General features: G+C 26.6%; 2 protein-coding genes and 1 pseudogene across 4 annotated transcripts; 1 reads left to right on the forward strand and 2 right to left on the reverse strand.

The window, feature by feature from the left end:
* Positions 1-14,473: 14,473 nt before the first annotated feature.
* LOC132920107 (protein phosphatase PP2A 55 kDa regulatory subunit) lies at positions 14,474-84,755 on the forward strand. 3 transcript variants are annotated; one of them, XM_060982188.1, is made up of 12 exons: positions 14,474-15,011; positions 71,922-72,142; positions 81,136-81,201; positions 81,266-81,363; positions 82,069-82,234; positions 82,303-82,415; positions 82,610-82,787; positions 82,891-83,055; positions 83,124-83,293; positions 83,355-83,570; positions 83,643-83,830; positions 83,889-84,755. In XM_060982188.1, the coding sequence occupies exons 2-11, from the start codon at positions 71,950-71,952 to the stop codon at positions 83,793-83,795; spliced, it is 1,518 nt and encodes a 505-aa protein (XP_060838171.1). In that variant the 5' UTR covers positions 14,474-15,011; positions 71,922-71,949; the 3' UTR covers positions 83,796-83,830; positions 83,889-84,755. The 3 variants fall into 3 exon arrangements, with proteins under 3 accessions (XP_060838171.1, XP_060838172.1, XP_060838174.1); XM_060982189.1 differs by lacking the exons at positions 14,474-15,011; positions 71,922-72,142 and adding an exon at positions 79,457-80,306; XM_060982191.1 differs by lacking the exons at positions 14,474-15,011; positions 71,922-72,142 and adding an exon at positions 79,458-79,874.
* Positions 84,756-96,849: 12,094 nt separating this feature from the next.
* On the reverse strand, positions 96,850-107,889 carry LOC132919963 (transcription initiation factor TFIID subunit 4-like). Its single transcript, XM_060981928.1, has 15 exons — positions 107,509-107,889; positions 106,272-106,540; positions 105,215-105,528; positions 104,734-104,898; positions 103,564-103,629; positions 103,274-103,495; positions 103,077-103,196; positions 101,484-101,615; positions 100,408-100,829; positions 100,157-100,323; positions 98,399-98,529; positions 98,155-98,337; positions 97,967-98,083; positions 97,530-97,574; positions 96,850-97,464 (listed from the first exon to the last, which is right to left on the reverse strand). Exons 1-15 carry the CDS (start codon positions 107,853-107,855, stop codon positions 97,351-97,353), a joined length of 2,814 nt encoding a protein of 937 aa, XP_060837911.1. The 5' UTR covers positions 107,856-107,889; the 3' UTR covers positions 96,850-97,350.
* Positions 107,890-120,851: 12,962 nt separating this feature from the next.
* Positions 120,852-121,575, reverse strand: LOC132919102 (uncharacterized; annotated as a pseudogene).
* Between the last annotated feature and the right edge of the window lie 321 nt (positions 121,576-121,896).

A 121,896-nucleotide genomic window follows, 5' to 3' on the forward strand; every position in this document is an offset into this window, starting at 1 on the left:
CACCGCAAATACAAACATTTTTTTTACTTACATTCCTGATTTTTTTTTTTTTTTATGTAATATATTATATATTCTTGGCCGTTGTACATTATTTTTTTTGATAAATTTCACGTGGCTTATTCTGCATTACAGTTATCATGCATGGTAACCAAATATCTTGTTATAGTATCTAGGTTGCTTCTAGCAACCGATTCATAATGTAATTACATTACCATAGCAACTCAAAAAAATTGAATCCAAAATTCTGAATACATTTTTTATTCGTAAGGTCCTTAGCAATCGATAGTTGCCATAGCAACTTCGTTGATAAATTTTTTTTTCAATCATGATTTTAAAAATATATACTTTATCTGATTTTTTTCTGTACAGCGAAAAAAATATCAAAATATCAATAGTAGCACATTATGTTTTCAAATGAGAATTATCCATTTTTAAATACATTTTTGCACATACGTTTTTTAGGTACATGAGTATATTATGCGCTTTACAAATTTAAAACAGGTCTATTATTACTTTAATCGATGATTAGAATTTTCAGTAGTTTCTCTGATCTATATATTTCTTCTATAATTATTACAATTTTAAATATTTATTAAATACTTTCTTATTTCTTAAGTGGAAAATTTAAAAAATGTATGTGTAAGATTTAAATTCAACATCTGAGATCAACTTTATTTTTCCAAGAGGGCAATTTCCTTTGGAATTAGTATTGTATTAAATACACGCGCAATGGTATAGATATTAAATTAAATTCTTAAAATATTGATCAAGGATTATATTATAAAAACGACCTTTTCACAGATCCACTATGGAATGTAACTTACCCTGTGACAGATGTGCACGTATAATATAGTTAAACTAAAGATATTTGTGCAATTCCAGGTTGACAAAACAATACTCTCTCACCTCCTTCCAAGGCTAGTACGCGGAAAAAGTATATTTAATCGTTTATTATAGTTATTACTTATTACTAATACTATGATGCCCATAAATATCCTAAGTGCTATTACACAGCCTTGTGATGTATGATAATATGATATATATAATATATTATACATATTATTATTATTATTATATACCAACATCCTGCGCATAATTCATCTTAACTGTTTTAATGAGTCTAATAAATAATAATATTTCTTATTATTATACATATTTTAAGATTTTATAAAGAAGGTATTATTACTATTTAAAATTTAAATTATTATTATGACAGCAATTTTCTATAAAACCTATAGAATATGAAAGTTATCTATAGTCCTATATACATGACTTTATTTAGTTTGATATTTTTTGATAGTCCATAATTTTACTTTAATTTTCAATCTCTTATTTTTAAGTTTTAGCACGTTTGAAAAACTATGAGTCATCATTTACTATGAGTCAAAAATATAGATACCTATATCAATTCAGTTATTTAAATAATATATAATCGTTCAATATTATTCATTTTTCATTGTAATAAAATATGTATAAGGCTTTTATTTCTATTATTTAATTATTATTTTTTTTGCACTTTTCAAACATAATATACTAGCCTATTAATTATCACCGTTAATTGTTTCCGTAGCGTATATACATTTGATAATATAGATACTAATTATTGAAATTATTGACGAATGGTGACATTGAACCACTGAGGATTTTGTAATCAAAACGTAAATGCTAATTATCATAGTCATATAAATAAGTAATAGGTTATGTACATTTTCACAATATTAATTCAATACCTAATTCCTTATAATCCAAATGTTTGAACTTTTGCATATTCTCGGAATAAATAATTATTTATACGTTATTAAGCACTTCAAAAACAGTATTAATTATTTATTGAATAAAATAAAATGAAACTTGGTAAAACGTTGAAAGCATTTCATTACAAACGATTCTAAGCAGTGGCCGGATTACTTACCTTTATACCTACTCTAAAATAGTTAATACTTGGTATCAATGTTTGATTTGGAATAATTTAATTAGCTCCCAAATTTAAGTAAGTAGTTGATATTTTACCCTTAAAGTGTACCATCAAATCGGCTCCTAAACTCATACTAACTAGTGGAACAATTAGTTCTAGATAAATAATAAATACATGCGTTGCCTATTTATCTAGTAAAACAATTAATTTTTAGCACATATTATTGTAATAGTTTAAATTTATTAACTCTAATTGATATTAGAAATATTATTTCTATATTATATACATACAATATACGTATGTATCTTATTATAATATAAATCTAAAGAAATAAGCTGAACTCATCGCTGATCACCAGATTACTATTAGTTTAATAATAATATTATAAGTCAATCAAAGTAAAGGGACGAACAGTAAAAATTAATTATAATAAAACAAATAATATTAATAACAATAGTAAATTAAATTATTCTTTGCAGTTTATAATTATTATGTTGGTTAATATTTTTATGTATAAAAACATTTGAAACTTAAAATCTATTCTGAATTAAATTTATTAAAAATTGCAATTGTATTCAAATCCCTTTCCAGTATAGATTTATTATAATAATTTCGACATCGGCTTAAACAATATAATATTATATAATTAAGGCTATTTTTTCAGACTAATTTATTTAAAAATTTCATAGTTGCTCTTTTGAGAACCAATTCAATGATTAGATCTAAATTTCCTTAATATTCGGAGCCAATTTAATTTTCCTCGTTAAATTAGTAATTTCATTCTTCATTATTTTGCTATTTTCTTTGTTTTTTTCACAAAAAATACCTGTTGAAATGTTTAAATAAATAATAATTAGGAATAATAACGATTTTATATATATATTTATAGATATTAAAAATATTCAAATATTTGTAAATTTAACGTATATTATTATATTGTATGTATATACACAGAAATATTTTCATCAATAACTATTTCAAACTATCGTATATCGATCAGTTTTTTCAGCGTCTATATTCCGTTCAGGGTCTTCGCTGCTTTTACTATTTGATGCCATTTATCTCTGTCTACAGTCTACAGATTCTTCTAATCTTGATCCCGGTGCACATTTTTCGAAGTTTGATTTTACTAAGTCAATCCAACTCTGTCTAGATCTTTTCCTGTTAATATTGCCTGTCATTACAAATTTTAATATACTAATGGATCTCTGTGAATGAACCACCAAATCCAAACATTTGCCTCCTATAAATGACTTTATATTAGGCTGTGGGTACATTTGGCAAACTTATCTATTGGTTTTTATTCTGTATTCTCCATTCCCTATGATAGGGCCTTATAGATACGCTTCAGTATTTTCCTTTTTGAATGTCATAAACTTCTCTTCATCGCCCCTCGTAACCGACCCGGTTGTTTCGCATTCATATGATAAAACTGATAAGTTGAGTAAACAAGTTGAATTTTTATTTTATAGATATTAGATAGTAATTTTAATTTTCCCAATGCAAAATAACGTTTATTAGTGGCTGAAATTCTTAGCTTTATCTCATTATGTATATTATTTGTATTGTTTATATTAGTTCCCAAATATTTAAAGTCAGTTACAGTCTAACATGTAATTGCCAATTGTTAGGTCCTGCGCATTCCTAACTCTTCTGCCTATGACTATATACTTGGTTAATTTCGAGTCCTATAGGCTTAGCTACTACGATAAGGTTAACTAATAGTAAAATAATATACCAAAATATATCATGAAATATAGGTTGACAGATCGTCTTTACACATAATTGATTATTGTATGCAATGAATTTAGCATTAAAAAATTACAGCGTCTTACTCCTCAATGATATATTATATTCGTCTCAATATTCGTCCACTAGCTCAGAATCAGAAAAGTGGTGTATACAAAATCATATTGATAACTTAATTTAAGTTTGTTTTATAATAAGTTTTCTACATTTTTGTAATCCCATAAAGTTATTTTTTTAATTGAACTAACATTTTTAAAGTTATTATTATGCGTTTGTATTTATTTTATGAATAACTATAAATGAGGTAATGTTTGAAATTATATTGAATACGATTTTTTTTTTATTACTGAATTATTTAATAAGATTTGTAGCTCAAAAAATTCAACAAATATGCTCTTAAAAATGATAGCATATTGTTATATTGAATTTATTTTATTTATTGGAGATATTATTTTGTCAGGAACCTAACGTTATCTATTCACTGATCTGACTATAAGGCCTTAACACTTTTATCTCTTAAAATAGTATTTTTTTTTGTCACTCGGCACAAAATAAATCAATCATTGAGTCACAGCACTGCTAAAAAAAATAAATAATTACTATTACTCTATTATTTATGTAGTTAGGGATATAAAATAAATATGCAAATTCTAAAAGTCTTCTGTCTCGATTATTATACATACTCTCCATATTTCACTCTCGATGTTCGATAATTTTTTTTATCTACATTATATTAATTTATTTATTTACGAACATAGTCCGGTATACAATTTTATTATAAGATGACAAGGTTAATCATAATCCATAATGGTAACAGTAATTATAGTTATAGTTATGATGATCGTGATTAATCAATATAATAATTATATGTACATTGTTTAAGTGTTTAAATTAATTTCATTACACTTATCGTTACCAAATTTTTATGTATTTAAATGTATACGCAATGTATAAGCAAGAGACTTGAAAAATGGATGTAGATAAAAAATACTAGGTATCAATATTTACCTCTTGATAAAAAATTCAAGAAATAAGAAAAATGTTTTAAACAATTATTAGGAAAAAATAACTAATACCCGTGTATTTATCACGCATATTAGATGCTATTACAAATATTTGGTGAAAATATTATGCTCTTACAAGTATTCTTTTATGAATTACACAAAAATCAATTTTTTAAAAACTGGTGATGCATAAATATTTCTGTTTAATAATATTTTTCCAAAGTATGTAGATTCCAACTTTAATCGAAATAATTTAACTTATAATTTAACATTCTAATATTTACTTTCAATGTTTTATAAAACTTTTTTTTTTATAGTAATACAATCAGTATAGTTAATGAATAAATTGCACTTCGTCCATAATTAACTTTAATTAACTTTTTATATTTTTAATTTATTAGGTTTTAATTTGAATTGTACACACTTATCTGTGATAATTATTCAATACTACATAAGACATACATACTCTTATAAATCACTATTCATTAATATTAGCTGAAGGTAAGGAATACATTTTCAAATGTTGAGTTAATTAAAACATTTTCAACCGTTTTCACATCAGTCAACTTTACAATATTTAAGGTAATATATCATAATGTTTATTATAATATATATGTGCAGAGTATATGTGTGTTTAAATCATCTATATGATCTGGTAAGGAATATAGTCAGTGTTATAATGTATGTATTATTATATAGGAGGCAGCACAAATTAGAAATGGGCCTTATGAAAATGGAATGACTTTTTTTAATCTAATGAATAATGCTAAATAACAATTCAGTACCCATCTAAAAAGTATAAGTTATAAACATTTCATAAAAAGTTGATTTTCACAGCTAAGGAATAAAATAAATAGAATATATTTAAGTTTTTAAACATATAAATATTAAAACTTTTAAAGGTATTTTTTTTTTACACATATTTTCGGTATCGTAAAATGTACTTTTTATGTATAACACGTAGGTTTAGAGATTTTAGGTATCATTAAGATCTATCACCTCTTGTGTATAAAACATAAAAAAACGTGATTGGCAAACAAAAATTGTCAACATTTTTAATATACATGAAAAAGTATAGTTACATTGTTGGTTAGGGTATTAAATAATTAACTTTCGACGAGAGTAACATTTTAACTTTTTAAGTAATTTTATAGTTAAACATGAAAATGTTATGTTACCGCAGTAGTCAAATACAATTAAAAAACAAATTTAAATATCAAAAAAAGGTTTTATTTTTGTTTACCTGAAGGATTGTTTTTAGAGTAGGTTTACTATTATGATCATTATTATGGTATTATAAATTATAACGTATATTATTGTATAACAATGTACTCAATATTATATTTTACGAACATCGCACATTCTAAAACCAACTATTGAATTGTAGGAATGGTCTTTGCTGCAGTGTACCGTGTTTAAAAGGCAACATATTGTGAGTGATTTATATATATACCGAATAACAAAGATATATTTAAAAAAAGGATTTTCATCTAGAAATGGCCAAATAAATTTAAATAAATATGTATTAATTACACGCTTAAAATAAATTGTTCATATTACTTTTACACAACTATTGTTTCCATATATTATTAAATTTACCTCCAAAACAGTTAGTAAAAAAAAATATATTCATTTTAAAATATCAATTGTTTAGAATTTATGAACTTCTAAATGTTTCAGTTGTATTTTATATATTTATTTTTAAAATACCGGCTAAATTTGTTCATTCCTGTTTTCAATTTTTATTTTTTCTATAAAAAATCTTCCCATAATCTTTTTGAGCTATTTCAGCGCCCAAAAAATGCTTTCAAGAAAAATCAATATAGATTCTTTGTTCCGCCCAGGATCTAAAATGCTAAAACTATCTAATCAGTCATGCCACGAACAACTTTCTAGGGAATGTACGGCGTTTAATCACCTCGGTGTGATCACGTCGTACGAAACCGCATTCAGCCAACAAACTGAAATACAAAGGTATTAATATGGATTACTGCACACTATATGTATACACATAGAAACTACGATTCATTATACGTATAAAGTATGTATACGTATAGTATGGGTACGTATAATATAGTCATATAGAGATTGATGGAAAAAATTTCCTAAAAAATAAGATCATACAATTTATTAGACACCTATATTATGGTTATATTGCTATATTATCATATAATTCTGTCACATATATATACGTCCTATTCATATATCATATTATACCTACGTATATGGCATACTCGTATATGTTTAGATGTATACATTTTAAGTAAATACTAATACAATATATAAATAATATTACTAACGATAATTATTATTTTTTATTAAAATATTATGTGTATAATATATATGGTGCTCGATTTAAATGTATACAATCTACATGACTACATACAATATTAAAATACGGTGGTTTTACATAATTTGGTGTTATAACAAAACGATATTTAAAAAATTAAACTTATAATAAGTTTTTTGAATGACAACATACATTTTTAATTTAATATTTCTAGACAGAACTTTTTAGAGTTGTTCGATACATAAATTGGTATAAATCAAATTTCGAACAAATAAATAATTAATTTTGAGTTATTTTTGTTGTTTTTACAAACAGTTAACATACTTCGTAGTTCGTTGCTATCATTCGGCTATAAATAAAAGCTTCTGCTGTGTGATATGGTCTAAAGTGTTTCTACCGTAATACCATATAGGTTACATTAGGTATATAGTACATCAAAGTGGTGTTTTTATTCAATAGTTGTTAGGCATAATACATAATATATTAAACATATATATTTATATATATATTATTATATAAGTGCGTCGAGCTCATATTGCGGTTATCGCTCATATTACCGGAACCGGATGATATTGGTTAGGTCCTTCGTAGAGTACCGGTTCTTCCGAACGTTCCTTGCATTATATTGCTACCGCGTTTTTATTTTCCCCAATAATTACAACTCAAATATTTTTTCTGAGTTTTGTCCTTCTATATAAAATGATCATTATTACGAAATAATATTAAAAGTAAATTGCTCCCTTGCTATTGTATTTTATTTGTCCAAAAATGACTGAAAAAATTCTTATTGCCTTACTTAATTAAAATGAAGAAATTATTTAATAAGAAAAAAATACATTCTTTATTATTATGGCTTGAATTTTAATCTCAAAAATTCATCTATGATCCCTATTACCCTAACAGCATTTTATAGTTTTAATTAATTTTTTTATTTTCAAAAATACACAAAAAATAAGAATATGATAATTTTAACAAAACATATACTTAACCCTATTTTAATTACATATGCCGTTTTAATTAATTTGTAGTATTTGTGATATTGAAAACATTATATTCTTTGTCATATTAATAGAAATAGGTTAAAAATCATTTTAAAAATAAACGATACTCCAAAAACATTTAAAAATGCTTTAAAAGTCAAAATCTCGAAATATGCAAAAAAATTCTCCAAAAAAACTTATGGTTAAAATAGTCTGTACTTGAACTAAATTAAATCTTGAAAAGCATCGTGTCAAACATACTAACAAAAAGAAGATGGAACTGCATCAAAATCCAAACACTAGTATTTAAAACAGATTCACAAACTGGGTACCTAATAAGAAGTTATAGAACTCCTCCACTTTGTTTTCTTTTGCATAATAGATTTTTATTTATATTGTACACAGTATTAGCATTGTGTGTTTTTGATTACAAAATCACCATCCATCAATTCAATTATATAATTATTATTTGAGAGAAATAACTAATTATGTTTGATAAATTATTGTGCACTCAAATAATGAGTACCTTTTGTAGAAACTAATTATGTATTTTTCTTTAACTAATGGTACTTGTAATTGTATATTAAACACCATTAGTATTGTGACATTTAATTTGTTCTACCATTGCTGGTACACTGTTTTGTGTGCCAGCAATGAGTGAAATATTTAAGAACATTGTTTTTACATTAAACCAGTTTTTGACAACAATTTCTTTATTTTGAGCTATTTATAGACAACTAAAATTATCGATTTCTCGTAAGTTTTAATTACTTACAACTAAAAAAAAGTTAAATGTAAATCCAAAAAATATTTTTTAAGAGTTTGAAATTAAAATGTATACGATTTTACATATTCACCCGTAAAATAACTATTTCTCCTCAGTCGATTTTATTTATTTTGTTGTAATACAAAAATAAAAAAATTTAAATAGGTACTTGAAATTCTTATTACATGTTTATATTATCATTTTTTATACATGATGTTATTTTCAAAGTATTTACACTTTTTTTTTTAGCTATTTTTAAGCACGAGCAATTTAAAATTTTTTTTCTATAAATGTTAATGAAAAATTATTCATCGGGTTAAAATTTCTGGAAATTTAATACAAGATTCCATATAATTTTTTCTTATGTCTATAAAAAAATATTAAAAATACATAAACATGATTTAAAAATGTATAAAAATATACATATTTATAAATTTAAATTTTACAAAATTCGTCAAAATCACAAACATTTAAAAAGCTTTAAGAATTTTGTAGTAAAAAATGTATAACATTTTCAATTTGTATAGGGTATAGCTTATATTTTAAAATTGAATCCAAGTATAAATTCTATATAAGTTATTCATTCTGGAAATAAAAAATCTAATAGATTATTTAAATTAAATTTTTCTTTTATAGACATTTGAGTTTCAAGTTTAAATAACATTACATATTTGAATGATGAATAGTGATGTTCATTATTTTTTATAATTTAAAAAAATTAGTCGGTGATACAACGGGAAACCTTTATGTATATTATACATTTTACTTTATGCAAACATTTCTAAAATCAGTAGATTAATTTCAAGATTTTACCTATTTATACCATATAAATATTCACATTATTTTACGATAGAGTGGTATTGACTCAATAATTAATAACAACAATATAATAATATGGTATAAATATAATATACTGTTATAATAGTTAAATATTAATAATATAATATTTTTGGCAAAAACTAAACTACCTTACCTTAATACTAATTATAAAATGAACTACTTTAAAAATAATATCAAAAAACATAATATGAAATGTATACTTAATGATATAGGCAGGCTGACGGACAGTATTCGTTTAGAATCATTTTTCGTATACAATAATATATCATTGAATTCAAATTTAACACTTCCATTACAGTGATGACCCACTCGACACCTACTTTACAGAACAAATAAAGGGGACTTACAACTTGCCTATATATATATATATATATTTAACTTCAAAGATAGTTTTTGCTTGGTTAAAACTTTAAAAGTAAAATTGTCCACTTTAAACCAATATTCGACAGCAAAAAAGATTTTTTGTTTGCTGTAATTAAAAAATGATACTGTAGAAACATGATTTTTTCCGCAATATTTATAGACTTTTATTGATACACTTATACAACAGAGCAAGTTACCATATTTACTAATTTTTATTTCAATAATAAATAATTTTACTAATTATATTGTATTTATTATAATAGTTAACATGCATTTTTATTTTTATAAAAATAGCTTATTAACAACATTTTTGTACTAATAATTATTATAATTATTATTTTTAAATTATATACGTATAAGTATGTTGGTGCCCGGAGGTACATATTATACTGGTTAGATGAGACGAGAGCATTGCCTGAAGCATCTATGCGAGAGTTTGCTAAGGTTACTAAAATGAAAAGGTTTCGGATTAGCAGATAAGGCTTAAGTCTAACGTATTGTGAAAACGTTTATAGAACATTTTCACTTATTTGATATGGTTTTTAGAACATTATAGAGAGTGTAATCTGAGACCTATGGAAGAGCATTAATGTACGATGTACGAATAGTTGTGTTTTAAAATGTTTGTATTGTAATATTGCATAAACTAAAATAAAATTTGTGTAAGACATTTTATGTTGATATATTATCAATATAAAGTATTTTGAGAATGCTCATAAGCGTTTATTGAGAGGATCTTTTATTTTAATATGAAAATCCCAGGTTAGGGGTTAATCTTAATCTAAAAACGTGAAAACTATATATACTTATGTTACACAACGAACATTTTTATACTTTCAACTAGGTATATGAAAATTGTATAATTTGTATTTGGCAAAACTTTTCTATTTATAAAATGTATTTCTTTTTACACAAATTAACTTTTAATATATAAATAAAAATTAAAAACAAAAAAAAATTAAATAACGACCACTTTAATATTTATTCATAATACTACAGAGCGTTGAATATGTATTATATTTATATTTGTTTGTTTGAAGTCGTAAAAAAAGACATAAAAAAATTTATAAAAATATTCTATTTTTTAAATGTTTATTATTCAGCTGTAAAAAAATATAAATATACATCTACGATTCACAACACAATTTTAAATCTTAAACAATCGTCATACCTAATTCAAATATAATAAAAAATAGTTAAAATATATTTTTTTAATTTGTCTGTTCTATACGAGTAATTAAATTCAATATTTTAAAATGTAACTACGTATTAAACGAAATAGGAGAAATATATAAATCTTGTAAATTATAATATCGCAAACTTCATATTAACAGATATTACATTTCTGCACGATAACTAAATGAAATTATTAGAATAACAGAAATATTTATAGTACTATATAGTATTTAATAACTGACAAATCATAATAAATAAAACAATTGGTTCAGTAGAAAACTAAATTATATATTTTTTAATTTGTAAATTAAAATTACATTTCTATCATTTGATATGTCGTCAGATTTTAAATAGCAGATTATTGTAAGATAAGTTTATAACCTATATTTTATTTTTAACTTTTCCAGTTATTTTTAAATACAGCGTATATAAAATAAACTTGATAATTATTATTGTATATGCTTAATGCTATCAACCTCGCAGATCCGTTGTAATTAGTATGATAATATTGAATCGTACACAAAACGGATTTATCTCTCTTCTTTGAATCCTGAGTCATAGAATTATTACTAATTACGATAAAAAAGTCAAAAACGTATAACATTAATTATTTTCACGTATTTAAAAACGCAATAGTCACGACTTGTGAGTTGTGCATGATGAAAATCTCATGGTAATGTCACATATCGTGTAAGTACCTACACTACATCTACACAATTATTTGACATACGTTTTTATTAAAATTCTAGTTGTCAATTATCCAGAAATACCTAAACCTAAATCATAAATCATAATATTACGACTAAAACTATTATGAGCCAACAATTGAATAATATTTCCATACCCAGACAAAATTCCATTTAATTTAATAATTCACAATAATTACACTTAATCATATTTCTTATTGGTAGAAATGGTTTGATATTTGTATTTTTGAGTGGCGTATTTTTTTATCGAGCAAACAAGTATTTCCAGATTATTAACATTGTTGTAGTGGAGAATCATCGATTGTATTAAATTATAATCTTGTATATATATAAAATATTAATTAACATGTTTCTGTTGATTTATTGCATTATAATATTATATGATAATTAATAGACTGAGGGAAGTATCATTGTAAATTTGTAACTATAGAAAGTATAAAGCTTGTTATGATAACTATAATAGCTAATTACCTTTACTATTCAAGGTCAAAAATGGTTACCAATGTCTACTTACATAATAACTAGACTAATATTGTATTTTAGAAAAAAACTAACATAAAAATTATTTTTTATTTTTACTTCAATTACACGTTATTTTAAATTTTATTCGAGACCTCGAGGGTTAATAACAATTATTCGTATTACCATTGATACTAATAGTATTTATAATCAATGTCATTACAATATTAATAATTAATTATCGAGGTGTACGAGTTATATATAATGGCGATATCTTGAAAATTGTCTCTGACCCGACTGAAGAAATCAATATAATCATTTTAACATATTTATTATTCAATCGTTTTGGAATAAAAAATTGACATAGTTTATTGGGAATTCAATCGATATGCGTAGAACGTTCATGTATACACTATAGTGCCTATATATTATATTATACAATTATATAGGTATTTTCATAATGCCATAGTAGGTATACAAATGTTCAAAAGCTCGTTTGAACGTCTCTATGCGGTGTAAATGATAGTATTTACCTTACCTGCGTGCATTCTATATTATGTAGAGAGAAAGAGAGAGAGAGAGTGAGAAGAAAGAGACGGTGAAACAGAAAGGGGGTGTCTGTAATTCCCTTTTGTCACAAAGTTCCGTCATCGTCACATTAATTATACGACCGGGACCGGTCGCTCAAGCAAGTTTGCATACAATACATCTATAATGTAGCTTTATATAATATACTATTTATTATTATATTATAATAATATAATATTAAATCCCTACATTTTGTATTGTATTTTTTAACCGGATACTGCGTTACTGGATACCGGGTTGGAAACGTGTATTAGGTGGCAGTAGTGACTGCAGTGGAATACAAAAACTAACACGTAAAACCAGGACACGATACACACGGGGCGTATTACCGGACGTCAGATATTTGTTTCGATCGCACATTTGTAGCGCAGAATGTGTGCTGCGTGTTATCGTATATGAATTCCACAGTGGTGGCGTTCCTTAAACGATTGCTTAAAGCTCGGTCTCAATTTTTCAGTAGTCTTACCTACGCCGAGAAAATTTAAAAAAATAAATACACTTTATAAAGCACGTCATACTGTCATAGAGGTTTTATACATTTACTTTTATACAGAAGAAAATAAAAGCATATCCGCAATATACTAGGAAACTGAAATGCACAGTCAATCCTGCCTGCATTCTATCTGCCGAAAATTCCGAGTATAACTTTAATACTAAACCGTGTCGTTCTACACGAGAACAAATACACGAAAGCTTTGGAGATTTAGGACAAAACTTGCAGTATAGAAGAAAAATTTAAAGTGATTTAAAAAATTATTATTACACGAAAGCACAGGACGGTTTAAACTTTTAAAGAGAAAAATATAATTGAACTTTATAATTAATATAATATATATATATATATATATATATATATATATATTGTAATGCGGTGAGCATATTATAGTCTGTCTACCGTTGATAATCGTTAAGTTCGCCATAATATACGTATTACATAATATAGCAGATACAGGTCAGCACATCCTGGCGGTTACAATGTACGCCATGAGTCATACCGACATCAAAGTTCACGTTATTATGGGTATTTACTATATATTATTATTATGGCGCGTATTATGCGTATATTCGTTTGGCGACTTGTCGTAATTCGTTATAAACGCTATGTAGTCGCATACACTCGCAGTAACCCATGTATAGGAATACATACAATTATTATACGAACTTTATTAAATATGAACATTCAAGTCCTGTCGTGCGACTGACCGAATCCGAACACTTCGACGAACGAAACTACCCTACTCGTACCCGCAAACACCCCGCAGATGTGCCCATCGTCAATTCTCCGCAAATATATATATATTTATATATTATACACGCGATCGCAATGATGACCCACAGGCCGTCGTCGTGATCGTTTCGATATAAAATAACCGTCGTCGTCGTCGTCATAATATGATTATCGTCATTATCATTTTGTTGTTATTGTTTTTCCACTTGTTTGTGCCGCGACACACATACCGCACACACACAGCTCACGGGCGGCGGCGGCGGCCACCGCGTGCGCGCTCTACGGGCCGGAGGGGACTCCCCCCGGACCGACCGCGTGGATATACACACACACAGACCGACGGGCTCGCGCGCGCGCACACACAAATACACTCGCACACACACATACACACACACACACATTCGAGCCATTATACGTTGCGCTAGCTCACCGTCGCGACGTTTCGCGAATACCATCTCTCGAGTCCCCTCACTCACTCGTGTGCGAGTGTGTTGACCGTACGATCGCGCCCGGCGAAAAATTCGAAACCCAATTCGCGTTTTCCGTTTACGTCGATTCGTTAAAATATTTTTTTAAATTTTTCTCGCGTTCCGCCGCCGTCAACTCGTCCGTTGCCCGGATCTCCCGTATCGATTTACGTGCCTAATTAAATAATTCGGTTTCCAACCGACATCGATCGGACACTATTGGAATTATTGCACACTCGAACGGTCGACCTACTCGCGAGCACCGCACACCGCACTCGCTTGTCGTATACATACGAGTCGGCCGTTTTCACTTAGATAAATCGATTGTTGAGTTCGAAACGAAATTTAATTTAAAATTTTTATTTTCATTCGCTGTGGTTGAAATTTCGATTTAGTGCGCTCTCGTGAGTTCCGCAGCCCCACGATACATTCGACGTTTGAAAATGCGTCCAATCTCCGCAAGGAACGTCTATTTTAAGGTAAGTCGACTACCACGTGAAAATAATATTAACTAAATGTAGCATACCAATAAAGCTCGAATTTCTTCGGTTTGATCGCTGACAAGTTAAGTTTAACGCAAGACCATCAACCTACATAATATACAAATTGATTTTAAAATAAAATTCTTTTTTAGTCGTTAATTTCCACCGCATTTCTATATGTCATATGATTTATACCGTATATATTTTACTGGTGACTATACAATTTATGCTCTGTCGTATTTATTACCGTACGGGGTATTGATAAATACCCATTCTAGAATAATGAAGTAAAAGGTTTGAGTTTATATATTATTCCTGTAAATATCCTCTCCAAACACAATTCCAAAAATATAATATGTATAACCATTATCTACCTACATACATTTATGAAATTAAAATTCTAAAAAAAATAAAAATTCTTAGTATAATGGTTAATATAAATATACATTTTTTTCCATCTACCTACTTGTTTTGATAAATTAATAAACAATTAATAAGGTTTTTGTCCAAAATTTTAAATCTCCATTAGTCATAGTTTTGTTGACTTAATTATGATAATGCAAATATAGTGAAAGAAAATAGAATTTAAAATTATTTTAATCACTAAATTGCTTAATCGTTTACACTAGTATGCTCACTTTATGAAAATTCATAACTTTCAATTTATTTTTAATAGTAACAAGAAAAATTATTTTTAAAAAACAATAAAAAAATTTTTTTTGTAAAATAAATAATATATCCATTTTAAATAGTGTTTTCATTTACTGCTAAAGCTTAAATCATTATTTAATCTTCTTTTTAATGAATATTTAAAAGTGCTTATTACTTATTAGTTAAAGTATAAAATGTTACTTTTAATCATTTTGTTATCAGTTGAAACATAAAATAAATTTCATAAAACCTTAAACAAAAAAAATGTAAATTCTTATTAATACAAATAAAAATAAAAATGTATTTTTATGACTAGAATATAAACATAAAAACATAAATGATTTTTAAATTAAATTCAGCAAACGAATTAAAAAATAAATAAATAATATTTGGTTAAAAAAATAACCTTAGTAAATAGGAATAATGATTTCTCTAATCAATCATCCGTTATAACTTAAAATAATAAATAGATATATATTTAATTTACTCATTGCATAAATATGTTATGGGTTGTAAATTTATTTTTTTATACCAAATATAGTATACCTAAAACGACATGAATAAAAAATACACTATTGTACAACCAATACTTCACTGCTCGAAATCTAAAATAAATAAAACGTAGTTTTAAACTTTTTGAAATATTTTACTTTATTTCATTATTTATTTAGTTTCATAAACTGTGCAAAAAATAATATATAATATTTTAAAGAAATGAACACAGAATAGGATAGAAATAGCTTATTTTTTTCAGAATCAAAAACTGGTTTTAATTGATCAAACGTAATTTTAATTATAATAGGTACTACAAACAATGTAATTTAAAATAAATTTATTTTTATAAATTAACTGTTATTTAAATGTTTTTTGTCAATTTATGTAAATAGTCAAGTATTTTTGTCCATTTCACTAATTACTTCAAATTTTTAAATAATATGATTAATTTAAATAGCAAATACATCAAACTTTTTATCAACAGTTGAAATTCTATTTTTTTTTATGTTAAAAATATTTATCTGTTCATATATTTTGTGTATAAAGAATTACGGAAAAAATATTTTGGAAATGCATTCTTATAATCTTTAAATATTAACGAATTATTTACTAGTTATTAGTATTTATGATCATAAAAAATAAGACAATAGGTAAAACCAGTGAGGATATAAACAACTCTTCTAGCTTAAAATGAAAAACGTTCTAAGTAGTTATAATGTTGTAAGCATTAACTTGTTGTATATAATCACATATATTTACCTATGTTTAATATCTGCATGCATTTAAATAGTATTTTTTTATTATCTATTATTATTACTTATTCCACGGCAAAGTTGCATCAAAAATTGATTAATTTAATGGTACACTAAAATATTATGGACCAATCATTGGCCACTAAATCATATTTAAGAGCCCATTAGTTCACTATTGATTCATTTAACGTTTAGTGATTGTTTATTCAACCCGGAATAAATGTTTTCACAATGTTACAACTACAGTGTTACAGTTTTATACTAGTATTACAAAGTAAAGGACACGTTATACGTTATAGTTATATAATTTAAAATATACGTTTTATATAACATTTTATTGGGTGATTAAAAAAATAAATGTATTATTTATAATTTGTCTAATTAGTTGTAAATGCGTAGTTTTAGTCTAGTTTAGAGTTTTATTCGATGATTTTAGAAAAGGGAGAGCTATTTTGATTTTATTAAGCGTGTCGTGGAAGTTTTTAAAATGGCACTTGATTTGTTATCCAAATAATAAGTGGGATAATCCAATGTCGTTTTTAAGCTATTTATTATGCATTAACCATGATAATTTTAGTACTATTTTCAGAAATTTATTTTGATAAGTTTGCAATTTGTAATTTTTGTTTAGGATGCTGCTTAGGTACACGTAGGTTAAAAGTAGATTATTACTGTAGTAAATTTTAATTGCAGCGCTGAGCAGTAATTTAACAAGGAGTATAAGATTTTTATCCTTCTAAATCCTTGGTAAAGTTTTTTGATGATGTAGATTTTTCGTTCAGATCTACCCCTTTAAATATTTCATAAAATAATAAATTTATCAAAATTAAAAATAATAAATAATAAATCACATCGTCCATGCAATACGTAATTGAATAAACTAAATTTATAATATTTACCTGCTTGCCTGTATTTACTCGTATGTTATTTCTACCTAAAACAACAGTTTGATTAATTATTTTGTGGAGAATGAGCGTATTTACTTTGCATCCTCTTCAAAAGTAGACATATGTAATATGTAAAATAGAGGTATATGGAAATTTGTATAAACTATAAAATCTCTAATTGTTATGGATCATTGTGTTGTCCTCTTAAGATTCTTATGTTACTTTCAACAAGTCGTTTTTGAGAACAATGGCGTCAAATACTCACGATGGTTCAAAAACAGAAAATTTAAAACTATCTTCCAACTCATATAATATATTCAAAGCATTTCTCAAATGTTATATTAATTTTGCATGAGACATAATATGTATTCTACCGAATGCATAAAATGATTCTTAAATATTATAATCAGTACATCATATAATTATGTATACCCAACGTAAATAATGATATACGTTTTTTACACAAGAAAATTGTAAACATTTAGGATAGAAGCAACTAAAAGGAATTAAATAATGCTTACATTTTGGTTTAGAGATGAATAAATCAATTACAAATATTTACCCAGTTAAATAAAATAAATGGGTTATTTTGTTTATACCTACCTATATTACAACAATAATGTTAAAAGAAACTAAAAACAAATAAGAGTTAAAACATCGAAAATAATGTAGAATTATCCCATTAGGTAGAAGCATAATTTGAGTGTAATCTATGTGGACTGCGGAGTAAAAAAAGGTTTTACCTCTAAAACATTTTTTCAGTAAACAAAAATCATTTTTCTTCCCAATAAGTACACACAAAAAAAAAGTATACTAAGTACTATTAAGTGCCATTGTCTATAAAATGCACAATTTTTTTGATTTATATAGGTAATTAAGTCTATATTTTTATCATTATAATAAAACCTGTTGGCTATTATTATGTATTTATCATACTATTATAGAATCTACGATTAGGTATATGAATTCAAAAAATGTGTATATATTTTATTTTTTTTTAATTACCTTTATTTATAAAAATTATAATCTATACTATAATATGTTATATTAGTACAATAACAAATGAAGTATATTTTTTTTATGGATTCATTTTCAACCACGTGTGTGTGTTCATATGAAGGCATATTCAATACATCTTTTGAATTTTGGAAAGTTTTATTGTCAAACGTATGTGAATAATTTTCTTTCTATCTAATTTCTTTATCTTCCTTTTATTACGTTATACACGATAATAATTAATGACAACAGTTATATCTGCATTGCCCGATAATTAACTTAGAATTTAATTAAAACATTAAAACTAATTATTTTGTTTATTGTTCACAAGTGATTTGATTAAATTAATTGATAATTGAATGGTATACGTACGTATCATGTTTTTTTTAATATCACTTCAACATTTTATTAATATTGAAGTCTAATGCAATAAAAAAAAATAGTTTAAGATTTATGAGCACATTACTGTCAAAAATATGTCGTCCAAAATGTACGAACCAGATTTTGTTACATAGTACGTCGTTTATTAATTATTTGTATACGTACTTTAATAATATCGTTATCGTGATGATATTATACATAATTATTATTATGTCTAGTAGTGACGTATATATATATATATATATATATATATATATATAGGTGTACTGTGATTAAAATATAATTGAACACGTTGATACAATATACAAAATGCATTATGTACACCGCGATAAACCGGAGACGAAATGCTTACCGCGGCCAGCCCAGACGGCGTGGTGTCATTGCAGGATGCGTTTTATGCTGCTAATACATTCATTATAATAATAATAATAATAATAATAATATATAACATGTACGACGAGAGCGGATACACAATGACACTCGGCACAAGTTTTTACGACGTGCGTGCCGACTGCCGAGTATGTTTGGCGTCTATTTTGTCCCTTTTGTTTGTACTCTGCGAGGACATTTCGTAAGCACACGCACACGCCACGAAGATCGGATACGCTGCAGGTATTTCGCGAAACGGAGACATGCGAATTTTGAAAACTTGATATCTCCCGAGCAAACGTGACGAATGTATAGTTTTACTCGAGATCTTTTGTTTTCACATCCGTCACATGAGTCGTTATAGGTATCTGTCACGAGGCTCTTTTAATACTATTGTTGTTATTCCGTCAATTTGTGCAGAAGTTCTATACTTTGGCAAACAAACAAAATGAAAACTTTAAAAAAAATATTTATAATAATAATAACGCATTCGTTTTTCTCAAAGGTGAATAAATATTTACGAGTAGTACCCTATGATAACAGCGCGGTGGATTTTTGATGACTTTGAAAAAAAATGCACATCTTAATTTTTTGTTCACGTTTTAGTGCGCATTTAAGCACAATGGGTTTGAACAATACACAATAATCGAGATATATATTTTTGTGAATATTTTTACCTTTTTATATGATGAAATTCACATTATCTAACTTTTAATAAAACTTAAAATTGCAAATTAATTCAAAAAAAAATATTAAATAATAAATTATAAAACGTATTTCATTACTTTGGTGATAAATTATTCGTATTATGTCCAATAAAACTATTTGTGTAATAATATAAATAAAGTATGAATTATATAATGTCATAATACTATGTTTCTATAAGTGTTTACCAATAACTTAATTGATTTTTATTGATAAATAGGTTTTACATATAGTTTCAATTGAACTCGATTCATCATATTCATGATTATGAAATTATTATAATTTTTATAGAATGTTATGATAATCTTATTGATACAATATCCCTGTTTAAATAAAATAATAAGTCTAATTGATTATCAAATGTGATATAATAATATTTATTTTCACTTTAAATTTGACTTTTTATTATTTTATTACTAGACTTGCATACAAACCTTCCGAACATCAAACCATGATAAACACATAGATTATTTATATAAACAATTTACTAATTGAATTTAATATTCTCGTATATTATATCAAATCTATGCTTAGCTATTAATGTTGCATGAAACAATTAACTTTAGACATCATTCCAAATTCAAGTTTTGATTTATTTAATTTTACTCTACCTATTGTTTAATTGTATGTAAAATAATATTGAGAACAATTGTGTTTAAACTTTTTAGTTACACTTAGTCTCTGGTACATCCATATTAAATTTTCGCTTGGGTTTTTGTTAATTTATGTCAACTTATTACCGAAAAAGTTATAAATTTGTTAATTATTTATATTATATTGGAAGATCTCTTAAAATACAATAGGATTTTTTGATAAAATACTCATAAAATACTAGGAGCTTACTTGGAAGTGTTAGCATCAAAATTTTATATGTAATATTTCACGTAGATTTTAGATTGACAAGGCGTGACACGGTCCCGCTAAACTTAAAAACTATGAATAGATGAAAAATGTTGTTAAATATCTATTATTAGTTTATTACTATACTAGAACTAGATAGTAACACAAAAAGTAAACTAATAACTATCGCTCAGTATATATTTTTAATTTTTAAATATGTTTAATACTTGAATTATAATAATTGATAAAAAAAAAATGGATTTCTAAAAACGAATCCTTGCCATCAACTTCTTTACCTTAAGTCTGATTTGAAATTTGAAAACAATGTTATGTTTATTTAATACCTATAATTCTGCGTAACACTTGTGTATGATGTATTATTCATATTATATAACAACATAAAGATTAATGTTTTTCAAGAACAATCAAAAGTAAACACATATATTGAAATGTTATAATGCATAAACTCTTACAAAAACAATTTTGATTAAATATCTGAATAACATATTATACTAAGGAGATATTATCGTTGATATTTTTTTCATGTCAAAACGTATTTTGCTGTTTCTGAAAATATAAGATATTGCAATACACGTTTATGCTTATCATTATACAGCAGTGTAACGAATAACAATCGAATTTATCAATTAAATTACAATACTTACCATCTAACGGTTCAGCATAATGTAATGGAACAAACAAATTAATGTTCTATGGCTTCATTTAAATATTATGGCCAAAAAGAGAATTAAAAAATTAAGACAACTTTTAAAATATTCAAAAACTTGAGATATTAATTTTAGTAATCTAATAACAAAATAACAGTTATTCAAAAAAAAAAAGGAAGTAAATTTATTAAGCAGCAGTTTGGCATTTGTCATTTTCAATTGTAAAAATAAAAGTACCTGCGACTCGATTAACTATGGATATACGTATATATATATATTATATATATTTAACTCAAAAAAATATAAATGAATATAAAATCATTAGCTTGCTATTTATTTTATTGTAAGTTTATTCATTTATATTAGTACCGACAAATGAATTATGTAGGTACCTTCCTATGTTTGCACGTTGCTATATTAATGTGTTCAGTATAACATTTAAAAAAATGTTTTATTGTCGATATTTCTGTGAAGCACCGACACATAGGTAAGTTTATGTCGATTTAGAGAAATATTTTTTAAACAGAATGTTTGCATCATCTTCATACTTCTATAAATCGAATATTCTTACTTCTTGTTGTATTAAATCACAAATTTTTAGACGATTCTTCAAAAATATAAATGTATTTTAGTTAATTATTTTGAATTTCTGTCAAGGTTTGAGATAGGAAATAATTTTTCCATATTTGTATTAAACATGTAATAATTGTTTAAATTTTTCATCCTACACTAAGAGTAAGCATAAAAATAATAATATATTGAAATGCTATTTGTATCAATTTAAACATTTATAATACTTATTGTAAGATATTAAGTAACCCATAAATTTACACAAGTTAATATATTATGACATAATATGTACAAAATTAATTAAATAAGTATTTTACACGCCGACATTTTCCGAAAAATTGTATCTTTTTGTTGATTTTTATTTTTCACTTATAAAAATTCATTTATTTTTCATCCCAATTACTCTGACACCACACGTCTATAATTTACCAAAGTTAAAAAAAACAACAACAACAAAAAACAATATACGTACACAGTAACAGTGTTTGAATCATATTGAATTGATATCCATGTGACATTCACGTTTTTTTTTTTACATTCCAATTAGGTCTAGATTTTTGATACAATAACTTCCTACTTGACCATTATAGGTACTTGTATTATTTAGAAATACGTGTTATAAAAACTGGACGGAAATATAATAAAATAGAGTACTTTGACACGTGATATTGAATAGCCACCATAACTGTAGTTAATAATTAGGATGATTAAAATACAATTTTTACTGTATTTATAGGTAAGTACCAATGTAAATTAGTTATTATAAGTAGATATACAGTTTTGAAATTGTAAAATAAAAATTCATCTCAAATATCCAAACATCCAATATTTGTATACCTAAATAGTTTACTATATCATGATACAAAATAAACCGTTCTAATTGATAGATGTATTTTAATTCAGCAAAATGTATTATATTATTATGTTTGAACTTTGTTTAGTCAGTAGTAGTTGCTCTAAAACTAAAAAAAGTAATAAGTTTACTTTCTATAAAACAAAATTATATAAAAAGACATCCCTGGATGATCAATGTTTTATAATTGCCTTTAACATAATTATATATATACGAAAGCTCCTTCGTTCGACCCGTCAACAACATAATAGCTAGTCATGAATGATTTAAAGCTCTTTATATAATATTCAAAACCAATTTTATTATGCAATATTCCTGTTTTTTTTTCGTTATTGTGTATAATTTTTGTTTCTGCAAACTATTTTTAATAAGTTCATTTAAGTAGACAATCATATTTAAGTACCTGTTAACACAAATAATGATATGGATGCTTACTGCTTAAATATTATTTAACGCTAAACAGAGTTTGAATTATGTTATAAACTATAATCAATCTTAAAAACCTCAACTAGAAAAAATAATTTAACCGAAGAATCAACATAAAAAAAATAGAAATACATGTATTTATTCTAAAAAAAATTATTGTAAATAAACTGTACACTGACAGTTTTTTTACAATTATATTAGAGTATTTGGAGTTATGAACTTGAATAGTTAGACATAATACATAGTAGTATACATATAATGTATATAATGTATTGTATTTCATTTCACATTTTTACTGTATTATAGGAATATAATTTGAACCAAATTGTATTTATCTTTGTTGTCTACCTGTATAACTATTATAAAAATATTGAAGAGCGTATTGAAAACGTTGAAATATTAATAAAACACATTAAACATCGTTAATAAACTAATGACTTCCAATCATGCTTCTGACTACCTATAGTGATAAATTGTTTTTAGTAAAAATTAAATATTTATAACATTTTAGCAAACCATAATAATGATATATTTTTGTTTTCTGCTACTTATAACAAAATATATTATTATTTTTTAGATATCTTACTTTAATTAAATTGAAATATCAAACTTTAATTCTGCTATTCAATTAAAAATTTACTCAGTACTATTAGGTTTAACCAATTTAAACTGATAAATGAAACAATAAAGGTCTTAAAATAATAATATACATAGATGTTGAATAGAATTGTTAAACATCAAATTAAAACTTAAATTAAATTACCTATTTTTTTTTTTTTATGAAGGTAGGTATTAAAATTTAATAACTAATACACTAGAAAATGTTATTCGTTATGATATATGTTATAAATACTTTAAAATACACCTGCTGGCTGCTTCCTTAGCTTAGATTTAACAGACGTCATTGGAGCTTACTATTCTTGTAAATGTACGCATAACCAAAAATCGTGCCAAAACTATTATAAACAATTTAGATAATTATAATATATTTTTGTAGATTATTAATCTTTTTGAATTTCATATCGCAAAAAAGACATATGATTTCAGTTTACACAATATTATTAAGAACGAAAATAGTAAACGAACGTTAATAAGATGTAGGTAGTAAGCCAAAAACAATTTTCAAAGCATCAAACTAATTAATTGTTATTGTAACTTTATAAAGAAATACATACAATGAAAAACAACAAGTTATTATTATACAAACCATAATAATTTGCATCATTAAATTTTTAATACTAATATGAAATTTAATTTTATCTTATATCATAAAAAATATTAAAACATAAATTAAGGACATACATTATAATTAGTTACATTTATTTCACAATATTACCATTTGACGATTATTAACTCAAAAAAGATGTGAATATGTGAAAAAACTTGATATTGCTCACAACTCTTAATTATTCAATAAATCTTACGGTTCTATTTAAACATTAAATAATTTGACTTTAGTTTCATTGACAATATACAAATCTAATTGAGTTAACATATTATATTAACTAATTTTAAACATACGTATACTTGTAAATTATAATATGCGCTTCAATAAATACTTTATACCTGTTGTTTATACACCTATATGATGGAAAACAAAAAAGGTATAGTAAGACAATGCATTCACTAAAAACATTTCCTCATTTGTAATCCATATTCAAACAATGTATAAAAAAATTTACTTTATTCGGTAGGTATTCCGTGTGAAATTATATTTACTTATACAGTTAGATGGCCTTTGTTGTGTTGGAGCAAGTACACAGCTCAACCCGTATTCTATATTATCATATATATATATCAATATCTATCCAATGCGGGATTTTCAATGTCATTTTTTTTTTTTTATGGGATTTTGAATTTTCCTTGAACTTTTGCTGTACCAACGAGATTCACTTTCAATAATACTCAACTCCTAAAATCATTGTCCATCCACAAATCAACATTTTTTTCTTAAAAATCTCCAATCCTATTTACAAAATCGTGTCATTGAAAGGATTAAATAGTCTTATGGCTTGTATGTATTGACCATGGGATCTAATAATATTTTTTTTTATATAGCATTATTTTCATAAATCATGGTTTTCCTTGTCATGATGTATCTTTTTGTAAGACGCTAATGTCGTTATTTCTGTCATCGCTAATTTAATACATATTATTATACAATTTAAACCATAAATAATATATTAACTTGGATAGAAAGATTAAAACCTATATTATTATATAATTTATAATTGTAAATATTTTGATTAAACGTTCAAAATAAAATATGTATGACATGATTTATTTTCTATTTTATTATTTAGATTCATAGTAATAATTAAATAGTTTACTAATAAGTAATAATATTTATTACCATCTGCACAGAAATGATAACTTACATGTAATGAAAAAGATTAATGCAAATTATCTTCACTTAAATTACTCAATTAATTAAATAGATATATATTTTTTTATTGTAATTATTTTTAAATATATAGTTATAACTTATAATGATTAATACTCTAACAAAATATGTTACCTTAGTATGTATTATTATTAGTAACGATTGCACATTAAGGTAATTAACTTACCTAACGTGTAATTTGCATCATTATAAGAAGTGTAAATTTGTTTTTAAGTACCTAAATGTTCTTGAGTATATATATTATGAAACGAATCAAATACCGATGAATGTATTCAACATTATAATTATCCACGATTGACCAAGAAACAATGATCAATCGTATTAAATCGGTATTTATTAAATAATCAATTACTCGTGGTGGTATTGGTATATATTTATAAAATAATATCTGTATACTTTGTACTCACCGATAAATGTTTTATTGACATTTAATTTAATTAAAGTACCTATAAAGAATAAAAATTAATTTAAATTAATAAATTGTAAAAATACAAATATTTGTTTGAAGGTGTTGAAGCTTCTATATTATATAATATATTTATATTTTTATAATTAACAATGATATTTTAACAATCAATCGCTTGAAAAGGTATGTATAAAATTAAAAAAAAGTAATTTTTTTCATCGGATTATTAATAATTAACAGTATTGTTTATACAATAATTATAAATTATGGTATAATATAGTATAACTATACTTATTCTCATTCTTCGCCATCCTCCCTTTTGTTTTTTTTTTTTGTTTTACGCTCTTTCCGTTTTGCAAATGTGGACTCTCAATTGGTTTTTTTTTAAATTTAAGTATATTGAAAATTTATTATAATATTGATTATTGAACATTATATTATACCGTTTTAGGTTTGTGATCTCGCCTGTTATAATTTAATAATGTATTTAAATTATAGATAATACAATGAAACCTGTGTAATATGGAAACAGTTGGGACCGGATATTTTTTAAGTATAAGTTACAATAATCAATGATTAAAATTAAAAATCACAGTCCTTGAAATTACTGAAGGTGTATAATATGTATTATATTATTATCATAAAGCCTGCGCGTATCTGCTAACCCATATTCTCCACAATCTGTCTGTGAATTGAAAGTTGATTTTGGCAACTATCCCGTTTTTAAAATTAGTCCTTGAATAGAGCGGAAGTCTCGGTTAATTTATTTATCTCGTGTAAGTTTAATCGTCATGTGTATTTTTCGGAGGTCTGGCCCCAATGGTTTCAATTTAATTTTCTTAATTTTTATCATGATTATCATATACAGATTATAATAATAATACCTAGGTTCTATTTTTGATAATAATGTATACATTTAATCGTAAAAATGAATTGTACAAAATAATTTATAACGAAAATACTCGATAGTATGTCGTATATAACACTAAAACTCAATATTTTTGTAAGTATTTGAAATTATTGACAAGATTGTGTAACATTAGCAATAGCAAACATTAGCAAAAGTTGCAAGTACAATGAAAGAAAAATAATAATTTTCGTTAATTTTATAGTCAAATCTAAAAAAAACACATAAAAAGTGTTAGTAATATTTTACATTATTTTAGTAAAAAAATATTTATTACCTTTATTATCAAAAAAAAAAAAATAAATAAATACATTTCATTTAAATTTAACTCTGATATATTTTGGAACAGTATAATAAACTATTTTTTTTAAATTTATTAATTAGCACTTTTCCAACCTGATTTGAAATTAAAAAGTAATACATCGTTAAATTAAAAAAAAAAATTGACATTTTACATTTAATTTTAAATAAAAAATAAAATGAATAACAAATTAACAAATTTCTACTTAACCTTAAATTTAATTTAATTAAAAAAAAACAAATATTTGTACACAAGAAACCGTTAATAGTATATCTTCTCAAATTTAATTCTAATCAATATTATATAGTATACTGTATAAAATATATATTATAATATATTTTACAGTTTCATATCAAAATAAAAAACAATATTTTTTTTTTTATAAATATTATATATATATTATTATTTAGACATTCCAAATGATATGCACTTATAATTTGATAACCAATATATGTCATTATTAATCATTTTACGGTAAACAAAGTATTATTCAGGCGTACTAAGTTTCATCAAGTTTTGACTGCCGATGTATTTTGCATAATACTTAGACTATGAAACATGAAGTGTTTATGTTATATGATGTATACAAATTAATTTTAGAGCGTTAATTATTATTCTATGAATTTGATTGAAAATTAACGATTCCACTATCATTATGATTTATTTGTAACAAACTAACCTACAACGTATATAATTATCAAGTCTTTGTACATGAATGGAAAATATTTACAACAACAACGTCGTATAAACAACCAAAAACATAAAATAAATTAAAAAATAATAAAAAATATTTTTGAATATTTCAAAAGATTCAAACCTGAAACCGCGCATTTAAACAAGTTATATAAAGTTCAACTTACATAGAACTGTATTTAGTTAAAATCGATGTTAATAAAATTTAAATAAGTAATAATAACCTAAAGTGTAATATATAAAAAAAGTATTAATCTATAGTAATATCGTGGATATTAACTCGTGCCTAGCAACATATAATGTATACGACTGAAACAAGCAAATCCTTGGACTTTCGTTCAAAATGTCAAATTCAAAATAATGGCAAACCATATAGTTATTTTTTCATTGGTTTGAAAATAGATATAAATCATAAATCGTCATGGCCATTATTTTCTAACAGTTGAATTTTCTTTTATTGTCATTATTACATACTCTTTAGGTACTTACCAACTACACTTATTTCATTAGGTTTTATGTTAACTGTTAAGAGTATACAATATATATAAATACTGTGTATTAATTCTACACGGTTTTTTCAGCGTAGGTGTTAGCTACTATTTTGATTCCACGAACCCATACTCGAGTAGAATATTGTTCAGAAATATGCCATTTACATTTTTTATTTTTATTTGCACGTCACGAACACGGGCATTAATTTATTTTTATTCATTTTTTTTTTTGTCAAAAAATTATCCGTAAAAATGCAAATTTTTTTGTACATTTTTATGAAATCCTTATGAATTTTCACATTAACAAAACACATGAATAAATTAAACAATTTGTCTAGACTTGTTATAGTAACTAGTAAATGATAATTATAATGCGTAGCCACGGTACGTCGAGTAGGTACAGATTTTAAGTTTTACAAACTTAACTTTAAATATTAATATAATATGATTATGCCTATGAACGATACATTAAATATTTTTATTTATGTTCATTGCATCAACGATTTTTACAAGAAAAATATATATAAATACACAGTTTAATTACAATTTAAGACAATCTTCTAGTAATTTTTTTTAAGTAAACTTTAAACATCCAAAAGTAATTATCTAAACTAAATGCGATTTTAATCAACTTTAAAGTAAATGTTTTGCAGTTCTACATATTGTGCATTTTAAACAGTAAAAATATTTTTAAGCGATATTTTCTCATTTAAGTTTTTTGTTTACTAAATATTTTAAATATTCAAATAACATGTACGTTTATTCAAAATTTACTATTTGAGTTGTATTATTACATTGTTTTGTAACCGAATATAAATCTAGCTTTTCAATATCTTAACTTTTATTAGTGTTAATATAAAATATCTTACTGTAAATAAATATACTTTTTGTCGTTCTTTCTGTACTAAAAGAAATAGTTTTATAATTACGAATTAAATAACGTGAATAAACTAATAATTTCAACGCGTTAAACATTAAAATAGTACACTTGACCTAGACTGTTAGCCGTAAAGCGTAATTGTCCTTGCTTGCTTTTTTTGGTTGGATTTTATGGTTCGCATGTTTGAAACGATGTGGGTTCAAGGATCGACTATATTATGTGTAATAGTAGTACACTAGCTGTGCTTGCCACTGTACATCGTGACTCTGAAATATTATCGAGTTATTGCCGAAACAAGTGGTTTTTTAGAAGGTAACTGTTGGCATTTATGTATACGGTTCCAAGTTACATATAGACTTTCATTTCTAAAAAAAAGAATAAACGAACAGTAATAAAAACCTTGTTTAAAAATAATTAAGATAATGTTTGTACTGCCTGTTGAATGAAATGTGACTCCCGATCGTTTGATTTTTATCCCGAGGTCATTGCATAAAGAATTGAATAGACCATTAAAAATTTAACACAAAAGACATTTATGTTGGTTTTCTTTTAATTTCAAATCGATTGTTTCGGAGAAAGCATAATATTATTTTATAAGTTTATAATAATAGTAACATAATTTTCTTAAAAGCAAACATTTTTTTATCTATTACATTAAAATACAAGTTTAAAATAACCTATTGGCTGAATAATTTTATTATTTTGAGTAAATGCAAGAATTATTAGTTCTTTGTATACCTTTTCAAAATACTGAAATATTTTTTTATTTTTTACCCAAACACATTAAAAGTATTTTATACATAACAACCGTTAAAATAAATTAAATTATTTGTCACTCTAGTTTAAAACAATATTTTTTGAGTACAAAAAAGGTTAGTTGAGTACAATTAAAAGCTTATAGAATAAGAATAATTTATATTGTGAAAACCATTTAATATTCTCTAAAATGATTTAACAGATTTTACTGACACAAGTATTAGTAGCTTTAGTCTTTAATTTTATTCTCACTTCTTAATTAATTTGTTTTAATTCATATATTTTATAGCACTTGTTCTCGAAACTTATAGAACTTTTTCTATTCTTTCTAATTGGTGGTTTAACAACGCAAATAACGTCACATAAATAATCTTATTTTAGTATGTAAAAAATATTTTTTCATATTAAAACATTGTATTATTATAATACCGTCAACTTGAAATTCTTATTTTTCATGCTGCAATCTGTAAAATATATAATAAATCTTTTTTAGTAAATCATGTTTGATAATTTAATGATTTATGACACGGCTTCATTTACATTATGCCGGTGTATAATGACAACGAGAAATAAAATGTATCAATATTATATTGCAAATAATAATGAAAATGTAGTGAATCATTTCACATAAACAGACATGATATTTTGTAAAATAACAAAATGCTACCCAACGACAAAATATCATTAAGATATTATTTTTTAAATTATACTCAAAGGATGAGATTTTAAGTGCATATATTATGTAAATTAACAGTGTAGAAGAGAAATTGTTTAATGAATTACACATTACATTGACGATGTGAATATATACATAATATTACAATCAAATATGTTATATTTGTTAATTATTATACATAATATACGATATACTTTATAATTGCTTTGTTATAACTTATAAGTAGTAAATTATAACTATAATAATCATTATGAGTCGTATGATGAAGTTATATAATTCACACAATTCATGTATTCATAAATGTATATCATCAAAACACATATTATCTATTATAAAACTTATTATTTGGCATAATAAAATAATAATCGGGTTAAAGGTCAAGTATGATATATTTATGAATAGCCTCCAGAGTAATAATATTGAATACATTCAATACATCATTATTGCGGTAACCATATAACATTAATAAATAATATTATCAACTACTAATACTAAACACTAAGTGTTGTACTAATAATAGTAAAAATAATAATAATAATAATAGTAGTAGTATTATTATTAGTATTAGTAGTAGTAGTAATAATTATTATTATTATCCCGGCATCTATAGTATAAAAACCTATTAATTAATGCGCGTTACGCAAGTCTTGCAATGTAAAATGGCGTAACATACGCCCAAATGTCTCTTCTCGTGATTGATATCCTTTTACACACGTTGTATGTGCGTCACTAGGGATGCGTCAACAAGGGGGCAAAGTCATATTCAATAGTTTGTCTCGGCCGTATCGGAGAATCATCCATTTCCTTAATAAAATAATAATCGATTTTGGGACGTGAAAAGAGTCAATCAAACAATATATGTCAACGGCCGAACCACTATGATGGAAAATAGACCGATGAGCTCTTTTAAATGTGATCACAAATTCAAAAATGTCGTTTAAAATTTGTCTGTTGATCCATTTTATGATTTGTTGTTGATATTAAAAACAAAAAAATTAGTAGGTACTTAACTTTATTTGCTTTTAAAAAGAAAATTCAAACAAAGTAAATCGTCACTAATTAGTTCTTACATTACACTGTTTCTTTATTACAGAGTACACATTTTAAAGCTTTCTATAAATTAACCTAACAGTTAGCATTGATTAGGCTAATTGACAAAGTACTAATATAGCGCAAGTACAGTATACACATTATATATACATGTTTAATGTATTTGTGTTAAACGTATTATATAATACCTACAACATTATTTTGAGTATGCCAAGTATAAACTTAACCTAGATGAGCTTTAAAAAATAACACCCTTTTTACATATTTTATGACCTTTGATACAAAAAAAATTAATGTAATATCAATATATAGATATTGATATTATAAATTTCTAACACGGTAATATGTATTTGGTATATAATATATTAAACACTGCTATTGTAAAATTTATTAAAAAAAATTCAATCTTCATTTTTGCAAGCACATATTTACACATTTTTTTTTATTTCTGTAAGTAAAGTTGTTGATATTTATTTAAAGCATAATATTAATAAATTAAAATTAAATGGTAACTTTACCTAATTAAATTGGGTCACATCAATACGCAATACATATACATTATACATAAATTCAAGTATCCATTTATAAATGTTGAGATGATGAATGACGATGGTATAAATATAATATTATTGTTATATCCATGTAAAATAATAATAAATCGACAAAGTATAACCCAATACGATTTGTACATAAACTTAGTTAATAATTTACTAATTTACAAACCTATTTTAATATTTACTGACAAACAAAACGAATTGTTTAAGAAAAATATAATCAACATAAAACACTAAATTTATGATGGATAAAATTATTTGAACGATTAATGACTTGGAAATAGTATTCAGTATTTAGGTCAAATACAATTTATTTGATTACATAAATGAGAGCATAAATGTTCCGTTAAGTTAACAATTAATCAAATGTATTTCTTCTAGTAGAAATATTAGAAAATACATTTGTAATAATAGTTTAGTACATATATTAATACAGTCGATAATGTTTTTCGTTCATATTTTAAAAAAGATGATTGCCTTTAACACTTTTAATTATATTCTGAGTATAAAGTATAAAAATAATAGAAAAAAATAGAATTAAATTAACGATATAGTCAATAATGTCAATTTCCGGCTCAGAATACTTGTTTAAATCTTCTATTATAATTTTTGCGATACTTATTATAAAGTTTAAAAGTCTACAGTTTATTTTTAGTACCAAGTAATAAATTTTAAAGATTAAAAATTTAATTGATAATTGTTTAAATCTATTTAGATACCTCGTTAAATTACTCAAAAGTATATTTTTACTGTTTAGTAAATGTAAAAAAGTCTTGCAGTTATAGTTAATACCATATTATTATACTCATTATATCAAACTTTTTGAGGGATGTCGTACAGTAGTAAAAATTTTTTATAAATTGAATAACTAAAAGTTCAATTCCGTGTTGATAACAAAAAAAATCTAGTAAATATGATATCACAAAAGTTTATTTATTTTAAAATAATAGAAAGTTCTTTAACTATTTATTGTTTAAAAAGTAGTTTTCACTAAATTATTATAATTTTCAGGACTATACGTCATGCACTCATGCGTATCGAGAGTTTTGACAAATTCGATTTTTGAATAGCTCAAATATTTCGAAAATCTATTTTTTGTAGGTAACTCGCAGATATTAATCAATATGCGAGAATGGACGTAAAACAATTAATCAGTTAATCGATTGAAAAAAAAAACCTATACGTGTTTAAGCTTTAACTTCGACGGTTACGCCGCGCTGCATAGTGATGACGAAAAAGACAGTAGACCAGCCGATTGTGCCGTGTGTTTATTTGTAAAAACAATCGTTTGCGGTGCATAAAACCGTAGGATTATGGCATAAACCATTTGAGTGTTCGTGGGATTTCGGCGATGCCTCCGCACGCCACTAAAACCGAGAGCGCGCCGGAATAATTTGGCAAGATATTTATTTCGGAGCGTACCTATAGACTTTACTGCTCAGTACTTTTACTCGGTCGTTATGGGGTATAAAAAAAAAACCCTTCAAATACTCTCCGTTACGGGCAGGTGCGCGCACACATCGAGAGCGAAGTGATAAAACTACTCTGCTGCTATATACCGAAGGGGAGGGCCGTGTATACAGGACGATTCGCCAACCATGCTCATCCAAATTTGTTCATTTAATAATGAATTTATTTATATTCTGATTTGTTTATTCTTTTTTTTTGAATTTTTAACCATATTTAAAAACTATATTTTCAAATTCTTTTGATTATTTCTTGTAAATTATCTTTGTTTTTGTACCTAATTTAAAACGAAGAACGTCTAGATTTTCAATCAAATTATTTATGTTAAGAATAAAAGTTCTTAAAAATGGTTTTAGAAAAAATATATAATAGATACACTGCAATATTGAATCTATTATAAAATATAATTAGATAAATATTGATAGATTAATAAAAAATATAATTATTTTTCAAATTATCATAATATCTCTCTTATGCTCTAAACCCATTATCATGGACTCATTGTCCTTATTGTTGCACAAAATTAAATAAATCAAAAATTACTCATTCAAATGTATATGTAATAATTTAATCGAAAAAAATATCCACTAAATAGTTTTCAGAAGAAAAAGAAATTCTAAATCGAAAAACGGAAGTGTATATTACTACAGAACACTCCCAAAATAGTTCGAAAAAATCTCAATAATTTTAAAATTTGCTCCTTAGTTATACTTAGAAATTCCAAAAATTAAATTTTGAACAACTGGATTATTTTATTAAAAAAAAAAGGGTGAGCATGCTTGGTGAATCACCCTGTTTATGTATATATATTATTTACTTATAACAATAACAATATTGTGTATTCGTTTAATAACGATGTATATATTATGATGTTTAATATTATGTATGTACTATGTATAAATAAGTTGTAGTACGGTCCGGAAACGAGACCTTATAATACCGGGCTGTATATATACCGCTTCCCCTATATCAGCTGAAGCAGTGGCGAATTCTCGCAGGACCATGTTATTACATCCTGCACCCGTGGTCGGTTGATGGTGGGGATGGCGTGGCATAGGTATATATGGAACCTCTACATATACAGGGTGATTCACCCGGAATGCCCAATTCCCTATCCTGTTATTCGACACAATAATCTATTTATATTTCGAAAATTCTGATCTCTGGAATTTTTAAGTATGGCAATATTATTATTGATTTTCAAGTACATACATTTTTTTTTTATTAAATTCAATTATAATGTCCCGAGTCGACACATAATTGAATTCGATATCGCTTATCACTAGGCCGACGGCGGCGGCACTTGTCTATACTGCAGTCGTCGACCGACAAGAAAACAAATAGTTTTTCCAGTCCTCCGATTACACACGCGCACACACTCGCGCGTAGCCCCGAGCCCGACTGAACGATTAATGATTATTGTTTGCGAGCGGCGACGAACCCGTGCCCGGGCAACGTGTAAATAATTATGGATTATCTGCGTGCCCAATAGTACCGCGATAAGCTGCTGGGCTCGCGTGCGAAACGAAATGTATAAACACATTTGACATAAGCGCTCTGACACCGAAAACATTATTATTACGACGTAGGTAATACAACGGCGGGCGTGGAATAATATTATTATTGTGTGTCGTAGGAACGCGACAGTGTATTAAGCAGCGGATACCCGTCATACCTGCAGCCGTTATGCTTATGCATAAAACGTTAAGTAGGCGTACGTAACACGATTGTTGTTGTGCAAGTTCGTTGGGGCGCGCGCGCTGCCGGGACAGCTGCTGCGGGAGGGGTGAGGCGTAAGTTGCGATCCGACGATACATACATAGGTATTAGGTACTATCGTTTTCCCGTTATTTCCGCAAATACCGTCGTATATGCATTCGCATACCGCTAAACGCCCCAAAAATGTTTGTGGATGCGAATTTTCGGTCTTGTACTTAAGTGTATAACTATATATAGTGTACGAGTATTTGTACATTATAATATATACACCGCACATTTTTTTATTCGACGGCAATAATAACAACAAACATTTCAAACGTGTGCACGCGCATAGAATACGAAATAACTTCATTAGGTACTCATATTTTCAGGTGGGTGTGAAGGTTCTTTTTAGTTTGTTCGTTTAGCTGCCGAAACGTAAGCCGCAGTAACCCGATGAAAAATGTGTATTATTTAATTGTGAAAATCAATGGCAAACGGTGATTCGCTAACGAAAACCTAATGAGTAATGCGCGTTCTGTATAGGCAAATGCCCTACGTTTGTGAGTTTTGATTTTCTATTATTTATTGTTTTTTATACGTAGTAGTATAGTTAATTAGACAAAGGTCATTTGTATACTTTCAAAATTAAGTGTGACAACTTTTCGCAAACAGCGACATTACACGTCTTATTTTACTCTATAAATATTAATCATATGTTTTTTTTTTTAAGGAAAGTTGGCCATATTCCTATAACCATTAAGGGCGTAAACGTATATCTGTATAATTGTTAAGTCCAATGCCTCCGTTACCTTGAATAGATCTGTTCACGACTATATACGTATATAATATATACTGTATATATCTAGTACATAATATATTATGGGTTTTCAGTACACATAATCGGAATAAATCAACAACTTTTTTTTTATGTTTTATCACGACAAAAATTAACGTTAATACTACAATAATGCGAGTATAAAATCTGTATAATTAAGTGTCTCGTACGTTTATGCCGCGATCTTGCTTTGAGTAAACCTTCCGGGCGAAGGTTTCGTACGAATATACCATAAATCGGTAGACTTTGTACACCACCGGTGATGACTTATGTAACAGCATTGTACATCAAGCGTATTATTATGTATATATTTGGTTTTAAACTACTTATACACCATGCATTGTCTGTGTGCTGTAACGGTTATTTAACGTTTTTATTTTTCATATTTAATCAACAGCATAATAGGAATATAATAAAAAACACGATTGACGATATTATTTCAACGTCATTGACATAATGATTTATTATTATTCTATATCGTATAGATTTTTAGATTTTAAATATACGAAATTCAGTTTAATATTGTAATTGAAAAGTTATAATATATGAACACATTCAAACAGTATATTTTATTATCAACGTAACTCTTTATAACTAATAAATATTTAACTGTAATACTGATCGATGTTGGGAAAACAAAAAATAAAATCAATTGTATATCAATATAAATTATAATGTTATACGATACTTGGAACAAAGGTACAAACCATGATAAATTTTAATATAATTAATGTTTTTAGAGCATGAAAAAAAAAATATTGAACTAATAATGAGTAATTTACAAACGTAACAAAGTTTAAGCTATAATAATAACATAACTTATTATGATTATTTTAGCTTCTAAGTGGAGTAAAGTATGTATTGAATTTACAATGAATTAATTTTAATTTTTTTAATTTTAGTAACTACTTACTGAAAACACTCACTAGTAAATAAAAATGCTCTAATCATTAACTTCGATGGACATTTGAGAGATAAAAATTGAAAAACGTCAGTACATTTTTAAATAATTAGGAGAAAAAATACGAACCTTTAATAAAATTTTAATTTTTTTATTGTTTGTCAAAAAGCTTAAAAAATTAAGTAAAAGGTTCCTCATAACCCATAAACTGCTAATGCTGAAATAAAAAAAAAAATTGTGCTTAAAACGACAATAATTTTTGATAAACATTTAAAAATTTATTTTTTTATTTTATATATAGGTAATATTGATTGTACACCACTCTATTATTTAAAAGTTTTGTATACTTTATCTGCCAAATAATTTTATTTATAAATATTTTAAATTACATAATATTTATATATTTCATAATGCAAATGGAGAAGAAGTGATCCTTAGGTCGTAGGAACGAAGCCCCAGAAAGGGTGGCGGGAATCTTGACTTCTCAAGTGGTTGATGAGTGAAGTATTTACTTTTGATAAGAGTACTTCGGTAGTAACTATATATAATATTATATACCCTATTTTATAATTGGTAATTTAGTAATTATGTATAGAATGTAAAAATAAAAGTTTGAAATATATATTTATATATACATATAATTTTTTTTTTATTAAAACGAAATAAATCACTGTCCAATTTTTGAACATATTAATATATTATATCATATCTAAGAAGTTTGACTGAAACTTTATGAAATATACTTTGCATAATTTATGTAACCATCCACCTAAATTTTTTTTTACTTAGTTACCTACTAATAAAACTTTAGTGTGTTGTACACCTGATTCAACGAGCAATATACGAAATAAATTGTAACACGTAAAAATAATACGATTTTTTTCAGCAGTATTTCTCTGTGAGTATACTCTTTATATTTCATTATTCAAATCAATACTCAACAAAATTATACTAAAACACATGGTATACGTAAAATACCGACACATAAATATAAATATTTTGAACAAAATCGGTTTTATTTTTATTAAAATATGATTAATGATTTATAGCCTTTCCTATTTATTAAAATATTTATATAAATCAACATCAATATAATTTTATAATTTATCATACATATGGCTATGCACTGAATATAGGTATTATATACGTATACTTTGTTATAATCACTATATGAGTACAATAATAGATTTAAATTCATGTTTAAATATTATAATCATTATATTTTTTAGTCATACTCGACATTTAATAAATTTGAATAATTTTTTATATTAAAGTATTTATAACTTTGAATTAAAAAATACTCAAGTTTGATCTATAACAGATTTTCATAAAATATAAATAATAATATTAATTTATTATATTTTTGTATTTTACTTTAAGAAAATAATGATCAAAATAATGAATCAAAATATTTAATTTTCTAGTTCATTTCATCATCTTTGAACATAACTGTTTTACTAATTCGTTTTCCACTTGAAATAATGTTCTTGGAAAATGAACATTATCTTAGAAGTACAGTGCATTTAAAAATACATTAAATACATAAAATAATTTTATAACAAAAAAACCTGTGTCCGTATAAATAATATTTCGAAGATATTATCCCAAAAATAGGTTAAACGAGTAATGACTAAAACAAAAACTGTTAGTAGGTAGGTTTATTTCATAATAATTTCAAATAATTCTTTGTATACCTAACATATATAATTTGAATACAACTAAAATATGATTTAGGTTATGTAGTATAGTGTATACACATTACTTTTTTATTTAAATAGTTTTGACATTTAATTAATATATTTTGTTTTATTTATTTGTAAATTTTTCGCCCATGAGAGGCAAATTCAAAATCACACATTTTGAGAGAAAACTATTTCAATGTTATATTGTTATATGTATTATTATTCACTCGGTCCAATCAATCACGGTATCCACAAACCACAAAGGATGGAACCATATGACCATTTATTATTCGCTTCAACTCTGACCACAGTCTACAAAAAAAATCCAAATTGCTATGGAAACTTGCACTAGGTTTGAGTTTTCTCATGTCTTTTAAACTCAATACAATCATAAATCATTTAATAAACGATTTCGGTAAGACCTCCGTAACGACTGTCTATTAAATTTTAAGATCCACGCGATGGAATTTTTCAATTAGCAGGTGTTTGAACTCTATTTTAGCCACTACACATTACATGACAAATAAATTAAATGCGTTACTACTCTAATAATATACACAATCGTGCCGATTAGAAATTTTAAAAATTTATTAAATTCATAAATTATATAATATTAAATAAATTGTATTAGTTTGTTTTTAATATTAATAATTTAAAGTTAGATCTATCAAAATACACGATCATTGATTACATTTCACTGGTTTTATTTTTATACACATAGATGGTAGTGACATTGATTTTAGAAGAAATAAAAACACTTTATGTGGTACCAACCCACAACAAGGTACTTACCTACATATTTCATGAAACATAAAAAATAAAACTCTATACCTATGAAGTATTTACCTATAATACTAGTAAATACATAAACGATTTTAATATTTACAAATTTATAATCGAAAGAAATTACTGTACAAATAAAAATATCAGTATCTTATTAATTCTTCTTTTCGCACATTACTCCTCACAACAATAAAATAATAGGTATTATAATTATATTTTTTCTAGAAATTTTTTTATTTGTGTGTGTACCTATGTGTTATTCCTTTAACTTGTTTTTGTATCATTTTATCTATCTTATTTACTATTGATATGATTAATTTCAAATTCAATACTTGAACATGCTATTTTTTTAAATTATATTGAGTAGTAATTATTGACAATAATAAAAACATACTCTAAATTGGCGATAAAAGTGTTTTTCACTTTTTGCTTTTATCAGACATTCATACCTTCAAATAATATGTTTTTAGATACAATTTATTATTTTATATGTCTTATTATAATAGTTATTTATTGGTTTTCCTCTTACTGGTATAATACACATTTGAAATACTCGTAAATATCTATATAGGTAATTAATTAAATAACTTATATTAAAATGTTTAATTTTTATAGGTGTCTAAAAACATTTGGAAGTTCAGTTCAAGGTTCACTTTTACGTATATTACTATATTATTTTATATACACAATAATAGTTTCAAAGCATTTAGATTAATTGTATGCTATTGCCTATAATTAATACCGCAAAATACTAAATAATAATAGTAAAATAAATAATTAATAGCTATATATTTATATAATAATAGGTTATACTGCTATACTCGTAGGTTAACAGACCGTCTCTACTCAAAATATTTTTCGTATGCAATTATTTATCAATAAAATTAAATTTAATATTTCCATTACAGTGACCTACTAAATTTACTCCCATTGTACAACAGAATAGTAACCTATTTCCCTCTTTTTTATCACTTGATATTTTTAATTTTTAATTTTAAAAATAATATATGACAAATCCATCCGATGACTTTCTAATTACGTTAAAATTAATTTAATTACTTTTTTACTTTTTTTTATAAGATTTTAAATTTTAGCATTAAATTGTATTATTATTGCATTTAATTTTAAAAACGTATTTTCTATTTTTCTACAACTATTTAAATATTAATTTTTTTTTAAGCTTTCTATTAACATTTAAATAATCAATTATAATCATTGTCATCGAATTCGTGATGATTATAACAATCATAACCACTGAACTAAATACATTATGTATACAATTAGGCTACACAATAGCCTAAATTGACTGAATATAAGCGAGATGAAGTTCAAGAACCCAACCTTTACAGTTTTCTGTCAAAATAATATTATTACCTATAATTATATCATATTTTTTGCTTTATATTATTAATTAAAGTATAAATTGACATTTTTAATAATAAAACTATTAGTAAAAACAAACGTATCACATTAAAAAAAAAAATATTTATTAAATAAAAAACAATAAGTATAGGTACTTACTTTTTATATTTTTTTTAACAGTTTAATAGGTACTTCAAAAGTGATTATTGATTAACTATAAATTTACAATATTTTTATTTTATATTTAATGCTTAAGTGTGAAAAATTTAAGAATTAATTTGTATTTGTGCTTATATAAAAATAAATGAATACATACAATCATACAATCAACAAAAACTGGTTATTTATACTAAAATAACTTTATTTTGTTCGTAAAAACTTTTATAGCATTATACACATGGAATTAAAATAATGTATGGTTCTATATGGCAATTACAATGTTCTAATCTTTTATCTTAATGGAATTAAATCATTAAATATTTTCTCAAAGATAAAATGCATTAAGTTATGGTTTGTTAGATAACTATGTTTAATCATTTTATTTACACTATTATATATAAATTTTACTTTCAAGTTTTAGTATATTTTATTGGCTTATATTTTGTCCGCTTATATGTTATTATTAAATATAATTTTTTTTAATTTTTTAATAATTGAAATATAAAAATATAATGAATAAAATTTTCATTGTTAGTATTAAAAAATCGGAAACTGATAATGAAAAAAAATATGTGTTTGGAGTTTGACAATTTAATGGCTATAAAACAGAGATAAAATATTATTATTAACCCTTAAAGGTATAGTAAAACTAATAATCCATTTTCATTCAATAGTTTATACCGAGAGATTATGTATGTAGTTTATAAGTTATATAACATACCTATGTTTACTCAAACGATACTTTCACGATCAATGTGGTAAAAATAAATAATCGTCGACTAGTGGGGCTATTAGTTTTTTGCATATGACACAACAAGACGTCTTATAATACCTTTGAAATGTAAAAGTAAAAAAAAAAAACAATATTTCAAAAAAACTGTTATTAAGAATTCTGCCTTATGGTGTATAGTTGAAAGAAGCTTAATGTACCCACGCATACCAAATCCTTGATAATCCTTAATAATGCTCAACCATGCCACCGCCTACCTTTTTTTCTATGTATTTGCTTACTGCTTGTAAGATATTTGAAGAAAAAAAGCTTATTCGCTTATGTGTTTTGTTTAAGATTAAAAACTACACGTAAATACGTAATAAAAGCAAAACTGATAATATCCGTATACCGTACGTCCAAATCCCTCATTTGTTAGACATCCAATTGAAAGTCTTGTCACGCATACGCGGACTATAGATGATTGTAATTAAAGAAAAATAATGTCCACCACCGTTCGCGATTCCCATATCGCATTATAGTTCTTTAAAATTGGACATATTGCATCACTTAATCAAAATAAATCAATCGAAATTACCAATTTTTCAACTGAAAAAAACATTACGTATTCTATCTATAATATATTAGTATCTTTATCATAACTTTCATCCATATAACGATAACGAATAAATGTATATGATGGATGATTTCAATTATTTTTTGATTAATTAACATAGTGCGTGCAAAATATAATTGAATAATTTGCTGTGCATAATTGTATTCATTTTGCTGTACAATTTATAAACAGCTTTTTCGTGGTAAAAATGTATTCAACAAACCTTGGAAAAATAATAAATTACACATATTATTCACTAATTCTTATAAGATATCGTATTGTTTTTCAATAAATTAAGTCTTATACAAAATCATATTTGTCACTAAATCAATTAAAAACAGTATAAAGCCGTTTAAAATTGCTAATGAAAACAATTTAGATACTTTATCAAAATTACAAAACCAGTAACTTTATATAGTTTTACTTTATGTAAAGACACTTTCATCAATCAAAATTACAGCTAATACATGTCAAAATGCATTTATATGAATATTAAGAGTGATGCGAGAACCTTAAAACATAATATTTTTGGTAAATAGGTACTTAATAAATTAAGAAAAATTTGATTATTGGCTTTAAAAAAAATGCAATAACGATAAAATTAAAAACATAAGTATTTACTGAAATTTAATAAAAGTAAAATATATAGTTACATTTATTAATATTATCATATATAATATAAATGTTATAAAAATGAATAAACACAGAATATAAGCATGTATTTGCGCTTGCCAAAGAAATTCAAATTGAATTTTACCTATGGAACTATATTTTTTAAAGATCATATCTCAAGGGATAATTTTGATAACTTCAAAATATCTCTTTGAAATCATTTTTCATTTCAAAATAATGAATAATTTATGTAAAACTTATTAATGTACAATATAGTTTAATTTAAATGTAAATAATAATGTTCAGCGTAATGCTGTGGCGTCGATCTTATAATCAAATAGTAATATTGTACCCCGTCGAGTGTCGTCTTTTATATTGTCGTCTATACATGTCATGGTGAACGTCAGATTCCTTTAAGTTAGGTTTGGTCAGTTATCTCTAAATTATAAGATATTTATAGGTAGTTTAATATGGATAGTAGAGGGAAAATGTCATGGATGGTGCCTTTACAAATAGGTGTTTTATTCATCAACTTGTCACCATATATTTTAAATTAAACTTGGCGCCAGTGATGTAATATAAATTATGTACTACACATAAAAATGTTAATATATTTCAAACAAATATTTTTATTGAAATATGATTTATGAATAATAAAATGCAAGTATTTAAAATTAATATAATTATAACGAAAACCGGAAGAACTGATACGTTAAATGTTTATTTTATATAAAAAATAATACTTAAATCTTACTGTTATTTTGTTTTAAATATTATATAATAAAATTTCTAAAAATTTTGTAACTAACATAAGTATAATAACAATTTACTTGTATTTTTAACATTCAAATTTAATTTACGAGTACTTTCATAATTTTATCAAATATTTTCAAACATTTTTATTATTTTTAATTTGATAAATTTAATTCTCAACTAAAACATAAACATAGGCATTATATCTAACATAATAAAAAATTTAAATAAATAATTTTCTAATCCAATTGTTTTCCTCTCTATTAATTCATTGAATAAATAAAAATACATTTAACTAGTTACATATTTTTAATTAGATCAAACTAAAATTAAAATACAGCTTTAATCTTCAAATGTTTGTATAGAATATAGATAAATAAAATATGGATACTCACTACTTGAGTATTTATAAACATTTTGATATTTTAAATATTTTTGAAGCCATGTTGTCTAGTGTGTATCAAGTACGATAAAGTAAACACAAAACGTTACCATTATGTATTTCTTTGTTGGTCAAGAATATTAAATTAACGAAATTAAAATTAACTGTAAATCAGTATAAATTACAAAATGAATAATGAGAAAAAAATCTAACAACAACATTCATCATCTTACCAATAAAACAACAATAAATAAATGTACGTATTTATCACAAATTCTCTACTACGAAGTGTTTTATTCGTAGGTACTAAAATAAAAGTTTTCTTAAATATATCCATCTATTTTAACAATATATTCAATTATAATTTATACTTACCAATTAAAAAAATATATATTTCAATTACTACATAAAAAGTATAGTAATAACTTATAACATGATATATTAAGACACGTAAATTGTTAGTACATTTATGTATTTAAAACTCGTTTTATAGACTGTAATTATTTTTTTCAAATGGAAATTTCTAATTTTATGATTGATAAATAATATCACTTAACTTAATCTATTACTATTGGTCTTGTACAAAATACGTCGATCGTACCTTTTATACAATATTTTATAAAAAATTACAATCTTTTGATGTTTTTTATATCAGAATTTTGTATTTGCAAACTACTTTACTGTATTCCTGTCATATATGTGCGATTCTACTATATTATTGTAATTTAATAGTCAGCGGGGCCTGAGTATTTGTATTCTTTGTACTACACGCACTTAGTTTAAGTTTATTTAATTTAATCATTATATGATTATAAAAAAGTTTTTATCATCTTTGGAATATTAATAAAAATATAAAATATAATAAATTACATCGTAATTCTTCAATAATGTCCTAAAATTATCAAAGTGGCGTGCACAATTATGTATGTATTAAAATAAACTTAAAAAATAAGCTTGTATAATTGATAAATTTTCAATAGTTCAATTTAATACCAATTATTTTAAAACAGTTATCAGTAATCAAATTATTTCAATACTCTCAAATAGACTTTAATTATTAATAAAAAAAAAAAAAAATAGGTTTAAGGTAAACCTATGAATTCTGTATCGTTTCTTTATTTTAAATGTATTTTAATATATGTATTCATTAGACCAACAAATAAAAAGATCCAATTACTTGTATGTTAACAAAACACATACAATTTTACTTTAAAATGAAAATTAGAACATTTAGCACATAATATTGATTTAATTATTTATATCATGTTTATTAAACAGTGAAAAATATGTTGAAAGATATATTTTATTATTCCGAATTAAATTTTAAATTATGAACTAATTAGATACCAATATAATCCACACATCAAATAGTTATGTAGAACATTAAGGTGGCTTGTAATTTTAATTTTTTTTAGCATGTTATGACATTTGCAGACTAAATCATTTTAAAAGGAGTACGCCGTAGGGTTTACGGCATTTTAGTGAACGCTTGAAAATATTATTCTACTTTACAAAATATATTAAATACACCAAAAACATACTTGTTGTATTAAAACATCTTTGAAAACATCATTACATTTTGCTAATATAAATGTATGTAGCTTTTATACTATTTAAAATAAATGTTCAAATTATTTAATGATAGATAAATTTACAATTATAGTATTATATATAAGTAAATAATAAATCCAAATTTTTCACTTAATTATATAGGTAACACTCGTATGAATAATATGTCTTAATGCATTTTTTTCAAGTCCCTATAGTCGTATAGTTTTATTTACATAAAAATTATTTATCATTCAATACATTAAGCATTATGAATATCAGAATATTTATATTAGACAGGACAAAAAGTCGCATTAATTTATACCTACAGACCTAAATTTTTTTTAATGATGATATTAATACAAGTATGTTATCGGAAGACCAAGAATTAAAAGGAAAAGCCATACATTTAGGTATATGCATTATATTTAATAGAAAAAATTCAGTGATAAACGATGGGCAAATTAAATGAAGGATTAGTTATTAAAGAAAACCGTTGACATTTTAAATGAAAATATACATATTATTTCACTATTAAATTCGTCTAAAACAGATGTTATAGAAAAAATATAATTTATTACAAATTAGAAAATATCACTATTTGGATTTTATAACAAACACCATATAAATTAGACATAATTGTTATTTTTTTTAAATCTTATTATGATATTATTTTTATAAAATTAATTAATTGATTGATTGATTTTATATATAATGCAATAATACAATTTTTAATAAAAATAATAAAATGCAGTACATAGCTTCTAAGTATATATAATTTATATGTTAAAATTCACATTTATTCATACATATTTGTATGTGTTTAAATATTAAAATCTAAACAACTATACTCCATTTAATCCTAAAAAATAAAAAATTCATAAATCATAAAAATATGTTCAATGTTCATATCATTTGATTAAACTATAATGTATTAGATTTGTAATGCATATTTTTTACTCTCAGATTTTTCAAAAAATTCACAATATCATATTATAATAGCTAAATAAAATATGCCGTAAAAAAGTATTTTAGCTTTTAGGTAGCTTTTCGAAGCGTTTGTATCTTTAAGTACCTATCAGTAGTTTGACCATTACAGTCACGTGCTGTTTTCATGAATATTTTTTCCTCTTATAACCCAATGGTGTCTAATATATATTTTTACATCAGTTACCAATCAAAATGTAACATTTTACGAACAAAAATATATAATATATTATTTAGAGGAATACGAAATAGCTGAATAAATTATACACTTGCAAAACCATTCTATATTTTATAATTCAAGTATAAATATAGTCAAATTTTTTTTTTATGATTTCGAGATGATTGTTAAAATAAATATCATACTTACTGATGTTTGAATAAAAACAATCTGTCGTTTATATTTTTAACAATATTTTAAATTTATATCCGACAAAAAATATACAAGCAGAACAATAATTTTAAAACTCGGAATAATAAGTACCTAGCATAATGTATTCTATATTGAATAAAAACACTTAGCTTTAAACATATCCAATCAGTAATCTATATAGAAAATCATTTTAATATAATAAGAAGAGTAATAATAATATACACAATCAATATAACACTTAACATAATAGACTGTGTACGTTACTAAATTGTCTGATATACACTTTATAATTTATATTTTATACACTAAACGATATAGTCCTTACATTAAAACAAATTAGTTATAAATGTTTAATGAACTATAGCGTTTTGGGTTTAAAAATAAATTGAATTTAAAAATATTGTCTGGGTTAATAGTATGAATACAGTAAGTTGTTATATAAAAAAAAAATGCCGTATGTAGGTATACATATTATATATATTTATATATATATATCATGTCTACACCTAATATAACCCCATATAACTTGGCATTTCCGTTTTTGACTTTGGATCTTGTGTGGTTGAAAAAAGGGGCAGGGCAGAATACGGTGATCGGGTGTGATTCACTCATTCTATTCCATTTACCTCAACAAGGGATAGTGGTATGTTGTGAATTATGATACTAGATAATTAATTTAAAGTACTATAAACAATCGCATTTAACAAACGAGTAGAGATAACTTTAATATTGACAAAAATAAATATCACAAGCAGCTACGTGAAACTTTTTAAGCACTCTTTATAACTAAATAAGTGTTTACAGAAAATGATATAACACAAATAAAAAATATATATATACTATTTATCATCGTAAAACCAATATATTTCGTGTAGGTCTAAATCATTTTAGAACGTTTAGTTATTTAAATATTGTGAACAATTGATCAGTAGTTTGAGATCTTTTGATTTTTATTTCAACAATTTATATTTACATAATCGTTAAAGTTTCAAACAGAGATTAATTATGGTTTTTTTTTTCAGGTAAATACTTCAAACGTTCAAAACCAATAATACTTCAATCAAGTGTACAAGTAGATATCTATACTTTAAATACATTCTACACTTATACTTTTACAAATTAAGTTAATTATAATAGCATAGCATACGTATACTAGCTTAATTCAATCATGTATATTGTACTATTGTGTTAAACAATGTTAAATGTTTAATTATAAACGAGTTAAGACGACGGTTTGAAATTTTAACTTATATACAAATTTAAAAAAAATATCAAGCGAGAAGTTATTTTTTTTTGTCGCTTAAATCAAAACTTTAGAATGAAAAAAAACAATCAAAATAAAATACATGGAAAGTTAAAAATTAACGTGCGCATCGGTTGGGCGAAACGCGTCATCGTGTAATTTTTACAGCCCTCGATTTTCCCAGTTCTTTTCTCACTATAACGCGAAGATAATATATACATATATAATAAAGCTATAAATATAATAATAAATATGATTAATAATAGTGTGTATATTTCGGTACGAATTATATGGCGGTATATATAGTAATATCGTCTCAATATACACAGAGAAAACATGCTTATTATAATACGTACCTACGTATGTTACATAGATATACCAATATATTTATATAATACTTGATACACTATATATATATATTGTGTATCTTTTGCATTATTATCACTACCTACCGTTTACATATCGCTATTATATAAACAGCGTTTTGCATCACAGATTGTCGCAACTTTATTATATACAGTATATATGTATAGTATACGCGGCATATACCGCGGCGCTGATCGAAAGAGGAGAGATGTAACTAGTCGGCGGTCGACTACCACTGTTGTTTGTTTGGGAAATTGGGTCACGTCCGTCTAGCGGGCCTCACACCACGTCGTTCATAACCACGATCGTAGCTGAGATGAACAATATATATTTGGTCAACACTTTTCGTTGATGTATTATATTATATATATATATGTGTGTGTGTGTGTGTGTGTGTGTGTATTTATTTTTGGACTGCATTATAAGGACGAACAGACATTAAGCCAAAAATTGTTTTTTTCACGTACGTAATCACGACTACTGTTTGACTGCAGATCGTCTAGATGTATTCACTTTCATAATAAATTATCAACGTTGAAAAATGTATTAAACTGGTAGAAACGACGAAATTATATTTTTAAATTATTTCCAACGACTTTTTTTATCATTTTTTTACAATATTATTAATACTTCGAATTACTTTGAATACCTATATATATCCCTATTACATATGCGTAGTAAAATATAGTAATCAACGTATTAATTAGCAATACTATCTTTCATCTAAATAGTGCTTTTTTTTAAAAGTTTCCTGACGCTTTAAAATATTTAAGCTTTGTGATATTCAACATTATAAAATAAATACAGTTTTTAACATTAGGAATAAAAGGTCGTGATCAAATAGCTTTTAATCGATCTTCTTCAACTCTTACTATTCATTTGTATTCTTATTAATAGATTAATAGAAAATAGATACACAGTTTAAAATCTAAATACAAATAAATGACGTAGTACGTAATGTTGTGTATTCGAAACGCGAAATAGTCATGACTTATGAGACAGCGAAATCTCACGGTAATACGTAGTGCAACGATAGAATGACTCGCTATAATACAATACAGAAAATTATATTCAATCATAATAACTATTCTATTACCTGTAACCATTAGTGACCCTAAATATTATATAAACAAAAAAATATTCGATTTTCATGAGCCGAAACAAAATTCATGTATGAATTACCCTATAGTAAACTTTTATTTAAAACGGTCCAATAGTTCTTGACTCTATAGTTAACGAACGAACAAACAAACAAACCTTCGTTTTTGTTTATTAGATGAAAACATGGAGGCCCCTCTCATTTGTGCTCGCTTGAGCTGACGAAAGACAGGCGGCTTGTTGTTTAGATCAATATTACCAGTGTGTAGGTCTTTTACATTTTCAAAAATAGCTATCCACATATTAATATGAGTTAATATTATACCTACAATTTAACAGTTATGTGATTTAATTTCTGATAGGGGAGTTGAGTTTTAGAACAAATAATTATAAATATAAATTATTGTAAATCAAGATTTTTGCTATTTTTTTACAATAGGACTTGGAAATGAAAATAATTTATTTAAATTAACAACACTTATTACATTTTATGTAAGTCTAAAATATGTACTTATATATTTTATACAAAAGTACCTAAAAACAGGGTGTATATTTTTAAGCATCATTTCATGTTAGGTTGAATGCATTCTATTGAGTACTTTTCCTAAAAATATTTGATTATTTTTTTTTTATGTATTTTTATATAATATTACCTAATGCTTTAAATTATCGTTATTGTTATTATTATTATTTGTATTTTTCACAATATTATCAATCGATTTAGAAGGTCACTATAAGTTTGCTACAATCTCTCATCATAATCAATAGAGATAACCAGTAAAACGAGTGACAGAATACTGATTATCAGAATTCTTTATAATATGTAGCTAACATTTTCAGTTGATGTCTACTATAGTTCAGGTCTACTCACAACTTACCATTTCCGACGCTTAAGAATCTCGGTAGACAATAATCGGTTTTATTATATAAATTTATATATATAATTGTTACACCTTAGAGGATAATTGGACAAATTACCCCATAGGTGAACAATGGGGTGTACATATACATGCAAAAAAAACTTTCTTTCGAAATTTTCAGAGGAATACAAGTATTTATATTTAATTGATTCCGTTATGAATCTTGTTAATTTTTCATAATATTTATGATTTATCTCAAAAGTTCTCAAGTATTCCTTCATACAATCTTTTTTCTCTTGAAAAATATATTATTTATACGTAGGACAAAAAAAAATTGTGTCTAAAAGAAATAAATTCTAGAGGTGAATGTACACGTTTTGGTACACGTTTATAAAATTATAAATAATGTACCACTGACAAAATGTAATTCACAGAGACGCTAACACTAATTTAGATACCACAATTAATCTGTCACTATATAACATACATTTATTATATTTTATTATTTATCGCATGAAAATATTTTAGACAATTTTTTTTAATTATATAAAATATTAATATTTAATAACGAATACAGTAATTTGTCAATTTTTTTTATTTCTTTAATGAATTGATAATGACGTTCTGTATACACTTATCCAAAATATCATGTATTGATTTGAAAATTTTTGAAAATCTTGTTTTGAAATTTAAAAAAATAATAATCTTAAGTTGCACATATTAGTATTGCATATAATAATAATCACACGTTTACATTTAACTTTATAGATATTAAATAAGCAATAAGGAAAAAGGTAGTGCAGCTTTTACTAAATACAGTACCTATCGATGTTCTTAAGACTAAAGAAAATAACTATTACATTTATTTAGTATGTTATATAGATGCTTCTACAAAGGAGGTTAAAAATGTATTTTATTTCTCGCGCGAATATATTTTCTGTTAACACTATTTCTTATTATGAAAAATCTTAATAAGTTTCGTGTAGCGTCTCTATTGTTTGAAATTTAAAGACAGATAGTGCACGAATGATAATATAATAAAAGTAATTATAAGTAACGGTGTAATTAATTTTTAAAATTTCCAAGTATTTTTTGAAAACATTAATAAAACTACTTTGAGTAAGACAATACTAATTTTTAATAAAATCTTTATGTTTTTAGAAATAAACGGACACAATGCACACATTTCTACAAATTGATAGTTAAATGTGCTAGTTAATAGGTATATTATGATCTTTAAAATAATTACAGTGAGCAATCCCTGCTCTTTTTATACTACGTCTTAGTATTCGTACTCTTAAATCATATATGTGTATATGAATACAGATCATGCATGCATTTTCTATAACAAAAAAAAACAAAATATATTTATTATTATTATTCGTATTACAACAGTAACACAATTATATATATTTATAAATTGTATAAATAAAATCAATGTAAAAAATTGATAAGAATACAAATATTAGTCGATTTGAATTTCTAAATACAAAGCCTTTATTCACTTGGTGGCTTCTCTTGAAACTTTGTTGATGCTCTCTGATGCCACATAATTATTAAAAACATGTTAGAGATCAGCGATTAACATAGGTATACATAATAAATTAAGGCAAACTAAGTATATACGATTTTAAACCCGTAACGCGTAGGTATTACCCTAAACTAGGTACCACTAAATAATTTATTTTAAGAATAATAATCTGCAAGGACGTGTATAATAAATTAGGTAATGTTTCTTTACTTATCCTAATGATGTTTATTGAATATAGACGTGTATTATAGAGAAATTATGTTTAAAAGTATATAGTTAACCTTCCTAAACATTCCTTAAGCTCAAACTAGATAATATTGTTAACGTGATGATTAACATAGTTTTTAACATCAATATATTATGCAGTTACTGGATGCCTGTATTCTTAAACATTTTATCTAAAGTCTTTAATTATAAATTAATTTCATTACGACTTGCAATATATTAATTCATTTTAGAAATTATTCGTGTTTCGAGATCTGATGGCTCCGATAGTATGCTAGTTCATTAAAAAGCAAATAACTGTGCGCTCTGCGCAGTATGACGTATTATTGTATAACAAAATGCGAATATTTCAAACGAATAGATTAATATGAAATTTTTCTCCATTTAAACCAGAAAAAATACGCGTTTGGTTTACAAGACAACTGTTTTTATTGATATAGATCCAAATCATTTTAATGACGTCTAATTTAAATGTAACCAATCAACCGCCAACGTTTTGACCATACTTATTATTACGCAGTGATCGTGTGTACGATATTTCTTTTTATTATCGTGTTTACACTTTTTATATATATCCAAAACGGGCAACGGTGACCTAGAAAAACGTTTGCCCCGTATCAGATTTAGCTCATAAGCAACATCTGGCGTGTTTTACTCAAAATAAACAATTTTAGAATCTTAAATCATCTGTTACGTTTATTTTAATTAAGACATGTAATCAACATAAATGATAACGTTTTAAAATTAAAAATTATTATATCTACTATCGGATCAAAATGAACCACAGAAAGAAAACGTAAACACATTTTATTTATGTAATATTTATTATTAGTAAAACATTTTGCGATTAATCTTTTTTTTTATGATTGACTGATTTTTAATATTATAAGTTACATATTACATAGTATTAGTTATATTATATATATAAATATATATATATTGTACAATCTATGCTATTAATATTTGATTTATATAACTAATCATAGATGACGAAATAGATCCATTAATATAATTGTATTATTATTTTAGCTTACATTCATTCTTATAAGCAGAATTTCATCCGTGTCCTCCCCATAAATATTGTATTATTTGTGATCACATCCGGTGTAAAGTTGTTTTTATGCTTAAAAAAGTATTTATTTTTCTCGTCTATAAATGTCTGATAAAAAAAAAATAATGCAGGGTTTTTTTTAATTAGGTCAAACTCGTTATTTTAAATGATTATAATCCTGTCGGTTGGTTTCCGTCAACTGTTTCCTCATAAATGTCGCTTTTTACAACCTATTGCATACTATAAGCGCTAAAACAACTAAAGCTGTCTCTTTTTTACTGATGGATATATTATTGATATTTATATTTAAAATACACATTGTTTTAGACTCTCATAAATATTGTAATACTTCCCTGTCAAAAAAATATGAATTTATTTGACCAAATGTAATTCAACTTTTAAACCTTTTTTAAATAAGTTTTCACGAAATAAAATTAATTTTAAAATATTGCATTTTTTTAATATTCCCCTGTTTATTGTCCACAAAAAAAAAACTAAATTTTTAAGTTTAAAATATTTTCATTCATATTCTCCAAGATTAATGTTCTTAATAATTATTAGTACCTACTATACATACATATCTCAATAAAAACACATAAAACATATTAAAAGAAAGAGTTTTTAAAACTGTATAGTATTACATCATTTTTATGAATTTCTAATTCTTCAAATATGAGTTCTAATATCACGTATAGATAATATGCGTAATACCATGCACTAATATTTATTACACTCTCTTATTAATTCAATAACTCAAAGAATAAAATTTATAATTTTAAATAATAAATTTACTTTACAAAATTACATTAATAGTTATAGGTTTAAAAAATATAAGAACTATTCTGACGCTTAATATATTATTATGTACAAAACTTTCTTAGAACATATTGCTAAAAACTTTTAATTTCGTCAACTAAGACGTTACTTTACTTCTTTTGTTAAATCTGCTTATAGTAAGAACCTCTATTACATGATATCTTTATTGTTTCTAACTTTTTACAAAGAGTTTTTCGACGCATATTTTCTTATTGCGTAGGTATACACTATATACTAATTAGGCTATCAATTATTGCCTGTCACGCGATTACGTCTTTACTTTTTGTCATATTAATTTAAGTAAATTTTAAACAAAAAGATTATTTTAAATGAAATGAGTACCATAAACCTAATGCTACTTTTAAAATTTAAGTATCAATAACCATACAAGTCGAACAATAATATCATACGATTTTCCTCGTTTATTAAACACGTCATGATTAGTTCTAGGTACACTAATTATTATAGTCATCGTCCTTGTAAAGTAGCTTTATAATTTTTATTTTATGATTTTTTTATATGTTTAGTTTGTAACATTTACGTGTATGAAATTTTAATATAGTGAGCAAAATATTATTTATATATTAATTGTGTATCTAACTTAACTCCATATAAATACAATTTTAATGTTTAAATTAAAATGTTTATTTATTCAATATATAAATACATTTTTCTATGTCCATCGTAATATATTAATCGAAGCTATAACTTAGTCAATTGAACCTAATCATTTTGTCATTTATGATATCTGAACTATAGAATTGCCTTGTTTTGAACTTATAGTACCATTTTAAAATAACTTTTCAATAAAATCATGCCTGAAATTTTAATTTAATATTGATTTTATTATAATCATTGTACTGTGTTTGATATTGTTTATAAAGTTTTAAATAAGTTGCAATGCTGTCAGTTAACTTAGCATAGTAAAGTTCAATGTGGTTAATTGAAAAATGACATATCCTAACATATTGTTGATGATTCAAAATAGTTCGAAAGTAATTTCAACTTTGGGAAGAAAATATTTAATTCCTATTTAAAAAAAAATATCACATATCTGTAGAACTAAAACTATATTAACAAGTAATAACTATTAATAATATTACTTTTTTATATAAACTAAACAAATTTTTGAATTTAGCAAAATAATATGTTATACACAAAAATAAAATATGTAAGAAGATGATTTCAGTTATATATATATATATTTATATATACATAAATCCAAACTATCCAATTCTACATTCATTACAGCGTAGTTTATATATATATATATATAAAGAGTATTTAAATATAAGAGTAAACCGGAACTATGAAATTATGTGTTTGTTTCCGGTTTCAGATTTTATGAATTTGTATACATATTTTAATTGGTTTGAATTATTTTTCTAAAATAATATCAAATGATTTCCCAAGTAACATTAACTGTTATGGGGATTGGGGACTACAGACTGTCGCAATTTATCGACGATGTATATATCGACTCATCATGATACACAATGAACTCACGCATTTTAGCCAGCAGCTAAAGAAATAAAGAATAATAATATAACATTTAACATTATATATTGAGTTCAAAAATCAGAACGACTACTATAATACTATATGAATACGAACTATACAGATGATCATAATATAATACCGTGTATGTCTATGTATGGACAAGAAGCTAAATTTTCATTCATGTTAATACTCGTGAGAATAATTTGAACGTGCGCTTAGAATGATTAACTTGTGAAAAAAAATCTGGGCTAACACAATATTTTATACGCGTGTTCAACTTAATCCTATAGAAAGCTATTCTAGCACAAGCGTTCTATCTGTGTAGTAGACAGGTGCAGGCGGCAGCAACGGATCGACGTCGTCTATATAATATTATTCGTGTACATACTTGTCCAGAAATGTGTTTCCAGTGGACAATCTCGGCATTTTCCCCTTTCTATTTGACGACCTAGGACTGAACTTCATTGTCGTTATACTCACTGCCGAAGAATAACCACCGGCACCACCAATGTATAGTTGTAGAAGATATGCACTAATTTTATTTTAAGGGATGAGTGGTGGTGAGAGTATCCTATCTGCAAATAACAATTCCCAAGTAAATAATATAATTAATGTTAATTAATGCCCACCCCGTAGGAATATATATTTAACATGCAACTTTAATTATTTCATTAGTTAACGATTTAACGTATAAATTGTTAAAAAATTGTATAATTCTATGATAATATGGGCGTGGTAAAAAATCTATATAGGTTTTTTTTAATTATTAAATAGTCGAGGTGGGTGGAAAGTTTCCACTGGAAACCATATACGAGTATTCCTTACGCCGAAAATCATTACAACGCTCTCTTATAAAGATAAATTTACACATTTCCACTCATTTCCAAAATTTTTTCGTTATAACTATGATGGAATTTACAATTGTTTTTTTAAAAATATAATGGAATTTATGATCGCTCGATTTCATCTGAAGGACAGTTGTGTTTTCCAAGGTTTAGAATTTCAAATAAAACGTACATACTTTATATAATTTACTGGATTGATTCGACAAGAATGTTTCAAACGGGAAAAATTACTTCGATAAAATAGTGAAATCTTTAACAACTAAGATCGAATTTAATCAGTTGATAATAAAAAAATATGATACAAGAGAACAATTTATTTAAATCACAATAAAATTATCACTTGAAATAGCTATTAAATAATGATATTGATGTATTGTGTATTTATGTACAATACTGTTACTGTACTAATATAAATTATGTATAAATACTATAAACGTATAGTGTTTTTTTATTTATATATTTTATAAAAATAGCATTTATAATCTGTACATAAAAAAAATACAATGCGTAAATGGGTTAACATTATAATAATGACTTGAGAACATGAATATGGAAGCTATCCATTATAATGTTAAATATAAATATATAGAATTTAAAATTCAAAATATTATAAGCACATACATTTTATATTTTATAACTTAATATAATGACTTAATAATCAAAAAAAATATACATTTAATCAAGTGTATACAATATAAGTATAATATATTTATTTTGTATTATTACCAACTTACTTATTTATTACAAAATATAATTAATACTAACTTAAACTAATTATATTATGTATAATGCAGATAGGTAATATGTATAAAATACATTTATCTTGACGTATTCTTGTGTATTTATACAATTTTGTCTGACAACGTCTAGACAGCTCGCTTTTCTTTTAATAAAGTTATTTAAATATCATATAAACAATAATAATAGTTTTTAAGAACATAATGTAATCAATAATTATATAGCTCTTTGCATATTTTAACTTTGTATACAATTATTAAAGTATTTCAAATAGGCTAAACTTTTCAAAAATTCCCAAGTTTCTGTTCAAAGTGGTAGTTCAACGACGCATAAATAGCACATTTAAAATTGTTTTCATAATGGAAAATCGCATAAAACATCGCACTTATCTATTCTATGTAGTACATTATTAATGTATTATACCGGTCTCTATTTTAAAATGTCAAGAACAAAATAAACTTCAAATTAAATCATCCATATATATGACGTAATTTGTTCTATACCTACTTAGTACTTTGCCCAATTAACTGTTTTAGGACTTAAAAGAAATTCCTATTACGTGCAGCCGTGCAGGTCACCATAATATTAAATATAAGCGTTTAACACGAGTTAAAAAAAAAATAATATGCTTAAAATAATAATAAGTATAAATAACATAAGTCGAAATTATGTTAACGTTAAATAACATATTATATATTTTATACAATGTCAGTGTTATATGAGTTGACTTCAGGTGGTAAAATATTTTTTTTTAGATTTATTTAACGGTGTTTGACATTTACGGGTGTTTTAGAGTTTTTAATAGTTTTTATATTCAGTTTCTTTTTATGGGTAATGATTTAATCATAAAATATGTGTATGTAGTTTTTTTTCAGTTTTCAATTTCTCGAGTGACATTGCGTGGCGTACAGATATACAGAATAATCAATTTAAGTCCCTACACTTATTATTTCAAAAAGTACCTATAAACATTTTTGCAAATAGTTTTTTTAAATAGGTAATTTATTATAATTTTAAAACATTTACCAATTTGTATATAAAAAATTATATTCTTTACAGTTTTTTTATCGTTATCATTTTGAGTTTTGTGTTTTTTTGAATGATGCCATTTATTTTTAATTTCATTTATAGTTTTTATGTTATGTGTAGATGAGTGGAGCATAATTTTGCAGGGTACCTACCTCTACACCACGATACACTCCGGCCATCAAGACTTTAAACACTCATTAGTTATTACTTATTAGTTATTAGTTTTTACTAAATAACTACTCGTTCGAAATCCAATTTTGTAAATAGACAAATAGTCGGCTTAGAGTTTAAAATTAAAAGTGTATGTTACCATTCAAAAAGTAAAAACTTAAAAAAAAAAATAATAACAATAAAATATTTACAAAAAAGTTATAACTTTTTGAAATAATTAATGTAGACGTTTAAATGGATCATCCTATACATTTATGTATACTGTATAGACGATAGCTGGGTGACCATTACTGCTGAGTAATAACTAACCTTAGTGCTTCGTGTATCTATAAACAATTCACAGTAGCTGCTGTAGTCATCTATATACATTTATTATTATGCAGAATCCTCGGCAGACCTCGAAAATCCTAACAATATAATATAATATGTAATATCATTGTAATAAAATGAATACTCCGTTGAGCCTTCGTGGTGACATATCAGAATAATCGAAATGATATAATAATAAATAATATTTTTACGGCCGGCGAACGGAAGTCCGAACGCATTGAACATTAAAAACGTATACTGTATAATATTATGCATATAGCTACACGAAATACAGGTAATATAATATATAGCGTCCGATTGCGTCTTGTAATAACATTGTACACTTATACGAAATGAGTATCATCGGCGCTTCTATTGCGTCGAAAATACGACAACGCGTAATAAAAACAGGGTAAATATATTATGATTTTATTTTTTATTTTGTCTGTGATGCATGATACGCTTACACGGCATATACGTACGTACGTACTTATATATTATTATAATGAGACGCAAAAATCGCGACTTCACACGAAGACCGCAGTTCATAATTCGTGTTGTCTCGTAAACACAACATAAAACGTAATGAGTCGGATAAATATTTAGGTACGTACTTTATTTTATTTTAATCACTACTCGATCAGAGTAATAACAACAACAATAATAATAATAACAGGTATTTTACGAGTATAGGTCATAAAAATATAAATATATTATATTGGTATAGTGTTATACGTATGCACATTATGCATGTGAATGGAGCTATTTCGTTTTATTTTTTATATTTAACACAACGTGTAGGTATACCCTATATAATACAATAACACGAAGATCGGTATATTATGTTATTTTAGCAAAATGCGTCACTCAATAATAATATTCTGTTTTATAACGGTCAATATTATTAAGTGTTGTGATTAATTACTGGCCGTCTAACTGTTGTTTTTTCATTCTATGGTTTTTACGGAGATTCGCCAATTTTAGAGTTAACCATGTGTAGAATCATAAGTGTGATATACTGTAAGCCATTTATAAAAAATAAAATAAATTTCAATTATATAATTTAGTTATTTTCACAATTATTTAATTGACTACCATGTTTATTTCGTCATGTTAGCTTAAAAGGTGAATTTTGTTTAAATTTAAATATTTACGTGGTCTGCAATTTTATTTTATATTCTTTAAAAAGTATTTTAATTAGAAAATATTTACATTAGACAAAATAAAGACTTTTTAAATAAATACTGAGTCTCATTCAACTATAAATTATTCAAAAGATGAATAAGTAATATATTTTTATTTTGAAGTTAAAATAATGATTTTAATATATACATTATTATTCAATGTTAATCAATATTTGAATTTAAAATCCATATTATTGAACTTCGTTCAAGGATAATTCTTCAATCCACCAATACCTAACAGCTAAAAATACTAAAACCGAAAATCTATTTATTATTAAAAATATGTAATAGATTATAAAAGAGATACAAATTTAAGTAAAAATAAATAAATAATTTAAAATAATAAATATTAATAATAATTTTTTCAAAAATGCCCATTCAAATTTAAAGCTCAATATCAATTCAATATGAATGTGAAATTACCCGAATCATTTAATACAGCTAATATATTTTATAAGTGTAAAGTGTAACTTGTAATTGTATCAAATTAAATATTTTAAAATAAAATTTTCTATTTTTCAATGAAACGACCTTAGTTTTGACGTGAACATGACTGAACTAATTTCTTTGTCAATTATATTAAGATACCAAATGTTAGTGCCAAAAATAAAAATCTTGTTTAAAAAAATGATTTGTCATATATTACATCAAAATGAGTACAATTATTATTTTGGTTTTAAAATATCATTCGGACTGAAATATATAGGTAGTTAGTTAGTCTTAGTTATATATATATATACCATAATTAAGATTTATCATGTATTATAATTTCTATTTAACAAAATATCTTTGAGAACTAAACCAAATTGGAACCAAATTTATTTAATTCTATTTAACGAATTTCTCTATAGTATGAAATTTATTTTTCTGACGAAACTTTGTTACATGAAAGTTTTACTGTATTATATTTTTTATTATTGATCACAAATCGACAATGTAAAATATATCAATCAATCCAAACTATAAAATAATAATATTCTCGAAAAAATCAAAGTTTTTACTTCGTCATTATTCTTTAAATTTATCCCTGAAAAAGATAAAATAACAATAGCATTTATAACAATATATTACTATTTTATGGAAAATACTTATTTTATCTTAACTTGCTGTATTCAATTAATTTAAAAATAGAAAAATTGCTTCGCTATATTTTTAAGTAATTATGTACTTGGTATCTAATTACAAAGCTCTTACATTATTGATATTTAAATATTTTGATAAATTATAATAATAATGATATCCTTTTGCATTTTTGTCTATGCAAGAAACTATTGATACTTATGATAAGTCATTATCGACAGAATGCTATTTATTCAAATCGATCAACACGACAATATTTATTTACATTACCCGACCAATATCTATAAACTGTAACAATTGTACCTACTTTATTTACCTATTTATCAAAATAATAAAAATAGATGAAAAATTAGCCACAATTTATTTTAATAATATATAAAAAATGCCTCCACTTTCAAAATAATAAATAAAAACAAATTATTTCTTTTAAAATGTTAACTTAGGCCAGAATAAATTTTAAAATACGATGAGTCATTGCTTCATTTTTATGAATATAAAAAAAATATAGTATCAAATTATTTAACTGGATATTTTATGCTCTTTTTAGTTATTTGTATACATTTATTAATAGTATTTGATAAATTCTTTAAATAGAATTTTTAGATTTTTTCATATAATCTTTAGGGGTATAATGATGCATTAGTGCAAAACTCACTTATTTTTTCTAAAAATTGTTAATCTGATGATTTTTTTGAAAATATTTATCTGAATATATAAATATCTAAATTCAAATTTGTACGAATTATTTTGTTTTACATATTTTTTTATATTACGAACAAAAATAAACGTTATTACTTATTAGTGCATTTATAGTATTTTTTTTTATTTTTTAATGCACTTTTCTTGTTTTTATAGCATTTTAATTCACTTTTTTATGATATTACATAAATATATTAATATACAGTCTATTTCTAGTACATCAGTTAGTTTATTTTCTACCGATCCCTATCCTTCTATTTAGAAATTATATATACACCACTTTATATTGAACGTATTAATTCTTCAACCAATTGGATTATTAAAATGTAAGTAATTCTTATTATTCTAAAATTTAAAAACCTACTTACATTTTTATTTAGCAATATAAAATATTACTATAATAGTGAAATATAGTTAAATAATGCATAAATTATATAATATATATTCATATATCATATTATCATATATTAACTTTCAAATTCATTCATCGTTCATATTTCATATAGGTAAGGATAATTGCGATTAAAAATAAACCACAATAACGTGCACTTTTAAAATTATCAACATTATCTCAAACATTTTATTTTTGTTTTATAATTAAAAAAATTGAATGATACTTTTTCGTTTTCAACAAAGTAATACTTATCTTAACAAGTTAGAAATTTACTACCCACTACATAAAAAATACTTATATCGTGGACCATTAAACTTTTTGTTTACCGTATGTACTCCTTTTTTTTCTTATACCGATGTCTCTACGACTTGTTATTACTTATCACTAATAACATACAAAAATACATTATTTGAAATATTTATTTTGCACATTTCCAATAGATAGCCTATATAATATACAATATATGAAATTGACATTTTAATTAATATTAACAACAACGGTTAAAAAAGCAATAACCACTAATCCGCCATTCCGGTACCTAGATCATTTGTCGATGATGTGCTATGTTATACATAATTAAATAATTTAATGATTTAGCATTACTTTTGAAAAAATGTTGAACGTTGAAAATAAATATTTTAAAAAGTATATAAAATAAGGCTGCTTATATACAACTCAAAACCATTATTACTGTTTAAGTAGGTACCGTTAGTCGTTCCAAAGATTATATTATTTACATTCGAAAAAATACATTTATTTTTTTTATTACTTCTATCCTAATATTTTAAATAATATTAAACTATTATGTTTTATACAACTATTGTAAATATTCAATTAAATCTGTAGTCGCTCATAATAATAATATAGTTTGTTTACTATTTTTCCATTTTTAACTTTTTTAATATGTATAAGTTAAAGAATTAAGGATTTATTGCTTATTAAACCAAATAATGTACAAATTTTAATATATATTCTATAGGTCTATGGCTCTAATTAACTGTTTGTCAATACCTTAAACAAAATATTCAATGGAAGTACACATCATGATAATAAATACATAATAGTATTTAGATTATACTAAAAATAAATGTTTATTCATACAACAATATTAATTCAATTACACAATAACTATCAATTTTATTGACAATAGATAGGTACAACATGACAATACATTAATTTATTATTATTAAGTATCGATCCATTAATGCGATTTATTTTTATAAATATAAATTGATTATAATTGAGTAATTACTATTTTCATAGTATGACATATGTATATAAATAATCAAATTAATAATCCCATTAAGTATTCACACATCAGCCATCTGTAAATAGTTATTAAATAAAGGGAAATTTGAACACGAATATCGTTGTTTAATTAACCTTTTTAAGTAGGAGAATATTTGTACATTAATAGTAAATATCTAGTTACATATATTATATTATGTTAAACACAATAAGGTAAATCTTGTAACTTGTAAAACCAAAAAAATACAGTTAATTTACAGTAATTATAATATATATATATATATATATAGTTTATTAAAATAATATTGATTCGCTTAAATTATAATTTATCATATTGTTTCAAATTGAATAAACCCTTAAAGGTAATTATTTGCCTATATGGACTATATGGCTATGTATTTAAATGTATATTGTATAGTAAAAATTATGTCATAAAATAATATTTATTTCACGCAAATAAATATTGTTCAAATGTATAATTTAATTATTGAATTACATATTTAAAAAAACTAAAATTATGTGATGAGAGATAGTAATTTTACACGTAAACATCCGACTACGTCGAAATTTAAACTTGATACGTTCTTACAAAATATTTGTGTAATGACACTCAATTTTTTTTTTTTTTTTTTTTTTTTTTTTTAATTCCAGTATAAATGACTTGATTTAATAATGTGGAACCTTGGATTACATTTTCAAGCTTTCTGATAGAGGGAGAAAATTGGTGTCGACATTGTTTTATTATTATTTAAAAATAAATTATTTACAATCTATTCAATTTTACATTGTATAATAATTATTAATTAATTTTAATGACACATAATATTATAACATACCAAAAAATATTAGCATTTATGATAATAAGCACTCAGCAATACTAATCTTAGAATTATCGACATTTTAAGAAAAAAAAAACTAAAATAATATTTCAAAAGCTCGAAGAGAAATAAAATATTTTTAAACTATACAATGTGTATAAAATGTTATTATAAATATTTGTTAAATATTTCAAGTATGTGCGATTATTCATTTTTAATTAAAATAAAAATAAAATCAATTTTATCAAAAATTGATTTTGCGTAAAAAAATCCGAATTTTCCTAATTAGTAATTACTATAGAAAATATATTGAAGTTGAAAATTGAAACATTTTTACTGTTTTGAAGGGTGATGACTGATGACAAACACAAAAAAACAAACTTCGTTGTAAAATTTCCGCTGATTATCTAAAATATGGTATCGGTAAATTATTGCATAAATGCACCTAATTTATGATATACTTCAGTCATTCCATGTAACAATTGACAGGTTTTGGCAGCATATTTGTTTTAATAAACATAAACTGTGTCCAAATTGCCTATATGCCATATAAAACTTAACACCATTCAAATAATTAATAATATTGTTTATGTTTTTATGAAATAAATGTTAATCATTATCATCATAATTTATCTTTATACCAATTTTGTTGAACTGTATTTGTTTGTTGTTATTGCATAACAAGCCATAATGGGCGCGTTAGAATTTTTTTATCGAAGTTGACACTTTATTTATGGAGATAATATTAACAAGTTTATCGATAATCTACCTATGTAAATGTATATAAATGAATAGCAAAACGCAAAATATCCTTATATTTATATATAAACTTTATTTCATGTTTCTCTTATACGGCATATTTGTGCTAAGCCACTTTTTTAAATGACGAGTGTCTTTCAAGAACCTATTTTTTTGCAATAAGTATACTGAATATTGTATCAAAGCAAAATCGTTAATGTATCAACTAAAAAATGTTTATATTCATGAACTGTTATAAATTATAATAGTATCTGTTCAGCTGTCTAAGCAAAATATAGAAACAAATTTATTTTTATGGTTTTTGAATCATAGTTTACTATTGAAAGAGTAATAATATTTAAGAACTTGTTTTTTTAACTTCATATTATAGATACAAATTGACTGATGGATGGGGGTAAACAAATTGGTTTGCTTAATTTTTTTAATCTCAATAAAGCATTTGAAGCCAACTAATATTTTACGATAATAATACTTTACTCTATTGTTCAGTTAATGTCGCCTACATTTTTTAATTTGTGTCTGGATAATTTTCCATATATTATGTATTGCATAATCTAACGTTATTACGACTCTCTGTATAACTTAGTTTAAGCCACTATACCAATTAAGTCACATCATTCGATCATGGAAATGTTATAATATTGTATCTGTAATAATTATCCACTTAATGTTATATATAATTAAATTATTTTAATTCCAAATCTAACAATTTGAAGGTCGGTAACTTAAATCCGAATCAATAATTACACATATAATTTATAATCTACAAAATTAATGCAAGACAAAATACTTTTATTTTACCATAAAAATGTGCTGCCTAACATTACATAAAATAATAGGTATATATTCGTATATATTATGATGAAGAATACTTGCAATTTGCATACTATGAAATGAACATATTAGTGGATAACTAACTTGCTAGTGTTATATGATATTTAAAAGAATTAATATTAATTTAAATTAATAAGTTTATTAATTATATATAAATATAAAGTATACGCAATAAATCATTTTAATAACATAAGGTTTCATCAAATTTAAACATAAAATTCATAAAACCAATTACACAATACACGTATTATGTATTATTTATGATTCACTACAAGCAAAGTAGATTGGATACCGTTCACCCCTATTGAGTATAATATAGGTACCTGAATACCTCATCCAATTACTCCATGGCAGTATCGAAGTTTTAAAATATCGTTTTGATTTCTTATTATTATGAAACAACAATTTCAACAAAATATTAATCGCAATACATTATACACTACCTCCTCTTAGCGAATGCATCTTACAACTTGAATTGTACTAGAAACTATATTGTTTTCAATTCCATAATCATTTTTGATAAAATAGCGAAGACTGAACGAATAACCATTAAGAAATATAAGTATAAGTGTTCTGTTTTATAAAATCTTGAAAACATTTTTAGTATTCATTTATAATAGCTATAAAATATACTTCATATTAATATACCCAGCATAAGTGTATTAATCATTTAGAAAATAACTGTAGTCGAAAATTTGAAATCTATTTAAATATAAAAAACTGTATGGAAGCTATATTTTTTGAATAAAACAAATAAATCAGTTATTATGATGATCAGACAGAAATATATATAGTATAATACTATAATTACATTATGCATAATATATACATTATACTTCATATTATATACATTATTTTATAGCTTTATATTGGATATAAAATAACAATTGGCAAAACAATAAAGTGGTTTTCATTATTTTTGATACATTTTATATTTATATACTTATTAATTTTGACTAGAACTGTATCTGAACTGACAGTAAAATACTTTGAGTTTTACATTATAAAGATACATTGCAAGATTAAAGCCATAACAATTTCCTACAATGTAGATTTGGATATTCTATACATTATTGGATTACAAAAAAATAATTGAATCGAATGCATGTTATGCAAGTAATAGGTAACTGTTGTATACTTGCATTAACAATGAAAATAGGAATTAAATCATAATGTCGTATTTTACTACAGTATTTTTCATTTTTGCTTGAAATAACACTATATTGTTATTAACTCTTTATTGTATATACATTTTACCATATTAAAATAAAAAAATTACATTTTTTTATACCAATAACAAAAACATTAGTCCGCTCACATAACTATACATATTTATTTAACTATAGTAAAACATATTGAGTTCAAATTTTAACCCTATTAACACAGCTCAAAAGCATTCTAAATATTTAATTTTTATAGGTTCATAAAATATAAATAATAGGTATTTAAAAATACAACAAACGATAAATAAAATATATGTAACTGCGGTAGACAGTATACAGAATACATATATATTTCATTTGCATAATGAAAAATTATTATTCTATATTATGTGGAAAACCATAATTTATTTAATAAGTAGAAAATATTTTCCCTTGTTTTAAATAAGAATATTATATTATATTATTTTCATGGTAAAATTTATATGAAAAAGTTTAATAGTAATACTATACTATCATTATACAATATATATCATGTGGTAAATGTACTGCTACACTTTGTGTATTTTAAATTTTTAAAATGTGTTTTTTTAATCTAAATGTAACACATTTGGTGATAGAAGCTGACGACATAGTACATGAATGGAAACACGCAATTCGCATTAATCGTGTACAATTTTGCATCCTAACTTTTTATTAGTTTGAAATGGTTTTAAAATTGTATGGCTTTAAAAATAATATATAGAATGATATTCTCAAATTGGCTATCCGAGTTTTGTTGAGGTCAATGAATCTACAACGGTTACAACAGCTTACAAACGTCCATTTATGCAATTATATATATATATATATATACCAGAATCTAACAAACATAACCAACTATATGACTATATGAGTTAAGAAACCGCAATGGTATTACTTAATATACATTCTAGCTGATAGAAAATGATCAATAAAAACTTATAATGAAATAATGTATATAGCAAAAAATTGTATACCTAATAATAATAATTGCATTTATCATTGGACTGTAATAGTCTAGCGTTTCTCAAACCGTGGGTTGCAAAGTGAGAATTTTTTTTTAATTATATAGATTCAAAGATATTTATGTTATTTTATACTGTATAAATACGAACTAATCGAACTATGATTTTCTATAATCAACCATAACAGGGAAGAAGCACACACTAAGCATACTACATACGCCTTATTATTAAAAATACATTTGTAAAATTATATTCAATAAACACAACTTATAAACCTATAAACTTTATAGAATAAAGTAATAAAAGTAATAAACAAATTTTAATTTTTAGGACTACTTTTCGATCGTGTAAAAGTGAAACCATGTGGGTCGCGATAGATTTTTAGGGGAAAATTTGGATTGTGGTCCTAAAAAAATTAAGAACCACTGGACAATTGGAAAATACAATTATAGTTTATAGTGTGTTAATTATTTTAAAATAACCATTTATATTCGTTTTTAATTTTACACAAAAGGTAACCTACACTTACCAATATACAATTGTATGTATTAATTATTTGTTTTTAAGAATATAACGAGTGTCACTGAACAAGTTCACACGAGGACCAATTGTAGTATTATATAGATCTTGTTGTATAGTACTATAAATATGACTAAAAATGAATCTTGGTTAACATATATTATTATACTTATAAATTAGTAGGTGCCTGTGTATAATAAGCGTATACAATCTATTAATTTATCATAACGTTTATAAGTGATTGATTCGAATCATTACATCATTGGTCATTCTTTTTAATATAGGTACTTATACAAACAATTAAAATATTCTGTTCGATAATTATAGAAGGTGATTTGAGTAAAGTTGCATTAAAAAAATGTACTTAGCATAATTGTATTTTAATATAAACACATGTTATTCAAAATGTTAGACATTTTATATATTATATCTAAATATATACGACTAATTGGCGTTACTCAAAGAATAAATGTATTTTATAATTATGAATTTATGAACCTTATTTACTCGTTAACGCGTGAATATTATTTATAAATATTATAATATATATTATACTATATACATGCTACATGCATACTCAATACTTATAGGCAAGCGAATAAGGGCATCAGGATGCGCTCTTACCGCTACAGACCAATTTGGGTTCAATTTGTAAGTAAGTGCCTAACCCAATATGGGATACCTGTTTAATGCCAAATTAATCATTTAATTGAAAATAAAGAATAAAATATAAAGTTATTGTATTATAAGTATTTTTCATTATTTATTTATAATTGATTTTAATGGGGATGAAGTATAAACTGCGAATTTAATATTAATTATCATATTATTATATTAAAGTTATAATACGTTTTATTTTTGGACCATTGGTAAGAGAAAATGGATCACTAAAAATGTTTACTGTACGATTACGCCTGGTCTGAGACTGCGCATACTTATGAATATACTCAATAATTAATATTAATAATTATTGACTATTGAATAAAACTTCGTAAATTTAGGCGTAAACGGTAGGCAATTTAGAAAACATTTATGTGTTCAAGTGTGAATGTCGAATATCGTTTAAAAATACGATAAACCTTAAAGAATTACTAAGTACTCGGACAATGTACCTATCTCATTACAAAAAGAAATGAAAATGGAATATCAATACAATTAATTTAAGTTTTAACTGTCGATAAATTGAATTTGAGATCAATAAAATTGTCATTTCTCAAGTACTCGTATTTTAATACTAAACGCACTTATTTTTTTAATTAATCAAATACTTACTTCAAATTAATAAATAATTAAGAGAAGCAGTAACATTCCAAGGAGTAAACCAATAGAGAAAGCATTGATTAATTTCCCTTGACACCTATTGGTGACCTTGCCTAACCCTATTCGTAGAAAGCATGTTTTATCACATCTTATTTACGATCTAATAGTTCTATATTTTGTCATTACATTTGTCATATTGGACATGTAGGTCACACTCATAAACACACCTTTAAATAATAACACATAGAACCTTCCTCAACGTAGTTTGTATAAGTACAGTTCATAATACCTATTCTGCTGGAATGCATTTCAAGTCAACCTCATGATGTATGTCCAATTCTAGGGTATTTATTGCAATTTGTAATATCAAGTATAATAATTATATTGCATACCTAAACCATGATTTACAGTATTTTATTGTTAAATATATTATACTTCAACGTGATAAATTATGTGTCATTCTTCATTTATGTTGATAAGCTATAGCTAAACAAATAAATATTGTGACGATGGTAAAATAAATAGTATATTTTGTACCATATATTTTTTTAACTTTAAAAACATCTGTTAATACAAGTGTTAAATAATAATGCATGTAAACAGATACTAGGGCGTTTATTTAAATAAATGAAGGGACTAATAGCTTTTACAACAAATAAACTGGTGTCTCTACAGTCGACTCCCTCTACAATTCATAAAGGAAAATAGAGAAAAGAAAAGAAAATGTCTTTTCAAATACAATCAAAGTTTATTATAGGTCAGTCATATTTATTTAACGTATCAAATTCCAAATGTTATAAACAAAGTCTCCGTCTATATATGTCGTATTTACCATTTAATAAATACATATTAGTTCTGATGGATAAAATCAAAATCAAAATAGACACACTAACAATTTTAATGATAATCAATATCTCAATAATAACAAATAATTGTAATATAATAATTATTATTAATTCTTTAACAATATACTACCTACTATAATAGTATAATAATATAGTCATTTATTGTTAAAAAATATTAAGCGCTATTGTACTCTGGCATCTTGTACATCTTTAAAATGTATAATTTATTATGTAAGAGTATTAGGAAGGCAACGATTATTTGTTTACATACAAATCGTACACCGCGCGTTGTCGACTATATTTATTTTCCCCAGCTGTTCGGCCAGTGTATTGAAATAAACCGCCTGCGACTTATGGGAATAAAAAAAAATAGACAGGTCAATTAGGTTAGGTACCACAGTTATTTTTTTTTCACTGCGTTCAGTTCCTTAACTAATAATAAATAATCTTTTAGTAAATTTCCATGCGAGCATTTTTTTTTCTGCGCCATTCATATTAAGGACCTAGTCACATGGTTGTCAGTATCGTAAATTTCTTGGTACATAGGTATTAATCAAAATTTATTTTTTTAAAACATACCACCTATTTGATATTTCTTATAATTGGTACCTTCTCTACAAAATAGGTTTACGAAAGTTCGAGGTAACCACAATAATTCATGCAGCGTTATAAATATACCTATATAGTATATATCTTTATTTTTAGCTCGTACCACATTATGCAACTATTATTATAATTTATAACCGTGCACATGTTTACAGGTTGCTGTGACCACGTGACGAACACAAGATGCGTCACACTGAAGTTGTAGGTTTATGGCGGCCAACGGATCCGCCGCCAGGAGGAAAGACTCGTGTATCCCGAGCCACCGACCAAGGGGCGTCGCACACGTCACACGCCCACAAATTTGTCATCAAGTCCACGGCCATGATCCGCCAGTCGAGTCTCACTAGGTTCATCGTCAACAAGAAGAACAATACTGGTGAAAAAAATTACCTATTGGCTATTTCATATAAAGTCCGCTCTACCCTCAATAAATAATATCTGGCTATATACCACTAGAGTGAAGCCTAAATAAAAATAATAATAATAATACCTATTATAACCACTATAAATAGTATAAATATAATTTCGATCATAATAAATTAATATATACATGACGTATAAATACATAGTTGATCGATTCCTGACAACTGTCAAGTGTAAATTATTTACATTTAATCAAATAATAAAAGCAATAAATTGTATTGAGTTAATTTAAATCATCTGAATTTAATAAAATAAAAAATTGAGAATAATACTCATTTTCTAGTTTTCTACATAAGAAGTATCCTAGGATCAGATTTTTGAAAAATATCATATAAGTGTTGCAGATGGTTTAATATGAAATAAATGTTGAGAAATGTATTTGCGTTCATCGCCGTACACAGCTATCAAAGTAATTTGAAAAAAAAATCAGAAAAAAATAACGATTTTAGTACTTGCCAATAAAAACGATATCACGTTACGATAGCCTATAATGTCATTTTTAAAGGAATATTCGAAGAAAAATATTCATGAGCTTTCTGTTTTAAAAGAAAAAAGAACAATTTATGCCCATTAGGGTTGGCTATTATTTTGTATATGGGTAATACGCCCAAATATTATAATAATTACACATACACTCAATACTATATGCACGCATAATACATAATATACTTTTGTATATGTCATAAAGCCATATTCAGCCTAACATTAAAACTGGTATAATAAATGGTTCTGAATACTTATACTATACTTTCATGTGTAGGGTTAAAAAAAACATTTTATTCATGATGTGAATAATAATTTAAATAAATATTTGTGTATTAAGGGTTATAAAATATAATAAGCATTACTATTATAATATACTGTTAAAAAGTAAATTATCAAATAAAATAATCTATACAAAGTTTAAATGAAATACTATAAGTATACGTTTATTATACAATATTATTTTAATGCATTTTATTTTACTTAAGACAATAAAAAATAAAAAGTAAATGCAGTGATGTACTTTTGGCACTTTTATTATTAGTGGTAAGTAAGTCGTAAGTGATGCATTCTATACTAATAAAATGCTGTATTATTCAAAAAGGGTTGAATTACCTACATTATTATTATACGTGACAATGTGACATTGTGACATGCTAAATTATCAACGATATAGGTACGCGTGTATAGATAATTGATTGATAAATTGCTACAAATTATTCAAAGTCAAATACATATCGTTTCGAAGCATGTTTTAAATTTCAAACATTAATAATACCTAAAAGTATATAAGTATGCAATAACCATAACTACTCAATTCTTTCAATAAACATACAACAATAATTCTTTATAATAAAATAACTAATCTATGTTTATCTATCAAAACAAATACTCAAACTCTCAAAAACATGCACAATATTTCAATTTAAATATTAAATTAAGCCAATTGACATCGTTAATGATCGCTGCTTAATGCATATAGGACATAGGTACCTACCTTTGTATACACAATATTAGAGGTATAACTTGCTTGAATATACCTATTTGTATTTATTCATACTTACCGATAACGTTATTCTCATCATCATTGCTCGTCTTAATCCAGTTTACGGCGAGATTAAATATAATGCAATTGTTTTTTTTATAAACGAACGAACATGTTAAATAGTTCAGAGTAATGAAACATTAAAAATTTCATTATCGGCAGATAAGAATTACAAATTATACTAAATACAAGTATAATAGGAAGTACATAATATTATTCCTAGTGAGTGAGTGCCTTATTACTATGTGACAGGTATTGATTACCAGAACATTATTATTAAAATACCTATACATACTTGATAAATAAAAGTGCATTTTTTAACAGAATAGATTAAATTAATTTTTTTTTTTTTCATTTTTCATTTCGGTTATGCGTATGGCTCTGATGAGGAACTATGACATCTCTATGACCTCAACCTAACTTAAATTAATATAGTTAGTCGTTATATAATACATTAGATAAAGAACTAGCATGTGGAAGGAGGACGTAGTACTCACCAAAAATAAACAAAAACAAATTTTTTAACAATTTATTGCGTTCTTTACTAGAATTTAATTTTATATAATAAACTACTTAAGTCTTACGAAGTCCCAATTTAGATTCCATTCAAAATAATACACATTTACAATATAAGGACTGTATAATCAATCTTTATCGAAGTAAATATAATATTCAAATGAAACAATCTTGCAACTTGCAAGCTAGATTTTTTCATATGATACAGTATCTATAAATCGTTAGAAACATTTCTGAAAATACATTAATCAATTAAAATCTCCTCACCCGTGACTAAATCTCGTAATTTTGGCAGGACCAATTTGCACTAATTAAAAAAAATTACAATCTATTTTAAATAACATTACGTGACATTTGAATTCGTTGTTGGTTGTTATAATTGATAATTAGTGAGCACATTATATATTTTTTTTTACTAAAATACTTTGAATCATCAACGAATAACATTTTATTGCTTGAACATATAATAATATATGCAAATCATGAGAAATTGTAATTGAATACAAAACAGTTATAGTTATAACCCTAAATCATATTTCGTATTTTTAGATTAGGTTATGTACTAAATACCTATATTATATAATTTTAATGTATATAGTTATATGTGTCATGTGTGTACATTTTAGCTATTTATAAGTAGGTAGTATTATACTTATTACTTATACTCACACACATATATTGTAATTAATTATTGATAAATCATCAATGACGTAGTGCAGTGGTTATTTGAGACGCGTGTCTGTGCGACAGATACAAGTACACTTACAAATTACAATCAAACGCAAACAACCTTCGACATGTCGCAAACTAATAAAATACCGAATAATACACCGCTACACTGGACATAATATATTACACTATATCACAGTTATATTATACTTCTAAATTCACACCAAATTTCACTGGATTTCACTGATGATCTCGTATCAGTTAGCGTATATTCCTCTTTTGATCCAGTAGTAGATCACTTTAGTGACCGTGTCATTTGAATTGGTGAATAAGTCAGTCGATTTGCATTGAGACCGTATCATTGAGCATTTCACTCATTTCGGTAACCTTTTTTTATCTTATATATTATATACTGTTTTATATAATAAAACGGCAAAACGTTATAAATATAAAATCGTTCTCTTGGAGAGAACCAGGATCAAATATAATAATAACATCGTACCCAAGGCCGTACCTATATGGAGGGGTTCAATCCCTATATAATATTATAATAAAATTAAAACACAATTTTTTAGCTTAAAACCCCACCCCTCCCGAAATTCATTTCCAGTTACGGCCTTGATTCGTACCAAATAATATATTAGTACCAATGAATCTTAAAAAAGCCCTAACAAATGTTTCAATTATAAACGTCTTAAGCGCATCATCTGCAGCCCATGAATTATAGCGTACCTAGATACTGCGGTTTACCTCCGAAACCAACTTAAACTCAATCGAAAAGACCGCCGTCCACGTCATTTTTTATACACGGTATAACTCGCGGTGAGCGAGTATAACTGCAGTAGTTTTTCGATTGACATTCAGTATAGATGCTTAGCGTATATAAGTGCATAGAAAAATCCAAGTAATGTCTTGTTAAAAATAAACGCGTGAAGCCACAGCATATTCTAATTTATACATATTAATTAAATTTATTAAGTATTATATTATTATCTATTGTTCTCATTTGCCATTTCCTACAAATTCTTCTTTATTCTACCTCACCGATATTTTTTAGATTTGCCACTTGGCGTTTTTCCTGAAGTTTTCTGTTAGCTGTTACTCTACTCTCGATGTACTTACATATTATATTGACTATTGAGAGTTTAATGTTGATAAAATTGTATTCTTAGTTATTTTATAAAGTATTAAAGTTTGTTATCCATACATCGTGGTACAATATCTCTGTATATTATCGTATTCGTAATTTCTCACTCCAATGAGGTTTCTGTTTCTTCATATTAACAACTTGAAGATAAAAATAAAATATATAAATAATTTATAATAATTTTATATTTGTACTTATATTGTATTGAACATTTAGTAAGGTATATCTGACATATTATATTAAATTATGCCTATAACGGTAAAATGACGTTCGTCACACATTTTAAGAGGAATTATTTGGTTATATGAGGTTATATATACCTACAGATATTTTACAAACAATACACCCATACAAAATTATAATTTTAAAAAAAATAACAAAAAGTTTAAGAACAGATAGTATTATAATAGGTAAATAATATACATTACACATGTAAACAAATTAAATATATTTACAAGTATAATATGTTAGGTATTATATTTTCATGATGCTCTTATTCATATGTAAAACGAAAAAGAAAATAATTTACTGGCGTCAAAGTAAAATTTCTTGGAAAAATAAACTGTTCTTAAAACAAAATAGCTGCAGCGCACTTACATCGAATAATAAACATCCAGAATATTATATGCATGAAAATATTTTTGGAAAAGATGGCTTAAACGCTTAAAGAAAAACATGATAGTACCTATACAAGACTATAAAGGTTACATTTCAAAAGCTCTATTATATTAAGTATAAACCATTAAAGAGATTCGAAAATTTGAATTTTGATCACAAATATTTTTGCTGTTTAACTATAACTTTTTAAGCGTTTTAACTATTTTTTTTACGATTCAAATTAAAAGTTTAAAATTAGCATAAGTACTTAAACATAAATATGTATTATTCTGAATTCATATAAATAATAAATATATTATTAAAAATGTAAGTTGTAATAGAATAAATGAAAATATCGAGAAAATGAATTAAAACATAATTTTTTTCTTAATGAATATTATTATATATTTCTACAGAAACTTAAGTAAGTTCCAATTATAATTTACACAATATCTAGGATTTACGTTGGTAATAAACAAGATAAAATATATTACTTACTTATTTATACCTTATACCATAAATACATATCTAAAATATAGGATATAGCAAAAATATTTGGTATATAAACACTAAACTATATACAATTTAGGTACCTAAGCCTATAACCTATTTTCATTGTTTCATTTCACTGTGTTCGATGTCCATCTTTCGGTAGGTATTCTTTGCTTAAATAATTGGCACTGTCGACTGTCCTTCTTTAAAGAAACACAAACACGATCTGTATACGCTTAATGATATTGTTTGACACTTTTATGCAGCACTCGTATTCATATTGGTAATATAACAAAATAAAACATAAATACCCCCGTAAAATAATCACAAAGTGTGAAATCTGAATACACCTTTTAAATAAACTATCATCTCTATAAACGTCATCTTATCTGCTATACATATTTTAAGAAAAAATCCTAGAAAAAATTCCAACAATTGAGTATTTATTGTTTCAATTTCTATTTTAGTTTCACAGAATCTATAAAAAATAAAAATCGTGTTCTTTGAATTCAAAAAAATAAATCAATTAATATTTTACACCTATAGGTACACGCATTTTTATTGTTCCTTTTCTCGTCAGAAGTAAAATTATTAAGATTGGTATAATGGACTATAATGGAATATAATATTATATAATCCAGTAATGCAGTTCATAAAATTAGAATTTCTTAAGTATAATTAACCAAATAATTTTGATTTTCAGAATTTTAATAATAAAATAATCACTAAAAATAGGTTATTTTTCACATTCGTATACGTCATATAACCTTAAGTAATATTAAATAAATTAAAATGTAAAATGATAATTTCTTAACAGTTTATACTGTTTGGAAAGTATACTTTGGACTTTTCCTATTGAAAAATATATTCTATGTATACCTACATAATATATATTTATATAGAATACTTTTAGGTGTAACAAATGTAAAGTAGGTTTGACAACAGTTTATTCAACAGTTGTGTACTATGGAAAGTTTTTTACTGTGCCATGGTTTCTCGTTGTATAATGTATTCTAATATAATATATTCCCAACAATTAGTCCAAAACAGCTAGGTAATACATCATGGTTGTAGTAAATAGGTATCTAATTCTAAACACTCTATTTAATCATTTGAATTAATAACATAATAGAATTTATTTATTACCTATTTATAAGTTAATTGGTTATATAAACGCGTAATTGATTAGATAATACTGTAAGTAATAGTCGACCAAATATTATAGTCGGTTCGTTAAACTAAATCGACGATTTGCGTTTCGGTGGCGGCAAGGCTTCTCGACGAGGTTGACTTTGTAAATTTAATTCGTTTTAATTTTTATAAACGTGGGTGGGTAATGAAAAAACATGTTCGATAAACAATTAAAATAAGCAGAAGTCTCGTACATAATATATGCGAGACACCCTAATATGTTTTAAACGAAAAGGTCGACGGTCAAAATATAACAAAAAATCCATTAGAATCACGTAATACCGTTACCCCATCAATAATCGTATTATTATTATGTCCGTCGACTACGGGGATATGATAATAAACCAGGCACGTGTACAGGGGGGGAGGATTTTGGGGGTACAACCCTCCCCCCCAGAAATAATTTCTAGTAACGAGGAAAAAGTTGTTTTATTATGTTGCGACTCGATTTGTAATGCTAAATTTTGTAAACCCCCCCGAAATTTTTTTTTATATACGTGCTTGTAATTAACGTTATCCTATTATGTAATCTATCGTATATTGTATAATCGTTATCTGTTCGTATTAAACGTGAAACGGATTCGGCGGGAAAAGGGTTGTCGATAACCATTCGAAGGAAGCTCGAACCCGACGATAGCACCGCCCCCGCACCACGATTTCCGCCACGTGAGTAGACGGTACAGAATCGCGTGGTTTAATAATAGCATTGCTATTTGCTACGCTTCGAATCGTTGCTGTGCGCTACGTGCCCACGACGTTGCGTACGGTTTTTGCGCGGGACGCGAACCTCGCGCACCCGCACTGGCGGCCGTGCGGTCACGTTGCCGGCACTGGAGTGGCCGCGCTTCGAGTGCTGCCACCCGCGCGACCGTCGGTACGTCGCTACTTCGCTAGATCGCGCACATGTACACTAATCTACGGCGCTCGCCATACATCGCGCGCGCTATTATCTCTGGCCGCGGCGGAACACAACACACTTACCTACCTATTATTTCCTCCGTGTACCTAAATACAATATTATATCGGCACGGAAATATTGTTATTACACATAATATTATTACTATTATTATACATCAGACGTACGTACACGCACGCACACAAGCGCACGTACACGGTCACACTCACTCTCACCACAACACTGCAACAGACGATATTCGCGCGCTCGGCCAGAAGCACCTTCCCCCACCGCGAGCGAGCGCTTTAAGCCCTTCACGCCCCGCTCCATCGTCAACACCACCCCGCGTCGACGACGCACCGCCGTACACTTTTTCCCAATCGAAAAATCACATCACGCCGCCGCCGTCCGTCCACCACCGTCGCGATTCTCTCTTATCCGCCGCCGCCGTTGCCGCCACCGACACCGACACCGTTCGCGTTCCGTGGTCGGGTTTTGTTTTGATTGTTATTATTATTTTTATTTATTCTTGATTTTTTTTTTTTAAATTTTAAATTTTTTTCACTCCAATGGTTCATCGAACGTAATTACGGTGGATAATCTAATCAAAAAAAGGCGCTGCAACAGCGATATCGACGCCGCAATGGCCGGTAAGTGGTTTTCGTAACGTTTTCACCGCCGTCTCACCTCTCTCGCCTCGCCGCCACCGCCGCGTACGCCGTTTACTTCTTTTCGTCGCCGTCGACAACTACCCCGGGCGGCACCTCCGCGACGTTATCGCACGCTTTTCCGCCTAGCGCGATACAAGCACCACCGCCGTCGCCGCGTTTTTCGCCCGACCGCGCCGTCATCGCATCGCCGTTGCGACTACGCAACCACCGCCGCATCGTACGTGTGTGTCGTCGTTCGCCAACGTGACGGACGAGACAAGGCCGATACCCGCATTCTGTGCTTGTCACGTTTTTCCACCGCCGCCGTCGACACTTCTGCGCGCCAACGTTTCTAGGTCACACGTTCGCTCGCGCACATGAGACTATCCGCTGCTCCGCTGCCGACCACAATGACTGACGACGCAGAGAACGGTAAGATGGCACCGTATAATATCCTATCGTTGTCCCTCCGTCCAACGGTGCCACCGCGATGCAGTCGTCCGGCGTTACCGTCTTGGTGTTCGATACCTAGCACGACGTCAGCTGACCCATTGTCTTCGATACCCTGTGCCTGTAACGTTTCTCAACTCTACTGGTCGCGCTTTATTCTCACTTTCTCCCATGCCTGTACGTAGGTCCTAGAAAACTGTACCTCTATGTATGGTCAAGATCATCTGAAAGCATTCAACACTACCTACCTATACCTATTTACCATTCACATGGATTAGATAAACACATCAAATACCTGTTAGACATATTCGCCGTCCACTAAGTTTAGTCAGGCTTCAATATAATATAAACATCTATTTGAGTGCATCTTGCAATAAGTCAATGATATGTTTCATTTCGATGAAGTTCACAATAGCTTGCCTTTTTTTAATACAATTTGAAATTATAGTGAAGTTTGAATACTCTTATCACTAAGGTAATACCTTGAAGTGAATTCATCTTTAACTTAAATAAATACCTATATTATAAAACAAAGCAATTTTACCATTGTAATTGTGCAATGTTTTAACTTGATTTTATCAGAAGTGCATTTTTCATTCTGTCTACTTTTACATTGTTTGTAACATATTCTTTAACCTAAAAATATAACAATTTCATAATCAAATATTTATTTTTAATGTTTTGGTGAAGTTTATTGGCATCTGTATTTAATTTATAAATAATTAAAACAGATGCTGCTTGTATATTATTTTACAACAATTTTACTATTAATCTGCCAATCTCTAAATCATTATAAATGTATTTGTTGCAGGAAACGGTGAGATTCAATGGTGTTTCTCACAAGTTAAAGGCACGTTGGAAGACGATGTTACAGAAGGTAAATGTATAAAATGTTTAATTGTTTCTTAGTTATAGTTTTTCATAATTATTTTTCTGAACAGCCGATTTAATTTCCTGTGTGGAGTTTAACCATGATGGAGAATTATTGGCGACTGGTGACAAAGGCGGTCGAGTAGTAATATTTCAACGGGATCCTATGGTAAGTAAATAAATTAAATTTTGGTTTAAACATCTAATCAATCAGTATTTATTAAAACTATTACCTTTCATCCATAATTTGAAATACCTTTGCCATGTTTAAAAAGTTTTTATCTTTTTCCATTAATTCTGTTATCATAACTTGATTACTTTTGTGCAATAAACTTTCAGAAGTTCCTTTTAGAATTTGGATCTAAAGAAGCTGCCATAAATATTCTCTATTTAAATCTGCTGTACAACTATGATTGATTAAAATTTATAATACAATATGAAACCAGGTATTAATCCAATTTTATATGTGAAATAGATGAAAACGGATTTAAAATTGAAATATATTTTAAAAGTAAAAGAAAATAATGTTCAGACTAATTAATTATTTTTTTATTATTCTTTGATTAGGTATAAATTTACAAATGTAATATTTGTTGCATAAAATACCAATATTAGAAAAATAGTTAAAACATGAGTGATTTTACTTCATATTTATTTTTGTATAATTACAAAATTAATCAAAGTAAACAAAATCTAAATCCATACTTAAATAAAATAAATAATAATAAAGAAGTGTTGCACTTAAATATCCTGTATTATGATGGTAAGGAATTAAAATGATTTTTAGTAATAACAAATAAAAGTTTGGCTTTTTAGAAGGTTGTAATATTTTATTTATTATTTAGTTATTCTAATCATATATTTAACATTACAGAGTAAAACATGTATTCCAAGACGAGGGGACTATACTGTATATAGTACGTTCCAGAGTCATGAACCTGAATTTGATTATCTTAAGAGTTTAGAAATAGAAGAAAAAATTAATAAAATTAGGTGGCTCAGACGTAAAAATCAAGCTCATTTTCTATTGTCTACTAATGGTAATATTGTAAAAACAGCATTCATAGTTATTTTATTTGTATTAATTTGTGTTGGTGTTTTAATATAGACAAAACCATTAAATTGTGGAAAGTGTCTGAAAAAGATAAGAAAATTGAAGGATATAATACTAAAGAAGACAGTGGCATTATGAGGGATCCAATGAATATTACTTCCTTGAGGGTGTGTTGTAGTATTTTTATAATTTAATTACCTATTTAAATTGAGGTGTTACCAATGGTTTGTTTCTTTTTAATTGTATCCATTTACCTATAATTTTTTTTTTTTTGTCTTTTTCTGTTATCATAATTATTATAATACTATAATATTAAATATGTATTTTTTTAAATAAAAAAATAATTTAAAATAATTTGTAGGTACCAGTGTTAAAGTCAATGGAATTAATGGTTGAAGCTTCTCCAAGAAGAGTATTCGCCAATGCTCATACTTACCATATTAACTCAATCAGTGTTAATTCTGATCAAGAAACCTATCTGTCAGCTGATGACCTAAGAATAAATTTATGGAATTTAGAAATCACTGATCAAAGTTTCAGTATCCTTTTACATTTATTTGCTATTTAATTCTATTATTTTTAAATAAGTACAAAAAAAATAAGTACGTACAAGTGGTTTTCCTTAGTGTAAAATACTAATAGATATTGTTGATATTAAGCCAACTAACATGGAAGAGCTCACCGAAGTCATAACAGCAGCTGAATTTCATCCGCTGGAATGCAACTTATTTGTATACAGTAGTAGCAAGGGTACAATTCGTCTATGTGATATGCGATCTTCAGCATTGTGTGATAAGCATGCTAAATGTTAGTGTTTAGAATAACAGATTATTGATATGTATGAACTTAAAACAATAATATTATTATTTTTGTAGTGTTTGAAGAACAAGATGATCCAACAACGAGAAGTTTCTTTTCTGAAATCATATCTAGTATATCCGACGTGAAAATTTCCAATTCTGGTCGTTACATGATGTCTAGAGATTATATGACTATTAAGGTTTGGGATTTACATATGGAAACCAAACCAATTGAAACATATCCCGTATGTATACATTTTATTATTTTATGAATGCTAACATTTTATTATAAAAAATAATTTTTAGGTGCACGAGTACTTGCGACCTAAACTATGTTCATTGTATGAAAATGATTGTATTTTTGATAAATTTGAATGCTGCTGGTCAGGCACTGATCAATATATTATGACTGGTGCTTACAATAATTTCTTCCGAATGTTTGATCGGGCAGCTAAACGAGATGTCACATTAGAAGCTTCTAAAGAAATTGCTAAGCCTAAGACAGTATTGAAACCTAGAAAAGTACGTATCTTATGTTATTAAACAATTAATACTTCTTTATGTGTTCTAATTTAATTTTTATTTCTAAATTAGGTGTGTATAGGGAATAAACGTAAAAAAGACGAGATTAGTGTTGATTGTTTAGACTTTAATAAGAAAATTCTTCACACTGCATGGCATCCGAATGAAAATATTGTTGCTGTTGCGGCCACCAATAACTTGTATTTGTTCCAAGATAAATTGTAGCCTTAGCTCTGACTACCGCTTTCATTGTCTTTAAAGTATGTTAATTTACCATTGTAAATACGTCGCATACTTATTATTATTATTTAATTTCAGTGTCTTAACAAGATGGGATTCTGATTGCGGATTAACAAAATGTATAAGAAAATATACACAGTGTTGAGCTTCTATAGCAGAGGATAAGATTCTGGTATCTTATGTTATTCAACAATATTTATTGTACAAAATATAATGTCTCCTCGGAATCCCCTTTTTGGATAATACTGCTCGGCTCGTTTTATACATTTTTTTTTTTTTTTAATTCCCCCTTCCCAAAATTTATTTCTATTAGTTTACAGTTCTCTAATGAGGAATTGCCTTCATTTTATATATATTTAATAATTATAAATTAACATAAAATTTTTTTTAGAGTAAAAATTACTTCTGTATAACTTTTCTACAAAAAAATATTTAATTATGTTTAGTGGCGAGCCCAAACATTCAATTTAATTATATATATAAAAAAAAATTGTACCAGTGATGCGTAGATTATGCGATCATTTATATATTTATTTATTTTTATGTACATACCAATGTTTTTTATGATAATAGTTAATGTGTAAGGTTACAAAAACTCGTGAAGAGTGAAGGTCAAACACTAATGAAAAAACAAAGAAAATATATTTTCTATTATTTTGTTTCTTGTTTGGACTTCGCCAAGCACTATTGATGGACGGATATAATTTTGTTGAAAATCAAATTAAATTTAATACACGTAAACTAATTATTAAAAAAAAATGTGTACAATAACTTAAAAAGATGATAAAAAGAAGCCTCGCATCTGTTTTTGATGGGTGATGATAATGGCTATTGTTGTTTTCTCTTTTTATTTTTACAAATGCTAAATTTATTTTTACGCCCGTGAATTTTATTTTCTGTACCTATTTATTGATAATAATAATAATAAGTATTAATTGACTCGAATTAGATTATTATATTTATTATTCACATTCTGATATATATTATTATTATTATTGATATTAATATTATTTGAATATGTGTGCACATTCAATATCTTCATACCTGAGATCTATATTAAATTTGAACAATATTTAATTGTAATGAATAGCTTTGTGGTTTATTAATAACTAATAAGGTAAAGTTACTGTTTTTTCATCAATTCAGTTGACATGAAAAACATTTAATTTATAATTTAAATACAATCTGCTGAAGATAAGGATAAATTCAATTTTCATTGTTGATCTTCATTTTACTTTAAAATCAACAATGGTAACAAAAGATTCGTCATTATAGTCCACTGTAATAAAATAAAAAATCTTGTCTACTGGGCAATATAATGCACTCGTGGTATAGAAAATTGAGTGTATTTAAAAAAAAAAAATAAGTATATAATTTAAAAACGGTTTTAATTGACCTTATTGGCGTTTACTAAAACAAATTGGTAATTATTAATTTGTTCAAGGCCAAAGTTAAAGACTTAATTTCCTGATTGCGGGTGAGGCTTCACATATGTTGAATGTTGAAAAAACAACTGAACTACGTTTTGAATTTATAATTGATAAAACAATGAACGATAAGTACCTATTACAGGTTTGGCTTTATTTACCTAAACAAGAGATTGTGTAAAAACCATTACCATCGCATAACTATAGTTGTAACTCGTAATTACACATGTTCTCTCCTAGTAACCTGTCAGTTACGATTTGGGTTCATTGCCCTTTCAGTAAAATACTAAAATAGGTATTATTTTGATTAATTTTCTTTCGAGTACACGGTAATATTGTACACGAAGGCATGTGGTGTTGGCATTATTGTTTATGTTATCGTCGTGGATGCCGGGATTCAAGATAGTGTGATATCGCGATCAGCCAGTCGCACGATTTAAGATCTTAAATCGTGGCCAGTCGACAGCCACAGTTTAAAAAAATATCTTACTTCAATTATATGTAGTAGTCCGTGCTTAACTCCTCTACGGCTACCGTGTTCTACCTTGAACCAATAAGGAACTAGTTTTTGTTCCAAATTTAATTGATTTAAAAAATGTACCTTCGTTTATTGTCCCAATGCTTATTTATTCCAAATAATATTTAATCCACAATCTATTCATTAGGTATTGTCACTTTCAAATATTTTTTTGTTTTATGGCTCATAAATTTAGAGCGCGGATTTCTATGCAATTGCATATTTTTTTCCTTATAATATTTTTGAATTTTTGTCAGTTATCTCCACGAATCATCATAATTTGAAGCTAATAGTGGAATTTTTTTTTGCACATTTAAAGGTTATTGCATATTTTTGCATATTTTGGCAAAATTCAAAATGTATTGCATATTGAAGCAAAAATTTAAAAAAATGTATAAAATAATATTTTGTCAAGTAGAAAAATTAAAACTAAATTTCATAGTCACTAAATAATAATTTATATATATATTTAGTTATAAGATTTAGTTACGACGTAAACTTCATATATGCCCCAATATAACTTCGGTTGACGTCGAACGTTCGTTATCAGTCTTTAAAAATATGTTAATCGATAAACGAGACAGCTTTACAGAAGAAAAACTTTAAGTGCATATAATCATATGCACACGAATAATCATTCATCTTAATAATAAATAAAATTTTAAAAATAAATTATGTTCAGAAAATTCCCTAAATTTTTTTTTATTAAGTATTTAAGTAATAAATTATTATAAGTTTTATTGTAAATTTTAAATAAATAAAAAATTCTTGCATATTTTTTACATATTTTCATAATTTTGACTGCATATTTTTTACATATTTTCATGATTTTTACTGTATATTATATGGCATATTTCGATACTTTTAACTTTTAAGTGCATAAAAATCCGCGCTCTACATGAAACCCAATTATATTTATTCCAATGTTGGTTTAGCCCGAATTGCCTTTGTAATATGTGCCATTATGCCAATGGATTTATATTAAACAATATATTATTTTGATTAAACATTTATTGAAACGAAAAATTGTAGCCATTGTAGGAATAAAAATAATTTATAATACCGATATTATTTATTACTTGAGATCAATCCTCGATTGAGGGAGCCCATGATCAATATTGAACGCTTTCAACTTCATTAATAGATTGAAATATAATTTTTTTTAACGGACTAGATTTTGTATCTATACGAAAGGAGTACAACATTATTTTTTTTAATCCATTAAAAACTAGAAAAACAGCCCATTGTTTTTTAGTCAAATTCGTTCAAAATTAATTCCAAAACCTATTACCTTTATACCTATATTATGTTAGATAATATAAACAATAAACAATATACCTCTACCTACGATATATTTAAAAAAAAAATAGTATATACTAACGTATCAGATCATAACTCATAATTTTTAATATTATATAAATTAAAAGTGATTGGCCCTGGAATATAGATTTAAGTTCATCAAATTATCAAATCAGATCTAAATTACAAAATGTTAGCTATGAAAATAGCTAGGTTGATTTACATCCTAGTAAAGTGTTAGATATACGAGTAGCTATATAGGTATTAGATTTAGATGGGCACTGAACGAGATTGGTAAATTCGGTCCCAAATGAGTAAATTACTCCACCAGATAAATCTGGTCCAGGAAAAAAATGTTAGTACACATAAATATCATGTTTTAGGTAAAAACTTAAATGACAACCATATTTAACAAATTCTAATCTAACAATAGGTTTATTAGTAGGTACCCTATACGATACTTATTACTTATATTGTGCATATAGGTAAAATCTTTTATATTTATCCTTTTAATTTAGTTACTGTTATACATAGTACAATAGTACATACACATAGTACCTATTTCGGTATTAGTTTAAGTACTTCTTTTGAAAATGTGCTTATGACGAGTGGTACTTACCTTACTACATACACTGCTATCTAGGTCAAAGGTATTGCAAACTGCCAAATACTTTGGAGGAGGACTACAGAACATTTTTTTCTTCGATTAACTTGAAATAATAATTATTTGTGTAATGATTAAGAATTATGAGAATCAGTGGCGTAATTACGGGGGAGGATTTGGGTGTCGTACCACCCTCCAATCGTGACTTTTTTTTAAAGACTGGTTAACTAAATTTATTTACTGTATTAACAATAAATATTAATGAATATTTTGTAATTTTTTGTTTCCGTGTAACCCATAGTGTCACATGCGTTCATACGTTTATTGTACTGAAATTTACGATAAATACAATTTTTTTTTGGGTGGGGGGGTATTAAAAAATTTCACCCTCTCCCACCACACACAAACATGACAAAATTATACCACTGACGAGAATCGTGTATTTTCATTTACGTTATTAAAATAAAATGCTCTAGGAATTTCTTCCAAGGCAACTGAAGAATGAAGATTCAGCCGATTCTGCAGGTATACATATTTAGACAATTAGTAATTTCTATTTTTTCAACTGAATAAATATTAGGTAATCTATGTAAAAAAAATAATAAAAGATAATCCATAAATATATTTGTATATAGCCATATATATATATATATATAGATATAGGTACGTTAAATATTAAATTATATAGATCAATTATCAATTGCCAATAAAATAATAAAAACTAACCAGAGCATATTTTAATATACGTATAAAGTATAGATGGCATAAGTGCCACCTTGTGGTTATTGAATATGCCTTATACATTATACCCCATGCCCTAAGTCCTGGGGCACATAATCAGTGACGTATATAGGGGGGGGTAGGGGTTCAAACCCCTCCCGAAATGTATGGTCAGTACGGGCATTAATTTTGATTGTATAATTAATTGAAATTTAAGAATGGAAATTTTTTTTAACTCCCCAGAAATTAATTTCTATATACGCCACTGCACATAATAATAATAATTATTATTTCCATATAGATTATGCCTTATAGTAATAGTGCCACATATAGTAAAAAATTCTTAAAATATAATCTGATGCTCTGAAACTAACTGATAATAAATAATAATAGATAATATACAAACGGAGCATGAACAAAAAGTCAAAAATCCAAGGTTTGAACTTAAAATTGTAATTGATCGGAAACATGAACCTTGTGTACCAATCTTTAATGATTCTTATTCTTATCTAATACATTTTATTTATATTACCTATCAATATTATATTAATAGAATTTTTTATTGTGATTGTTGAACCCCCCCAAGTGTTACCTAAGGGTTTTGTCATTCTTATTGTATTTATTTGTGAATGTTATTGTTAATTAATTTATTACCATATCGCTGTACGGAAACAGTGCATCTCAATTTCAAAATACCATCGTTACCATTTTTTTTTTATAATATATTACAAGAGAACACAAACAAAAACGTATGCGGCTATGCGCCCATATCCTACATAAATATCACACATATCTAGTATCTACACATACAGATACAAATATACAATAATTCATCATTATTTTTTACTTGGTTAGGAAGACGTTAACACTATTATACTGATGATAGGTATAGTATTCAGAAGTGCTCACACTCTTCAAAATAAATACACTTTATTTTTTGTAAATAATGTATTTAACTCAGTGCTACACTCACAAAGATATTTGATATGGTCTGCCACTGCAGGCGTCGGTGTATACAGTATATAAGTCCTCGTTTAACGTCAATGTTAGATTCCCAGAAAACAAGACGTTAACTGAAAAAACGTTAAGTAAAACATTTTTTACATACTTTATGATAATATTATGTTCTTGCCAATAAATAACAATGTATTATTAAATATTTTACATTTTATATGTACTCCGGTACTCATATGTATACGAAAACTGAATTGTGGACAGCGAGTGTCATCAAACAACTTACTGATTGTCGATAACATGAAAAACAAATACGAAATACATATATGTACATACTGCATATTAGTATATTACCAATAATAAATAAATAATTAATAGTACGTGCCTACATATAATAGAAATGTCAATAAAATTGATAACAGAATTATCTGAAAAGGGTCGACGAAATTAAATTAGGTATATACATACAAACTTATACATAATTATATATTTATATATCAACAATCTGATGTATAGGTAGTACCTATATATACCTATATGTATACCACCTACCTACATGACGTGTAGTAAAAAAGACGTTGAACGAAACACAAGGACTTAAACGTCTGTGGTTACGGTAAAATTATGTAGTGTTTTTCACTAAGGTTTTATACACCGAACAAACAGCAAAATAATTTTTTTACTAATAATAAAACACTTCATTCTCGTAAAAGCGTAAATAGTCAAATCTAATTTTTAAATTCACACAAAACACCTTCCCCTGGCAAATCATAATTGCACAAAGTTAACAGAAACACGTTTATCATCTTCCTAACAACTTCATTACACGCCACACTCTTGAGCATTACAGTTTAGTGTTAAAATTTACATTGCACTTCTTCCCCGTAAAATTAAAAATAGGTACTTACATATTAATATAGAGACAGCCAGCAATAGGACATAGCCAGTAGCCACCTATAGGTATAGCCGGCACACATCGAAAATAAAATGTGGTCATGATGGCGGGTGTACATTAGGTGGTCACTGTTAAGAGTGTTATAACTTTAAATTCAATACTATTATTGTATATAAAAACGATAAAATTATTTATTTTACTAATTTTTATCGAAAATATTGTATTTATTATATTATTAGTAAATATCTATTTAATTATTATAAATAAAACACCATAAAACAGCAGTAATAATAGTTTCATAATAATAGGTACCTATATAAATAGGTAATATATTAGATACCTAATTCAAAAATTTCATTGCGTAATGCGTATTATTGTAAAATTCATAGCAATGTATAATATATTAATTTATATACATAGGTAAAAGTTCTAAGTCCCCCTCCCCATAAATGTTTTTGATTCTTAACAAAATAATTAATATGGTTATTAGTCGTTAATACACGCAATTTTGTTAAAATTTGAACTTCTTCAAATGCATGTGAATATTGTGAATGTATATAAAATATTTTTTAGATTTTTCATTTCATTATAAAATACCTACGAGAAGTCGAGAAATTTAAATTGATATTACATTTTTAAACCTTAGCTTTAAAAACGAAAGATTTTATTGAATTTTTACTACAAAATACTTGTAATTTGTAATTTTTGTGATTTTGATAAAAATTTAACTTTAAATGCTTATAAAAAAATATTGTTTCTATAATTATCGACATTTTATAACTGGGAAATGAATAACTTATTAGGAACTTTGTACTAAATTTTAAAATATTTTTATCCATTCATAAATTTTTTATCATCTACAAAAAAACACTAAAAAATTTTAACTGTATATAAATAGTTTAAAAAAAAGTCAAAATATTTTGAAAAATTACTATAATAAAAAATTTTTATACATATAAACACTTATTGAAATTTTCAAGTTTTTACGGTTATTTTTTTTTGACTTGACTATAATTTATAATTTATTCCATTAAAATGTATATATAATTATTAATTAATAAATATGAATGAAATGATTAATGCCTCCTTAGCTAGAACAGAGCACAGAGTTACAAAGTAACTACACCAATATTAATAATATTTTAAGCAACAGATAATAGTTATTTACAAATTATATATATCAAATGCATTTACGACGCATTCACTTTGCAACATTGTGACTCCAGTAGTAGATTACTGACAGTGCGTCAGCCACCACCTACTCACCTGCAGTAGTGGTTAAGTTTAGTGTATTCCAATTTCCAGTGTTTTATATACCTACTCACATTCGCTTCTCGTAATACGCCGAACATGGCTCGGATAATTTTTCTCCTGGTCTGGCAATCTGCCACTGGTTACGATGAGCGATGAACGGATTATGATTAAACAAAAATTTCACATATATTGCATCAGTTGCTATATATAGTTGCTACTTCAACCTAAATAACATATATATCTTGATTATAGAATAAACTATTATATTCTATAATCAATGCATGTTGCATATAAATACATAATACTAAGAATTATTTATGTTTTTTTTTTGTTTTTTTTTTTTATGGAGAATATTTGCAATGTATTTAACCATGAATCATATAAACTGTAAAGCTCATTAAATGAGCATTTATACATACATATGCTGTATAAATATATTAAAAAAATCGTTTAGAAAATTAAATAACAATTAACAATCAAAGTTTAAAAATATAAATTAAAATAAAATACCTGTACAAAATAATTTGGCAAGAGATCTATAAAGTATAGTTATACGCCCATAACTGTTAACTGTACAACTGTCAACAATAATGTAATACATGATTAACAAATAAATACAATACGACAATACGATGAATTAGATTTTTTGTAATTATTACACAATAATAATAATAATATGGCTATTATTCTGGCCTACCAAAAATATAAACATTTAACTTATCAATGGTAACTAGTAACAAATGTCAAGTATACATAAAAAAATCAGCTCAAAATATATATTTTAAATATAGCTGCAGTTACCTGTAGGTATTCCAAAATAATACATAAAAATAATAGGGTAACTGGAGTAGATCTATAATACAAAGCTAACACACTTATGAGAGTAAATATAATAATACCTGAACAAGTTGAAAGATTCGAGCCGAACTAATGGTCAAATATATCATGTAAAACAGTGAAAAAATACATGGAAAATATAAATTGATATAATGATATTATCAAAAAGGGGTCAAGTAAACTTGTTGCATATTTTTTACAAGTACCTACTATTCATTTTATGTGTTTTGAAGTGCAAAGAAAATTTAAGACATTTATGAAAGTACTAAAAGCAAGCTTATAAACTGTTAAGATCATCGTATATTATACTTAAATAATATAACGATCATCTCTAAAATGTAGATATTTATTGGGAAATGAGGCCTTAAAAATATCAAAGTTTTTGAATAATCCATGTAATATTTACTTACCAGTTACCAGGTTAAGGAGTGATTTGCGAGTTTTATAAATTTGTATGCATATAAAGGAGGTGTGTGTTTCATAGAAGGGTCTTGGACACCTGTTGAATGTTTTCCAAGCATTTTTCATTTAACATTATTATACTCATAAGTGCCAAATAGTTGTTTAACGCAGTCTTACAAACCTGATTATATTACGTTATAAGGAGCGTTTTAAGTTGTATTTAAACAACAATAATTTATTACGTGTTTTTAATATGAAGGAATTACGAAGACACGTGACTACGTGAGTCACATTTCAGAATCGTTGATTTGTCAAGCTGAAACAGATGTGTTTAATATCAGCTTAAGCTGCATGATGGCATCTCGTAAAAATGGGAAGGAAAATATGTTTATTATTAACCAATTATGAATTAACCAGTTAATAATTAGGACGCAAATCGTACATGTCGCGAGAAAATTGCGGACGCAACTCGGATATCGCGATGTATATTTTATTATATTTTGGGACGCAAATATGCAATATTTCGTATTCATATGCTATCGATTTTTTTTTCATTAAGATTGAGTTCGCTTATTCATTAATTTTTAATTAATGTAATACGATAACATCCTCGAAGGGTAGTGTAGAACTGGACGAAATAAAAATTCAAATTTAGCAAAAATATATATGTTTTAATAATTTAATTTAAAGCAATGGCGTGGCAACTGGCAAGCATATTTAAACCCTAAGCAAATTATAATGACCCACACACTACCCCGTACAACATAATAATTTATTTAAAATTCTATGCTGATTTATAATTTTTGTTACAGAACATATAGGCCATAAACAATTTAATATAAATATATGCTATGGTAGTATGGTAGGCAATTAATTATACATTCTTTCCACACTAATTTTAATTTTAAATTCAAAATCATCCCTAGTCCTAGTGTAAAGCAATTGCATTTGGCAAACATCGTTCACCACGCCACTGACTTAAGTAAAGAAATGTCTCAACACTAATATACTATTAGACTACCTACACAGGTAATTTAAGGATCATCATCATATAATAGATCATAATACATGCATCAGATAATTTACCAGAATCGACGATTTAAATATTTTTATTCATACAACCTGCAGATCGTACCTGTTTGTACACGTTATATCTTCAGGCGAACGAATTAATTGAACATGGATTATTGGCTACTTATATTATACGATTACGATATTATCTAAATTCTAAATATACCTACATGGCTACATATTAATTTTAAATTGTTACAGACTACAGCAAAGAGGAGTTGACAATTTTTGAGTGGTTTTATTTTATACGGATTTGAATCTTTCTCATCATGACTATTTTTACCATCTTCAGAATACGTCATATTATATTCGTAATTTATTAATGGTTTTATATGTAAAAATATGGTGCTGATACTGCTTACGGGCTACAGAAAATTAATATCGAATCATTTATGGTTTTAGACTATAGTTAATTTATTGATGAAATTCCTTTTTCAAATGGGAACCAAATTCGGCTACTTCCATGAATTTAAATAATTCAATACGCATTGATAAAAATTAGGTATATATTTTTAACGACAAAGGTACCTACCAAACATTTTACTCGACGATAATATAAATATAATATTAGGTATCATAAAACTTAGTTGGTATTTTAGCTATATTTTACTGTAGTAGTTTAAAAAGGTTCTGAGAGTACCTATTTACTTAATGTACATTTAAATACTGACTATATTGTTATTACCCATATACTGTTACTAGTACTTACTTATCTATTTAATATTTATATTTTATAGTTTTATACCAATAATATCATTAACAATGCTGAATGGCGTAGGTGGTACCTACTAAATAATTAATATTCTACCCTAAACAACAGCTTTAAGCATGACTTATTATATTATTCTTACTGTATTCATGATTTTTTATATAAAATAATATTTATATCAGCGCTAAATTTAGTTGGAGTACAGTGAGGGCATTGAGCAGAATTCATAATTTTTTATGAATTAAAACCTCCTAACTAACTATTCATTACAATATTTTCAGCTTCCTTTGCATTATTAAATGAAATATTATAAGTACTAAGTAGGTTATAGGTATAGGTACATATAGGTTGTAAGTATCTAGTATCAATAACATAATATCAGTAGTATCTATACCATCTATCTATACAAGCAAGGGTGTATTATAATTTATAATTGTCTTAGAAAAAGCTGCTATTATTTTTACCGTTTAATAATGTAATATATATATCACTGGTTCCCGAACTGGGGGTACCCCCCACCTTTGAGGCGTGTACACATTGATGGAGAGGCGCAAGTAGTTATTACGAAACTGGCCAAAGAAAGGTGTTGTCAGCATTAACATTAATTATTAATTTCATTATGTATTTTTTTATTTATTAATATTTTATACTAATTTATTAGTTATTACTATAATATTTCACCTTAATTGATTGTTACACATTTTATTATTTATATTTTATAATTATTATCATCAATAAAAATGTAGTCATTTCGAATATTGTATAGTTGATTTTTAAAGTACACAAAAAAGGTGAGCGATTTTTTTCAATTTATAGGATGGAGGTGCGAGATTTTTAAAAATCTACAAAGGGGACGAAAAATAGAAGAGGTTGGGAACTACTGATGTATATAATAAATTATATAATTATATGAAAATACTTTGAGGTAGCTAGGCCAGCTAGGTAGTTAAAAACAATAATAGGTACCTACCTAATACACGTAATTTTAAGATTAAGAGCCTAGGTAACTAAAATAATATGAGTGATATGACAAAGTTAGTAATACCATTAGCGCGTGCATCATTTCTAACACACTTCTCTTGGCAGTCTGGCAAAAGATACTTTTAAACAGTATTCAGGTACAGATACAGATACTTTTAAAAAGTATCTATATATATACTTACAAAGTTACAAATACTTTTTTTGTTCAACGTGTAATTATATGTACTTAGTTTGACTATTCAAGTAGTCCAGAGAAATGTATTTCCAATTTTATAAGGAAATCGACGGATTGTATAAATCATTCAATTAGATGAGTAGTTTCTAAAAATATTACAATATATCAATTTATACACTATGATGAATGATTTATAGATAAAAATCTTGTACAATTTATATTAATTTATTTAAATTTATCCGTCCCTGCACATAAAGCAAGATAAAAAACTATTTGATTTTAAATACAATCTTATACTTTCAAAATAAGTATTAAAATACTGTGCCAAAGCACTTTTTTCAAATGTATTTGAGTACTTATCTACTTAAGTACTTTATAAGACTATTAAGACTGCCTCTCGGGATACCACTGGTTATACACATTGACTACTGATACTAAATAAGGCGAGTGGTGACATATGGCTTGGTGAACACAAATTAAGATATATTATGGGATTATTATATTTAAAAAAAACGTGATCTACGATAAGGCCTCATCACAGCACACGGTCTTATATAAGACCGTGTCACAGTATTTTATTATGATAGTGAGAGTGAGGGGGGATAAACAAAGAATTATTTAGTTAAAAAAATTATGCAATAATACAAATGATATCAGCAGTGTTACAATATAAAATAGTATGAGTTTAATAATTTAATTATATGTAGATACTAGATAGTTGTTTGAACTTTAACGAAGCTGTGTTCCACGTAAATTCAGCGAAAAATAAAAGATCTTAATATATTTGACCACATCGGAGTGCGGCAGAAAAACATGGCCAGAATAGAAATTGACAGATTTACGTAGGACTCAAACGTTAAATAATCTATGTATTTACCTGTACGATGGAATGTATTGTTTTTATTCATTCTTTCCTGCAATGTAAAAAAAAATATGGCAGGTAAAATATAAATTGTAATCCTTGGTAGCCGGGACGAGTAGTATTCTCTCATCAACATTGTTCAGTAAAATGCATAATATTTTGTCTTGGATGTCATCAATTCATAAGTATCTCTTTAAAAATATACTTGTACACTTTACTATCATACTATGAATGATAAAAATAGATAAAATTGAAAAGTGAGGTAACAGTTTTTTTTGTGTGTGAAAATCACTGAACCCTATTAATTTTATTAATTATAATAAAAAAATATATACATTATACAAAATAATATAATGAGTGCTCACTTATTTCGGATTATAACTTACAGAATAAGAATTGAGTAACTCCCTTTTTTTTACATTAACAAAATATTCTTTTTTTTTAACATACATACATTACATTAGTGTTATTTACAATAAAAAAATACATTATTTTTAACATAGGCTTAATGAGTGATATTAATATTAATATCCATATTTGATACATCGCATAAGTTTTTTTTTCACTGCATTCAATTTATAACTAACATGAACACGGTCTATAACCTCTTTTCTTGTTTTATATTGCGATAAACAAAAAAGGTAAAAATTAACAGTGATTGAAAAAAAACAATATAACAAAAATTAACAATTTAGTAGATACAATTAATCTAGCATGTAATGGTTTTTAACAATAATTTGAATTAGTTCGACAATGCGGCAGAAAACATAGTCAACATGACTAGCCATCAGCCGCAATAAGGAACGGCTACAATGACAATCTGATGGTAAATATCACTTCAAGAATGGTTTGAACATGAAATTTGCTTTCCTACGAATATCTTTTTCTTGTTCAAGTACGAATAGTGTATCTCGCATAGTAACACGTTTTATCCTTTGTCTAGGTATCTGTTAATATAAATACATATTTTTTTTATTTCATGAAACTATTTGATAACTACAATTATACTTACTGTTTGTCTATTTGTTATGCTGGTACTAATACTAGAATTTTGGTTCTGAAATTAAAACAAAATCATTTAACATTAAGTCTTAAAAAAATTTTAAGCTATGTAATACAATAAAAATTATGTAAATTTGCTCTTTTATTAAAAATAATAAAATCATATCATTTACTCTATCAAACAAAATTTTTCTACTGTAATGTATGTAGAAGTTATTAGTTAATATGGACCACAAATACAGGTAATTGCATCCATTTAACCATTCAATGAAGTACATTTTTTTTAATTGTATAATTTATGACTTAATACAATTTGAAAGATAAATTATATACTATCAACAATGAAATAATAAAAGTTGTTGAATATACATTCAATTAAATTAATATAAAGTATGTAATTCTAATTCAAATTTCAAATTTTAAATTTAAATAAAAAAAATACAATACCTGTAAACTAGGACTTATTCCTGGTTCTAATTTTGGTTTTTTCCTAGGTCCAATTGCATTTAAGGCAGTTAAATTAGCTTCTCGCTGTCGTAGTTCTTCCATCTCTACCCTTTGCATCTTGAAATTGAGGATAAATATTAATTGATGATTAAAACTAATTTTTATACCAATAAAATTATTAATAATACCTCTTTGGCTTTAGCTTTTAATTTTGCTTGTTCTGGATCTTCGTTTTTAGATCTACTTTTAGCTGCCCGTAACAAGAGCTCTCGCTCCATTTCATCTTGCTTTTTACGTTCAACCTTGTCAATTTCTTCAAGACATTTAATTTGACCTCGAACATTTCTAGTAATTTCATATCGTTTATCCGCCTAGATATTAAAATATAAAATGTTAAAAAATTGTATTAACTGATTATTATTTAAATTTTACTTTATTAAAATCTAAACGATGCTCTGCTACAACAGCAAATTTTTCTAAAAGATCTTTTAAACGTTCAGCAACTGCGTGAGATACTAATGCTGGTACATCTGCTGCAGCATCTTCTAAACCTTCTCTATTTACTGAAAACAAAATTATAAAATATTTAACTTTAAATACCATAAAACTATATAAAGTGCAATGAGATAAGAAAAAAAAAACTGATATCGTTATGATGAATAATTTTACTGTAATAACCAATTATTAAATAAATATCAAAAAGTAACATTTGAAAGTGTGAAAATATAGTTATATTTTATTAATAAGTATAATGTATTGTTTTTGAGCATAAAAAAAAAAAAGGTTAAAAAGTTATGCTGAAAATAATAATAATTTAAATGTAAAATATTTAACCATTATAATTAAAACAGTTCAAACAAACTGTAATAAATTATGGTTAATGTATTATGTAAATTATATATTAATAATTAAATAATATATTTCACTTATACTAATTATTTTTAACAATTTATTACAATTGTTGGTGTAACAAATACATATAAATCAGTAGCGTTTTTCTGATAATTAGGAAAATCTTTTTATGGAAAAAATAATACAATATTTATACTTTTTTTTTTATTAAAATCATATATTTTAAATATTTACCCTTTTAAGTATTAAAAAATAGATAGAATACCTCAAAACTAAATAAAGCAATATATACAATACACGGCAAGTATTATAATAAATAATAATAGTATTTTAAATGCAAAAATAAATACATTTTTAACAGTTAATTATAATATTTCATAGAAGGTCCAACAAAAATTTGAGAATACACTGACAGTTATTGTAATGGCTAATCATTACTCATTTATTTTATTTTCAACACCTTGGTAAAGTATTAACATTATACTGAAGTTGACCAACAATATCACGACAAATTATGACCACGGGTATATTTGTTACTACGAGCTATTGATGAAAATTTAACGCCTTACACTAGTAGCATATATAGAAATTAATTTCAGGGGGGTTTTAAAAAAAAAATTTCCATTCATTCTTGAATTTCAATTAATTATAGAATCAAAATCAATGCCCACACCAACCATACATTTCGGGAGGGGTTTGAACACTTTGAACCCCTAATCCTTCCCCCCTGACTATTTACGCCACTGCCCTACACAATATAATTATTCATTATCATATCGACCGCTGTCGTAGCTAATGTCAGCACACGGCCATGTTTAGAGTTAAAAATAGTTTATTTACTAATTACTATTTATAGACATGATCACCTACATGACAATAATTCTGAAATTTTGAAAATAAAATGATGAAATACTAATATTAATACATTAATATACATTACAGTATTAAACAAATAAATAGTGTAAGGCGTTAACACACAACTGGCATACCAGTATACCCAGAAAAAACTACTGATTTAATTATATGAAAATCTTATTTACTTGATATTGATAATACAATATTATATTATATAGTTCAATTTAAAATATGCTCTATAGTTTTATTACTCAAATTGAAATCTTATAAAAATTATCTTTGTTATTTTAAATAATTTTTATAGAATTAGAACATTTTATATTTTTACTTTAACAAAATGTTCTAATTATAAAAAAATCTGCATAACAAAGATGGTCTTGATAAGGTTTCAATTTAAGTATATAGTATACTTTAAATAAATGCATTAAATATTTAAGTATACCTTAAATCAATTTAAATAAAATATATATGACTTATAATTACCAATTTGTTTAATTTTTGCTACTAATGGATTTTGCGGTAAAAGTATTTCATCTTTACATGATCTAATTTGTGTTCCAACAAATTCAGTGGAACCTAAAATTCTTTGGGTTTCTTCTGCTAAGTTGACACCACCCATAGCAGCGACATCGTTAATATCATCATCACCACTAATTAAAAATTAATGTATTATGTTTAAATTTTACTTGACAATAATTTATAATTTTATGTCAATTAAAATAATATTTAATTACACATATGCTGCTGATGACGAAAACGATTTCTTCTCTTTTTCCTTGGATGGAGGTTTAGATAATGCTACTGTTGGTGGAGCTACAGTAATTGGTGTTGGAGCTTTATTGATCATTGTTGGTTGTGCTATAATATTTGGTGATGGTGGTATCCGAGGTTGAGGCATTGTTATACTATTAGTTTGTAGTGGTGTCGATACTATAGGAGTACTAATTTTAATGTGTGATCCAGTTGGTGTTTTAAGAGGTACTGCTTTAACAAGCATCTGCCGACCACTACCCACTGGTGGTCTTGGGGATGATGTTGATGTAAGTGGTGGAGGAAGTGTAGCAGTTTGAGAAGATACTACTGGAGGTTGAATACGAATTGAACCCATTTTATTAACAGCTGTAAGACCTGTTGGAGTTTGTACCCTGACTTGTTGCTGTAATATAAAATTACAACAAATTAAGAAATGAACAATTATTGAAAATTCAATTATAAAGGAATGGCAAAATATATTTTCAGTAGGGTTGCCATAATTTCATCAAGCAAATCCGGGACGGACAAAAAAAATATCAAATAAATAAATATTATTGAATCATATTAGTCATTGAGTATAGGGTATGTATTACAAAAATGACACAATAGGTTATAATTTTATATTTAGCCTATGGATTTGGCATCATTGTTTTATAAATTATTCATTAACAATAAAATTTTAACTCTCGGTTATAATTATTATTTGAAAAATTGTCAAAATTTAACTATTTTAATTTTTTCCTAAAACTGGGACATATAAGCATCCCGAAGTTTATTTTTAGGACACTGGTACACTAAGTCAAAGATCAGTGACAGTCCCAGAAAACCGAGACGTATGACAACCCTAATTTTCAGTATATAATATTTCAACACACTCGTAACTTTTAAAAAATATATAAACCTTAAATTTGATTTTTTAAGTACTACAAACAATGTAAAATAATTTAGTTTTAATCAAGCAACTAGAGTAGAGTAAAAAAAGTTTTAATATTGCTTTATAAACTTAGATTGGCTGTATGAAAATTGGAAGGCTAAAAAAAAAAAGACATTAACTTACAGAAACAATTCTATGTTGTTGTTGAGAATTAATTGTCCTTGCTGGTGTTAAGGCTGGTTGGGAAGTCATTATTCTAACCGTTTGTTGGTTAGATGCTGCATTACTTAAGATATTTCCCATTACTTGTGTATTCTATTAAAAGTATAATAATATTATATTAAATAAAAAATTCAAGTGTGAAAACATTTGATAGTAGATTATGAAAACATTAATATACAATAATTATTTTGATTATAACTTTATGTCTTGTTTTGTAAAATTTAAATAATATAAAATCATTTAATAGTTTTAAGTAAGTATAGAAAACTGCTTAATGATTTTCAGTCAAGAACTATTGAAGGGACATACGAGAGATCTTATAATAGACATAGATATTTTTTTACTATGTAAGAATTGGGTACAATTCCGAGGCAATCTTTGTTTTATAACTTGTTTATTATTTTACATAGATAATCTAAAACAATCTTATTATCTATTAAAAGTGCCAAGATTAATTTTTCAGTCAATTCTTTTTTTTATATTGCAAGGATATTAAATAAAAAATATGAATTTTATATTCTGAAATAAAATATTTTAATATTGGACAAATAGTTTACCCGGAGTTTCAGTACAAATATTATTTTAATAAAAAATTTAAAATTTGTGGGTGGTTTTTAAAAATATGAATCTTTATTTAAAAAATGAAAAAAAAAATTATAAAAATAAGACAATGTTCCGAAAAAAATAATATCACAATTATATATGGCATTATGTAATCCTAAATACAAATTTTGGATTTCCAAATTTTATAATCACAATATCTTGAAACTGTCTTGATTAACTAACGGGATTCATAAAAACTTTTTAACAATTTGAAGAAAAATAGGTATTTTTCAATACAATCTCAAAAATATTTAATAGAATTATTTGGAATACAAAACTCACAACCAAATGAAATTTTTCAGCAATAATATTATACAATTAAATGACCTTTTTTTTTATATAACAATTAAATTAATACATTTTCCCGAATTGTATACTACAAAGTATTCCGTGGAACGCACCAGATTTAAATCTAAGGTTAGTCCACAAAATGTTTCGTGTAACATATAAAATGACATATTGAAAAATAAACATAAACTATTTACTTAATTACTGCCAAAACGTAAAAAGTAATGGGATAAAGGATATATTAAATGAAAATTATTACTATTTAGAATATAATCTCTTTTAGTGAATTTTATTTTATATGAATTCTTCAAACACCAAATAAATAAAATAAAGAACATGAAATTGAATTCATCAAAACAATTAAGTAGAAAAAACTGATCACTGATGTTATACATCTTACATAATGAATTTGCGAGTAGTATATATTTAAAAAAAAATAAGAATTTTAAGTATTTATTTTCAATGATTATAATTTTAACTTTTTATATCTACAATTTAAAAATGTAAGCTATTTAATCAATTTTTAACATAATGCTATTATAAATGTAGTCAAATATAAAATGGTTTGGACAAAAACATTAATTTTATCATCAATGATTTGTAACAATTAACAAATACCAAATTTTTAAATTTTGATGTAAAAAGAAATAAAATAATCTTTACCGTTGCTTGCTGCTGATTAGCTAAAACAACAGTAGGTTGAGCACTAAGTTGTGGTGGTCGAATTCCATCAATCACCATTTCTTTTAACATAAGTGATTGCCTCAAAAGTGGTAGGCTTTTCTATAGACAAATATTAAAAACACTTAAATTAATATCAAATAAGTAAAGGCTAATTAAAGCTATTTAATAAATGATACCTTGAGGAAACCAATAAGGCACGGTTGCGGTGAAGCATTTAGAAGTTTCTCAAGTCGATCACAAAACTGTTCTGGCTCAACCTTGGCATCAACCAGTTCTTGTATAAGGGTTCGCACACTTCTTTCTACAGGTTTAGGTTCTTTACTTGACAATTCAAGTAAATTGGCTAAAAATTTACGGCATTTTTCTTTAGTATTATCTTGTTGAATTTTTTGATGCGCCTAAAAATTTAATAATTTATAAATAGCTCAATTAACTTAAATAAAATTGAATAAATTGTTAACAATACCTGTTGAGGTTGAGCTATCGTTTGAGTTGGTGTTGTAGTTGGTGTACCAGCAATGGAAACATTGTTCTGAAATAATATTCTTTAGTTAAATTTAAATACATACACAGATTTTTTTATAATAAGTTAGGAAGGGCAGTTTATTACTATAGCATGCAATTATTATTAACTTAAATCACAATATAAATAATAATTATAATGATTAGAGATCAGATTTCAATACATTTGTATTTTAATTTTTTTTTTTTTTACGACACGGATACTTTCCTAGTTACAAATATGTTTTAGAGCATTTTATTCCAATAACATATTTGAGTATTTTTTTTTTCCATTTTTAGGTAATTTAGAATTATATAAAATAAAGTATGTGTTTTTATCTTTGTGTGGTATGTCATAATCTTGTATTAAAATTACATGAATCACATTTTTCTTAGTGACAAGATCGTCACATGACCACTGGGCTGTTATATACACACAGATGCCAATTTTATGACTTCAACACGGTTTAATTAATTTTTTATTCATAAAATATTTATTTTACTATATTACTAACAATAAAATTATTTTTGTGTATTTTATTGAATCTTTTAGAACATAAATAAAAACTTTGAAGCATTCAAAACCAAGACCTATACTTAGGCCCACAAAAGAACGTACCTGGGTGAAGACCAACATGCACCCAAACTCACACATTCCCCCTCTCTAATGTCACATACCTATAAAGATGATGTCAGTCTACATGTGCAAAACGAGTGTTCTTTCATGGCCAAAAGAATATAAATATAGAAATTATATTAAGTTATTTATGACCTATCACATATCCCCGTGTTTAAAACTTTATGGGTAACAAATAATTGATATCAATAGCCTAGTTTCAATTATTATTATTACTTCAATTTTTTGTAAAGTGATATATTTATTCAACTTATATGTCTAATAAAATATCTAATATCACATATTAAATAATGTTAGGTCATGTATAGTCTATTATTGATTATAGTAAATACAACCATATTACAAAAATTACATTGTAATAACTAATATATTTACTTTTATAATTATTAACATTCCCTGTTATTCTACAATATCCTAATATATCATTACTAGAATTTGTTAACAAAAAATTTTATTCTTATAGCGGTTTAAAAAATAAAATTGTGAAATATAACTTACAGTTGCAACTGAAGGAACAGATTGAACTCTAAAATTTGCATTATTTTGAGTAATAGCATTTCCTTGACTAGGTGCTGGACCAACTCGTAATAACTGATACTGGCCATTTTCAGTCTTTAACAATATATGTCCACCTTGTGCTTGTTGGAGTGTTTGTAGAGTAAGCTACAGATAACAAATAAAAATGATTTTAAGTATATATCCGGTAAAAAATCAATAGTTCAGTTTTAGACTTATAAAAAATCTGGTGAACACATTTTTTTTTTAAATTTGTTACTAGATAAATAGGGTAGACACAACATTTCTTAATCAATTGAATATTCTTAATTTTTAAACAACCCGAACTTATCCAAATTATCAAGACTAACTTAGTATTTCCAATAATAACTTGAGTTAGAATTTATTTTTTATTAGTTTTTATTCATAAGTTATTTAACACAAACAAAAGTTAGTATATAATGTATAAAATTGTTAAACTTACTCCAGGTGCACCAGGACGGGCTCCAACTACTTGAGGTATCATTACTCTTGACATATTTTTATTAACTCCGCCTTGAGAATTTTGTGGCCGCAGCGCATTTACATTTAGTATTTGTACATTTGCTGGCAAAATTGTTTGAGGAGAGTTACCAGTAACTACGCCTTGTGCCATTTGCTTGGAAACAGTAATAACATTAGATGAAACAGAGGATTGATTGGACGATACTTGTCCGGGTAAAGTCATAGTGGAAACTGGAGGCGAGTTATGGTGATGTTGTTGGGAAGTTGACTTAATTACAACAGCAGTTCCAGTACCTGTAAAAAAAATCATGTTAGCAATTTAACTATCAAACTAAACTATCAACAACTTATTGGTTTGATATAAGTTATTTAAATAATAGATTGTACTGCCTACAGAATAAATTTCAAAAATTATTTTGATACATATGTTGGTAAAAAAACTAACTAAAAAACTTCAAACTTATTACCGGACTTATAGAAAACACGATAAAAGAAATAATCTGAGGGAGAACAAAATTAGAAACGTCAATTTTTTTTTTAAAATCTGATTCAGTAAATCAACCATCAGCATTTGAATCAGAATTTTAAATAATAGCACTAATTGATTTTATGATATATATTTTAAAACGTAAAAATAATTAAGAAATAATGGATTACCACCTACCTATGAAATGATGATTATTCGTTGGGGCTTATCGAAAATAGGTCATAATAAGCTACCACTATTAACCAACAGCGTACGGGCAATACGGAATAACATGACATTGACAATGCAAGTCATCAGCAAGTTACGGATCATGTTATTTAACACTGTTCCATAGTGTAATGGGTGTACAGAGAATGGAGTCGGAGACTGTTTGCGGTGGTGCCCAACACAGTAGGGCTCGTAGTCTACTCGTATGAAACATTGGCAGTCCGGACAGAAGTCATGTAAGACATGTAGGTATTACCCCTATATTATATCATATAGTGTCGGTGTAAGGTGTGTAGCGTTAGCGACGCATAGGGCAACAACGCGCAACGAGACAAATTCTAACCTGTACTGGTAGAATTAACAGTGCCGTTTGGCAGCGAGTTGACGGGCACGTAATTTCGACTGTTGGCCGAATTGGAGTAGACCACTTTGACCTGGTCCAGCGATTTCATGGGTTGCGGTGCCGCGTAGTTATGCGCCAGCGTTGGATTGACGACATGGTGATGGTGTTGCTGTTGCTGCTGCTGCTGTTGTTGTTGTTGTTGTTGTTGTTGTTGCTGTTGGCCAACAAAATCCGCCTGACTGATGCCCGGCATTAAACTATCGCAGTGGCTGTATACACGTCAAATGAAAAAACAAAAATTACAAAACGATCAGCACAGGTTAAACGCTGGAGCGCGTTCGCCACGGACTGAGATAAACACTAACAAGTCGTATCCAAGTCCGTGGCGTACGCCAAATTATTATTATCCACAATCATTTTGTAACGACGTGCCCACTCAGCGGAACACCTCGGTAGTGGTCTAACCTCAAAAAGGCATATAGCGCGAAATTGTGTTACGAAACGCTATCACTTAGTGGGCAATGACATTTTGACGTACAAACGCGGAATAATCACTTGTAAAGCTATAAATCTAGTGCGCGAAACCACGACCGTAATATAATTTGTACGCGAACGAGTGAAAGGTAAATATTATTGTTTGTTATCAGGAAAAATTTAATTCGGTCTCGCTGTAAGCTGTTATGGGTTATCTCGATTTTCGAATACCCACGTCCAACGACCCATACGTGTAAAACGACCACCTACTATTACCGTTAACCGGCAGGGTCGTAGACGACGACTTACAACGGACCATACGCCTTCAGTCATCATTCGTCACAGTAGTGTATGTTACCGCGGCGGCCACCTACAGTCATATATTGTCGTAGTATATTATTAATTGATATATTAATATTATTAATTTTCGTCGTCCGTAATCCATGCCGAAGTCGTAGTTGTGATTTCGACGGCCAGAGTGCGTGTTGTCGATCCGTATCGGTCAAATAGCTCGCGCTTTCTCGATCTCGATATTGGCCGCACACGGCATGCCGAGCCGAAGTTATGTCGCGAAACCTTGCACCGTACTACTCTCGTTCGCGACGATCCCCCCCGACCACGTACCCGCGTATATCGTGCGACCGTCGACAGGTCAACGGAGGCAGAAGATCCCTGTTCGGAGGGCGCGCGCCAAAAAACGTCGTCATCGTCGAGTGCGCGAAAACGGCCGTGATACCCCCCCACACAACAAACGAACGACTACCTTATAAGACTATTGTTGTTGTTGTTGTTGTTGTTGTTGGCGGTGACGGCGGTTATGCACTTGTTCATCGAGGAGGCGGCGGCCCGGGCACCGTTGACCAAGACGTGCTGCTGCTGCTGTTGTTGTTTTTGCGGCGCGGCCGCTGTAGCTGCGACAGCATTATTGCTGCTGCTGCTGCTGGTGCTGTTGTTGGTGTTGGTGTTGTTGTGGTGGTGACTCCTGTTACTGGTGGACACGACCGACGTGTTGGTGACGAGCTCGCTTTCCAGCGACACCACGATTGCACTGAACGCGTTTTCGTCCACGTCCTTACTGAGTACTTCCTCCAGAAACTTGACTGACGCCATTTTCTGACCGACTCGGATCGCAGACTGATGTGCGCATGCGTACAAGGTGTTCCCCCGCCCCACCGCGCACTGCCTGGTGAAGCGGCGCGCGCGCACACCGGACGTCGCCGTCGGTTGCGCGCGCTCCCCTCCCCGTCGCGCTCGTTCGCTCAGCCGTCCAAAGACCGATCCCCTCTACTCACCCGTAGCACTGAAAACGGCGCGTTTTTAACAATATTTTTTCCTACGCCGCCCGCGTAGTGCAACGTACCCGTGTGTACGGTTAGCGCGTTCGTTGTTGTTATTGTTTGTTTTCGACAAAAAAAGTTCTCCGCTATGCGTCGTTATCTCCGTAGTATAACAAACTTTGCTTTTACGCCACCGCAACACCCGCGGCCAGCTGTCCGCGATACCCCCTGTGGCCGTGCGCCGCGGGTGACGTCGACGCGGCCGCCGCTCCCGTAATTCATCAGCGTACAAATGCCGTGCTGTAAGGGGGAGGGGGGAATACGCGCGACCGTAGTACTATTATTATTATTATTATTATTATAATATTATTCCACACCATCCGCGCGCGTGTGTGTACTCGTAACGATGCGCGCGTAACGAACTCGATTTATTCATAATATTATTTTATTCGGCACGCCGCGCGCAGTGTTGCCAAGCCGACGCGACATCAAAGCGTATAATTAACCAACCGTTTGCGTGTCGAAGACGACGTCGCGAGGTGTGGGTGTCGTACATAGAGTAGTGGTAGACAGTTGTAGTATCTACTATCTTGTAGTAACCAGTAGTAGTAGTAGTATTGTGTAGTAACCAGTAGTGAGTGATTGGTAGTATTACTGTTGTTGTTGTAGTAGTAGTAGTAGTAGTAGTAGTAGTATCTCCGATGGTATACAATGTAATACGTTACAAGGTAACGGTATTGCGACGACCAAAACGTGTCATCACTTCGTCAGTAGTTTTTATAGTTTGCGCGCTCACGAAATGCGTCGTGGATATAATATTATTATAGTCTCCAAACGACTGCTGTCTACTGCCTAAGGTGAATAAACCTTAGCGTCGCATAGGGATTTCTCCCGTGGGCACTGACTAGAATCTAGATGGCCCCGAGGCACTGCTTTTTAACGAGTTTTATTTTAAAAAAATAAGTAAGTATCTAGGTATAGTATTTAAAAAGTCATGTGATAAGTATTATTGGCAGTATTACCTCTAATGTCGGAAGAAGAATATCTGCGTGAAATAATAATCTAGGCTAGTGATCGTACCTTCACTTACGTTTATTTAGTCACGGTATCGTCGGTATCATTATAACAAAAACAATAATCGTTATTATACAACAGGCGGCTGACGACAACAACTTGTGTCTTGTACATCGTAAATAAGTTGGTACGCAATTTGAAATTGATAATTTTACAAATAATATGCAGACTATCGGGTAATGATGGACACGTATATTGTTGTGCTTTTATGGCTGCAGCAAATTCTGTTAATATGCAATAAATGACACAAAATAATAAAAATACATGAAAACTCATTGATTGAAAATTTTAATACCATGGTCAGCGACCCTTGCAAAAAAAAGTTATAATATGGGGGGGATTTGAAAAACGGATGTTATTATAATGAATAATTTTTTTTTAATAAACATAATATTTGTATTTTTCGCCTCCCAGACAAAAATTATTTTATGTATATAAGGAAATATTAATTTGATCTTAATTAAATTAAATGTCTACAATTTGTGTGTTTAGTGCAATTAAATGTTTTACAATATAAACATTTTATAATACATTTTAAATAAAATAAAACTTGTGTTAGTATTGTAATTTAAATAATAATATAATAATATAATATAATATACTTAGATATTTATATTACAATGCTACTTCATAAATAATATTTATAGTTCTATAGTTTTGTTCACATATAAATAAATCTCGAAGTTTATCAACATATAAGCGGATATTTATTATAATTGTCTACGGGAAGAAATACAAACATTTTTCAAAATCCCATTCTCATATTTGCATTAATTGTCCTTATGCTTTATTTATGATTATGGTAAATGTTAGCTGTATCGAGCATTGCAACCTTTTAAATTAAATTGGCGATTTTATAAAGTTTGATATTCTGGGTATCAAAACGTGTTCCCTTTTAAAGTTTTAAATTTACCATTCATATGATTGTTAATTTGAAAACATTTCCAGTATTTTTGATAACTAATCAAATTCCGTTCTAAAGTCGAGGTGAATTAATATTGTTTTAATAAAATTATTGATAAACCAATTTTTAGTTGTAATTTGTGCAGTTATAGATCTAGATAATCGAGAGAATTCAAAAATTCTGTTCGAAAATGTTTAGCTTCATTTTCGTTAACTACATTAATACATTATCAATTGAATGAATTTAGTAGACCGGATAACATGTTTAATGTTTATTGTGTGGTAAAATACAATGTAACAAAATAAATGTTTTTAGTAGTCAATGTAGCACGTTAATTTAGCCATTCATGATCTCTATAATTTATTTGAATAATTGGAAACACGCTGGTAATCAATGCTTAATTTGTATTTATAAGAATAAGAAATCAACGAACAATTTTATTTTTTTATTTTTTTGGTTAATAGCAATTTTTATAGAAATATTTCTTTTTTATAAAATATATAATAGGCGCCTTTGCCCTAAACTAAACTAGAAAGTCGTAGTCGTGGAAATACGGTTTATCTTTATCCTATATTATGTGGGAGATAGACAGAGAAACATTGAGAGAAAACAAATATTGGTGTGGCGACCCCTTAATTCGTCTACAGGTGTGGTCAAAACATGTGGTCACTGGTCAATACAATATAGCAAATAAAATGTATATTTGATGTAAAGTAGAACCAAAAGAAGTATTTATACGGTATTTCAGCTGAAATAATTTGATACATTTCTTCGAGTCTATAATTTAGTATTAAGTATTATAGGTAATCAATAATCATAAAGTAATATAATATTAAGGGGATTGTTTCCCTATATTGCCTGTATAAATTACTCTATGAATATAATGCACTATTAGGTGACTCATTTAATGTCTTAAATGGATCACCCCATATGCCTATATATTTTCGGAAGTCATTAAACGCCTAAAACAAATGTCTACAGCGTATGTGCCTGACGTGATCGTTGACTATTATAGTCACTTGTTTCATGTTCGCACTTCTACAGTTTACAGTGTAAAATAATATTCAGAGAATTTCATAAATTGAAATATATACTGTGGACTATGCTGCTGTGGCCATTTACTATAATGCAATATAAAATTAAAAATAATGTTAATAAAAAATCAATTGAAAATATACGACATGGGATAAAATATGGCCGGATGTACGATATTATAATTAAACGTACTAGTGAACGGTCATTTAGAACCCCTGCAATAATCTAAAATTTAGATTCTAAATAACACAACCGATATGGATATTAGTAATTAGTTACAATTATCAACAACTAGATAATCTAACATTCAAGTAGTTATTAGATAACCCGGATAACCGTGGTGTGATATAGTGTGTTTATTTTATATTGAATCTGTAGTCATACTGCTCAGTGCTCAAAGACTAAAATTGTGTGGGTACTAAAAACTATGTGTGGTCTAACTGTTTTTATAGTTTATTTCTTCATTTTATTTTTGTTTGATTGATTAATTAAATATATTTATACATTTTGTAAAAATATATTTTCCTCGAATAATAAATATGTTATGGATAAAAGACAAAATCAGTCAAACCTCAGAAATACCCGGACAAATCGAGATTGACCACGATACTTGGACAAAATGTAATATTTTGGTGGAAACCTCGTAAGGACTATTTTATCGTAAGATTTTATTACGATTACTAATGACCACACGTAGACACGAAGACATGCATAGTTATTATCTATTTATCTATCATATAATATTCATATGGATATTAGAATAGTCATTGGGGGGTCCAAAGTATGCACCTGGACCCCCCGCGATTTCAGATGGCACCATGAATTGAAAAAAATTGTTCAAAAAGGGGGGCTAAGCCCCTTATGCTCCCGGGAACGCACCAGGTTGCACCCTCTGCGTTAAAAGTCTGGACACGTCTATAAGAATAATTATACAACATTATAGTTTATAAGCAAACATTTTATTTAAAACATTGCCACAATAAATATAGTAATTCAAAATTCAATAGTTACTGCACAGAAATATTTTGGGCTATCTCTCTCAAAATTGACAAAATTCCAATTTGTTCATAATTTTGAACTATTTTTAAAATCTTATCAATGTATTTTTAAGGAGACTATTTCCTGCTTCTCGTTGATTAATGATTAGATACGTTATAAAAGACCATTAACTTGAATGATTAAACGCTCAATTCTACGTAGTCTTCTGTATTCTATTTGCAGCTTCGGCGTGATTGTTGATCCTGTTTTTTCCATTCAAAACTATTATAAATCTGCCAAATACTAGATGAAATTAATAGTAACCTCTTACATTTCTATTAATTCGTCCAACATAATTGTCTTCAGACCAATCAAGTACCTAAGGGTCGTATTCGTCTGGTAAGTATTCTAACAGCAAATCAATATCATTAATTGGAATGAATATCAAAGCTACAGTCATTTTCACTAAGATTGAAATGAAATTATAATTATTATGATTTGTAGCAATGTTTTACATTTATGCATATTTGAATAAAATGTATATTTATAAATTATACACAATGTTATATAATTATTCTAATTTATATATTGCTGTATTATTGTCATCAGGACCGGATTAAGCCATCCGTAGGTGCTATAAGCACTGGAAAAAATTGAATTTCATAACATGCACTTTTGAATACTATTTTTTTTGTTTGTATTTTAGCCATCTTTTGGTAGGCCCTAGTCACAGTGTCAGCAGTGCCTAATGGTTAATACGGTTCTAATTGTCATAGGTATTTATGAAAATAAAAGAATTACATTTATATAATCTTGTCCATATATTCAAACGGTTACGCCTAAATTACGTTGCAACCATTTGTCACTATTCGCTTTTTTATACATTTTTTACGATCCACACTTAGTTACTAATAAATATTAATCTATTAAAAATAAGAATTCATAGGATTATTTATTATACGATTTTCTTATGTTATCATTATTCTACATTTAACTGAAAGAGCTGGAGAGAATAAGCCGCATGTTAAGAAATTACTCATATTTTTAAATGCGGCAAATGGTGAGCCCTGTTCTATGTGTAACTTAGATGTGTGTGACGCATTTTGGATATAGGTATTAAGTATAGTATATTATTGTTAAATTTATTATTTATTGAGTACCAAATCAAAATTGGACAAATTATGAAACCACAGGTTTTTTCGCACCTAGAACACACATTATGAAAAAAAATAATTACACTGATTATCTTAAACAGTTTAAGAAAATCAGAAAAATGAAATTCTATGAATATTCCATTCATGAAGGTTCCATGAATACTTTCCTCATTTATACGTGCTCTCTTATTTTATGTATATATTTAGTATTATTCTAAATTATAATTAATAAAACATTTTATTCAAAGTAGACTATAGTTTTAGTTTATTATTGTACAATAGTATAATATTACCACAGATTCGACATCAACTGCTGGATACTGAACCGCGCATTGCAGCATTTACATTGATTCATCATATTTTATAAAATACTGCTTTATGATACTTATTTTATACCTATGTTTTTAATGTAACATATGTGCCGTAAATTGTAATATATCGTACTATGAAACCAAAATTATATTATCATTGATTATAAGTAGTATTATTTATAATCAATTCGACAATTGAGATTATATATGTATAGGTACCGAATAAAACTGATTGTTTGCTGAATTTTAAATTTTTAAGATTGTATTGCTAAATAAGTTTCAATAATACTAAAAAACTATAGTCTATCAATGAAAAATAATTTGTTTTCGAATTTAGTAAAAAAAATTTGACATAGTTACGAATGGTAACTATAATTATTATTATGTTATTAGTTATATATAACTATACATAGGTATACCATGTATATTTTTAAAATAGCGTGTTATTTATATTTTATTGTCAAACAACGAGTATTTTTTCCGAATATCCGAGTCGATCATATTATTTACGCATCGTGTATTTTTAATAAAAGGCTAATTATACTAATTATAATTGTTTTTTTAACGTGTTCTGAAAATAACAACGAAAAAATGTTTTTATATACCTATAGATACTTTGTAGTCAATTTGTACATTTTGTTATGTTGAAAATAAATTAAAACACTAAAATGTAAACTCTAAACAGTTAAAAACTATATACCTACCATAGTTTTTATGTGTTATGTATTCATGTATACGATTGAGCCGACGAGCTAGCGAAAATATCTCAATCGGTCGCTCAAAATAGGGGCCAATTATGAATATATATATGGTCGTAATTTTATTTTCTATGATAATGAAAAATTAGTACAAAAATTCGTAGAAAATATTATTGGGTTTTCGAAAATTTTAAATACACCTACATTTATCTCTATATTACAGCTTATTATAGAAATTCAAAACTCATCAAAATAAATGAAAAACATTCCAATAGTCTCGAGAATTTCTAGTTGACAAAAAACTAATAGTTATTTATAATATAATATATAATATTAAATATTTCGGTAATTCGTGAATGATGTGAATATATCTATCTACCTAGTTGAATAAAGTAATAAATTACTTGGCGTAATTAGAATTATATTAATTAATGAAATAGGCACTTATGCTATAAAGTATGAATGCTATAATAGTTTATTATTTAAACTGTTTTTTTTATTTCATGTTATTTTATATTCAAATGATTAATTCACCAATTCACGAGTATCCAATCAATTTATCGATCAAATAATTTAATGAAAAAATATATAACATGCGGATATTTTGAACAATAACTAAAACGTTGACACCAGTCACCAATTTATCCATTTATCATGTATTTACTAGGTATTATTTGTTAGACGTTAGTACTATTATTATTTATTAATGTAGGTATAATTTATACTGCAATATATACTTCGTAAGAATGATATACTCATTGACATGCACGTAGGTTGTAGGTATATAATGTAAGTATATTATATTTCACATTTTTACCATGGGTTATTAAATAATAATTACTATATTTTATCTAATCTATGACTATAAACGCTGCATACGTAATGTATATAATTTGGACATGATCGACATGTCATCTAATCCCCGTATAAATGTATAATGTAGATACGGATAGCATTTTATAATCGCCATACAACGCCGATGATACTGTTATACACGAGGAGTGAGGAACTATATTATGTATAATTTTCGATAAATAAGACGATTAATTAAAATAAAAATAATGATAAGGTTCTGAAATAACGCTACGATTTATTGCTATCTATATTATATATAAATGCATAACATTGAAACGATTTCGTTAAACTGCGTTTGCTGTTGAGTTGATCATAGATCACTATAATGAGTAATGGATATTACGCCGTATATGTATATGTATTTAATACCAACTGCTATAATATCATTATCGCAGTCCACATATTATAATACTATATGAAAATTGAAAATAATAAATTATGTGTAAAGTCTGTGATAATATTGCAGTTGTACTGTATAATACTATAATGTCGTATCTCCTGTATGATAATTATTATAGTATCGATTATCGGCCTAGGTTACCGTGTTACTATCTATAATAGACGTGTCACGTATATATATCCGTATAAATGCAATATCATAGTGTTACATCGGATGATTCATTTAAACTTTAAAGTATAAGACACTTGTTGTTTCAAAATCTATTTTTTTTATATATTTATTTTTATGAATTATTTTTAAATGTAATTTTCGTTTTTTTTTTTATAGTGGTTTTGCTATTCAATTGGGTGGGTTTCTTGGTGTTAATGTGTTTATGCCAAACTGTAGTAGCTCGTTATGGAGCACTTGCTGGATTTAGATTATCATTAGCAAAATGGACGATGATATATCATAACTATAGTTAAACGAAATACTGAGATAGTGAGATGTCTGATTTATCACCAGAAAGTCGTTCAAATACATGGCTTTGGTGGTTAGTTTTGGCATTTTGATTATTGATTTGTATTCGTGCTGTCATACAATACAAGAATATCAAACGTGATTGGAGGCTGCTTAGTGTTCCTGCAGTCTGCACAAGAACGAGTGTTATATTATTAATCTGATGGTAAAGTAAAGTATGTGAAATATTTATTAAATTTATTTTTGTTCATATTTTATTTTGAAGTAATAAGAATGTTACTAGAAAAATTGTTAGAAAAAATAATAACTTATAATACTTATATAAATTACAAGTATTTAACCTTTGACAACACATGTAGACACCAACTTAATGGCAAAAATATAAAAATTTTCCGGGGGTAAAAAATACTAAAACATATAAAATTCACCAAATTTTTTTTGATATAAAATAATAAAGATTTTAATTATAAATATACTAAAAATAAGTTTGAATGGAAATCTAATTTATTAATTACAATAATATGGTGAGAAGATGCTCGGCTTGGGTTAATTTTTTTAAAAAGTATCGTACCTGTACTAATGTTGTATTTTTTCAAGACATGTCTGAATATTGTTCACGGAATCAATAAAATAAAAAATGCCACTATAAAAAAAGACACAAAAACGATGCAAGTGTTTATTTGTCTCGTATGACTTAACCTAATGGAAGTAGAAATTTACACAAGAAGTGAAAAGACAATACAGTTTTAAGATGATAATGAAGTTAAAGGTGGTTTAAAACTGTTCAAATTCCAATGAGACAGGTGCAAAAAAGTTTTTTTTGATGAATTATGATAACAATGTGGATATACACCAGAAATGATTAAACATTCTGATTTATAAATGTCGCGAAATATTCCCGCAGAAATCAAAACAAGACATATTTCAGTTTTGTATACTCATCTATATATTGGACATGAAGATATGTACTATAAGTAATTACGTACAGGGACGTATTTAGAAATGTCTTAAGGGGGGGCACAAACAAAAAGTTCAAATTTGCGTACATGGGGCGTAGAGTTGTAAAATATCTCATATAATAAAAATACGGTGAATGGGGGGGGTGGACGGGTCCCACGTGCCCCTCCCTTAAATACGCCCCTGATTATGTATTAATAGATAAAGCAAATTGTGGGGTAACCAGGATCATAATAAAACCATAGATGTTATTTGGGAGGATTATGTGGGTGTAGGAATTATCCCCATGTTACTTTTGAGGGGGAAAAATAGTACTCTTTTATCCACCCCAATACCAAAAAATAAGGTATTACGTTACAAAAAATAAATAAATGGTTCACGAGTGTACTTATATTCTAATGCTATTTTGTTTTATCGATTCAAGTTTTTTCAATTTGCATTCCTATTTTTAAAATATTTAATTTTTGCCCCTTTTAGTATGTTTGTCAAGTGTAAAACAAATTTTCATACCTTATAATATACATAGTAATTCATACTTGTTTATTATTCTAAATTTCTTGGATCTTTGGATTGAGATAGGTATACTAGATTCTTTATCATAATTTGTTTATAGTTAGAATAGAAAATGACTGATGTCAAATTCACGGTTAAATAAAGGTTCTTAAAGTGATATATCATCACATCACTCCTTTCTTCACGTAGTTATACACCGCTGGCAAACAAGATAACTGATAAGTAAAATTGACTAAAAATATATATTCTACAACAATAGTTCTTAAACTGTGATCCGCGGCAGCCTTAACATTTAAATCATATAATATAAGTTAATATGTGACATACTGACATGAATTCATTATTACAATATTGTTGAATTATTATTTTATTTTTGTCATATTTAATATGATCTTATTATATAATTAATTATAAGAGATAGACCTATCTTATCTTTATAACACCGACAACGAAATATAAAGGAATTCGATACAATTCAGTATCTAAAGTTTTAGATACTAAATAATTTTATTATTAATAGTTATTTATCAGTTTTTCTTGTTCATACGAAATATATTGGGTAACCGCACTTAAGTCAGCAGTGGTATATTTACTGCCACTAAGTGCAGTTGATTGATCATACTCAAATAACTCAATTATAGTTTTATACCTACCTACGTAATTTATGATTAATACGAGATATTTTTCAAATCATATTTAAGACTTTTAAGTTTTAAGTTAAAATGGTCTGTTCGCTAAATTTAAAAAGGTTTATTATGGTGATAAATGTTATATTTGTCCGTTTGTCATACGTTAAATACGGTTTAGTAAATTTATTTATATCAATTTGCAGAGTCGTAGCTGGGCTTGGCGAGACTTGCCTAAGCTAAGGGCACATAAAAAAGAGCACAAAAGCCAAAATAAAATATGCCCATGTTATTATTAATATTAATAATGTAAATTGTATTAAAATATTTTCAAAGTAGTTATACTACTAATACTTCATGTCTACATAGATATTAATTTTTTTATTCATAAAATACAGGGACATTTTTGGCTATTTAAGATAGATTAGATACCATTATTTAATAATACATAATATAGGAGTATACGAGTATTTATTATACAAATATTACAAAGTGCTTATGACAAAATATGTAGGTAATACGTTATAATATTATGCCAAATGATAATAATTTTGAAAATCGATTTGCATGATTATTATTAAATAAATATATATATGTTAAAGTTAAAAATAGGATTCAAAATTCAACTCATCCCCGCCAATATATTAGATACTTATTCAGTACCTTATTTAGATACTTTATTTAGTATCCTAGCAATCAAAAATCTTTAATGATAAATATGTCAAATATGCACTTAAATATGTCTATGTTTTTTTTTTATATTTTTAGTATCCTAGTAACCATTAAAAATAAAAAAAAATAAAAACTTGAAATTTGAAATGTTGTACAGAGCTTCCTTAAGCAATGTAGGAGCGCATTAATAATTATCTTTATCGGGCTGATTTGTGAATCTAAACCATCCAGGGCGTTTCCCAAACGCATTCAAATCGGTCCAGCCGTTTAGGAGGAGTTCAGTGACATACACACTTTATATATAAAGATTAAATGATTACTAAATAGTAAGTAGTTGCTATTCTGTATTCAAATGTTTTTTTTATCAAATTAAATAATATAGGCATTTATTAAGATTATATTTTATTCATCTTATTATTATATAATTATTTAAATATGTATGTACATACTTCATTATTTTTGAATGATTATAGTTGTTGTATTGTTTATATTAGAGATACCTTAAGATAACTATTGTGTTTATGTTTTATGTACAATCAAATAATTATAATTAGGAAACATTTATAATTTTTTTAAATATGATTAAATATAATGATAAAACCATTTTAAATTTGAGTGCAATTTTTTATTTTTGAACTGATCTTTTGTAATTTATGTTAAGTTGTAATTTAACTTTGATATTTGAAAAAATATAATTTTTTCGTGAAATTTAATTTTATTCTTATTAAATACATATATATTGATCTTTCTTTTTGTTATAGTTTTTATTGCTTACACGTGGTTGTTAACAACTGAATTTGGTAAATAATAAATTCCATCCATTAATATCTGTGATTACTCATTACTAGCATTTTCTTTTTAATTGTATTATTTGTAATTATATTTTGAAATGCATACATTTTTTCAATTTATACTTACAATTTATATATTAACCTAACCTAACGGCGGCGATTTGTTGTTGATGGCCCACGGCGGTCCGGTCACAATAGAAATTATACAAAACACTGTTTGTAGGATATCAGTACGCTTCACGCGTTGGTTTACTTATTCAATGTCTTACAACATATATCACCAATACGGTGGTTGGTAACGAAAGCGCACGTCGTTGTCACGAGGTAATAGCCAATAGGTATCGAATATTAAGTATCGTACAACGTACAAGATGTGCGGGTCGGTCGCTTACCGCGATTTGGTATAAATGTATAATATTGATGTCGTACATGACAAGAGTCACAAGAAAAAAACGTGTAAGTCCACAAATGGACGGTAATGTGACGGTTTCGGCCGTTAACAAGAAATATTGGGTTGACGGCAAAAATAAATGGATTTCACTCGCGGTGGTCAGTATACGACGTTTCGGGCAAAAGAGAACGAATAGAACGATGACCAGACTGACTTGTCTTCCCGTCTCACCCTGCGCCTTTCCCAGTAAACATAGCACGTATAATCTACATGTATAATAAGGATAACTTTGGTGTATGTACCTATATATATGTAGTTATTATTCGTATAATAATGGTATAATATACGTTGAAATAGGTTGATTTTACGTTGACGATAGGTATAAACTTATTCGCATTTAATTTTTAGCTAGTGAATAATGCATTAGCTAAATATATATATGTATATAATTATATAAGCTTACAAAAAAATATTCATTCAATATACTATACTACTATAGGGTTGCCATTCATCCTCCCGGTGTCCCTCGACCGGTCATTAAATTGGTACCAGTTAATCGGTTAATGGGAAGCGACATCTAAAAGAAAATAACTTTAATATTGTGTTATTTTTAATGTTTTATCTAAAAAAAAATTTCAAAATCTGGCAACCTTAATACATTACATTTATACAAATAATATTTATCATATACTCGAAATATATTCTATAATTATACGAAAAATATACATTCTATTCTTCAAAAATAAACGAACTTTACACAGAAAATATTCACTGCATACTCTAAATATATACTAACGTCTAACGTTACACGTAAAATATCATAAAAACGACTTCATACTCTTAGGTACGTAGAATATACGTCGATTAAACACGTACAACTAACGGATACTCAACGTTGAATATTGGTTAAATAGTTATCTTTTGACCTAAATTTATACAATAATTATACTATTTATCAACTTAACATATACGTGTATTATACGTTAACTCGTAAATAATTAAATATAAATTTTACAACCAATATTTATTATCTACTGAATTTAAGAACAGTAGTTTGGATAGCCTTTTTCCCAACAACCTTTTCTGTTCTTTAGATAAGATTGCTCCGGCTTTGGAGAAAAGCCTCTCCGACGGAACTGAAGTAGCCATGACACAAAATGCTTCATACTTTCTTTATACAAGAATGGGTAAACTGTTTTCATTTCTTCCCAAGTTTCAATTGGATATTAAGAAAAGTAACTGGGGTTGATAGATATTGCATAACCATTTTGTCAGTTCTTGATTCTGAAGACATACGAGATGTGGATCTTTTTTTACATTTTTGGTGTGCCAAATTTTTATGGTGCTCTCATAAATCAAACTGTTTTTCAACAATATCTGACTGTTCATCTTCAGATGAAGAAGAAATAACACTATATTCCGCAATAGCTGTTTTAAGTTTACTGATGGCTTTTGAACAAGCAACAGGGCCTTTGAAATGAAGGTTTTTAAATCGTGGATCAAGTAATGTAGCCATAGAAAATAAACTACAATGTTCGATACTGTCAAATCGTAGTAGATTTTTGAATGACAACAAAATGAGCAGCTTTTTTCATGTTTGCACCACTATCACTCGCAATAGCAACAATCTTTTGGTTGTCGATGCTCCATCTATATAACCACTCAGATATTTCATTAGCCACTGAGTGCAGACCGGTCGCTGCGGTGCCTGTATACTTTGTACCGGTGAGTGTTGCGTAACGTGTCACAACGAGGACGAAGAATATCCGATTTATAGTTTCTTACACATTATTCTGGTAGCGTTGTTTTTTTTAGTATATCCAAGTCTTTATTTTTATAGTAATCGAAGGAAACAAAAATACACGTTTACTTTGCAAACAAGTAACTATGGATGTACTGCAAAATACACCTATTCGTTTTTCGAATCAGCGAATATATTTTGCCTTGGTGTTATAGACTATAGTCATAAATCTATACACATATCTGACGGCGTAAACATAGTGGCGTGGCCTATAGTCAATCACAATATTTTATTATCACAAAAAAAAAATAGAGG

This window comes from Rhopalosiphum padi, chromosome 2 (genome assembly GCF_020882245.1).
Source record: "Rhopalosiphum padi isolate XX-2018 chromosome 2, ASM2088224v1, whole genome shotgun sequence".
Lineage (NCBI taxonomy): Eukaryota > Metazoa > Arthropoda > Insecta > Hemiptera > Aphididae > Rhopalosiphum > Rhopalosiphum padi.

What these genes read in the sequence shown, in the direction of transcription:
- LOC132919963 (XM_060981928.1), bottom strand. Translation starts at nt 107,855, where the DNA reads ATGGCGTCAGTCAAGTTTCTGGAGGAAGTACTCAGTAAGGACGTGGAC. An exon ending in AACAACAATAGTCTTATAAG is followed by an intron (nt 106,541 to 107,508) that starts GTAGTCGTTCGT and finishes ACGTGTATACAG; the next exon opens with CCACTGCGATAGTTTAATGC. An exon ending in CTAATCAGCAGCAAGCAACG is followed by an intron (nt 101,616 to 103,076) that starts GTAAAGATTATT and finishes TACTTTTAATAG; the next exon opens with AATACACAAGTAATGGGAAA.
- LOC132920107 (XM_060982188.1), top strand. Translation starts at nt 71,950, where the DNA reads ATGCGTCACACTGAAGTTGTAGGTTTATGGCGGCCAACGGATCCGCCG. An exon ending in TATTTCAACGGGATCCTATG is followed by an intron (nt 81,364 to 82,068) that starts GTAAGTAAATAA and finishes TTAACATTACAG; the next exon opens with AGTAAAACATGTATTCCAAG. An exon ending in TTTTCTATTGTCTACTAATG is followed by an intron (nt 82,235 to 82,302) that starts GTAATATTGTAA and finishes GTTTTAATATAG; the next exon opens with ACAAAACCATTAAATTGTGG.